Source organism: Staurois parvus, unplaced genomic scaffold (assembly GCF_062004578.1).
Source record: "Staurois parvus isolate SC_StPar_1 unplaced genomic scaffold, SC_StPar_1.0 ptg000456l, whole genome shotgun sequence".
Taxonomy (NCBI): Eukaryota; Metazoa; Chordata; class Amphibia; order Anura; family Ranidae; genus Staurois; species Staurois parvus.
Window position 1 is genome coordinate 543,180 of NW_028318252.1, and position 144,179 is coordinate 687,358.

At 44.4% G+C, this 144,179-nt stretch overlaps 1 protein-coding gene across 6 annotated transcripts; it reads right to left on the reverse strand.

Moving 5' to 3' along the window:
• Positions 1–18,295: 18,295 nt before the first annotated feature.
• DNASE2 (deoxyribonuclease 2, lysosomal) lies at positions 18,296–109,630 on the reverse strand. 6 transcript variants are annotated; one of them, XM_089688826.1, is made up of 8 exons: positions 109,519–109,626; positions 80,876–80,936; positions 35,820–35,928; positions 32,324–32,495; positions 26,947–27,019; positions 25,130–25,291; positions 23,071–23,268; positions 18,296–18,828 (listed from the first exon to the last, which is right to left on the reverse strand). In XM_089688826.1, the coding sequence occupies exons 3-8, from the start codon at positions 35,909–35,911 to the stop codon at positions 18,485–18,487; spliced, it is 1,041 nt and encodes a 346-aa protein (XP_089544952.1). In that variant the 5' UTR covers positions 35,912–35,928; positions 80,876–80,936; positions 109,519–109,626; the 3' UTR covers positions 18,296–18,484. The 6 variants fall into 6 exon arrangements, with proteins under 6 accessions (XP_089544952.1, XP_089544953.1, XP_089544954.1 ...); XM_089688827.1 differs by lacking the exon at positions 109,519–109,626 and adding an exon at positions 87,079–87,184; XM_089688828.1 differs by lacking the exon at positions 80,876–80,936 and having other exon boundaries at positions 109,519–109,630.
• Between the last annotated feature and the right edge of the window lie 34,549 nt (positions 109,631–144,179).

The window sequence follows — 144,179 nt, forward strand, 5'->3', positions numbered from 1 at the left end:
ACTGCATAAAGTCACTCGTGTTCTATATATTTGGGTGTTCCACAAGGATAATTACAGTAATGATGCAATGGCGTGCTTCATTCAGCGAACACATTTATATATATTGCTTTGTAAATTAATTTATCAGGATAGATGATTTTCTTTCCTCCCACGGTTTCCTGATAGGCAAATGGCTCAGGTTAGCAGGAAAGTACATTCACTTCCGCCACCAGTGGCTGTATCAGATCACGACATTTACCATCGGCGCTTGCTCCTTGTAATCCTAATTTAAACCAAAACTCTTTATTTCGTTTTAGAGAGAGCAAAGAAGGATTAGAGCCCCTGTTAGGTTTTTATTGCTGTGTCGATATTAAGGAGCTTTTTTTAATTCACTTCTTGTCAGAACAGGAAGTACTGGGAAATCTGTCCAATGGGGACACAGACAAAAACACTTTTTAGCAAAGCGAAGAAGGGTCAGAACCAGGGGCGGACTGACAACTCATGGGGCCCCCGGGCAATAGGGGATCATGGGGCCCCTGTGTCCTCACCCACACCCGAAAAAGCCTATGAAAGGTACCTGGGGCATCTCATGGGGCCCCCTACTGACCCCAGGCCCTTGGGCAGTGCCCAAGTGCTTGAATGGTAAGTCCGCCCCTGGTCTGCCATTGATTTTATTTTTTAATGTCTGTGCCCACACCTCATAGTTCTTGAATGGACATCACAAGCACAGTATCAAATATTTATCATAATTTTTCTTTCCTGGAAAGACATTGCAAAGTTTTTTTTTTTCTTTCTTTAAAATAAGCAACATTTTTACAAATAATGATTTAGGTAGCAAAATTGGCCACACAGCTATTATGTTTATTGACACATACTAACACTGCAAAATCTTGGTCTGGGATTCAAAACTTCAATAGGCTCTGGTAAATGAAGGGTCAGAACACCAGTGGCATTGTGTAAAAAGATAAATTAATAAGACAGAGAAAAAAAAATTACTCGCCAGACACGCTTCCTGCATGGTTGCCTTAGGCAAGAGTGACATCATTGGGCCTTCACGTGATATCTTGGGAAAGCTGAGGAACCCAAATTTTGTGAAAAGTCGCTCTTGTGTAGCATTGGAATGACTTCTCACAAGAGTTGGGCTTCTTGGTGTTCCTGGGAGGAGGGCCAATAACATAACCTTTGCCTAAGCAAGCACATATGGTGAGGGTATAAGGCGAGTTACTTTGACCTGTATTCTTCCATTTTTTTTCCTTTCTTTCATTTAGAAGTTTATTTATAAAACATTTGTTGCATGAATTGGAAACATTTATGCAAGGTGAATGAAATTTCACCGTATGTTTTCTAATAGATTAATTCCTGTATCATCAGTGCCATCTAGCAGCCAAAGTGATCATTTTCTGAAACACCTCAAAGAGAAAATATACCACATTTGGGCCACTAGATAGAGCTGATGAGGAGGAATGAATTTATTTTATAAATAGATCCCGTAGTGTTTGTTACTGGAGAGTGGTGGGGGCTACTAGAGAACTAGACTTGTTCTGTAATGTTGAAGATATTTCACCAAGCCACTTCTTCACTAATGAGCAATAAGAAGATGCCCCAACATTTCTATCCACAAGGGTTATACAGACACCTATTCACCATGAAACATGTCAAGGCAGATGTTGATTGTCCAAGAACGGGATAGAGGTGTGGGACATCTCTATGCTGGTGATATAACAACAATTTACACCTTCAGCTATGGGACTCAGAGGAACTAACACTGATGTGGACTGCCTGACACCAGGGATGGGATTATGTAATTATAACTGGGTAGTCCTACAGTTTCCACTCCTCCTATTCTGTCCTTGGACAATCAACATGTACCTTGACACACTGCATGGTGATAGGATCACAGTGTTTGTATTACCTGTGTGGGTATATAAATGTTGGGGTAGCTTCCTGACACTCATTAGAAAAACTAGCTTAGATGAGCTACAAAATGTCTTCAACTTTACAGAATATGTCCAGTCAAATGTGACCAATTACTCTTAGCTATACCATGAACTGGACATATGGGAACCTTCACAGACTTTAGATTAGGAGAGGGAAACACCATGGCAGGCACTGGACCAAGGAATACAGCACTGACCACCAAGATATTGGGCCACCAGACATAACGTTTCCAAACATGCAATTCTAAAGTCAATAATCTCACACTCCAGCAACCAGGCTAGTTACATATTGAAAATACAAGTGTATCTATAGCCAAAATTTCATTTTGTGACTGACTCCATGGCAACATATGTTTGGGCAACCTCACCCTCACTCCTACCACTTAGGACCCCACTCTCATAAAGTTAGAGGCTGAGCCAGAAAATCTTTTCCTTTTTTGTCCTCCTTTTGGGACCTATCAAGATCGAGTTTTTTTGCCTTCATTTTCTGATGGATGTTGGCACCTGGGTCTCTCTCAGACTTGTGTGTGGAGAAATAGATATCAGTGGGACTATTCCAGAGGCATCTCGTAGTACTCTTGGCTGTTGATGGGAGCTTGGTTGGCCGAATCCTCACTAACCATCAGGATGATACTGCATTCCCAGGCTATAAATGGAGTAGTATTTATGGCACACATTCAAGGATGAGCATTTACAGGATCGTTCCCAGCCATCAATGGGACGGAGTTTAGGCCAAATGCCCAGCTATCAGCGGTAGCCTCTAGTTCAATGTGCCCAACTTGTGTCCAGGGACTGCCTTGCCCAAGAGCTCCAGGAAGCCGGCATCATTATCTTCTGCTAATTTTGACCTTAAAGTGCTGTCAGCTAATGGTTAAAATTAAAACCTTTTTATTCAGCCATGCCACTCTGGCCACTTTTTGTCTAGTTATTTCATAAACTCATACTGCCATTGAGTTAGTAAGGAAAACAGAATATGTCCTATCACATGTAGCGATCACTTAGAGTAGAGTGGGCAGCTAGGTAAATTTAGTTGGCTCCACTGTAATCAGAGGAGGAGAGGTTGATTAATTAAGGCTGCTCAGTGTCTCACAGGCTGCTGCTCTGTTACCTCCCCGTCTTCTAATCTAAAGGATTCTAGAATCATACGGGGCAGAAGGACAGGGCATGAAGCGTGAATATTTATGGAACTCCAGCCAATCCCTGGGGAGGTGTTCCCAGTAGATGGTGAGAGAGCCCATAAATAGTCTGAGGCAAGAGCAGCAGGGTGCAGAGTTCCTGGGTCCAGTCCTGCCAGAGGAGACCCCAATGCAGGGGGTGCTCTGCACCTGGGCAGATTTCTAGAAGAAGCCATTAGGAAGACATCAAGGATTAACCAGGGGGTCGATTCGCAAGCTTGAATTCAGGGATCATGTTGGGTCTGGAGAAGCTCACTGGAGAGCCTGGAGAAAGTTGGTGGGAAAGAGTCCAGCTGTCCTATGGTGGTGTGAGTCTACATCTCCTTCACTTGGAAAAGCCTAGTGGATATTGGCAGAAGGCAACCGATGATCCAGTGGCAATGTGAGTAAGCGACCCAGTGCTGAAGAGTTACTGACTGTTGATTTAAACTCTGGAAGGCGTATAGATCACCATCAGCATAGAGCTCCTGTGGGGCATTCCTTTTTGTACAGGGTAGCCAGAAGTGAAGAGTCCTTATCTAAGTTCATTGTTCTCAATAAAAAAAAGAAACTCAATAGACTGTTCTTTGGGCCAGTGGAAGAGTGAGGAAAATACTGTTCCTATGGGGGTGCGCTACACAAATACTTACTGTAATTTTCTTTTCTGATAGACTCCATGGTAACATGGGTACCCTTCCTCAAAAGCCTCCAAATTTATGTGACTAGGGTCCTATGGGGTAGGAGCAAGGGCGGAGCTACCCAAACATATGCTGCCCAGGAGTCTATCAGGAAAGGAAAATTACAGTGTTTGGTAGGACATTCTCTATTTGGACTAGGAAATGGTTAGAACCCCTGCCAGGTTTTTTTTTTCTGCTGTCTGTGTCCCACTCAGAAGAGTTTCCTTTACTCTCTTCCCTAGAGATACAACAAGAAGTGAAGGAAATCTGAACATGAGGGGAATGCCCCACTTATGACTGAAGCAAGTATCCCAATTGGAATGTTTCTTCTGTCCCAGTGCCAATGGTATAATTTGGATTTCCTATCGCTCTCTGTTCTGGTGACAATGGTCATCAGAACATATATAAAGGGTAAATATCCCTATTATTGATACGGATAGCAATAAAACCTAATAGAGAAGCAAAACCAGCTATTTTCAATGATGATTCCAAGTTCCTCAAGGGGTTCCCTGATCTGTGGCTGATTGACCTCCCATTGTATGGCATCTGCATAGTTCTAGGGCCAACACTACTTAGCAGAACCAGCAACATGACCCAATTATCTTTTAGGCTGTCTGTAAGGGTGTTGCTCTGATCACCACCGTAAGGGATGCATTCTTCCTACTGACCAACAATGTAAGGGCCATTTCCCCATTGACCCCCATTAAATTGGATTAATAAGGGTTCCTGAAAATTATTTTAAGGGTTCCTGTAGGTTAAAGAGGTTGAGAAAGTCTGGTCTAAACTTTCCACCAAAGTGAGTAAAAATGTTTTGGCTATAGATACACTTTTAAAACTCTTGATGTTTATTTGGTGTGCATACACTAATTTATCACATGGACAGAAGTTATTCTATAAAAATATGTTTTTCCTTGTCCTGTACCAGCTGAAGACAAACTAATTAGCTTTGTTAGAGGGATAATTTGTCATAGCAGACACAGGGGGCGAAGAAACAATGAAGAGCTGGCACAATGTATTAGCCTGGCATGTAATTAATGTGATTCAGAGGAAAGGGCAACTTGGGGCAAGCGTGGGCTTCTTAAAGGGAGATTGGTAAAGATGGTCATACAGATTTTTTTTCCCTCTTTACCCAGTGCTAGGTGATGCAGTTCTGTCCTTAATGTTGGACTCACACTTCTCCGTTCCCACACGTTGCATTACTTGAGGACATTATGTCACATATTAACATGCATTGCGTTAGGCAGCCAATTCTCTGAGTTAGTGTGAGTCTCCCATTCCCTGGGGGAGTATATAACGTGCACAGTTCAACACTGCATGTACGTTGCCATGCTACGACACTTTACCCTGCATTCACCCAGATGAGCCAGGTTTCACATAGAATAGGCCAAAAACAAGGAAGAGTCTAGTCCAGCCAATTTCCAATGCTTTGCTTCATAGACAGTATGGCAGGCAAGATCCTACATTATATGCAGTGGGTGTCAGTACTTCCCCAGGGCCGGCATACTTCATCCTGACCCTACAACTAATCCCAACTAAGGTTCTAGAACAGTGGTTCTCAACCTTCCTAATTCCGTGACCCTTTAATACAGTTCCTCATGTTGTGGTGACCCCCAACCATAAAATTATTTACCCAGTAATTATATATTCATGAAGTGTCGTTTTACCTCCAATACTGCTGCTTTCAACACAGTAGCTGCTTTCTACACAGTAGCTGCTTTCTACACAGTAGATGCTTTCTACACAGTAGCTGCTCTTTACACATCGGAAATATGTGTTTTCCCGATGGTCTTAGGCGACCCTGTGAAAGGGTTGTTCGACCCCCAAAGGGGTCACGACCCAGAGGTTGAGAACCACTGTTCTAGGACCTCTTCAGCTATCCCCAGCCAGGGAATAACCCACACTTCCACTGCATGGTTTCGTAAAAGAGCTCCAATCAATCTCATGGGGGCCAGCTTCAGCAGCTACCTCTTTCCTGTTCTACAACTCTGTCCGAACTGACTATCTCACTCATCCCACAATTTATAAGCTAGCAGAGGGTACCACCTGTGGTCAAACTGAGAGTTGAGCCAACACCCCCTTACAACTGCACTGGAGATGTATTGTCGGTGTGTTGGGGTGCCATTAAAAATTAATTGAAGGGACTCTTAAGAAGGCATTGTCATCATGCCCATTCAGGGCACAATGCCCTGCGAAGGAGACCTTCCAACCGCCCTATACTTTACCAGCATTCCCTCATCACTGCTTCCTCACAGCTGGCAACAATATCTGGTACTTCTGGGTATGGGGGAGCAAGTAACCATCCCCTATGTGACAGCGCTTGGGTCTACCAGCCAATCAGGTGAAATAGGGAATGGCATGAACATTTCCATATTCCTTACAATCTGATTGTACAATCTTTTTAAGATCTACCAAAAATATGTAGTATAAATACACATCTGATTGAACATAAACTGAATAAATTGTACTGTAAGGTAGGGTTCACACCAGTACAGTGCAACCTAGTGCATGTGTGAGCGACACATGTAGGGCAGCCATTCACTTCAATGAGCTGCCCTACCTACGAGAAATGCAGGGGAAGTTCCTGACCCTTTTGTAAAATTACACTACACGGAACCCCATGGTGTTGCAGCACCATGCCATTTACGGATGTGTGGGGGTGCCATTAAGAATGAATGGCACCCCCACATGTCTGCTAAAGAGCAGTGCGTTTCTGTGCATGTTGGGAGAGTGTGCAGTTTTGTGTGTATTCCCAACCTGTACACAAGGTGGTATCAAAAAGTTTCAAGACTAGTTTGTAACACGCCAACAGATGGCAGCACAAGGCTCATGCACAGTCACAGGGAGCACCAACCTTCATAAGCCACTATGCCAAAAGACATCCTGTGTACATCGGGAGCTGTGCAACTGGTGCTATTCTAACCACATGAGTTACCACGTCTGCAATTTTATCATGGACAGAAAGTTAGAACAAAGAGCAAACATGAAATTCTACGTGAAACTGGGCAAGTCTGCCACAGAGACGTCTGACATGATTCGGCAAGTTTATGGCGATACTATAATGAGTCATTTGAGATGTTTTGAGTGGCATACACACATCAAGAGAGGCAGAACATCAATGGAAATGACAAGTGATCAGGAAGACCTTCAACAAGCTCAACCACTGAAAATGTCCAAATGTCAAAACCATTTGACAACTTGTGCATGATGATCGTCAGAGAACAATCCACAACATTGCTGCCATTGTCTAGGCATGTCATACAGAACAGTCCAGGCAATCCTCACATGTGATTTAAACATGTGCCGTGTTGCTGCTAAGTTCGTCCCCAGGCTGCAATGATCTCACTTCAGCACCCACCTTACTCACCAGATTTGGCTCCTGCAGACTTCTCCCTCTTCCCAAAAATGAAGATCCAGCTCAAAGGTCACTGTTGGGATCCAGTGCAAATAGCAGAAGGTGCTTGACACGCTTCAAAAAGAAGACTTCCAGGACACATTCCAGAAGTGGCAGGAATGCTGGAAGTGCTATATTGTCATGTAAGGGGACCAGGGGCGGACTGACAACTCATGGGGCCCCTGGGCAATAGGAGATCATGGGGCCCCTGTGTCCTTGCCCAAACTCAAAAAAGCCTATGAAAAAGGTACCAGGGGCATCTCATGGGGCCCCCTACTGACCCCGGGCCCTCGGGCAGTGCCCGAGTTTCCAAATGGTCAGTCCGCCCCTGAAGGGGACGATTTTGAAGGTGACAGTGTTAAAATGTAGATAAATAAAGTACTTTCCTGTAAACAGAGCTAGTCCCGAACCTTTTTGATACCACCTCGTAGATGTGAACCTAACGTAAATGTACCGCAGTCCTATAAAATGTTGACAATACCAGAGTGTGTGATATGCAGGGGCGGACTGACAACTCATGGGGCCACGGGGCAATAGGAGATCATGGGGCCCCTGTGTCCTTGCCTAAACTCAAAAAAGCCTATGAAAAAGGTACCAAGGGCATCTCATGGGGGCCCCTACTGACCCCGGGCCCTCGGGCAGTACACCCATATAGGATGTAAAAGCAATAATTTCTCTTTCTCTCTGTGTGCATTGTTGCACTCATTGAGAAGTACTGAGTGAGCTGTGATTGGTCACAGCTTGTCACAAGGTACAAGGCTTTTGTGAATAGCCTTGTACCATGTGACCTCTGTGATCATTCACAGATTTCACACGTAGTAAGCAATGATGTCAGAAGTGACATCTTGCTTACTACTTTGCATGTGATCACTGATTGGCCAATCAGTGATCACATGATCGGGACCTCGTACAGAGGTCCCGTCCGACGATCGGTGTTTCACTGTATCCCAGGGAGCGCGTACAAGCAGGGTGCGGGGAGGCCGTTTATAAACGGCCACCCGACCCTGCAGTGCCACCGTCCAGCCGTTTATATACAACAGCCGGTCGGGAAGTGGTTAAAAGGAAAGTTATACTACTGATCTTTCCTTCTGACATATAAAAGTTGCTTGGTTATCATGCTAAGCTAAAGGCTTTAATCACTGTCACATATATCGATAGGAAGCTCTGACTTCACTTGTGCTTGTTTCAGATCAGTGTTTGAAGCTGGCCATACACTAGTAGATTTTCAAAAGAACATTCGTATGAACATTCTCAATACATTCAATGCCTTGACAAATGTCATTTAAAAGCACTTCATCTTTTAGCTTTGAATTTTGGATAGAATGCAATTTCCTAAACAAAAAGCACATTCACTGTTAGAAATTTGTTTGTTCGAGAAAAAAAAAAAATTTCCATGCTGCTCCTTCAAATTTTTTCATCATTGCAGTCAAAAACGTATGGTGCATTCCACTAACCATTAGAAAATCAAAACCGAAAAGTTTCAAAAGATATTCTAATAGTGCAGCCATTCCCAACCAGGGCTCCGTGGAACACTTGGGTTCCTCCAGAGGTTGCAAGGGGTTCCTTGAGTTGTGGTTGATTGACTTCCCATCTGAGATAGCTTAGGGGCCAACACACTTGGCATAGCCAGCTGCATGACAACAATTATCTCTTTAGTGGTCTGTAAGGGGGGGGCATTCTGACCACCACTGTTATGCTGCATTCACACTGGAGCAATTTGTAGCTTGAAGCTTGGAAAATGATCGAACGGAAAAAAAAATCAATTGTTCTCTAGGGTGCCTGTTCACACCTGATCACGCGAACAGGCACCATAGGATACAATGCAAAACATGAGGGGATCGAGGGCCCTGCTCCTTGGAGCTCACAATCTAGGAGGGCTAGATTGTAAGCTCCAAGGAGCAGGGCCCTCAATCCCCTCATGTTTTGCATTGTATTGGTATTGTTCTGTCACATGTTCTGTCCCCCTTTGTAATGTACAGCACTGAGCGAACTATTGGCGCTTTATAAATACTGTATAATAATAATAGGGAACAATTGATTTATTAAGTTTGAGTTTTTCGAGCTTCAAGCTACAAATCGCTGAAGTGTGAATGAAGCCCAAGGGTTCAATTCTTCCCATTGACCACCACTGTAAGGGGAACACCCCTCACATGCCCAACTTTTCTCAGGTTAGACCCCAGAGAGGCATATTTTGGTGTTTTAGCATATTGTGGGTATTCTCAAAACTATTTGTTTTGTGGTTTTTTTTGGCTTTATTTTACAGCATACAGTTTTTGCATACCCATCACTAATTTCATTTGGGAAGGGGGTGTTTTGTAGCACCACATCCATGTGTATGTACAGTAACTTTGATTGGTTGTATCCCTTTGGGATATAATTGGGGTGCTGGCAGCCCCATATTAGAGGATTGGATACCGTAGCGCAGGACCTGTTGATTTTTAATTGATACATTTTAACTGCATTCTCCTGCTGGAAATAGAGGTTTTGTGTTGGGGACGCTCTATAAGAATAAACGGTAGGACTTGAAACATTTTAAGTTTTGAACCAAACTGACTTGATTTCTATGGGTTTTGGGGAGACTGCATTTGTGGCACATTACAAGCCAAGACGCCTCTTCCTTTCTATAAACATTTAACGTCCAACTCCGGGCACAATAGGCTTACTACCCATGACTCCATTATGCCTGATTTTTATGCTGTACAATGGTTGAAATGTCTGTTGCCTCAAAAGCCACCTCTTGCAATCAATGTTTTTGTTCTACATCCCACAGATCTTCTTTTTACGTGAGGGGGGGAATCCCACTTACTTTTGGGCCCCTTACTTCTGTGTCCCTAAGATGTTGTTCTAAACCACCTGGCAGAGTCTCTAGCAGCCCACCGCACGGACGCCCTCAGGGCGCGGGGTCTAAGTCCCAGCCTGCTGTTCACCAGGGCCCCTGATGGTGGGGATGGACTTGGTGCAGACTGGAACCAGGTCGCGACCCAGCGAGTGCGTCCTGCGGTGGTAGAGAGTACTGACAGGGTAGAGCAGGAACGGAATCTAATTGAAAAAGGCAGACAGATACACTGGTCTGAGCCGAGCTGGATGGATGGTCGGGTGCGGTATGCAAGGTCAGACAGGCCGGGTCGGTATTATGCGGGCAGCGAGGTACAATAGGAGCGAGCTAAGAATGGTCAGGTCACAAGCCAGGTTCAGCAGGATGCGGGCAAATACAGTACCAGGGATCAGACGGAAGAATAGTCAGGCAAGCCAGGGGTTAAGCAGGAGAAGAGCAGGATCAGGAACAAGCAGAGGTTGACAACGGAGTATACAGCAACACAGAATCAGGAACAGGATACAAGACCAAACGGCAACTTGGCATACCTGTTCCTATGTTTAAATAGCCCACCTCCCGCTGTCATTGGTGCCAGGCGCGCGTCCGTGATCCCGAGTGCGCATGTGCAAACCCCGCCGCCGCCATGCGCGCCCAGGTCCTACAGCCCGCTGGGTCGTGAGTGTTGGTGTTCTGCTCATGCGCCGCCCGACGCGATGCCGCAGAACACCCGTATCCTGACAGATGTACAGTAAGTGCTGCATGTCTCAAAGGCCCCAGCACTGCAGTCCTGTCTCCACCTGCTTCTACTCCTGACCACTCACAATACACTCAACCCCAGGCATCATTTTGTGGATGGCCTGGAGGAGAGAAAGATAGAGACACAAACTTAGCACAGGGGCTATAGGATCTGTATATATATACAGTGGGGATCGAAAGTTTGGGCACCCCAGCTAAAAATGTGTATTAATGTGCATAAAGAAGCCAAGGAAAGCTAGAAAAATCTCCAAAAGGCATCAAATTACAGATTAGACATTCTTATAATATGTCAGCAAAAGTTAGATTTTATTTCCATCATTTACACTTTCAAAATAACAGAAAACAAAAAAATGGCGTCTGCAAAAGTTTGGGCACCCTGCAGAATTTATAGCATGCACTGCTCCCTTTGTCAAGCTGAGACCTGCCAGTGTCATGGATTGTTCTCAATCATCGTCTGGGAAGACCAGATGATGTCAATCTCAAAGGTTTTAAATGCCCAGACTCATCTGACCTTGCCCCAACAATCAGCACCATGGGTTCTTCTAAGCAGTTGTCTAGAAAACTGAAACTGAAAATAGTTGATGCTCACAAAGCTGGAGAAGGCTATAAGAAGATAGCAAAGTGTTTTCAGATGTCAATATCCTCTGTTCGGAATGTAATTAAGAAATGGCAGTCATCAGGAACAGTGGAAGTTAAAGTAAGATCTGGAAGACCAAGAAAAATATCAGACAGAACAGCTCGCAGGATTGTGAGAAAAACAATTCAAAACCCACGTTTGACTGCACGATCCCTCCAGAAAGATCTAGCAGACACTGGAGTTGTGGTACACTATTCCACTATAAAGAGATACTTGTACAAATATGGTCTTCATGGAAGAGTCATCAGAAGAAAACCTCTTCTACGTCCTCACCACAAAAATCATCGTTTGAACTTTGCAAATGAACATATAGACAAGCCGATGCATTTTGGAAACAAGTTCTGTGGACCGATGAGGTTAAAATTGAACTTTTTGGCCAGAATGAGCAAAGGTACGTTTGGAGAAGAAGGGGCACAGAATTTAATGAAAAGAACCTCTGTCCAACTGTTAAGCATGGGGTTGGATCAATCATGCTTTGGGGTTGTGTTGCAGCCAGTGGCACAGGGAACATCTCACGAGTAGAAGGAAAAATGGATTCAATAAAATTTCAGCAAATTTTGGATGGTAACTTGATGCCATCTGTGAAAAAACTGAAGTTAAAGAGAGGATGGCTTCTACAAATGGATAATGATCCTAAACACACCTCAAAATCCACGGGGGATTACATCAAGAGGCGTAAACTGAAGGTTTTGCCATGGCCTTCACAATCTCCTGACCTCAACATAATTGAAAATCTATGGATAGACGTTAAAAGAGCAGTGCGTGACAGACAGCCCAGAAATCTCAAAGAACTGGAAGACTTTTGTAAGGAAGAATGGGCAAAGATACCTCAAACAAGAGTTGAAAGACTCTTGGCTGGCTACAAAAAGCATTTATAAGCTGTGATACTTGCCAAAGGGGGCAGTACAAGATATTAACTCTGCAGGGGGCCCAAACTTTTGCAGACGCCATTTTTTTGTTTTCTGTTATTTTGAAAGTGTAAATGATGGAAATAAAATCTAACTTTTGTTGACATATTATAAGAATGTCTAATCTGTAATTTGATGCCTTTTGGAGATTTTTCCATCTTTCCTTGGCTTCTTTATGCACATTAATACAAATTTTTAGCTGGGGTGCCCAAACTTTCGATCCCCACTGTGTATATATATATATGAATTGATCTTTCAGTTTATTGGTACAATAGCACTTTTTCTATGCGGATTTTGCACATTACTGTTTGCACATATCATTTTGAGTTATATAAGCAAAGTTTTTGATTATTATTTGCACTATTTGCATTATTTGACGGATGTAGAATATGTCTGAATAAGACAGGGTGGTGGGGTATTGGGTATCGCTGTTTTATAATATTTGTTTAAAAAGCCGAATCTGACACATCCCGTGCAAAACCCCAAAAATGGACTGGACACAATTATTGGCACCTTCTCAAAATTGTAAGAAATAATTGCATTCCAAGTTTGTGATGCTCCTGTAATTTGTCATGAAACTCACCTGTATCAATTAATAGGTGCTGACACTATAGAAATCACAGCAGCAACAAGTTAAACTGGTGAAAAATTGACTCAACCCTTCAGTTGTGTCAGATTTGGCCTTTTGTTTCTCCACTTTTTTGTGTCATACCAATACAAACAAAAAAAAATACACATGAGAATGCCGAAACATTTGTAATTGCAACAATTTTCTGGGCGAAGTGGTGCACTAGGTGACAAATGCTGGGGTGCCAACATTTTTGGCCATGACTGTATACATATCCTTTTTTTTTTTTTCTTTTTTTTATTTAAATCCAGTTTAGAATCGTTTTGCAAAATCCTTTTCATCTAAATGTGCTAAGAGAGGAGGAAATGTTTGATCTTCCCCTTTATGGATTCTGCAAGGAAAATTGTTGAAATCTGCTTGAGGCTCACTAAAAGACAAAATACCAACTCTCTGAAATTTTTTTTGAGAAGACAGAAGAAGGAAACTTGAAAAGATACAAACCCAAATCTGATATGGAAGAAATAGTCCCCCAAAACAATTATGATCAGTAAAATACATTTTATATGTGTATACTGTATTTATTGCAGAAAATATAACCAAAGTTCTTTATGCAGATCAGTGCATCACAAATCATCATAGCAGAGCGTGTTAAAAGGTGTTCGTGGAAATGGTTAACGATTTACTGCATACGTTAATGAAATTCTGTGAAATGGTAGTGACTCTGTGTCCTATTAGAAGTGTACGGTATGGACTGCAGCATACACAGTTTAATATATTACTAAAACAAATTTGTACTGTGTGATACGGAGGAGGATATTGTCTTCGTTGTCAGACAAAAAAAAAAAACTGAGTTTATTTGTGGGCAATAGGTTCCCCTGGTCTGGTCATGGCTGGATCAATCACTGTATGCTATACTTACATAAGAAGGGGGTGTGAAGAAGTGAATGGTGGAATGCTGTCCTCTAGTGGCTATATTACATACTGCAGGTTCACACAAATTACACAGCAACTAGGGCAGTGGCTGTCAACTTATGAGCTACAGGGGACCTCAGATGCAACCCTTGACATCACCAAAGGGCCACACATAATGTTCTGTATATATTATGATTGAAAAAACTGTCAGAAAATGCTGACCTAATAGAGGAAATGAGGGTCAGAGAGTGTGGACAGGATATATATTTGGATGGGGGTATTGTACAGAACACCAGGGGCGGACTAACAACTCATGGGGCCCTCAGGCAATAGGGGATCATGGGGCCCCCGGGCAATAGGGGATCATGGGGCCCCTGTGTCCTTGCCCAAACTCAAAAAAGCCTATGAAAAAGGTACCAGGGGCATCTCATGGGGCCCCCTACTGACCCCAGGCCCTCAGGCAGTGCCCGAGTTTCCAAATGGTCAGTCCGCCCCTGCAGAACACAATACAAAACTGGGAAGATGTTACATGAGGCTAGAAGAGAGCAATGCTATTACCCCAATCAATGTTCCCACTACAGACTGCTGAGGTCTGAGGGACACGCATCATATAGAGAAGAGCCACATGAGGCCCTTGGGCCACAGGTTGGCCATAAGGGAACTAGGGGTTCGGGACGCCTTCCAGAGAAACTGGCAGGTCATTGACAACTTAACCACTTGACGACCGGGCTATAGCCGAATGACGGCAACAGTGCGGTCGCCTAGTTCTGGGAGGGCGTCATGACGTCCTCCAGAACTATTGCTCCTGAGGGACCCCAGCCAGCTCTGTGATCGGTGTCCGTTGGACACAACTGATAGTAAGGGGCCAATCACAGTGCCCTTTTTCCATGTGATCAGCTGATCACAATGTAAATACAGTTACTGGTAATCGGCTGCACTTTCCTCACGCTATCACAGCATGAGGAAAGAGAAGAGCCAGTTGTTGGCAAATGTATTTAACCCCTTCCCGCCGGCGCCTCCCAGCCCTTTAAGAGTTTCAGAAGCCAGAAGGCGGAACGGGGTTTAGGGATCATGTGACCGCCATGACGCATCATCACGGTGGTCACATGATCAGAAAAGGTCTCGATCGAAAGATCAGACCGGGACTTTTCCGTGAGTACTGGACAAGTGTGCTGGGAGCACGCAGGGTGTGCACTCTCAGCACATGTTTTTTGTTAATTGCACGCAAATGTGTGGCCGCTCGGTGTCTAGACCCAGATGCCGGGAGGCCGCACATTTTGTGCTGCCGGCGTGAAGAGGTTAAAAATCAGAGGCAGCCCAATACAGCCCCAACAGTGTCCGTCAGTGCCATCAGCCAGTGCCGCCTATCGGTGCCCATCAGGGCCATCTATTGGTGCAGCCTCATCAGTGCCTCCTCGTCAGTGCCCATCAGTGCAGCCTCAGCAACACACATCATAGTTACATAGTGCATAGTTACATAGTTAGTCTGCCTGATAAAAGACAAAAGTCCATCCAGTTCAGCCATTAAAAAAAAAAAAAGTTATAATCCTATACCCACAGTTGATCCAGAGGAAGGCAAAAAAAACCCAGCAAAGCATGATCCAATTTGCTCCTGCAGGGAGAAAAATTCCTTCCTGATCCCCCGAGAGGCAATCGGATATTCCCTGGATCAACTTTACCTATAAATGTTATATCCAGTTATATTCTGTGCATCTAAGAAAGAATCCAGGACTTTACTACAGCAACCCACTGAGCTGGCCAGAACCAACTCTTGAGGGAGTCTATTCCACATTTTCACAGCTCTCAATCTCCGTGAAAGAGGAAAAAAATAAAGTCTTTCAAAATTTTTAGTCTTTTTTTTGTTTGTATAGCAAAAAATAAAAAACAAACACAGTGGTGAATACATACCACCAAAAGAAGGCTCTATATGTCTCAAAAAAATTATACAAATTTCATATGGGTACAGTGTTGCATGACCACGCAATAGTCACTCAAAGTGCGACAGCGCTGAAAGCTGAAAATTGGCCTGAGCAGGATGGGGGTGAAAGTGGGCAACTGGTTAAAGCCCGACTCCAGGCTCCCCATGCCCAGGGGTCCCCTATGCCCTTGAGGCTTCCTCTTTTCTAGAGGTTTTCCTTGCCTCTTTTCTGGCACTGGGCAGGCCTCAATGATGCAGAGTGCATTGGTACCATTTTTTTTCCACCAGTACAATGTGAGTTCTGGTTCTGTGGTAACGGCCTCTGAGGAGCTGGGTCCGCGGCCCTCTGCCCTCACAATTACTGGGTATCCTAACGCTGACGTACAAAGCTGTCCACCATACTGCCCCGAACTACATCACTGACCTAATATCCAAGTACCGCCCAGCACGCACACTCCGCTCCTCACAAGACCTCCTTCTCTCTAGTTCCCTGGTCTCCTCCTCCCATGCCCGCCTCCAGGACTTCTCCAGGGTGTCACCTATCCTCTGGAACTCCCTGCCCCAACCCATCAGATTATCACCTACTCTCCTCTCCTTTAGGCGCACCCTGAAAACCCATCTCTTCAGGGAAGCCTACCCCACCCCCTGCTAACTTGCCGACCTCCTCCACTCTTCCTACCACTCCATCCCCCACAGCTATCTCCTCCTGTGCCACCACCCCCTCCCTCCTAGATTGTAAGCTCGAAAGAGCAGGGCCCTTGATCCCCTCATGTTTTGCATTGTATTGGTATTGTTCTGTCACATGTTCTGTCTCCCTTTGTAATGTACAGCGCTGAGCGAACTATTGGCGCTTTATAAATACTGTATAATAATAATAATAATATTATTTAACCTGGAAGATTGGGGGACATTTAATGGGGAAAATGAATGATAAAGTTTGAGATGAGGGGAGGATGCAGCCAGAACTGCTTGTTTTACATTTTACTATTGCTGGGGACATTTTTAATATAAAGAAATAAATCCAGGAGATATGCTCTAAAGAAAACTAGTCACAACTGAGCCAATGCAAGAAATGATATATTCGGTATTGAATGTTCACTGTGCAGACTTACCTATGCAGCAATATACCGCTGCTCTTTTATTCATTGATATGTAGGCTCACCACACACAGTGGGATGTCCAGTGGGCATGATGTACAGTGGTACCTCGGTTTACGAATGCCTCGGTTAACGTAATTTTTGGTTTACGAATGAAAATCCATTGAAAATAATGCTTTGGTTTACAAATGTTTTTTCGTAATACGCAGCAAGTTTCCACTGGATGCATTGTGTCTGGAAGGTTCATAGCTCCGCCTCTGTGCATGCTGGAGTCTGTGGGTAGCACGTGGCATCGAGTGTGGTGGTGTTAAGAGTGGTTTTTTGCATCGAGTTTTGGAGCCATACTGTACAGTATTTAATGTCTTTACCCTCTTGGCACCAGCCGGACTGAAATGTGCGGCCTCCCGGCGTCTGGGCCTTGACGCCGAGTGGCCTCACATTTGCGTGCAATTAATAAAAACATATGTGCTAAGAGCGTGCACCCTTCACACACCCAGCACACATGTCCAGTACTAACGGAAAGGTCCCGATCTCCTCTTTCGATCGGGACCTCTCCCAATCATGTGACCACCATGACGGCAAATCACGGTGGTCACATGACCCTAAAACCCCGCCCCGCCTCCCGGCTTCTGAAACCCTTAAAGGGCCAGGAGGCGTCGGCACCAAGGGGTTAAAGTGCACTTCATAAAGAGTTTTGAACAGATAAAAGACTTTTTTTTTTTTTACTTTTTTCTGACCTCCGGAACGGATTAGTTGGTTTTCAATGCATTCCTATGGGAAACCACGCTTTGGTTTCCGAATTTTCCGCAATACGAAACATCCTGGAGAACGCATTAAATACGTAAACCAAGGTACCACTGTACTTATTTCCAGTCTTCCCTTGTACTGTGGAAGGCTAGCTATGTGGTCAGATGGAAAGCCGACCCCTCTCCTCCTCCTCCAACCATCGGACTACGCAGCTAGCAAGGAGACAGCCACATTGATCGCTGGCCAAAGCACTTGCCCAAGACCAGCAAAAGAAATGCATAGGGAGAGGACATGTCTGCCTTCTGTCCCTCTCCAATCCTCTTGCTTGTCTAGTGCAGGTATTTGGAACCACAGACAAGTGCCGGCTATCAATGTGGCCATCTCCATGCTGGTTGTGTTGTTGGACAGCTGTGGGGGTGATATGGGACATTCCATCTGACCAGCTAGTTAACCTTCAACATGCTGTAGGAGGATGGGAAAAAAATATTACTGTGCCTTGGGGATCAGAACAGTAACAAAAAACAAATGAGGTTTTTTATAAGAGTGTAAGCCCAAAACTCTCATCCTTATCCCTATCTTTTCTTTTCCATACAGAGCAAGCATGTATCCAGTGAAGTCAAGACTCCTTGTTCTGGGTCAGTGACTCACTATGTAGAGAAGAAAGGATAGAAGGAGGCTGATCCCTGAAGCTTATACCTATGAAACAAAAGTGGACAAGGACGTTTCTTCATGGAAATGTCTTTACTACCATGCAAGAACCTTAAAAATCCTTCTAGAAGTATACAAACTCCATGCATCCTTTTACTTCATGTATCACTTTACTGTTTCACATTGCACAATTACATTACATCCATTTTGTGTCTATCAAGCAGAGCCCATGTGCCACATGAAATGGTTACGGTGTCTTTTCCCCAGAACCCTCTTCCTCGAAATTCCTGTCCTAATATTTATCCTGATATACAAATGATGAATAGTAATCTTTCTTTCCTCAGCTGTCCTGACACTTTCCATAATCCATCACCAGGGTTTTGAAAGACTTCCATACAATGGTGTCCTGGATGCACACGGTGCCCCCTCCTCTCTGCATCTCCTCCCTGTCCCGGTTCATATCACCGATGCAGGCCCAGCCAGGACTGTCCGACCAGGTTACACACCACTTGGAGTGGTCAAGGTGTGAGGAGAACGTGACAGTCGGGTCAAAGGAGAGTTTCTGGGCATTATATGTGTGATATGCCAGAGAGCAATTAGATGGGAGGATTCCCCTGGAGTTCAACCAGAACTGAACACACAGATTGGACTTCAAGGCCTCCGACACCCAGCCGGAGTACAGGTCTGCAGAGAAAGAATATACAATTATACACACAGAATATGACTATATCCCTACATTGCATGGTCAGCATACAACACAGCTTGCTATCAGCTATGAGTGCCCTACAACCCCTGTAATATCTTATTACAGTAACCCGGCTCCCGAGTGTCTTATTCCCCCTGTAATATCTTATTACGGTAACCCGGCTCCCGAGTGTCTTATTACCCCTGTAATATCTTATTACGGTAACCCGGCTCCCGAGTGTCTTATTCCCCTGTAATATCTTATTACAGTAACCCGGCTCCCGAGTGTCTTATTCCCCCTGTAATATCTTATTACAGTAACCCGGCTCCCGAGTGTCTTATTCCCCCTGTAATATCTTATTACAGTAACCCGGCTCCCGAGTGTCTTATTACCCCTGTAATATCTTATTGCGGTAACCCGGCTCCCGAGTGTCTTATTACCCCTGTAATATCTTATTACTGTAACCCGGCTCCCGAGTGTCTTATTACCCCGTAATATCTTATTACAGTAACCCGGCTCCCGAGTGTCTTATTCCCCCTGTAATATCTTATTACAGTAACCCGGCTCCCGAGTGTCTTATTACCCTGTAATATCTTATTACGGTAACCCGGCTCCCGAGTGTCTTATTACCCCGTAATATCTTATTACAGTAACCCGGCTCCCGAGTGTCTTATTCCCCTGTAATATCTTATTACGGTAACCCGGCTCCCGAGTGTCTTATTCCCCTGTAATATCTTATTACAGTAACCCGGCTCCCGAGTGTCTTATTACCCTGTAATATCTTATTACAGTAACCCGGCTCCCGAGTGTCTTACTACCCTGTAATATCTTATTACGGTAACCCGGCTCCCGAGTGTCTTATTCCCCTGTAATATCTTATTACCGTAACCCGGCTCCCGAGTGTCTTATTACCCTGTAATATCTTATTACAGTAACCCGGCTCCCGAGTGTCTTATTCCCCCTGTAATATCTTATTACGGTAACCCGGCTCCCGAGTGTCTTATTCCCCCTGTAATATCTTATTACGGTAACCCGGCTCCCGAGTGTCTTATTCCCCTGTAATATCTTATTACGGTAACCCGGCTCCCGAGTGTCTTATTCCCCCTGTAATATCTTATTACGGTAACCCGGCTCCCGAGTGTCTTATTACCCTGTAATATCTTATTACAGTAACCCGGCTCCCGAGTGTCTTATTCCCCTGTAATATCTTATTACAGTAACCCGGCTCCCGAGTGTCTTATTACCCCGTAATATCTTATTACAGTAACCCGGCTCCCGAGTGTCTTATTCCCCTGTAATATCTTATTACAGTAACCCGGCTCCCGAGTGTCTTATTCCCCCTGTAATATCTTATTACAGTAACCCGGCTCCCGAGTGTCTTATTACCCTGTAATATCTTATTACAGTAACCCGGCTCCCGAGTGTCTTATTACCCTGTAATATCTTATTACGGTAACCCGGCTCCCGAGTGTCTTATTCCCCCTGTAATATCTTATTACGGTAACCCGGCTCCCGAGTGTCTTATTCCCCTGTAATATCTTATTACGGTAACCCGGCTCCCGAGTGTCTTATTACCCTGTAATATCTTATTACAGTAACCCGGCTCCCGAGTGTCTTATTCCCCTGTAATATCTTATTACAGTAACCCGGCTCCCGAGTGTCTTATTCCCCCTGTAATATCTTATTACAGTAACCCGGCTCCCGAGTGTCTTATTACCCCTGTAATATCTTATTACAGTAACCCGGCTCCCGAGTGTCTTATTACCCTGTAATATCTTATTACAGTAACCCGGCTCCCGAGTGTCTTATTCCCCCGTAACATCTTATTACAGTAACCCGGCCCCCGAGTGTCTTATTACCCTGTAATATCTTATTACAGTAACCCGGCTCCTGAGTGTCTTATTCCCCCTGTAATATCTTATTACGGTAACCCGGCTCCCGAGTGTCTTATTACCCTGTAATATCTTATTACAGTAACCCGGCTCCCGAGTGTCTTATTCCCCCTGTAATATTTTATTACGGTAACCCGGCTCCCGAGTGTCTTATTCCCCCTGTAATATCTTATTACAGTAACCCGGCTCCCGAGGGTCTTATTCCCCCTGTAATATCTTATTACGGTAACCCGGCTCCCGAGTGTCTTATTACCCTGTAATATCTTATTACAGTAACCTGGCTCCCGAGTGTCTTATTCCCCCTGTAATATCTTATTACGGTAACCTGGCTCCCGAGTGTCTTATTCCCCCTGTAATATCTTATTACTGTAACCCGGCTCCCGAGTGTCTTATTACCCCTGTAATATCTTATTACGGTAACCCGGCTCCCGAGTGTCTTATTCCCCCTGTAATATCTTATTACGGTAACCCGGCTCCCGAGTGTCTTATCCCCCTGTAATATCTTATTACGGTAACCCGGCTCCCGAGTGTCTTATTACCCTGTAATATCTTATTACAGTAACCCGGCTCCCGAGTGTCCTATTACCCTGTAATATCTTATTACAGTAACCCGGCTCCCGAGTGTCTTATTCCCCCTGTAATATCTTATTACGGTTACCCGGCTCCCGAGTGTCTTATTACCCTGTAATATCTTATTACAGTAACCCGGCTCCCGAGTGTCCTATTACCCTGTAATATCTTATTACAGTAACCCGGCTCCCGAGTGTCTTATTACCCTGTAATATCTTATTACAGTAACCCGGCTCCCGAGTGTCTTATTACCCTGTAATATCTTATTACAGTAACCCAGCAGATGAATGTCTTTGTACCCCTATAACAAACTATATATAAGAGAATGGATATTGCATTTATAAAATGTATTTTTAGGAAATATGAATAAAAGCATATTGCAGTAAGTACCCCCAGTAGTGTTATATGGTTTGTCCCAACCCCTGCAACTTTCATGTTTGCTGGGCAGCTTGTCCTGTTTCAGTATGTTATACTTTTAACAGATACTGTATACTGGTAGGATCAACAAGTAATAAAAAGGTATGTTAAAGGGGTTCCCAGAAAAGCAAAAACTGCTGCGTTAATGCTAGAAAGGGACTGCATCATACTGTATATGCAAGTAATAATTTTGCTAATAGTAACACTTTAGCCATTTCGTCAAAAAAATTTTCGTAGTTTACATATCCGAATAGTCGAAGCACAGATTACACACACAGCTGGATGACTCAAAGGAGTGACTCCTCCCACTCCCACCTTTTATGGCTCAATATATACATGTCAATTAGAGACTGGAGTGTACAAAATCTGGGGCAACATTGCATCAAAACCAATCAGCTTCCAAGTTTCCTTGTCAAAGAATAACTGAACAATTTGAAGTTAGAAGCTGATTGGCTCCCATGCACAGCTGCACCAGATTCTGAATGCTCCAGTTTTAGTAAATCTCTCTCATAGCCTGAAATGAAAACGTTACTGTTCTCTCGCTTTCGAATCTCGTGTGACGAATCCTGCAATAAACTTGTATTTATTAAAATGAGATTTTAGATCAATAACAACATTATATAAAGTTTAAAATCTTGTAAACAAATCTTGTAGCTTACTTACTGTAGGCTATCCTATAAAATGTACAGTTGTTAGACAAAAATATGGAAACACTACATGATTTGCAGGTGTGAAAGTGACGCCCACTTTTGAGCTGAAAGCAGAAGTAACATTCTTTTGCTTCCGCTGTGTGACGAGACACCTAGCTAACAGGTGGGACTTTCATCATTCACTATGTGCGCTGCGAGTAATACGGAATGCAGAGCTCAATCTCAGTCCCATGAGGACTGAGATTGAGCTCTGCAGTCACTTTTGCAGCAGTTATTTTCTTATTCCGGGTCACAATCCTGCGCAATGTCCTTTTGTCTCTTTCGGTCAGTTGACCATGTCGACCACGCTTATGTTCATCAGATGATGTATATGATGTCATAACCTTTGATCCTGTACCTTGCGACACGGCAAATAAATTGGCAACTTCAGTCCCATCGGCACCAGCTAAGTGGCACCAACAATTCCCCCTCATTGAAGTTCAGTAAGCACTGACATGACTCCATATTACTAGCAGCGCAGGCAGTGAATGACGAGTGTGAGGCTTCCCACCTGTTAGCTAGGTGTCTCATCACACAGCGGAAGCAAAAAAATGTCACACCACTTCTGCTTTCAGCGAAACATGACGTCACTTTCACACCTGCAAATCGTGTAGTAGTTCCATTTATTGGTCCAACCCTTGTGTATATCATACATAAATTTGCCTACACTTACCATCTCCAAATCTGGCATGTTTGGCAAAACTCACAAATGTTTTGCCTCCGGCAGAGGTGAGGGCGACTTGCCGGTTCCAGGGCGGTGATGTCACTTCCTTCTTCATTGCTGCGGACTTTAAGTCAGGTAGGTCACCGCAGAAGCAGTCAGGAATAGAGGAATCATATGGCGTAATGGTGTTGTACAGGAGTTGTGTTCCTATGAGGGACATGTACTGTTAATTATTATTTCCCCTAACCGGTTTAATTTCTTCAGCATCTTCATATTTTACTCTGGACCAATTAGCTTCATTTATTAAGTGCCCCCTTCCACCGCCCCCTTCAGTTTAACACTATAAACCCCTCCTAATTTCATTTCTCCATAGACCTTCCCTCCTTCTTTGGGCCAATCAGCTTCATTTCTTAAGCATCCTCCCCCTCACTTTACCACTGAAAACTCCTCCTTCTAAGGGCCAGACAATTTCATATCTCCAATCCTCCTTCTTTTGGACCTATCAGCTTCATTTTACCTCTAACTACCAGGGGTGTATTTACCACAAGGCAAACACGGCATTTGCCTATGGCGGCATTTTTCAGGGGGGGCAGCACCACTCCCCGGAAGAAGGAACAGAAGAAGGGACCAATGCGGCATGGGGACCAGGTAGGATCCAAGAGAGGCTGCGTGCTGCTTGAAGGTGTATGGAGACCCTCAAAAACTCTAATTCCAGGGGATGTCTGGAGCTGTGAAGGTGAGTGTCTTTCTCTCGCTGGGGGGTGGGGTGGCCGGTGTATGGAGGGTGGTGGTAGTGGAAGGCTCTCTCGGGTGGGGGGTCGGGGGGAGGTGGTGTTGGTTGGTGTCATGCTCTCTCCGTGGGAGGGAGGGGCAACCGATTATTGTGTTGCCTAGGGCAGCACAAAACCTATATACACCACTGCTGACTACTGCTGCTTTTTTATTACCAATCAATGGCACCTCTACATTAAAGTTGAATCCCAGGTATGATTTTATTATGTAGTTACATTGGTCCAGATTGGAGCAATGTAAGTATGCATATTCCATACCTGTGGAAGCTGAAAATCACTGTAGAAGTCACAGTTACTGATTACTGTGATTGCTGCTGTCTTCCAGGTTCCCTGCCAAATGGCTGCCCTCCTGCATAGTAACCACATGGGGTAGCCAGCTCGGCACAAGTGCCTTTCACAGAGCACCTTGCATTTCCCTTAGTGAATGCAAGGCAGTCTTTGATTGGAAGAGGTAGTAACATCACTGCCTCACCTCTCCACCTCTTTCAGTCAGAGAATACCTTGCAATCATTGAGAAAAATGCAAGGCGTTCTGTGAATTGAGCCTGCCCTGAGAAGGCTGCCCCATGTGGTTACTCCAGGTAATCACTTGGCCCCGGACCTGGAAGACAGTGGTGATCACTGTAGCAGCATCAACTACTATGAGGGATTTTCAGCTTCCACAGGGTTGGAACATGCATAATTACATTGAATCAAGCTGTAACAATGTAACTTGCAGCGATCACTGTAACAGCAGTGAGTAATATGGAGATTTTCCATTTCCACAGCAGTTATACCAGTTTGGTATATGTATACTTGCAGTACAGTCAATACCTGGAATTCAGATTTAATCTGTCCACTCCCGATTCCTCGTTTCATTACTCACCTTCATTCTTTGATGCTCTTGCCTCTCTTCCCAGCTCAAGTAACTCCTCATTGGCCCTCCCCTCTTTAGACCAGCGGTCTCCAAACTTTCTAAAGCAAAGAGCCACTTCACTGTCCTTCGGGTTTTAGAGGGCCAGACTCTGGCCAGTGGGAGTAGAAAATGCCCCATTATCAGTGCCCCATCATTGGTTTCAATAGGAGGAATAATATCACATTGATATCGATGAGAAGTGCCCCATTGACGGTGTTAGTAGGGGGGATAGGGCTTCATTATTGGCGTCAGTTGGTGAAATAGTGCCACAAGGGCCAGATAAAGGCTAGCAAAAGGACACATCTGGCCACAGTTTGGAGACCACTGGTCTAGGCCAATCAGCTTCATAAAACCATTTCTTCAACCCCTTTTCAGTTCCTCACCGACTTCTTTGAATTGCAGGTATGGGTAGGTGACGCAGATGAAGCTCTGACCATTGTGATGAGCACTGCTGGGCCAGTCGTACTGGGAAGAAGCAGACGGGGGAAAGTGAGGGGTGCTGTGTACCAGCCAGAAGCCACTTTCTTTGTCCAGGAGAATCACACCTAAGGGAATGTTGAGAACAGAAAATGTTGGTGGTGCGCTTCAGGAAAAGTAAATTATGTAACCCTTACAGGTACCTGGGGTTTTACAAGTATAACTTGTTTCTCCACATCTCAGTACAATGCCATTTCTAATTTCATTAGTCTGCTGACAGATTGTCCCAGATCTCACAACCTACCTCCCAGCTTCTTAGCAAGGCCAAGGAGTTGACAGGACAAAAATGTTGGCATTTTTAGAAAAAAAAAAAAAAAAAAAAATTGCCCTTGCAGTGGCCCTAGCCCATCTCCCCTCCTCCAATACGTCGAGAGATAATTGCTTAATAAATCTAGTGGTAGAGGAAGAAGTTGTAATACATCTTATTTTGTGCTCGGGCAGGCTCTCATGTTGAGCAACAGTCCCCCCCATAAAGCCTCTTCTCTTAGGCACTCCGGCCCGGCAGCTGCACTCTGATGTCATCAAGTGCAATGCAGGACCAGTAGTCCTGCAATGTACGCAAGGATGAGGAGGGCCTGCCCCAGGGGCGGACTGAACATTTGGAAACTCGGGCACTGCCCGAGGTCAGTAGGGGGCCCCATGAGATGCCCCTGGTACCTTTTTCATAGGCTTTTTTGAGTTTGGGCAAGGACACAGGGGCCCCATGATCCCCTATTGCCCAGGGGCCCCATGAGTTGTCAGTCTGCCCCTGGCCTGCCCACAACCTGAAGCAGAAGGCCCACCAGGAAGCAATAATTAAAGTGGAATACCAGGATAACCCAAACTACTCTAAAACTATCCACTCCCTCCTCCTAATACCTATTCTTACTAATCTGTGTAAGAAAGATGGATATACTTACCTATTCTCAGGCCACTGCATGATCCAGCTCCCCTGTGTTGGCCATTGCCACTGCAGGGAAGAAGAGGCAGTTCTGACAATGGATGGGCCATTGAAGCCTAAGGGTGATGTCACCGCTCCCACTTTCCTAGCTGATGCCAGAACGCTCTCTCCTCTCCCCTGAAACCGCCACTGGTTGTCACAGGAGAATGGATCACATGACCGAACCACAGTGGCATGAAAATAAGTATGTATATATAGCTTTCTTACAGGTTTGTAAGCATAGGTATTAGGATACTTTCAAGGCTCGTTCACACTTGACTTTTTTCTAACTCTTGCCAAACGCCCCTATAGCATAGTGCAGGAACCAGGGGGGACTGACAACTTATGGGGCCCCCAGGTGATAGGGGATCATGGGGCCTGTGTCCTTGCCCACACTCAAAGCACACCCAAAAAAGCCTATAAAAAAAAAAAAAGGTACCAGGGGCATTTCATGGGGCCCCCTACTGACCCCAGGCCCTTGGGCAGTGCCCGAGTGCCCGAATGGTAAGTCCGCCCCTGGCAGGAACCTTTTTTAAGTTGCAGACTGGAATGGGTGCCATTGGGCTTGTCATGAAACTTTATATGTCCAAAGTCACACTCATGTGAACAGAGCCTGACCCCAACTCATTTGCAGAGATGTTAGGCATAGAACAAACTGAAATACCCCGTTCTCAACATCCATCAAAAATTGAAATATTACATTTTGCGTGGCTTGAAGATCAGTCATATTATAAAGGAAAAATCAGTTTGATAATATAATAACATGTTCAGCCATAGGCAGAATGTAGGGAATGACGAGGATACCTTTGGTGTGGCCACGCACTTCATCGCTTATGTCGCGAGGAGGCTGATCGTTATACAGTATATACGCCACATTCTGCAAAAAGAAAAGAGATTCTGCTGTTCTCATGATCACATATTAATATTTATTCATATAATTGTAATTATAGACAATCATTGCACTAGCCCTAGTTAGATTGTGAGGAAGCTAGGATGCAGTAGATATTATTCATGGTAGGCAAGAGGTAATTACACGTGTAAAACAGATATACGGAAGACGTTTACCCTTCTGCAAGGGCGTCCATAGGGTTGGTGTCACCCGGTGCGATAACACTTGGTGACACCCCCTTCGACGATCCCCACAGAATGGATCGGATCTGTGGATTGAGCATAATGGATCGGACTTACTAATGGATCCATCCTGCAGGGATCGTCGTCTTGCTTTACAACCTACCTTTTCGTGGAGCGGGTCCGGTGTCACCCAGTATAGGTTGCATGCTGACGATCCCCGCAGGATGGATCGGTTCTGCAGATTGAGCATAATGGATCGGAGTCCAATCCATTATGCTCCCCAATCCGTAGATCCCATCCATCCTGCAGGGATCGTTGGCATGCAACCTATACGGGGAGACAGCAGACCCGCTCCACAAAAAAGGTAAGTTGTAAAGCAAGACGACGATCCCCGCAGGATGGATCGGATCTGCGGATTGGGGAGCATAATGGATCAGACTCCGATCCATTATGCTCAATCCACAGATCTGATCCATCCTGCGCGGATCGTCGTCTTGCTTTACAACTTACCTTTTCGTGGAGCGAGTCCGGTGTCACCCTGTGCGGTAGGTGTCACCCGGTGTGGCGCGCACCCCCCGCACCTGCCTAGGGATGCCACTGCCCTGCTGTATAGCCAATGTTGTGATAAGGCACTCCAGCCATACATTATAGCCTGATCCTCCACATGTACTGCAATGGCAGCACAGTTTTATCCAGAACCCTGGCCTATGATTGGACAGTGAGAGGAGAAGCAGCTCAGTGATGAGCTGATCTGTCACTCCTGATAATACGGCTTCTTCCTCTCACACACTAGCTCTGCTGTAGTGGAACTATAGGAGGATGGTACCAGGTCACATGCAGGTACTTACACTGCTTTCCATTAAAAATTAAATGATGTATTAGCCCTGGCTCACATATGTCCATTTTTGGATGCGTTTTAGTAGGCGGATTCGCATGACCACAGAAAAAGAATGGATTCCTTTGCAAGGCGTTCACATATGTGTGGTACATCTGCAGTGCGTTATTGGAAAAAGGTTGTGTGGGAGTTTTAGCAGTTCGACAATTGGGATGCTGCGCTGCCACTCCTAAACTGTGAGACACCCATTAAAGAAATGATGTGTGTGTTTGAGAATCAATAATAAAGTGGTGTGTGGTGCTACAATACACCTCCCTCTTTGATGTATAATTGTATGATCTCAACTCTAAAAATGGAAACTTCCAATAGTGCATTCCTTGTGTCAATGCACCTATCACTTAAATAAATGTGTTACTGGCGGCCCTCTAGCTGTTGCAAAACTACAAGTCCCATCATCCCTCTGCCTTTGGGAGTCATGCTTGTAACTGTCAATCTTGCAATGCCTCATGGGACTTGTAGTTTGGCAACAGCTGGAGGGCCATCAGTTTGACACCCATGCGTTAGTGCAACCACCATATTGCCTACTGCTACAATACACCTCCCTCTCAAGTGAAAACGTTTGCAAACTTTTGCAAAAAAAAAATGACACATATAATGTTTGTGATATAAATCATAAAGCGAAACCCCCTATATATCAGTCACTTGAGTGTGATGGGGACTACAGCACACCTTCCCCTCAACTGCTAAAACCACGTGAATTGAATCATGATTGATCTGAATTTGCACAGCAATCAAGTCCAGCAGGACCCACATGTGAAGGAGAACTGCATGAGATTCACATCGGCACCATTTGGAAACTCGGGCACTGCTCGAGGGCCGGGTCAGTAGGAGGCCCCATGAGATGCCCCTGGTACCTTTTTCATAGGCTTTTTTGAGTTTGGGCAAGGACACAGGGGCCCCATGATCCCCTATTGCCCGGGGGCCCCATGAGTTGTCAGTCCGCCCCTGGGTCTTACTAATGATTTGTACCGGGGCAAAAAGATCTCTCTTTCTGGATTTTCTCATTGTGTGTACAAGGCTTTACTCTACCCTCAGTCTGGTATGCTTCAGCACTGTTCTCTTACCTGAAGCTCCAGACTTTGGCCTGTAACTTGGTGTCATCACGTACAGTAAACCTTTGACTGTACGCAAGGAGGCAAACTTGCAACTGCGACCTGAAGCTCCTTAGAGTACAGGGTGTTGGACCAGTCACATGGATGGAGGAAGCCTGCTGGAGCCAGGAATATGGTAACTATTACACCTTATCTCTGCAAGCCTAAACTAAATAACCAATTCAACCCTTGTTCCCGTAGTTCAGTTTCATATTTTCCCCGTAGTTCAGCATTCATCATTCTGTAAACAGCAAAAGAAGAAGTTGGGTTTCTAGAAAAATATGCTTATGTTTTGAGGCCAAGATTTGTCTGAAAAGCAGAATCAGCAAAATGTAAGATGTGCTTCCTCTTTTATAGATTTGTAACTTCAATGAGCTTCATCATAGTCATGCTAAATGCAGTGATCGCATAAGATGCCCAGCAGCTCAGATTTCAGTCTTGCACTTTGTATATGATCAAGGTGACAGCGGTGAACACCTGATTCTACCTTCCAACTCTTCATAAGGCCTCATGCACACGGGATGTATATAAGCATACCCCCGTGAAGGACACTTCACTGCTGTCACCTTGACCACATTCAGGTGCTCACCGCTGTCACCTTCACCATATTCAGGTGCTCAACGCTGTCACCTTCACCATATTCAGGTGCTCAACGCTGTCACCTTCACCATATTCAGGTGCTCAACGCTGTCACCTTCACCATATTCAGGTGCTCACCGCTGTCACCTTCACCATATTCAGGTACTCAATGCTGTCACCTTCACCATATTCAGGTGCTCAACGCTGTCACCTTCACCATATTCAGGTGCTCAACGCTGTCACCTTCACCATATTCAGGTGCTCACCGCTGTCACCTTCACCATATTCAGGTGCTCACCGCTGTCACCTTCACCATATTCAGGTACTCAATGCTGTCACCTTGACCACATTCAGATGTTCACCGCTGTCACCTTGGCCATATTCAGATGTTCACCGCTGTCACCTTGACCATATTCAGATGTTCACTGCTGTCACCTTGACCATATACAAAGTGCAAGACTGAAATCTGAGCTGCTGGGCATCTTATACAACCACTACATTTAGCATGACTATGATGAAGCTCATTGGAGTTAAAAGTCAATAAAAGAGGATGTCACATCACAGCGGCTGTGTCCGTGTGGCTACTGTGTTCCAATTGACTGCAATGGGACTGCCTGCACAGGGTTGCATGGGACATCTGTGCATCACCATGCAGGTATATGTGGCCCTCAGCAGAGCAGCTTGTACTTTTCATCTCAAAGGACCTGTTTCTTTTGCCATGGTGTAAGCTTTTCCATGTCCACCACAACCTCGCCTTTTTAGTATGGTTGCCCTTTTCCCAGGTTTATGCTCTCTGTCCAGCTATTTCAGTTTCAGTATCTTTGATCCAACCTACATACCTGTCTACACTGTATGCCATAGATCAGTGGTTTTTAACCTCACTGAGAACAGGGCCCAATAAATTCTTCCAAAACCTCCCAAACCTTTTGGGTACATTTTTTAAATTTTTTTTGTTGAGCTCTGCATTTACATCATCCAAGTTTCCCCTGCTGGCTATTGAATAAATGAAGGAGTTTCCCCTGCTGGCTATTGTACTCAGAAAGTAAAAGATATGCCCCCAACCTCCCATAATTGCCCACAATGCCCCTAGCCCTGCTGAGAATGCTCAGTGCCCCCAAAGCCTCTACAGTGACCCCAATCCTCCAGCACTCTTTAAGTGCCATCAACCTCCAAGAATGTCCCACTGTGCCTCCCTTTTTTGAGACCAAAAAGCCAAAACCTTTCATGCCTCAACAGTAGGTAGTTTATACTCACACAGTAAAAGTATGTAAAGGCAAAATAGGTATTAAAATGCTGGAAGGCTCTGGATGGGCCTGGGTGTCATTTTGGGGGGGATGGGGGTTCTGGAGGGGGTTAGGGGACTCTGCAACAGACCTGATGGCCCTATAGATACTGAGGTCTCTTTATGAAGCTGGGGGCTTTGCAGAGCCCTGTGAAAGACTGGAGGGCACTGTGGGCGCTAGGAGGCACTGTGGGAGATTGGGAGGCACTGTGGGACACTGCTGATGGTTTAGGGCCCTATGGGGGATTGAAGGCTCTACAGCAGGCTAGGGGGCACTATGGGCAATTATGTAAGGTTAGGAGCACTAATGGACCTGGGAGGCACTGTGGGACACTGCTAATGGTTTAGGGCCCTATGGGGGACTGAAGGTTCTCCAGCAGGCTGGGGGGCACTATGGGCAATTATGTAAGGTTTGGAGCCCTATAGGACCTGGGAGGCACTGTGGGAGGTTAATGGATCAGCAGCTGGCTGGAGGCCCAGGAGGAAAAAAGCTGGAGGCGCAACTACTGCCATATATCACCATAATTTTTTGTACTTGCTTAACTGTATAACTAAAAATGTTTTAACTATAGAGTGGTCACAGACCATGTTTCTTTTTCTTTTTCTTTTTTTTAAAGTCCAACTCCACCCTCTTCTCACCACCAGTCTACAATTTAGGCCAGTCATGTGACATGCAGAGTGCTCTGTCTTTGCTCTGAACGGTACTCAATGATGCAGAGAGCAGTAGGCTCCAATGACATGAAACATCCACAATGCTCATTGTAGTTGCTGACCATAAGATCTAGGTTCTAAAAGCTTTAAGTCTCTAGTGCGCTTGGACGCAGAAGCTTTTATTCATAGTAGTTACGCATGTAAAATACAGACCCGCTAGCTGCTGAATTCAAAAGCCTACAGGGGAGATTCCTTCATCTATACTGTTTAACTTGGATGGGAGAACTGCAGGGCTCAAAGAGAGAGTTCAAATTGTGTATCTATAAGTGTAAGGCTAGCATCAAGGTGACCTTCTAATGGTCCACACTTTGACATTACCAGGGGCGGACTGACCATTTGGAAACTCGGGCACTGCCCGAGGGCCCAGGGTCAGTAGGGGGCCCCATGAGATGCCCCTGGTACCTTTTTCATAGGCTTTTTTGAGTTTGGGCAAGGACACAGGGGCCCCATGATCCCCTATTGCCCAGGGGCCCCATGAGTTGTCAGTCCACCCCTGGACATTACACAGTCGCATTTACTAAGTACAAGACAAGAGAACCACTGCCGTGTCACCTGGGACTGTGAGAACTTATACAGCTGATTGACGGTCCGTCCTACTGCACTGTCTGTGCTGTTCATTAGTGAGACCCCTGGCTTCCAGCCTTCACTGTTACCATCCTGGTACATGTACTTCATTCCAGCCTCAGCACTGCGATCCAGATGGGGAAGCTTGTACACAATGAACCTGGAAGTGAGAGTCAACTAGTATATTAAAGTGCAAATCAGTGCCTATAAAAATGCAGCATTTAATCCAGTTTAGCATTTATTAAAAATAACAATGCATTTATATTTTCATACAGGTACCTGGATCTGTATGACATAAACCTCCCTAAATTCCCTGCTAATAATGCATTACTGCATTGTACAGTTCTGTCCATTTAATACTGCGAGCAGAGTGATGATCTCATCAGTGTGCTTCTCCTATCTCATTGTCCAGCCACACACTATCCTGATCTTGACCAGTCTGAGAGGTTTAAGGGAGTACAATACCTGAATGTGGTCTTTGCAGAGATGCCTGGATGTCAAGACTGGCCACACACATATACAAACTTACTGCAGCCAATGAAACTCTGCCTTTCATTTTTTAAGTGCAGTATATGGGAATAAAAGAAGGAACCTGAACAGTATGAGGTGTCATCAAAATGTTTTGTAACACGTCAACAGCTGGCAGTACAAGGCCGCATGTACAGTCACAGGAAGCAACGACCTTCATAAGTCAGTGTACCAACAGACAGCATCCTGTGTACAGCGGGAGCTGTGAAACTGGTGCTATTCTGACCACATGCTTTACTACAGCTGCTATTTCATTATGGACAGCAAGTTAGATCAAAGAACATACGTGAAATTCTGAATAAAACTTGGCAAATCTGCCACAGACACGTTTGACATGACTCGGTAAGTTTATGGCGATGCTGCAATGAGTTGTTAGAGGTGTCTTGAGTGGTACGCATGCTTCAAGAGTGGAAGAACATCACTGGAAGACGACGAGAGATCAGGAAGACCTTCAATGAGCTCAACTCTTGAAAATGTTGAAACCATTCGGCAACTTGTGCATGATGATCGTCTGAGAACAATCCACAGTATTGCTGCCATTGTCAGTGTATCCTACGGAACATCCAGGCAATCGTCACGTGTGATTTGAACATGCGCCATGATGCTGCCAGGAAAAAATGTCACCAGCACACCAAGGATCAACAATATGGGTCCAAAGGTTTTAATAAACGATCACATAGTTACAGCAAGGCAACGTTTCGGAGTCTCGCATGACCCCTTCATCAGGCATGTGAGGTCGTCCCCAGGCTACTGACCCAGGGGCAGAAGGAACACCGTGTCAAAGTCTGCCAAGAACTGCGTGGATGACCCGTCCATCATGTTAAGAATTATTACTGGTGATGAAACTTGGGTGTATGGGTTTCACACAGAATTTCACGTTTGTTCTTTGTTCTAACTTGCTGTACATGATGAAACAGCAGACGTGATAATGCACATGGTTAGAATAGCACCAGTTGCACAGCTCCCAATGTACACAGGACAATGTCTTTTGGCACTTTGACTTATAAAGTTTGGTGCTCCCTGTAACTGTGCAGGCAGTCTTGTGCCACTATCTGTTGGAGTGTTACAAAACTAGTCTTGAAATTTTTTGATACCACCTCGCATGTGCATCAGTCAGGAAAACTGACATTTAAGCTCCATGCAACAATAGCTTAACCTCCTCGGCGGTCTGATTCTTTCCGATTTTTTGTGCTGAAAGCGGTACCATTTTTTGCATGGAAATATGTCGTTTTTTATTGTAGGCTGTAATTTTTAGGAATAACTCACTGAAATCTGTACGAACAAGAGTCTAGTAAACATTCCGGGTAGGATAAAACTTGAAACACGAAATCATAAATTATAATTTAATAAATAATCATAAAAAATAATAATATAATAATAATAAATTTAATTCAATAATATAATCAAACCAAAAACGCTGAAATTTGAAATACAGAGGAAAATTCGCACATCGCTGAGCAAAGTCGCAAAATCCTTTTCAGTGTCTGATGACGAATTTCCCCCACCAATCATTATCACTCAATTCTGCAAGTGGTTCTGATTTGCTATCGCTGTTCTAAAACCGCTTTTGATGTAAAGGGACGCTTTTTGGATGCCATGGACTTTTCTAAGTTTCCAGGCAGAAAGAACAGTCAAAATGCAGGCAGGGCGCCGGACAAAGCAGTAGGGACAACATGTATGTGAAATGCATTGAAACAGCAATGACAGCAAAAACAAAATTTTTAAAAAATTTCAAATTTCCCGCCGGTTCCAGCGCCCGTACGTCCCGACGTCACAGGGACCGGAACACGGAAGCCGGATGCCGGCATCGGCCGGAGGAGATGGCCGGGGACGCTGCAGGGGACACATCGTGGGAGCGAAGGACAAGGCAAGTGCTGCAGGGACCCCCTGAGCAACGCCGCATGGTAGCTCGGGGTTACTGCTCTTGGTATTGACATTTTACCCCGAGCTACACTCGGGAAAACCGCTAAGGAGGTTAAAGAAACGCCAGTGCTTTTGCCAGAAAAACGCTATTCATGAGTGGGTTTTTTGTAGTAGCGTTTTTTTTTCTGCCAGAAAAACACTCTCAAGAAATGCAAAACAGAAAGTTTTTTTTTTGGCCTCTAAACGCTGAGCTTAAAAATCACCTGTAGACTACCTAATGTGCATAGACACATAGGATAACATTAGTTGCTTCTAGAGGCAAAACAATAAACTCCTCTAGGAGCAGAGGATTGTTCAGTCAGTGTGCATGGAGCCTAAATGTATCAAGATCCTGAGTACAATAAATCAAAAACAATATTGTCTCAGACCTGTGCAGAAAAGCCAAAAACCTATTGTGATGATTCTATGACCTGGGCTTTTTTCAGTGGGAAAATGGGGGAACGCAGTTCCGGCACCTTCAGCGCTGAATGTATGCAATGGCAAGGGGTGCTGGGGTGTGCTGGGGGATCTGTTGTTGCTGGAGGGGATATATTTTTGTGTGGAGGTCTATTGTTGCTGGGGGGTGTCAGTTACTGCTGGGAGGGATCTACTGTTGGAGGGAGAGATCTATTGATGCTGGCTATTGGGTGGTCTATTGAGTCTGGCTGCTGGGAGATCTGTTGTGCTGTTTTTGCTGGGGTGGATCTATTTTGGCTGGGGTGGTATTTTGTTGCTGGATGTCCATTGATACTGGGGGGGGGGGTTCTATTGTTGTGGGGGATCTATTGTTGCTGATGGGTCTGTTCTTGCTGGAGGGGTCGGTCTATTGTTGCTGGATTCAAGAGATCTAATTTACAGCTTTTCTTGTTATTAATAAATTGCATAAAAACTACTTAAAAAGTAAAAAGCAGCAGTACTGGGAGGTGGGTAGGGGGTTGAACAAAAGGGATGGTGCTCATAGGTGGGTAGGGGGCGGAGATAAACTTAGAGGAGGACAGTTTCTGCACCTATTCTCTGAGAAAAAAAGCCCTGCCTATGACCAATGGGAACTCACCAGTCTACTGGTTGGCCATCATCTCCATAACAAGAGATGGCGGCAGAGGACAGGTAAGGCATCAGCAGGAACACCAACAGCTGGAGAGCCATCCTTTGTCTTGAAGGCACTATCAACAAACAAAGAAAAGTGGACATTTTACTTATTTATTTATTTTGTAATGCAATCATGAATGGACATTACAGGACTAAGGGCTTAGCTCGTGAAAGGAGATCACATGCGTTCTTTGGGTCATGCAACGTTTTTGTTTTTTTTCTCCCAAAGGTCGCATGCGATACTGAAAATGTCAATTCTCTATCCCTTTATGTGGTATTTGCCTCAAAAAGAAAAAATGCTCCATAAATGCCACATAAAACAGCGATAAAGTCAGTTCAATAAAATTAATAAACAAATGCAGTGCATTAGATAATCTTTGACTGGTCTTTGGATTATTAGAAAATGCAGTTAAAGCGGAACTCCATCCAAAAGGGGAAGTTCCACTTTAAGCTTTTGTCCCCCGCTCCCCATTATGGATTGGCACCTTTGGGGAACGGGTATCAGAATTTGACAGGTACCCGCTCCCACTTCTGCTGCGATCGCCTAGGCAAGCGGAAGCAGAAGTTGTTCTCCCCCCTCCCTCCCCGTAGTCTTGTGGGACACATGACAGGTCCCAGAAGACTACGGGGCCATTCACAAAGCGAAGTGCTTCTCGCGCATGCGCAGTGGGCACCCAGCTGTGAAGCCACAAGCGGTGGTAAGGACACCGCTGGACCGAGGGACAGGTGAGTGGCTGTATTTTAAAAGTCAGCAGCTACAGTTTTTGCAGCTACTGACTTTTAATTTTATTTTTTTTAGGTAGAACTCCGCTTTAAAGAGAAATGTCTCCCCTTTGTTAATTTTTTCTTTTCCCTCTTACCCGGATTCCTGTTCCACAAAACACATACTCACATGTCCAGTGAATCCAGCATTACCCTTATAGTCTGCTGTTGCACGCTGGAACCCACACTGCCATCTTCTGTACTGACATCATCAGGAGCTGGCTGTATTTTCGGGGTTCTTGCAGCCGGACCCCTAATGATGCACCACAGTGCATGTGCAGTGTGTTCTAGATAGCCCCAAAGCCTCCTGGCATGCATGACTGCGGGTAGCAGGGGCTACATCATTCCCACCTTGGTGAAAAAGGCACCTGATTGTAACGGAACCGACCCCAGACTGCACTTGGGTACTTCCGTTAGACTACCGCTTCCCCATTCGAACACCGACCACAGACACCACAGCTGACTATACAAGACTAGACGACACAAGTCTGTCTGAACATCGAACACTTTATTTGAAACTCAAACTAGCTTTTTATACACTCAGGGGACAAATCCCCCTCCCTGCATAATGACACGGGGTGGGGCAATCTACACAGCAACAGGAGACACACAGGTATTCAAATTTAACACCAGCACAGTCCCATCAGTAGGGAGGGCTGCTGGAGACACCCCCCACTAAGCTAGTACACAAACACATATATCCCATAATAGTTTTCTCCCAAGCAAAATACACAATAGAACAATGGGATGCAACCACATGGCATTAAACTATCAACAACCCCCCCAACCCTATATTAGGACATTTCACCCTGTACCCCTAACAGGCACAGGGTGACTTACACATAATAGGGATATGGGGAGCTGCGACAGGGGTCTCCCCACCTCTCCCAAGTAAGCTAGGTTCCATGGGCCCCCCACCCAAAGTGACTCCCGTCACACCGATCATAGATGGATCGAATCTTGGCCAGTTCAGCAGGGATCAGCTGAGATTTCATCCAACTATGGGCATACTGGTCATACTGAAACCAGTCCATCAATAAACTTTAGTACAACCAGCCTGTGTGATTTCTTTCATGTGATCACTGCTGGTGGCTATTGCCCTCAGCAGCGATCACTGTGTTCTGCGGTTGGGGAAGGCTCCCCGCCGGCAGAACAAAACAGCGCTGTGAGAGGGATTCCCCCATCAATCAACACTGACTGTGTTGATGGGGTAGTCAAGCAATTTTCTTTCTACTCATGGTGGAAAGAAAGAAAATTGCATAATCTATGGGCTGCTTAAAGGATAAGTTCACCTTTCTTAACATGTTACACCCATTCAGAGTGTAACATGTTACGATCAGACCAGCCCCCCACTCCCCGCTTTGACAGCTAGCGGGGGGGGGTGTCTTCTCCTTTGCTAGCTGTCAATTTTAAAAAAAATGTGGCTGTGCAGGGCTCCGCCCACACGGTTGCGTCACTCATTCACAGTCATCTGTAAATGAGTCCCGACAGCCTTAGTGAAGCACCGGGTTAGTTAATTCATTCTTCCGGTCAGTATATCTGCTTGCTCGTACATCCCATATGGGCAAGCAGATATACTGACAGGTCTGCAGGAGACCTGCATGGCACCAGCGATCTGCTGATCTCTAGTGCAATGCTTTCCAGGCTCCTGCAGACAAAAATAATAAATGCGCATTTTTTTTAACTGCAATAAAAAAAACATGCATTTATATTTTTTTTCTAAAAGATTAAGTTATCCTTTAAGGCCACATCCCCCCCACGAAAAACATTGTAACTGCAATTGAGAGAATGGAGGGGGGGTAAGCAGTATGGTTAAAATCAGAAAAATACGGTGAAGGTCAGCTTTAATACAAGGCAATTTTAAAGCAGAGGGACTAAAAAATAAATAAATAAATAAATAAATAAAGCAGAGGAATTGATGATAGGCAGCAAACAACAACATGGTGACTGAAAGCTGTATGTGACTCATAAGCAACTGGTTGGAGATTATGGACTCAAAAAAGATCATAGCCTTACAGGTAGGATAGACCCTCTAAGGCTCCGTTCACACCAATGCGTTTTTTAGTGCTTTTTGCAGAAACGCACTACAGTCCATTTAACATGGTTTCCTATGGGACACGATTACATCTATGCTTTTTTTGAGCTGCTGCGTTTTTGGAAAGGGTCATGGACTTTTTTTAAAAGCCAAAAACAGCGTGTTTGCTACAATACAGTTATTATTATTATTATTATACAGGATTTATGTAGCGCCAACAGTTTGCGCAGCCAAGGGCGGGCTGACCATTTGGAAACTCCGGCACTGCCCGAGGGCCATGAGATGCCCCTGGTACCTTTTTCATAGGCTTTTTTGAGTTTGGGCAAGGACACAGGGGCCCCATGATCCCCTATTGCCCAGGGGACCCATGAGTTGTCAGTCCGCCCCTGTGCGCAGCGCTTTACAATATAAGGGAGACAGTACAATTACAATACACTTCAGTACAGAAGGAATAGAAGGGCCCGGCTCATGGAGCTTACAATCTAAAGGCCAATGTATTCAACTGTGCCCTTCTAATTAATGGGAGTCAGCAGAGGGCGATATTGGAAAAGGTTCATGGTGGTCTTCAGGGCGATTTTAGGTCCATAGACTTCTATGGCATCTCACAGAGGTCACATCAGCATAGATAAGAAGCATTCCTATGCAACTCTGAATGAAGAATGTTCAGTTCAGTTGAAATGCATGTTAGTGCAGTATTTACTGCGTTTTGTGTGTTGCATTTTTATTCTGTCGAGCAACACAAAAAAAAATTCCACTTTAACAAAAAAAAAAAAAAAAAAAAGGGAAGAGCTCAACAAAACTGCATCAAAAACGTGTGTAGAAAGATGCAAAAAGCACTGGAGGAAGCATCAAACTCAAGATACTTATATGTGAACGGAGCCTAAAGAAGGGGTCCCGAAACTTTATAAACAAAGGACCATTTCTCTGTACAGACTCCAGAGTGTGTAGAATGTGCCCCGGCATCAGTGGGAAAAAACAATGCCCCCATCGTTGGTTTGGGTGTGGGAGGAATATGGGGCAGCACAGTGGCTAAATGGTTAGCACTTCCACCTGGCAATACTAGGGTCATTGGTTCAAATCCCAACCACAGCACCTCTTGCCTGGAGCTTGCATGACCTGCCTATGTGGGTTTCCTCCAGGTTCTTCAGTTTCCTCCCACACTCCAAAGACATGCTGGTAGGTTAATTGGCACCTTTCTAAATTGGCCCTATTATGTGTATGTATGAATGTGAGTTAGGGACCTTAGATTGTACACCCCTTGAGGGTTAGGGACTGATGTGAATGTACAATATATATGTAAAGTGCTGCATAAAGTGACAGCACTATATAAATACCTGAAATAAATAATAGTGCCCCATTGTTGGTATCAGTGGGAGGAATAGTACAAAGGGACACATTTGGCCCCTGGGCTGCATTTGTAGAGGTAGACCACCTTCTTATTGCCTGGCATAGCAGCAATCTCACTAAGCTACTGTCATAGCAGAGATAGGAGCAGGAAAGTAAAAATATAGAGATGCCATTTTTTTTTATCTGTTTATTGATATTTTACTACACATCTTGCAAAGAGAAGTACATGTTCATAAAAGCGGACATCCACTCAGCCAATAAATGGCTATATTTTCACTTACCTTGTGTATACATGACAAGACTGTGCCTGTCTAGGCTGATAGCAGAGGCGGAAACACAAAGAGCTGCAATTTGGGAACTCACCTGTGTCTGGTGCACAGCGATCTCTAAGTATTTGTTCAAGATTCCAGAGTTTTACAAGTCTTGTGACTGCCATCCCCACCCCCATGACCTCACTCATTCACTTCCCTTTTCTTTGTACACTGCTCAAAAAAATGAAAGAAAGACTTTGAAAACACAAAAGATCTCAATGGGGAAAAATCTCCTGCTGGACCTCTATACTGACATGGACGGGTAATGTGTTAGGAATGTAAGGATGCCCCATCATTTGATGGAAATGAAAATCATCAACCTACAGAGGACTGAATTCAAAGACACCCCGAAAATCAGAGTGAAAAAATTATACAGCAGGCGAGTCCATTTTGTTGAAATGTCATTGCAGCAACTCAGAATGGTCCTCAGTAGTTTGTATGGCCCCCACGTGCTTGTATGCATGACTGAGAACATTGGGGCAACATTGACGGATGGTGTCCTGGGCAGGGGTGGACTGACAACTCATGGGACCCCCAGGCAATAGGGGATCATGGGGCCCCTGTGTCCTTGCCCAAACTCAAAAAAGCCTATGAAAAAGGTACCAGGGGCATCTCATGGGGCCCCCTACTGACCCTGGGCCCTCAGGCAGTGCCCGAGTTTCCAAATGGTCAGTCCGCCCCTGGTCCTGGGGTATTTCCTCCCAGATCTGGAACAGGGCATCACTGAGCTCCTGGACAGTCTGAGGTGTGACCTGGCGGTGTCGGATGGACGGAAACATGATATCCCAGAGGTGTTCTATTGGATTTAGGTCAGGGGAGCGTGGGGGCCATTCAATGGTATCAATTCCTTCATCCTCCAGGAACTGCCTGCATACTCTCATCACATGAGGCCGGGCATTGTCGTGCACCAGGAGGAACCCAGGACCCACTGCACCAGTGTAGGGTCTGACAATGGGTCCAAGGATTTCATCCCAATACCTAATGGCAGTCAGGGGGCCATGGTCTAGCCTGTAGAGGTCTGTGTGTCCCTCCATGGATATGCCTCCCCAGACCATCACTAACCCACCACCAAAACGGTCATGCTGAACGATGTTACAGTCAGCAGAACGTTCTCCATGGCTTCTCCGGACCCTTTCACGTCTGTCACATGTGCTCATGGTGAACCTGCTCTCATCTGTGAAAAGCACAGGGCGCCAGTGGAGGACCTGCCAATTGTAGTGTTCAATGGCAAATGTCAATCCAGCTCTATGGTGCCGGGCAGTGAGTACAAGGCCCACTAGAGGACGTCAGGCCCTCAGGCCACCCTCATGAAGTCTGTTTCTGATTGTTTGGTCAGAGACATTCACACCAGTGGCCTGCTGGAGGTCATTTTGTAGGGCTCTGGCAGTGCTCATCCTGTTCCTCCTTACACAAAGGAGCAGATACAGGTCCTGCTGATGGGTTAAGGACCTTCTACAACCCTGTCCAGCTCTCCTAGAGTAACTGCCTGTCTCCTGGAATCTTCTCCATGCTCTTGAGACTGTGCTGGGAGACACAGCAAACATTCTGGCAATGGCACGTATTGATGTGCCATCCTGGAGGAGTTGGACTGCCTGTGCAACCTCTGTAGGGTCCAGGTATCGCCTCATGCGACCAGTAGTGACACTGACCCTAGCCAATCGCAAAATGAGTGAAAAACAGTCAAAAAAGATGAGTAGGAAAAAAATGTCAGTGGCTTCCACCTGTAAAAACACTCCTGTTTTGGGAGTTGTCTCACTGTTGCCCATCTAGTGCACCTGTTTTTAATTTCATTTCATTTTTTAGTGCTTTTTGCAGAAACGCACTACAGTCCATTTAACATGGTTTCCTGTGGGACATGCTCACATCTATGCCGCTGTGTTTTTGGAAAAGTGCCCCGGACTTTTTTTAAAAGCAAAACGTTGCATTTTTGCTCCAAAAGACTTCAATGGAAAGAAGTGCAAAAAGCACATATAGTGTGTTTTTGATGCGTTTTGCATTTTGCGTTTTTAATCTACCAAGCAACAAGTTGGCCTCAAGCCCACAAAAAAAAAAGCAATGCAAAACAGACAAAATGGAAACTGCTTTGGTGTAAACCAGGTCTAAGCTCTGGTTCACATATATTATTATTATTATTATTATTATTATACAGTATTTATATAGCGCCAAAAGGTTTGCTCAGCGCTGTACATTATAGTGGGGGACAGAACATGAGACAATACAGTAACAAAACAAAACACAAGGGGGTCAAGGGCCCTGCTCTTTCGAGCTATATGCGGCCATGCGTTTTGCGCAGGCAAGAGAGACCATTCATTTGAATGGCCTCCTGTGCCCCGTGACACGCAGGGAAAGAAGTCCCTGCACTTCCAAAAATGCAGCCCGTACAGGAACCTCGGTTCCCAGTATGGTTGCGTTTTCCAGCGCTGGCGGCGTGCCATTAGAACTAATGGCACCCGCCCGCGGGTCCACAATTCTCTGTGCGGGTTTTTCGTGCGGATCTGCAATGGCACCACCCGCACAGATGTGAACCTAGCTGTCAGGAATGGACTTGCCAATAATGGTGGGACTCACCTGCCTTGTGGGCTGCAGTACCAGGGCTGGCCAGCGGGTGCTCTCAGCAATCAGAGACTCACCCCTGCAATCAGCCAAACACCTGAAGCTGATTGCAGGGGTTGTATTTAAGGAATGGCCAGACTCACAGTCAGGGCCTTGGTGTGTGGTTTTCCATGGGCCCCTGTACCTTGTATCCTGTATTCCTGTCCCTGTCTGACTTGTTGCCGACCCTGCCTGATCCTGACCTCTGCTGACTTCTCCTGCTTGATCCCTGGCTTGTGACCCTGACCATTCTCTGCCTGACCCTCTGCACCGCGCTGCCCGTGAGTTACTGAACCCAGCTGTGACCCTGACCACTCTCCCGTCTGTTCCTGGTACTCCGTTTGCCCGTTTGCTACTGACCCGGCCTGCCTGACTACTCTTTGTATTGTATGTATTGTTATCGGTGGGTGGTTTGGTTTATTTGCACTGTGTTTATGTTTAGTTTTGCACTGTGTTTTGTATTGTTAGTCTTAATAAATTATATTGTTTATACCATATTTGAAGCCTGCGTTTCCCTGTGTCAGTCCACACACCTCTGGTCATAGCTGGAGCCCTGACACTAGCCTAAGGGAACAAATGGTTTTTGGGTGAAAGATTCTCTTTAGTTAGACATCAAGGGGTTTATTTACTAAAGCTGGAGAGTCCAAAATCAGACTCACTTCTGCATAGAAACCAATCAGCTTCCAGGTTTCATTGCCAAAGCTTCATTGAACAAGCTGAGGTTAGAAGCTGATTGGTTTCTATGCAGAAGGGAGTCTGATTTTGGACTCTCCAGCTTTAGTAAATAAACCCTCAAGGGTCTAAAAGACCCCTGATGTCTCACCTGTTCTCCAGTGAATCTAATGGAGTACAGATCGCATGTTGGCAGAGAACAGTGACACCAGGACCCAAATGTGACGTTTTACTTATCAATTCTAGGTCAACAACAGGAAGGGGAGATCAGCGAACTGACATTCACTGATCTACCGGCTCTCTACCTGGAAGCACCTGCCATGCTTGTCCCAGGTTCATGCTCCTGCATATAGGAGCTTAGAGGGTATGTGATCGCTTAGAGCACGTGTCAAACAATGGGTGTGCGGAGCTCAGGAAACATGGCAGGAGTGTGTGCGGAGGTGGGGGGGGGGGTGGTAAGGACCTGCAGTTGCAAGGATGACAGCTGACAGTCGGATTGTCATTTTTACACACAGTCCTGCTGGTTGCAGTGTAAGACCCCCAAAGCCACCGCTAGTTTCTGTGGCAGTAAAAAGGATAAAGCATATGTATACCAGTTTGCATACAAAAATAGATTTCAGTTCTGGATAGAGCAAGTTTATTTTTTGTTGTCTGTATTCCGCTTGGTGAGAGATTACCCTTCACTTCCTACCATGGACACTCAGCGAGAAGTAAAAGTTAGTCTCTACAAAGGGAGGGGAATTCCACACATGTAAGATTTCCCCTTTAGTCTTGTTCTGGTAACAAGTGAAGAATTTTGCATTTCACATCATTTTTTTGTTTGGTCACAATAACCGACAAGAAGAAGAAGAGAGGGTAAAGAATATATAAACCCAACACTTCATATTCCAGATATGTGCCCACTGTACTTGTATGAAAAAGTCTCCTGTTCTATTTTTATTGCTTCCCTTGTGTGAAATCCCTGGTGTTCCTGCCAGTCCCTCTGCTTTCCTATTAAAAACTGACCACAGTAGGCATGAGAGCACAGTGGTCAGTTCTCTAGCTGTGCTGGGAACCCAGCCTGCTCTCCTCAAATGATCACACTTCGGCTCACATGCCCCTCCTGCACAGTTTTTTGTTAGGAAGTTCATTGTACTGCTGTTTCTCCTCCCTCAGCTCTCTGTTCTCAGCTGCATATAGGAGCTTAGAGGGTATGTGATCGCTTAGAGCACATGTGTCAAACACAAGGCCCACAGGCCGAATGTGGTCCTCACACCTCTCGTCTCTACCCCCACTTTGTTTCAGCACTTAGCAGCAGAGAGATGGACAGAGCTCCTTCTACAGATCCTGCTCCTCTCTGTGCATCCCCTCACTTCCGCCTCCCCTGATTTCCACATTCAGCAGACTCTGGCAGCTGACTCCAGCCCTTCTCTGGTCCTCCTCCAGTCTCTGCACTTTCTGCTTCCCACCTCCACTCCAGCTTCTTCCCTGCAGCAGCACAAGCTAAGGGGGGTGCACTGTGATCTAAGGGAGAGTGGGGGACTCTTGATTTTTGATGGTGGGGGCAGGGGCGGACTGACCATTTGGAAACTCAGGCACTGCCCGAGGGCCCGGGGTTAGTAGGGGGCCCCATGAGAGGCCCCTGGTACCTTTCTAATAGGCTTTTTTGAGTTTGGGCAAGGACACAGGGGCCCCATGATCCCCTATTGCCCGGGGCCCCATGAGTTGTCAGTCCGCCCCTGGGTGGGGGGGATACTGACATTCGATGTAAGGGGGGAGTGGGGTGCTCTGGACATCTTGTCTTACAGATACAACCAACCCTTTGAGGGCAGCCATAATGCTGATGTGGCCCCCCGATGAAATTGAGTTTGACACCCCTGCCCTAGGGTGTATGTGATCAGGGGAAAAGGTATTTATAATGTTTTTGTTAAATCAATACATAAATATTTTGCTTTCAATTTATATTTTAACCGCTTACCCGCCGCCGTATAGCAGATATACTGCTACACGGCGGCACGGGTGCGCAAAATCATGTATACATGTGATTTTGCATTTTTGCTATTCGCGGCCGCGGATGTTAATCTCCAGGTCCCGGGCAGTGATTACCCGCCGGCACCCGGTGATTACCGACAATCACTGGGAGGAAGACTGTTTTGTTTTTGTCAGCTCGGGCACACTGCTTGGGATGGCTGTGCAAAGCACAGGCAACCCGATCAGTGTGCTTACAGTGAAGCGCACACACACCCCCGCCCACTAGTAAAACACTCCCTACACACAGTTAACTCTTTGATCGCCCCTCACATTAATCCCTTCCTGCCCAGTGCCATTAGTACAGTGTCAGTGCTGTTTTATAGCACTGATCACTGTATTGGTGTCACTGGGGAAGTCAGTGACACCACGTTAGTTCCCCCCAGTGTCAGAATGCCCGCCGCAGTCCCGCTAAATTTAGCTGATCGCCGCCATTACTAGTAGGAAAAAAAAATCCCAATATCTATTTCGCCATTTGTAAACGCTATAACTTTCACATAAACCAATTAATTTACACGTATTTGGATTTTTTTTTAACAAAGACATGGAGCGGAATACATTTTGCCCTAAATTTATGACAAAATTAGATTTTTTAAATTTTTTTTACTGGACATTTTTAATAGCAAAAAGTCCAAAATATTGTTTTTTTTTCTCAAAATTGTCGGTCTTTTTTGGCTTATAGCGCAAAATAATTATAATTGTCAGCAAAAGTAACTCAGCGCCATAACGCAAAAAAATGGTCTGGTCAGGAATGGGGGGGGGGAATCTTCTGAAGGGCAAGGGGTTAAGCTGAATGGGTTGTTTACAAGGGGAGGGTTTACATATGCTTTACATTTCCCCAGCAGGACACAGACCATAATAAAAACTAGACAGGGGATCAAACCCTCAGCACTGTTTCCAAAGCTTAACCCCTTGATGCCGAGCGCACGCAAATATGCGGCCTCTTGGCGTCTGGGCCTTGACGCTGAGCAGCCACATATTTGTGTGCCATTAGAAAATATGTATGTGCTGAGAACATGCTCCCAGAAAAGTAATAGAGGGGAAATCTTCCAAGGGGGACGCTAGTTCTGGAGATCTGGGGGGTTTCAATGGATTCCCTTAGTTTGCAGGGATTTACTCTCACTTCCTGTTTGGCTATGGGACAGAAAGTGAAGGAGAATCTCCCCAATGAGACACAGATAGCAAAAAAAAAAAATCTGACAGGGGTTATAACCCTCCCTTACTCTATCCAAAATGAGAAATAGGGGGCGCTCACACCCGCACCGCCATTGGTGGCTGCAGCTGTTGATCACCGGGTCCCGGACAGAGATTTCCCGCCGGCAACTGGCAATCGCCGAGGAACAGTGACAGAGGAGAGGTCTGTATGTAAACAATACAGAACTCTCCCCTGTCAGCTCCAGCACACTGCTTTGTATTGCTCTGCATAGCACAGCAATACAAAGCAGTGTGCTTACACAGTACAGCACACACTAAAACAGCACGCAGTTAACCCTTTGATTGCCCCAGATGTTAACCCCTTCCTGCCCAGTGTCAGCTTTTTTTTTTTTTTTTTGCCACTGGGGATGTCAGTGACACCAAGTCAGTCCTCCCCACCCATATCAGAATGCCCACCGCAGTCCCCCTATAAGTCGCTGATCGCCGCCATTGCTAGAACAAAAAAAAAATCCCAGTATATATACCGCCATTTGTAGACACTATAACTTTCACGTAAAACAATTAATTTTACCAAAGACATGTAGCAGAATACATTTTGGCCTAAATTTATGACGACATTTTATTTTTTTTTACTGGATATGTTTTATAGCAAAAAGTAAAAAATATTGTTTTGTTTTTTTTTAAATTGTTGGTCTTTTTTTGTTTATAGAGCAAAAAATAAAAACCGCAGAGGTGATCAAATACCATTGAAAGAAAGGTCTATTTGTGGGAAAAAAAGGACATAAATTTAATTTGGGTGCAGCGTTACATGACCGCGCAATTGTCAGTTAAAGTAACGCAGCGCCGTATCGCAAAAAATGGCCTGGTCCGGAAGGGGGGTAAATCCTCGGGAGGGCGAGTAGTTAAAGTCTAACTAAACACAAAAAGCTTCTGTAGTTTTGGATAGAGTGTGTAGGGTTTGGAACATCTGTCGAGTTTTTATTGTTACCTCTGCACTTTTCATTCACCTGCCCTATTTGTCCTGGAGGAACAGTAATAGAGGAGGGACACTAGTTCTGGTGACCTGGGGGCTTCAATGGATTCCATTAGTTTGCAGGGATTTACTCTTACTTCCTGTTTTGGCTATGGGACAGAAAGTGAAGGGAAAAATGGGGGGAAAAAACCTGACAGGGGTTATAACACTCCCTTACTCAAAACTGACAACAGGTTTGCCTATAGTTCTACTTTAACTTCTTCAACGCCTCCCTATAGCAGAAACACTGCTACAGGGCAGCACAGGTGCGCAAAATCACACACACACATATATATATATATATGTGATTTTGCAGTTCTGGGTAGGGCGCACCACCATTCACGGCCTCAGCTGTCACTCACCGGGTTCTGGCCGGTGATTCCCCTCCAGCACCCGGCGATCTCCGAGTATTACCGACGGGGGAGAGACCTATGTGTAAACAACACAGCAGGGGCAGACTGACAACTCATGGGGCCCCCGGGCAATAGGGGATCATGGGGCCCCTGTGTCCTTGCCTAAACTCCAAAAAGCCAATCTCATGGGGCCCCCTACTGACCCCGGGCCCTCGGGCAGTGCCCAAGTTTCCAAATGGTCAGTCCGCCCCTGCAACACAGATATCTCTTCTGTCAGTTCCTGCACACTGCTTTGCATGGCTCTGCATAGCAAAACCATACAAAGCAGCATGCTTACAGTGTAAAGCACACACACAGCACACAATAAAACAGCACAGTTAACCCTTTGATCGCCCCAGATGTTAACCCCTTCCTGCCCAGTGCCGTTAGTATAGTATCCGTGCTTTTTATTAGCACTAATCACTGTACTGGTGTCACTGGGGATGTCAGTGACACCAAGTTCCCCCCCAGTGTCAGAATGCCCTCCGCAGTCCCGCTGATCGCCGCCATTACTAGTATAAAAAAAAAACAAAATAAATTCCAGTATCTATACCGCCATACACTAAAACTTTCATGTAAACCAATTAACTTACACGTATTGGGATTTTTTTTTTACCAAAGACATGGAGCAGAATATATTTAGGCCTAAATGTCATTTTTTATTTTTTTACTGGACATGTTTAAAGGCAAAAAGTTAAAAATATTGTTTTTTTTTTCTCAAAATTGTCAGTCTTTTTGTTTATAGCACAAAAAAATAAAAACCGCAGAGGTGATCAAATACCACAGAAAGAAAGCTCTAATTGTGGGGAAAAAAGGATGTAAATTTAATTTGGGTGCAGCGTTGCATGACCGCGCAATTGTCCGTTAAAGTAACGCAGCGCTGTATCGCAAAAAATGGCCTGGTCAGGAAGGGGGGGGGGGAATCCTCTGGAGGGCAAGGGGTTAACTTAGGTCTCGATCACAAGAGTCTGGTGATTTTCACATCTTGGAAACAATGCCATGAGGCTTGTTCATTGTAAGTTAACCATGGCTGGGCTTCCGGACCGCGGGGGGGGGGAAAGAATGCGAATGTGAATCGCACAGGAATGCAGTCATCATTCCTTTGCGATTCCTGCACAACTTGGTGCAATGCGATTTTCAGCCCATTTATTTGCATGGACTGCAATTGCACTGGATCACAACAAAAGTAGAACATGCAGTACTTTTCAAAAAACGCACTGCACCGGATCTGGTGGTACTGCGATTTGGTGAAGTCCCTCCAAAATGAGGGAATCACTGGTTGTCACCAAAACTAGTGTCCCCGTTGGAAAATGTTACCTCTGTTCCCAAAATGTGGGATCTTCTTTCACTTTCAGAGGATGAATATCCCTAACAGGGGTGCAGACAGCGACCTGGCTGAGTTTCTCCACTCTATCTAAAACTAAGGTTTTACCTTTAGTTATATTTTAAAAGATAATTTCTGAGTTGTTGTTGTTCAGTGGCTAAATGGTTAGCACTTCTGCCTTGCAGTACTAGGGTCGTTGGTTTGAATCCCAACCGCTCCACCACCTGACTGGAGTTTGTGTGTTCTGCCTGTGTGGGTTTCCTCCCACACTCCAAAGACAGGTTGGTAGCCCAATTGGCCCCTCTCTAAATTGGCCCTAGTCTGTGAATGTGAGTTAGGGACCTTAGATTGTACGCCCCTTGAGGGTTAGGGACTGATGTGAATGTACAATATATATGTAAGCGCTGTGTAAATTGACGGCACTATATAAGTACCTGAAATAAATCAGTTTATGTTGCATTGTTCAATATTTAATCCAATGAATCTCTTGTTTGCAATCGCTCATACCTAGATCAATCACAAATCAATATGTGTATGGTCACCTCGGGTGCAGACTGACCATTTGGAAACTCGGGCACAGCCCAAGGGCCCGGGGTCAGTAGGGGGCCCCATGAGATGCCCCTGGTACCTTTTTCATAGGCTTTTTTGAGCTTGGGCAAGGACACAGGGGCCCCAGCGGCGGACTGACCATTTGGAAACTCGTGCACCGCCCGAGGGCCCGGGGGCAGTAGGGGGCCCCATGAGATGCCCCTGGTACCTTTTTCATAGGCTTTTTTGAGTTTGGGCAAGGACACAGGGGCCCCATGATCCCCTATTGCCCAGGGGCCCCATGAGTTGTCAGTCCGCCCCTGAGGGGCCCCATGATCCCCTACTGCCCGGGGGCCCCCTGAGTTGTAAGTCCACCCCTGGGTCACCTTTAGACATGGAGGAAGAGTTGGTGCAGCTTAGCAATGTAAGGCTCCATGTACACGGGACACTTCTGAATGATGGAAACTGACTGCTAGAAAACGTAGGTTAAAAAATGTCTGTTTAGCTGCGTTTGCATACCGCATTATGAGCATTTGCAATTAGAAGCATTTTTTTTAAAGATAAGCTCAGGAGACCTTCCAAAATGCCCAGAATGCACTAAAAACCAGTACAAAATTAACTATTTCAGACATTTTGAGAGAAGCAGAGAGAGCAGTATATGTTGAGATTAGCTGTCTTTTTTTGTGCTGTTTAGATGTGTTCCAGCTCATTTCTGAGCAGAAATCATTGCAGCAGTGTCTAACATATTTTCTTTCATGCAAAACCTCAAAGTACGGTGTGCCGGGTCCATTCGAGTACCGGGAAAACGCTTTGCATTCATTTTTCATGATGAAAAAAGGCTCCGGACAGCATCTGGAAATGGAAGAGTTAAAAAAATGTTCCAAACGCAAACGCTTAAAAACGCGGTTAGCCGCGTTTACAAGCGTTTGGCGTTTGAAACACTGATAAAATCTACTCCTGAACACAAGTTTGGTGCGTTAAAAAAACGACTGTAAACTCAACTGCCTGTAAACAACTTTGTACATGGACACATAGGAAAACATTAGGGAGAGTTCAGGGGCTGCTGAAAAAAACGCAGAAAAGCTCCTGAATGTCAGTTTATCAGCCGCAGTGTACATGGAGCCTAAGGGTTCAGACGTGGTAATGTTTGGATGAGCTCAGCTCAGCAAGCCCATAAAACAGCAATATTAGCAGATATTTAGCATCGTGTAATTGGCTTACTTTTAAAACAAATGTGCCCAACATGCTGCAGGCTGTGACCAGGGGCGGACTGACCATTTGGAAACTCAGGCACTGCCCGAGGGCCCGGGTCAGTAGGGGGCCCCATGAGATATCCCTGGTACCTTTTTCATAGGCTTTTTTGAGTTTGGGCAAGGACACAGGGGCCCCATGATCCCCTATTTCCCGGGTACCCCATGAGTTGTCAGTCCGCCCCTGGCTGTGACATTTCACTGCAAAAGAAATAATGTCAATGTTTGTCAGTTTCTTGTTAGCTCAGCAAATTATACAGTAAACGGTGAAACGTCCAAGAAGTCTCTGAGAATGATGGACGATTACAGTAGTAGCGGCTCTCGGCTGTATGGTTTCTTTGCCTACCTGAAATATATCCTGTGTGTTGTAAACGTTGTAATACAGGTGAGTATGACTTCACACCGCTGAACATTTTGAACAACGTTGGAAGTCTATTAAATATATTAAAGTGTTACTGAACCCACAACAGTACAATCAGTCTGTAGATGCAGTAAAGCATGCTTGGTATACTCACTGTGGAACCTAAGGGGTTAATCCTCTGTATTGTGCAAAAAGGCTGTTTGATCCTGTCTTCTCTGATCATCCCCTTCTTGTACTGTCCCCAGTCCATCTGCTGATAGAACAGAGCCTTGTGGCCACGCTGCACATGTTCAGTTTGGTGTGTATTGCTAGAGAGGTTTTTTCGTTTTTTTTTTCTTGGGAGAGTGCATGTGATCAGCACAGGGCCAGTCAGCATTGTCCAGACAGAGGGTCAGGGGTTATGCAGCCTCATAGGACAATCTGGGGAGAATGAAAACTCCTCCTACAAGCTTTAACCAGTACTCTGCTGGACACTGATAGAAGTCACAAGACTGCTCTAACTGCTGATGAGAAAATGTATTTTGCAGTTTATATCTAGTACAGTAATTGCATTTCCATGTTGCATGTACTGCATAGTGAATGCAGGGTCTTGGGTTTAGTAACACTTTAAGAAATATGCCCACTGGGAGGGGGGAAGACTGTCTGGATGGGGTTTGTTCCCCTGGTTCCTGCATGTGATCAGCACAGGGCCAATTTTATATTATATAGTTTCTTTGTATGGCGTACGTCTCATGGGCATTTTTTTCTTTTTGTGTGTATTTATTAACCACTGTTTTTATTTTTTATCCATGCGGTTTCCCTGGCGACCATCTTTGCGCGGGTACAGCAGCTCGTATATTTGAATGGGCTGCTGTACCTGTTGGGAATACAGGGAGAAGGTCCCTGCACCTTTTCCAAAACAGAAACCTCATGGTGTGATACGTTTCCTAACACGAGAAACCGCACTGTTGGGGCCCTTTCACGCAGAGCTGACCCGTTTAGCGGATCCGTTTGCTCAGCAGTGGATCTCTCCGCTGATCCCCACTGAGCAAGTGGATAACAGCTCTGTGTCTGCTCCGCTGCTGCAGAGCAGACACAGAGCTGCTCGCTCTCCTCAGTGGGCGGTCGGATGAAAATGGACTGCCTATACGTTTTCATCCGACCCGATCCGACAGACAGAAGGGGAATTGGATCCCCACCTGTCCCTTTTTGGCGCATCGGATTGGATGTTGGCGGGTGTAAACGGACACATGTTCTTTTATACCTGCCGCTCTATAGAGGAGAATGGAGGTACCGATCAGGTCCACCTGAAAAAACTGGCAGGCGGACCCGATTGGAACATCCGTGTGAAAGAGCCCTTGGTCTCCGATGTGTGGGGATGCCATTAAAATGAATCCTGCGCATCTGCTAAACAGCAGCACATTTTTGCTGCTTGCGTGGGAATACGTGCGTTTACACACACCTGCATACAAATTAACCTACTTTAATAATAGAAAAAAAATGTTTCCCCTTTCTGTCGAATAAAAAGTACCAGGTCTGTGCAAACACCCATAAAATGACCCCTTTAGAAAGTCGACAACCCAAAGTGATCTCATCCTTTTGCCAAAATTCTTTGAAAATGAAAAAACCCGCTGAGGGGGGGTAAAACATGGAGCTTGGAATTGCTGCAGTACAGTCAGCAGCTTCATAGGTCACCCCTGGTTCACATCTATGCAGCCGTGTGGGCCGCGTTTTGCACAGGCACGAGAGCCCATTTATTTAAATGGGTGCCCATAACACGCAGGGAAGAAGTCCCTGCACTACTTTGGAAAACGCAGCCCACACAGGAACCTCGGTTCCCAGTACGGTTGCGTTTTGCAGTGCGGGCGGCGTGCCATTAGAACTAATGGTACCCGCCCGCAGGTCCGCAATTCTCTGTGCGGGTGGTGCAGCTGCACGGATTTTCATGCGGATCCGCAGCCGCACCACCCGCACAGATGTGAACCTAGGGTCAAACACATAGGGGGAGATTTACTAAAACTAGTGCACTTGGAATCTGGTGCAGCTGTGCATGGTAGCCAATCAGCTTCTAAATTCAGCTTGTTTAATTAAACTTTGGCTACAAAATCTGGAAGCTGATTGGCATTGAGTTGCACCAGATTTTGCGCTTTCTGGTTTTAGTAAATGACCCCAATAGGCTAGAGGAGGTGAAGGTATTAATGTACAGGTTACCTACAGTGGGAGGAATGAGATGAGTGGGTAATGTACAGGACAAGGGACAACATAAATGGTTACCTACAGAGTGCATAGAACCATCTTCCAATGTCTGACACATGCACAGATGTGCCGAAGGGCTCTGTCTGGCCTTCAGAACCCGGCAGAGACCCTGCAGCACATCTGTGCAAACAAAACAGAGGTCAGGGACTTTCTTAACTGCACTGTCTTTGTGTGCGGGTGAAGGAAAATCCATGCATGCAATGATGTACTGAAAGTCTCTGTGGGGTTCCAAAAGCCTGGCAGAGCCGTTCAGCACATTTGCGCATGTGCAAAAAAATAAATAATTGTGGGAGAGGGAGGCAAAGGACATCATTTCAATCCTTGTGTTTTTTTTAGCAATATTTGCAATGTCCAAAGCTTTTGGACATTATTTGTGATCATGCAATTTAATTTCAGTGACCGATGAGATAAAATACAATTGACAGGATTTTCCCACACCTGAAAACTGCTTTCAGTCTTATGCTTACAGCTAGAGAGATTCCAAATTGCCATTTTTTAGTAGTTTAGTTTGTTTTTGAACTTTTAGTCCTCATGCACACGGGACGTTTTTACAGCGGCTATTTTTGGCTTTTGACGTCTTTTTCTACAGCTAGTAAACTCCCCAGCATGTTATCCTATGTGTCCATACACACATAGACTGGAATGAACGCTTTTTGGCTGGGACGTTTTTTGGCTGGAAAAAAAAAACCTAGAACTATCCCATATGGAAGAAAAATATACTTGAAATATATTTTAAAAATATTCTTCCCAAATATTGCCATATATTTGAAATGCTACAATTTTGGCCGTATTCAATATATTTCAAAATATAATATATATACAGTTGCAAGAAAAAGTATGTGAACCCCTTGGGATTACGTGGAGTTTTGCATGAATTGGGCATAAAATGTGCTCTGAATGTCATCTAAGTCACAACAATAGAAGAACACAGTCTGCTGAACATAATACTACACAAACATTAGATGTTGCCATGGTTTAATTGCACATAACATGTAAACATTCACAGTGCAGGGAGGAAAAAGTATGTGAACCTTTGGACTTAATAACTGGTTGATCCTCCTTTGGCAGCAATAACCTCAACCAAACGTTTCCTGTAGTTGCAGATCAGACCTGCACAACGATCTGGAGTAATTTTGGACCACTCCTCTTCACAAAACTGTTTCAGTGTAGCAATATTCTTGGGATGTCTGGTGTGAATCGCTGTCTTAAGGTCATGCCACAGCATTTCAATCGGGTTGAGGTCAGGACTCTGACTGGGCCACTCCAGAAGGTGTATTCTGTGCTGTTGCAGCCATTGTTTTGTTGAATTACTTGTATGCTTTGGGTCATTGTCCTGTTGCATCACCCATCCTCTGCGGAGTTTCAGTTGGTGGACAGATGGTCGTATGTTTTCCTGCAAAATGTCTTGATAAACTCTGGAATTCATTTTCCCAAAAATGACAACAATCCGTCCAGGCCCTGAGGCAGCAAAGCAGCCCCAAACCATGATGCTCCCTCCGCCATGTTTTACAGTGGGGATGAGGTTTTGATGTTGGTGTGCTGTGCCTTTTTTTCTCCACACACAGTGTTGTGTGTTCTTCCTAAACAACTCAATCTTGGTTGCATCTGTCCACAGTATATTTTGCCAGTAGTGCTGTGGAACATCCAGGTGCTCTTTTGCAAACTTCAAACGTGCTGCAATATTCTTTTTGGACAGCAATGGCTTCCTCCGTGGTGTCCTCCCATGTACTCCATTCTTGTTTAATGTTTTCCTTATTGTAGATGTGTCAACAAAAATGTTAGCATGTGCCAGAGATTTCTGTAGGTCTTTAGCTGACACTCTGGGATTCTTCTTTACCTCATGCAGCATTCTGCGCTGTGCTCTTGCAGTCATTTTTACAGGACGACCGCGCCTAGGGAGAGTAGCAACAGTGCTAAACTTTCTCCATTTGTAGACAGTCTGTCTTACCGTGGACACATGAACATCAAGGCTTTTTGAGATACTTTTGTAACCCTTTCCAGCTTCATGCAAGTCAACAATTCTTGATCGTAGGTCTTCTGAGAGCTCTTTTCTGCGAGGCATGGTTCACATCAGACAGTGCTTCTTGAAACCAGTAAACCCAAAACAGGTGTGTGTTTTTTAAGGGCAGGACAGCTGTCAGCAACACATCCAATATCATCACACTGGTTGGAGTCAAGGTTGGCTCAATCCTGGCTCCAATCAGCTCTGGGAGCTCATTAAGCTAGGGCATCACATACTTTTTCCTCCCTGCACTGTGAATGTTTACATGTTATGTGCAATTAAACCATGGCAACATCTAATGTTTGTGTAGTATTATGTTCAGCAGACTGTGTTCTTCTATTGTTGTGACTTAGATGACGTTCAGAGCACATTTTATGCCCAATTCAGGCAAAACTCCACGTAATCCCAAGGGGTTCACATACTTTTTCTTGCAACTGTATATATATATATATACATACATACATACATATATACTGCATGTTGAAATGTGTTTTAATTAGAAAATATATGAAAAATATGTTTAAGAATACATTTCAAATACTGTATGTCTTTAAAAATACAAATCTGCATTTTTGGAATGCATTTACAAATATATGTAAAAATATATGTTAAAATGACTTTTTTAAATGTTATATACATTTTTTATATGTTAAATATATTTTCTAAAAATATAGTTTTTTTAAATATATTCTTCAGATTTTTTTTAACGTATAAAAAAGTAATTTTAAAATATATTAGATACACAGGTGAAACTCGAAAAATTAGAATATCGTGCAAAAGTTCATTTATTTCAGTAATGCAACTTAAAAGGTGAAACTAATATATGAGATAGACTCATTACACACACATACATATATATTTATATACACACTGCATGTTGAAAGGACTTGAACTATCTTGCTTTGCATGTAATGAGTCTATCTCATATATTAGTTTCACCATTTAATTTGCATTACTGAAATAAATGAACTTTTGCACGATATTCAAATTTTTTGAGTTTCACCTGTATTTGTAAATGCATTCCAAAAATGTAGATTTGTATTTTGAAATACATACATTATATCTGAAATGTATTTTTTAAAATATTTTTCATATATTTTGTAATAAAAACGCATTTCAACATGCAGCGTGTATATAAATATATATGTGTGTGTGTGTATATGTATATATATATATATATATATATATTGAAATCTATTGAATATGGCGAAAATTGTAGCATTTCAAATATATGGCAATATATTTGGGAAGAATATTTTTTAAATATATTTCAAATATATTTTTCTTCCATGTGGGATAGTGGGTTTCTAGAGGAGTTTTCTAGCTGTAAAAAGGCTCTAACACTGAAAGATGCGGTAAGACACAGCAAAACGCCACAAACCGGTGTTTTTGGATTTTTTTTGACCAAAAAAGTTTTTTTTTTAAAAACGCAAATGCAGAAAAACGCCGCAGACGCCGCAAAACGCTGCTAGACACGCAAAAAGCCGCTAAACGCATAAAGCAAAAACACTAAAAAAAGCTGAAAAACCCACGTTTTTAACATGACTTTACACAGCTAACATTACCAGCGATATCAAAACGTCCCGTGTGCTTGGAGCCTTAACCTCCTTAGCGGTAATCCCGAGTGTAGCTCGGGGTAAAATTTCTATACCAAGAGCGGTAACCCTGAGCTACACTCGGGCTTACCATGCGGCGTTGCTCAGGGGGTCCCTGCAGCACTTACCTTGTCCTTCGCTCCCGCCATGTGTCCCCTGCAGCGTCCCCGGCCATCTCCTCTGGCCGATGCCGGCATCCGGCTTCCGGGTTCCGGTCCCTGTGACGTCGGGACTTACGGGCGGGAAATTTGAAATTTTTAAAAAATGTCATTTTTGCTGTCATTGCTGTTTCAATGCATTTCACATATATTTTGTCCCTACTGCTTTGTCCTGCGCCCTGCCTGCATTTTGAATGTTCTTTCTGCCTGGAAACTTAGAAAAGTCCATGGCGTCCAAAAAGCGTCCCTTTATGTCAAAACCGGTTTTAGAACAGCGATAGTAAATCAGAACCACTTGCAGAATTGAGTGATAATGATTCGTGGGGGAAATTCGTCATCAGACACTGAAAACGATTTTGCGACTTTGCTCAGCGATGTGCGAATTTGCCTCTGTATTTCAAATTTCAGTGTTTTTGGTTTGATTATATTATTGAATTAAATTTATTATTATTATATTATTATTTTTTATGATTATTTATTAAATTATAATTTATGATTTCGTGTTTCAAATTTTATCATACCCGGAATGTTTAATAGACTCTTGTTCGTACAGATTTCAGTGAGTTATTCCTAAAAATTACAGCCTACAATAAAAAACTACATATTTCCATGCAAAAAAATGGTACCGCTTTCAGCACAAAAAATCGGAAAGAATCAGACCGCCGAGGAGGTTAACTCATTACTCTCAGACGGACACTTATGTTAGAGCCCCAGGTTTGGAGGTTAGAATGAAAAACTATACCAGTATTTTGGGGGTTCAGTGTTCATATTGGACAAGTTGAGTCTCTGTTTCTCCTTCATTTGTGTGGTCACTGAACTCTCCGTGTTTTCTTTGAGTTCACAGAAGAGGTACACTATTCCATTCATCTGTCTTCCACTGTTCTTCTAATATTGTATTTTTCCTCCCTCCTTCAGATAAATGGCTTAGTACTCGTAAGCCTGGGTGTGAGGATTAAATATGGAAGTGAATCCTTTGTGAATATATTAGGAAGTTATTCAGCACACTTCCTGGACACAGTCTTCTTGTTCGTTGCAGTAGGACTTGCTATGTTTCTACTGGGGCTCTTGGGTTTCTGTGTAGCCTGCAAGGAGAATCGTTTCCTACTCTGGCTTGTGAATAGTCATTTTTCCTATATAAAACCAAATGATGGTGTCATTTCAGTAAACAAATATGTTTACTGTAATGTTTACCAGCTTTGTATTTAAATCACATGGGATGGCATTCCTCTGTCACGGTCCCCCTGGTGCACAGATCCTGGCTTGAGAGGGAAAACAGTTTCCCTCTGTCAGGATATGAGTGTGGACATGAGGGAAGAAAGATGAGGCAGACTGGCATCCGAGGTGTAACGGAACCGACCCCAGACTGTACCTGGGTACGTCCGTTAGAATACCGCTTCCCCATCCGAACACTGACAACAGGCACCACAGCTAACCATACAAGACTAGACAACACCAATTTTAAAGTAATCCAGAAAGTAAACTAGTTTATTTTAACACAGATACAAGATATATACACTCAGGGGACAAATCCCCCCTCCCTGCATAATGACACAGGGCAGGGCAATCTACATTTAGTAACAAGAGACACACAAGTATTCAAACTTCACACCAGCAGACAGTCCCATCAGGAGGGAGGGCTGCTGGAGACACCGCCCCCCCCACTAAGCTAATACATATAAACACATACATCCTATAATAGTTTGCTCCCAAGCCAGACAAATAATAGAACAATGGGATGCAACCACATAACACCAAACAATCAACAACCCCCACCCCACCTATCTCCTAGACATTAAACTAAAAATACTTCCTGCGCCAAAGAAAATTACTACAGGATCTACCCTGTTGCTGTGCAATGTGATGAAACACACAAAATGTAACAATTATAAATAAACAGCGCAAACATAGACCTCCAAATACAATCAATCTATAAAGTGCACAATACTACTGAATATATCATAAACAATATTAGTAGTGAAAGTCCATCATAATAAATAGACACCAAAAGTTTTGTGAATCACAAAAAATTTGTGTAGAAATAAGAAATCCAGAAATTCTTCAGATGCAAAGAAAACTTCCACCTTCCACCAGTGCAAACCAATATCAATTACACTCACCAGATTTTGGTGAATGAAACGCCTTTTAGGAATTTAATGGGATCCTAAACCCTCTTTCGTATCCACTCTATAGGATTCCTCACCATCAGAATAGGCTCCACCATTCAACCAGGGAGAAAAAAATCTCAGATAGTGTGATATTGCTAATTGCTATTTTCAATAAAATCAAAGATTAAGGCCACTCTCCTAGACATGTCTACACAATGCTAGGCCAGATCACCCTGTACCCCTAACAGGCACAGGGTGACTTACACATAAGAGGGATATGGGGAGCTGAGTCAGAGGTCTCCCCACCTCTCCAAACTGAGCTGTGTTCCATGGGCCCCCCACCCAAAGTGACTCCCGTCACACGAGGCCCAGGTGGGAATAGAAAAGATACAGTGGAAATTGACAGTGGCATAAAGTACAGAGAAAGCTAATCGTAGACAAGGGATAGAGGAGACACACCAAGTACTGCTATTCAGGGCATGGGTTTTACATTTTCTTTCTTTGTGACTGTTCACAAAGTGTGACTGAGGTTGAGTGACACTAGGCAGCGGCAGCACAGGCGCAGAAAAGCCTCCTTCTCGGGTGCCGAACAGCATTGGTGCCGTACAAGACTAGGCAGTGTGGGCAAACAGTAATCGTGTCCTTGTCCAGCAGTGAGAAGAAGGGGCCGAGTGATCTCAGGTAAGTAAACATTTCTCCCAGGACAGTGGACAGTAGAAGGCAAGCTGCCAGAGAACAAAGTGTGAACCTTGGGGGGGAACACCGATATTTCTTTCCTGACAGATTCCATTGAAGACATATTAATGTAACATGGTTCATAACATAATTCCACAAATATGCCAGATAAACAGTGAAGTAATGTAAACAGTTTAAGGGAAAGGATTTTGAATAGTGTGATTGTGTTTTGCCTGTTCTTGGAGCGAAGAACGCAAGACTAAGCCAAGAAGAGAAAACAAGGACAAAGATAGTGAGATACAGATGTGTGCAGGGAGAGCGTTCAGATCCAAGATCACTTAGAAATGTAATATGTATAGGCATGACACCTTGGCTCTGAAGGCAAAATTATCAAGCTGTTGTCTCTGGACTATTGTGCGTTTTGTAAATGGACGAGGGAAGCGCACTCCAGCTTCCATGTATGTGAACTGTACCCGTCATAACCACAGCAGCCCAGAAGTATAGTTTGAGCTATAGTATTAGGCCTCAATGGAACTGGAAATATTGAAGAAAATACTACGATTATAAAAGGTATACAACCCTTAAAGCAGTATTAAACCCAAAAACAAAAATGTCATATTTTGCACCTTACCAGGCCTTAGATGTGCTGGGTTTGTTAGTATACTTTTTGTAGGGTTTTTTTCTATTATTCCCCGTGGTGATCTGACCAATAACAAACTTCTTGTCTTAGAGTGTCTCCACTCTGGATGGAGGAGCAGTGGAGACACCTTTGGACAGCAGAACTGTCAACCTGTGGAGAGGCCAGTGGTTGATTAATTAGCAGATTTATAAGGACTTAACAGATTAATGCCAAACTCCAAGTAAAACTTTTTATAGCAGTTGCAGCAAACAGGTTTTTTTACCTCTTGGAATAAAGGTTTTACATACATGAATAAAAGCTGATTATTGTAAGCACACCCAGGGGCAGACTGACAACTCATAGGGGATCATGGGGCCCCTGTGTCCTTGCCTAAACTCAAAAAAGCCTATGAAAAAGGTACTAGGGGCATCTCATGGGGCCCCCTACTGACCCCGGGCCCTCGGGAAGTGTCCGAGTTTCCAAATGGTCAGTCCGCCCCTGAGTACACCTGTTAGTGTTACAGCAAAACTAAAGTCACTACTTACCTCTTCAAAGTCCGATATCTGTGAAGTGTCCCTTGCAGGCACCAGCATTTTCTCCCCGAGTGCCAATCTTCGGGCCTCCTTATTGGCTGGCATAGGGTGATGTAACTTCTGCACATGTTCAGGAGTCATTCATCCTGGCACACAGGGACCGTACCGGTGATGTAAGGTGAGCTTTGCATGAGCAGCTCAGTTCACAAGCTGCAGAACGCTGTGAGCAGGCAGGCAGGTTTATTATATTGCAATGAATAGCCTGCCTGCTCACAGGTTTTACAAAAACTCCTTCAGCTCTGATTTAAATGTTTAGTCTCAACTCTCTAACTGTCACTTTTGCTGGACAGCTTGTTCTGTTAAAGAAAGTTGAAAGAAACTCTGGCTCCAGGAGTGGCATCTCAGCGTTATACAGATTTTTCCTGACGTCCACCATGAAATTGACCTACCAACTGGTGTGGGAAGGAGATTTGGGTATGGAGATACTGGCAGAAGATTGGACTAGGTGGACAGAAAGAATACTTAAAGGCATCCTTAACATGGCTTTGGTTGAGGCGAATTATAAAGTCCTCTCCAGGTGGTACCTGGTCCCCTCCAGACTCACAAAGATATACCCTAGGGTATCCCCTCTTTCAGGGATGTGGACAGGAGGGCGCCTTGTACCATACATGGTGGACCTGCCCCAAAGTCTGGAGGTTCTGGATCAGAGTATTCACACTTATCCACACTGTGACCAATGTCAATTTGGCGAAGAGTGCCAAGGTGGTGCTCCTAAATGAGCCTGTCGCAGATACCCAAGCACACCCAGACCCTCATTTTTTTTTCATGTTTCCGACAATTGCCAAGGTGTGGAAGAGTTCAGTGGTTCAAGTGACTCCTACCAAGAACATACTCTCATGGATTTTGATCTACGAGAAATTAGCCAGCATCTTTTTAGATAAGCAATCAAAATTTGAGAAGATCTGGGGACCTTGGCATCAATATTTGCAATGTACAGACTGATGCAGTGAGGGTGGAGGGACTTGGGTCCCAGTCCTGGAGGAGGGTCGACCATCAGGGATACCCCTTTTCTAGTCTAATTCTTTCTGCGCTTCCTCTTTTTCTTCTTTCTTTCCCCCCTTTTATCTGTCCCTATCTTTTCCCCCAGGTTTTGTTTTGAAAATTGTTTATGAGGCACAGTTACACAACTCGAATTCAGGGCTGTAATCCCTCATTCCTTACGTGGGAGAGGGGGAGCTTTCTATAAACTCACCAGCCACTTTATTAAGTAAACCTTGTTAGTGCCAAGAATATATCCCCCACACTATTACACCACCACCAACTGGAACCGTTGATACAAGGCAGGATGGATCCATGCTTTCATGTTGTTTACGCCAAATTCAGCAACCAGTCTGCCCATTCTCCTCTGACCTCTGACATTTTTGGCATTTCCATCCACACAACTGAATATTTTCTCTTTTTTGGACCATTCTCTGTAAACCCTAGAGATCGTTGTGTGTGAAAATCCCAGTAGATCAGCAGTTTTTGAAATACTCAGACCAGCCCGTCTTGCACCAACAACCACGCCACGTTCAAAGTCACTTAAATCCCCTTTCTTCCCCATTCTGATGCTCAGTTTGAACTTCAGCAAGTCATCTCCACCACATCTAGATGCCTAAATGCATTGAGTTGCTGCCATGCGATTGGCTGATTAGCAATTTGTGTTGCCAAGCAATTGAGCAGGTGCACCTAATAAAGTGGCCGGTGAATGTATACAGATGTCCTAACATTCTCTTTCACAGCACATTGTGGTGTTGTTTTCAAGAACACAATTTATACCCCATTTGAATAAATAGGCCGTATGTAAGTCTAAGGGTCTCTGAAAACGTTGTACTTCATACCATTTGCATAGCCTGACATTGTATGACACTTTTATACATGCAATTCATGTTATACAGTTGCAGAAAAAGTATGTGAACCCCTTGGGATTACGTGGAGTTTTGCATGAATTGGCCATAAAACGTGCTCTGAACGTCATCTAAGTCATAACAATAGAAGAACACAGTCTGCTGAACATAATACTACACAAACATTAGATGTTGCCATGGTTTAATTGCACATAACATGTAAACATTCACAGTGCAGGGAGGAAAAAGTATGTGAGGCCCTAGCTTAATGACTTCTCCCAGAGCTAATTGGAGCCAGGAGTGAGCCAACCTTGACTCCAATCAGTGTGATGATATTGGATGTGTTGCTGACAGCTGTCCTGCCCTTAAAAAACACACACCTGTTTTGGGTTTACTGGTTTCAAGAAGCACTGTCTGATGTGAACCATGCCTCGCAGAAAAGAGCTCTCAGAAGACCTACGATCAAGAATTGTTGACTTGCATGAAGCTGGAAAGGGTTACAAAAGTATCTCCAAAAGCCTTGATGTTCATGTGTCCACGGTAAGACAGACTGTCTACAAATGGAGAAAGTTTAGCACTGTTGCTACTCTCCCTAGGCGCGGTCGTCCTGTAAAAATGACTGCAAGAGCACAGCGCAGAATGCTGCATGAGGTAAAGAAGAATCCCAGAGTGTCAGCTAAAGACCTACAGAAATCTCTGACACATGCTAACATTTTTGTTGACACATCTACAATAAGGAAAACATTAAACAAGAATGGAGTACATGGGAGGACACCACGGAGGAAGCCATTGCTGTCCAAAAAGAATATTGCAGCACGTTTGAAGTTTGCAAAAGAGCACCTGGATGTTCCACAGCACTACTGGCAAAATATACTGTGGACAGATGAAACCAAGATTGAGTTGTTTGGGAAGAACACACAACACTATGTGTGGAGAAAAAAAGGCACAGCACACCAACATCAAAACCTCATCCCCACTGTAAAACATGGCGGAGGGAGCATCATGGTTTGGGCTGCTTTGCTGCCTCAGGGCCTGGACGGATTGTTGTCATTGATGGGAAAATGAATTCCAGAGTTTATCAAGACATTTTGCAGGAAAACGTACGACCATCTGTCCGCCAACTGAAGCTCCGCAGAGGATGGGTGATGCAACAGGACAATGACCCAAAGCATACAAGTAATTCAACAAAACAATGGCTGCAACAGCACAGAATACGCCTTCTGGAGTGGCCCAGTCAGAGTTCTGACCTCAACCCGATTGAAATGCTGTGGCATGACCTTAAGAGAGCGATTCACACCAGACATCCCAAGAATATTGCTACACTGAAACAGTTTTGTGAAGAGGAGTGGTCCAAAATGACTCCAGATCATTGTGCAGGTCTGATCTGCAACTACAGGAAACGTTTGGTTGAGGTTATTGCTGCCAAAGGAGGGTCAACCAGTTATTAAGTCCAAAGGTTCACATACTTTTTCCTCCCTGCACTGTGAATGTTTACATGTTATGTACAATTAAACCATGGCAACATCTAATGTTTGTGTAGTATTATGTTCAGCAGACTGTGTTCTTCTATTGTTGTGACTTAGATGACGTTCAGAGCACATTTTATGCCCAATTCATGCAAAACTCCACGTAATCCCAAGGGGTTCACATACTTTTTCTTGCAACTGTATGTTGCCTTATTCAGAACTATGTTTTCCTTGTATGTTTGTTCATCTTTGTGCTTTTTCAAAACAATAAAAATTATTGAAACAGAAAGTTGAGAAAAAAAAACAGACTTCCTGACAGGATCACTGGGTGAAAATAAAGCCTATAAAAAGGAAAACTTTTTTTATGCAAAGGATTAAAAGAAAAAGATTTTCGCTCCGGTTTAATATATTTTTCTCCCATCAGGGTTTCTTTGTTCTCCTCTCCTTCGTAGCACTCGCATTTATAGAGGTATTAATGAGACCAGTTTATAGGGTGATAGGAAAATGGCAAAACTGAGTGTAGCTAAATTGTTTAAGGAGAAGGTCTTAAATGGGGTCCTGGTAGGGAATATACCAGTAAATAAGGGAGATTTTGCACAGACACCGAAATTTGTAAATGGCAAATGAGAACAGCGCTCAGAAATTGCTTCCAGAATGCAAGAGAAAATGTATTATGTGGTGTCCAATTCTAGGAACATAAGAAGAGCTACTGTGCAGAATCCATGCATAAAGAACAACAACAACAGACACTGAGATTTCCACCCAGCATACAAAATAAGAGAAATGCTACTGTGCAATTTACCTAAATACAGAATAGGAACAGATATTGAGAACTACATCCAGCATACAGAACATGTAAAGTCGCATTGTGTCATGTTACATACAAAGAAAAAAATAATTTTCTTATATGTACATTAATGCAGGCCATAGATGGGTCGAAAATCGGCCTATTTTCGGATCGTTAGTGGGCTAATTGTTCGGCCGTTTTTCGGTATTTTGGCAGATTTTTTTTATCGGTAAAGTTGGAAAAAGATGGGCCGATTCTGCCGATCGGCCGATTTTCGCGGCAATTATGGGCAAATCGGCCGATCTTTTTACCGATAAAAAATCTGCGCATGAGCAGTGACCTGCAAGAGGAAGACAAAAAGAAGAAGAAGAAGAGGAAGAGGATGAAGAAGAGGAAGAAGAGGATGAAGAAGAAGAAGAAAAAGAAGAGGAAGAGGAAGAAGAAGAGGATGAAGAAGAGGAAGAAGAGGATGAAGAAGAAGAAGAGGAAGAAGAAGAAGAGGAAGAAGAGGAAGAAGAAGAGGAAGAAGAAGAGGATGAAGAAGAAGAAGAAGAAGAAGAGGAAGAAGAGGATGAAGAAGAAGAAGAGGAAGAAGAAGAAGAAGAGGATGAAGAAGATGAAGAAGAGGATGAAGAAGAAGAAGAAGAGGATGAAGAAGAAGAGGAAGAAGAAGAAGAGGATGAAGAAGAAGAATTCCAGTCCAGCAAAAAGTGTCCCTGCAGAGAGCTCCGCTATTTCTTTGACAGTTCTTTGACATTTATAGCGGTTGCAACAATGTATCTATTTGTTTCCGAATAAAAACATCTGTATCCGAAATGGATACAAATAGATACAATGTTGCAACCGCTATAAATGTCAAAGAACTGTCAAAGAAATAGCGGAGCTCTCTGCAGGGACACTTTTTGCGGGATGAAAATAGACGGGATGAAAATCGGCCGATTTTTTTTTTTACCGTTCCTGGTAACATCGGCTGCTTGAACAACCGATTTTTCATTTTTTTAAAGAAAAATCGGCCGGTTTTCTCCTCATCTAAGGCCTGCATAAGGGACACAAGGAAATGTAATTCAGGAATGTTGGGTTATGCTGCTGCCCTCAGGATAGTGGACACTGGCAGACAAAGACAGGCCAGTATTACCCTTCTCACTCCCATCATACCCCTGTTTTTTGCTTGTGTCCTTGGAGAACGGATGTCTTCTTTTTTCTGAGAAGTAAACCATTTCTTTGAATTTCATCCTTTTTATCAAGATTATTTTTCTGCAGCAACAGAGGGACATTGCATCTCTCTGTTGCTGCAGAGGGGTGTACTGTGCCCTTCTGGCACTGGGCTCTACTGAGGAACTCTCCTAGTTACTTGAATAACCTGTGAGTTGCCGCTGAGTGCCAGAGAGTACTTTACTGATCCCAGGCTGTAATACACCCATTTGGTGGAACCCTGTCTGTGAAGACTCCGTACAGTGTTACTAAACCCACAACAGTACAATCAGCCTGTATATGCAGTAAAGCATGCTTGTTATACTCCCTTTGGAACCTAAGGGGTTAATCCTCCACATTGTGTAAAATGGCTATTTCATCCTATGTCTCCTCTGATCCTCTGCTTCTTGTACTGTCCCCAATCCATCTGCTGATAGAACAGAGCCTTGTTGGCAAGCTGTACATGCTCAGTTTGGTGTGTATTGCTAGAGAGGTTTTTCTTTTTTCTTGGGAGAGTGCATGTGATCAACACAGGGCCAGTCAGCATTGTCCAGACAGAGGGTCAGGAGTTATGCAGCCTCATAGGACAATCTGGGGAGAATGAAAACTCCTCCTCATTAGGTTTAACCAGTGCTCTTCTGGACACTGATAGAAGTCACAAGACTGCTCTAACTGCTGATGAGAAAATGTATTTAGCCGTTTATATTTACTAAAATAATTGCATTTACATGTTGTGTGTACTGAATAGTAAATGCAGGGTCTTGGGTTTAGTAACACTTTAAGAAATATGCCCATTGGGAGGGGGAAAACTGTCTGGATGGGGTTTGTTCCCCTGGTTCCTGTCTGGCACTTCAAGCTAGTCTGCTTGTGGGGTCACAGGGCATTTTCCAAGTCACTGCTGTGGTACGTTTAAAGCAGGGGCGGACTGACCATTTGGAAACTCGTGCACTGCCCGAGGGCCTGGGGTCAGTAGGGGGCCCTATGAGATGCCCGTGGTACCTTTTTCATAGGCTTTTTTGAGATTGGGCAAGGACACAGGGGCCCCATGATCCCCTATTGCCCGGGGGCCCCATGAGTTATCAGTCCACCCCTGGTTTAAAGCATTGCCTTTTGAAGGGAGCCTGGGGTGTTCTTACTACTGTGTTCCACTTGTCCCGACGGGTTAATGTTGGAGCTCTGGCTACAACATCTTGAGTCTGTGTGGGCGAATTGAATCTGCCTCTCAGCATGCGCACAGTGTTTCCCATTGACCCTCTCAGCCTTCCTGCATTTCCTCTACTGCATACCACACGTTCCTCTCGGGATGTTCAGCCACAGGCATCCTGCTGCCTTCAGTGACAAGGTCATAGACAGGTTTAACCCTTTTTGCTTCTGCGGTGGTTTTGGAAATACCCCTTTTGGGAAATCCCTCACTTGAATACTTGATATTTTGGGTCATTAGCACATGGGCAACAGTCTTGCAGGCCTGGCCAGCTTAATATCAACTAACCATCTACAGTCTCCTCAAAGTCAGCTGAGGGTGAGGGGGAATGTACCCTATCCCTTTTTGAATGAGTTGGTACATGATGATTTTCAGCCCGGGTTCACACTGATGCGGTGCGGAATTCGCAGTGTTTTCTGTGCGAATTCCGCATTGCATCACAATCGCACCTCGTTCGTGCGAACCGCTGCGGGTGTGTATGTTAAATTAACAACACCCCAAAATCGGTGCAATGTGCAGAATCGGATTGCATGGGTGTGAATGCCCATGCGATCCGATTCTAGTGCGGACCAAAAAAAGGGTCCTGCACCTTTTTGGTGCGGATGTGGTTTGATTTGAGCCATACAAAATGTATGGCTCCAATCGCACCGCACACAATTTGCATCTGATTTGAACAGGAATGTGGTGAGGTTCCTGTGCGAATCACACGCGGTATACCACACTGCATATGTGTGAACCCGGGGTAAGTCTGCTGACATGACTGCATACCTTAAGGATTCAATTCAGACCTTGTCCCAAAAGTTACCAGTATGGGTTTTCGCAATATCCCTCAGCCTGTTAAAACTTTTTCGGTACACTCACTGCTGCAACCTGTTTGTATAGTGTTTGTTCTAATCCAGAAATGTTTTACCGCTCCCAAGTGTTTTGCTCAGCAATATCCTAATGAGGAGGGGTTGTGTTTTGTCCTAGATCCAGCCATTTATTGTCTTAACAAGACTCTGACAGTCCAGGTAGAGGACATCCCGCTGTGTAGAGACCCTGTGGATAAAAGGCTAGAGGCTGTGTTCAAAGCAGACCCTGCCATGCAAACTAGCACTATAATCATGTCCCTCTGTCAGCCCCGGTTCACGTATATCATATCACGACTCGACTACTGCAACTCCCTCCTCACTGGCCTGCCTCGCCGGTGGCTATCCCCGCTTCAGTCAATCCTGAATACGGCTGCCAGACTCATTCACCTTTCTAACCGCTCCATCTCCGCCACCCCCCTCTGCCAATCCCTCCACTGGCTTCCGATTGTGCAACGGATCAAATTCAAAATCCTAACACTGACGTACAAAGCTGTCCACCATACTGCCCCGAACTACATCACTGACCTAATATCCAAGTACCACCCAACACGCACACTCCGCTCCTCACAAGACCTCCTTCTCTCTAGTTCCCTGGTCTCCTCCTCCCATGCCCGCCTCCAGGACTTCTCCAGGGTGTCACCCATCCTCTGGAACTCCCTGCCCCAACCCATCAGGTTATCACCTACTCTCCTCTCGGCGCACCCTGAAAACCCATCTCTTCAGGGAAGCCTACCCCACCCCCTGATAATTTGCCGACCTCCTCCACTCTTCCTACCACTCCATCCCCCACAGCGATCTCCTCCTGTGCCACCATCCCCTAGATTGTAAGCTTGAAAGAGCAGGGTCCTCGATCCCCTCATGTTTTGCATTGTATTGGTATTGTTCTGTCTCATGTTCTGTCCCCCTTGGTAATGTACAGTGCTGAGCGAACTATTGGCGCTTTATAAATACTGTATAATAATACAAATAATATATGCGGCCACACGGGCCACATTTTGCATGGGCACGAGGGCTCATCCATTTCAATGGACTCCTGTGCACTGGGACATGCAGGGAAGAAGTCCTTGCACTTCTTCCAAAAACGCAGCCCGCACACGAACCTCGGTTCCCAGTATGGTTGCGTTTTCCAGTGCGGGCGGCGTGCCATTAGAAACTAATGGCACCCGCCCGCGGGTCCACATTTCTCTTTGCGGGTGGTGCATTTTCGTGCGGATCCGCAGGGGCACCACCCGCACAGATGTGAACCTAGCGTCAGACTTTGGAGAATATGTCCTGGGATGGTTGGTCTGTCCTAATGGATTCTTCTGTCTTCTAGAATCTGGAGCATTTTCCTGTGGCCCTACACTTCTATGTTGACTGCTGACTGATATTATATACCTAATATTCAGAATGGTTCTCCTTTCGGGACACATGTGGGGGACTCTTTTTGCCCAGATGCTGGTCAGTGGTGTATCAGTGTTCAGGCGTTTTCGGGCTTTTTGAGTTCTGGCGTTTTTGTATTAGCCATAGAGAAAATTTCATCTGTGACATCATTTGTTGCCATGCCAGAAAAACGGTCTTGGTCGCGCAACAAAATGCGCTAAAGTGCATGAAAATGCACGATTCGCGCTTTTCAATCTACATTATTTCTGTGAGAATGAAAACAAAATAAAAATACATCAATCTGCCCAAATGGAGCTACAAAAGTAGCTCCAAAACCTTTGTGAGCTTCAGATGTTCTGCTTCAGGCCACTTGGAGTGGAGATGTGAACCATCTCCATAGAGTAATATTGATCTTTTCTCACTGATCGTTTTGGAGCTTCGAGCTTCACGCTACAAAACACTGAGGTGTGAATGGAGCCTTAAAGAGGAGCTTCAGTCAGATGTGCCAAAATTAAGAGTCAGCAGCTACAAAAACTGTATCTGCTGACTTTTAATAAACAGTCAGTCACCTGTACAAGGTCCTCACCAGGACTATTTCTGCACTGGTCTTTGGGTTCTTGACACCGGCATCTTAACTATGGGAAGCCAGCTACCACTGCTTGTGGGTTCACAGCCAGCTGACAACTGCGCTTGTGCAAGCTGCACTGTGATTTATGAATAGTCCTGCAGCATTCTGGGACCTGTGACGTGTCCCAGAAGGTGGCCCGCAAGGAGGAGAACTTTGCCCAGGTAATCTGAGTGGAAGTGAGAGTGGGTACCTGTCAAAACTAGGTACCTGTCCTCCTCATGAAAAAATCCAAAATGTGGCAGAGGAGGAACAACCTAGGGTTATACTGTTGACTATAAGAGAAATGGACACTAGGCATATTATTATTATTATTATTATTATTATACAGGATTTGTACATAGAAAACTGAAGCCTAACCCCCTTGAGGCTATAGCCCCTCCCACCTGCTTACCTGTAGTAAGCAATCCAAAGAGAGAATGGTAGCATCTAAGGGGAGGAAATTGTGTCCCTCAATGGACTCAGAGAAAAGTAAAGGAAAAAGTCCTATTTTCTCTACTGTCCATAGAGGGACAAAGCTTGATGATAATTAAGCAAGCTAGGAACATCCAAAACCAGTCCAAACATATTGGTGGATACACCAAAACAAACATAGGTAAACCAGCCCAACAAAAGAAAGAAAAACAAGGGAAATCAAGGATATTAAACATCAGCTTGCAGAAACTTTCAACCAAGACTAGCATCTGCTGAGACAGACACATTGACCTTATAGAACTCAGAGAGTGTATGTACAGAAGACCAGTTGGCTGTCTTACAGATCTTAAGAGGTCTGATAACGAAGAAGCTCAGAAAGCACTCATTGCCTTAGTGGAGCAGGCATTCAACTTTTGAACATGGTACATCCGTATTTCGGATGTAACATGTTCCAGCAGGCCCCCTGAGCTCCCCATACTCTGTGACAGCAGGCAGGTGTTCTTCTCCCCTGTCACTGTCATGTTCAAAACTGGTGAATGAATGAACTACAAGTCCCCTCTGCCACCACGGCAGACAGTTTGTAGTTCTCAATGGACTACGAGTGTGATGATCAGTGTGCAGTCCACTTACACTCACTCCAGCTTTCTAACTGAAGTCTGTACAGAGGTACAGGCACAAAGCAGAAGGTAGAGTGTGCAGGAGCCTAGGATTGCACTCCACTGATGCACCGATTTCCAGTGCAATACATTACAGGCTCTTAATAATAAATAATAAATGCACTTTTTTTTTACCTGCTAAAATATGTGCATTTATTATTTTTAGTTAAAGGTGAGCTTAGCTTTAAAGTGCGAGTTCATCTTTTCAGAAAAAATAAAAAGGTGAACTAACAGCATACACTCCTTGGGGTCCCCGCTGTGCTTACCTTTGTAGATGATGAGCTGTCAGTGCCTGCACTAGAGATGAAAAAGCCAGGAGAAAAAAATGGAAAAATTGTGCAGAAAAACATTTTTTTTCCTATTTTTTCCAAAGCCATTTTGTTTTGGAAAAGTGAAAAAAAAGAAGTGTGGAACATGTTTTTTACAATGATAAATAATATTTCTATGGTATCCAAACTATATAACATGAGGACCTTAATGAATGATTTCTGATACTATGTAAAGTTCTTTCAGCTGAAGACAAGCAAATCCTGGAATACAATTCAAGTAACACTGTACTTCTTAATGCAAGAGAAATCTGCATTTCTGCCACTAGGGGGCAATGCAGGGGAAAGGCTCCAGTTTAGTTTGCTTATAGGCTTCATTGTGTACCTCCTACAGTTGGGTGATTGTTGGGATACGGTAGATGACAGTTTCTGTCCTCTTAGGCCTTAGTTGACAGGTAGGAGGGTAAATATGTCTGACAAATGAGTTTCTTTATAACCTTTAAATGATTCCTATGATTGTTCTCTACCATCACAGCATAATGTTTACCTATAGTCTGCTCAGTAAATTTGTTTTTTTCTTTTCCTCTTCACAGTAAAGTGGTGAGACCAACAGAGTTTGTAAACAGTTCACACTGCAATTTCTGCTCAGAGCAAAGCTGCAATTTACAAATATTGTGAGAAGAAATAATATTTTCCAAATGCTACAAAACACATTCAGAGGTGCCCTAAAGATACTTAAAATACTTTATGGAATTAAATGATGAGGACCATAATGGAAGTGCAAGTAGCTTTTCCCTCCAGAGTTCTCATTCCAGAAACATTTTCTGCTGCTTCTGGATCATAGTTACATAGTTAGTCTGGCTGAAAAAAAGACAAAAGTCCATCCAGTTCAACCATAAAGAAAGAAATAATATAAAATGTCATGTATGCATATACATGTGGAAATAAATGTTATTCATAAAAAAAAGAAAGAAATAAAAAAAGTTGTAATCCTATACCCACAGTTGATCCAGAGGAAGGCAAAAAAGCCCAGCAAAGCATGATCCAATTTACTCCTCCTGGGAAAAAAATTCCTTCCTGATCCCCCGAGAGGCAATCGGGTATTCCCTGGATCAACTTTACTTATAAATGTTATATCCAGTTATATTCTGTGTATATAAGAAACAATCCAGGACTTTTTTGAAGCAATCCACTGAGCTGGCCAGAATCAACTCTTGAAGGAGTCTATTCCATATTTTCACAGCTCTCACTGTTAAGAAACCTTTCCATGTTTGGAGATTAATACTTAGTACTAGTCAGCACTTCATAGAGACCAACATTGCCTTCTTACACTTCAAAAAAATGATGAACATGCTCTGTACTGTAATTATCTGAAGAAAAATTGTACTTACTGAAGAGTTAAGCTGCCTGTGGATGGTGCAAAATCAGCAGGTGACCATACGACCTGGACAGACTGGGTCTAAGAAGGCATGTATGTCAGTGCATAAAGTGGCATCTGAAACAGAACACTGCCTCAGCCCTACTTTGTACACTACATTGATTAGGTTCCATATGTAATGGTTTACCTTTTTTTTTCTGGGATAATTGAAAAACCCATAGACCAGAATGAAAGGTGATATGATGCATCACTTCTGAGACCCCGGTCACACTGGGTGCGACTTAGCATGTGATTTGCATGCCATACGACTTGCAAATCGCATGCCAGTTCGCACCCTATTTTCCGCAATTACAGCAGTCATATCGGTGCGGTTCCGACTTGGTCGGAGCCAGGGGCGGACTGACAACTCATGGGACCCCCGGGCAATAGGGGATTATGGGTCCTCGCCCACACCCAAAAAAGCCTATGAAAAAGCCAATGAAAGGTACCAGGGGCATCTCATGGGGCCCTCTACTGACCCTGGGCCCTCAGGCAGTGACTGAGTGGCTAAATGGTCAGCCCGCCCCTGGTCGGAGCTGCAACTGTTCCTAAAGTAGTACATGCACTACTTTTGGTGCGATTTGCATAGACATCTGTGTCAGATGTCTTGCAAATCGCACCTCAAATCGGCATGTCCCCTGACTTTGAAATTGTGCAACTTCACTGTAAATCACACAATTTCAAAGATGCGCTTGATGTGACCGGGGTGTAAGGACTGGAAAGCTGTGATATGTTACATTTTTGTTCTTGAGTTTAGATACACTGTAGTTGTCAAGGGATGCAAGATTAGACTGGATAAGTGTAGAGGTAGCAAATCCTGCTTACATACATTAACCGCATGCCGCCCAGCCACTGTACATATACGGCGGCAGGGCGGCACTCACAGGCAAAACCACATTTTAAAAGTTGTGTTTTGTAAACAAATAGGGGGCGCGTGCGAGGCGCGCCGCCGCCCTATTTGTCCCGCGGATCACCTCCGCAGAAGTCAGTCGCCGGGTCACAGCCGCTCCTTAGCGGCTATGTCCCGGCGATCGGCGGTAAACAGTGACAGACAGCACAGCTGAAGTAGCTGTGCTGTCTGTCACTTCCCTGTCAGCTCGAGGATGAGCTGATCGAGAAAGAACAGTTTCTCTTTCTCGATCAGCCTTGTCCCGTCCAGTACACACCCCCGCCCCCTAGTAAAACACTCCCCCTCACTCCTATAACCCTTCCCTGCAAAATAAAGTTAACCCCTTCCTCCCCATTGCCATTAGTACAGTGTCAGTTTTTTTTTTTGCACTGATCACTGTATTAGTGTTTTTGGGGATGTCAGTGACCCCAAGTCAGTACCCCCCAATGTCAGAATGTCCGCCGCAGTCCCGCAGTCCCACCATAAGTTGCTGTTCGCTGCCATAAGTCCCTGATTGCCGCCATAATTCGCTGATCACCGCCATTATTAGTATAAAAAAAAACCTAAAAATCCCAGTATCTTTCCCGCCATTTGTAAACGCTATAACTTTCACGTAAACCAATTAATTTTCACGTATTGGGTTTTTTTTTTAGCAAAGACGTGTCGCAGAATGCATTTTGGCAGAAATTTATGACTAAATTTGATTTTTGCATTTTTTTTTTACTGGACATGCTTTATAGCAAAAAGTCCAAAATATTGTTTTTTTTTCCCTCAAAATTGTCAGCCTTTTTTTTTATAGCGCAAAAAATAAAAACCACACAGGCGATCAAATACCACCGAAAGAAAGCTCAATTTGTGGGGAAAAAAAAGGATGTAAATTTCATTTATGTACCATATTGCATGACTGCGCAATTGTCCGTTAAACTAGCGCAGCGCTGTATAGCAGAAAAATGGCGTAAATTGCAGTATCTATACCATAGTTTGTAGACGCTATAACATTCACACAAAGCAATCAATATACACTCATTGGGATTTTTTTTACCAAAAACATGGAGCAGAATACATTTTGGCCTAAATTTATAACCAACTTTGAGTTTACTATATATTTTTTATAGCTGAAAATAAAAAATATTGTTTTTCTTCAAAATTTTTGGCCTTTTTTTGTTTATAGCGTGAAAAAATTAAAAAGCGCACAGGTGATCAAATACCACCGAAAGAAAGCTCTATTTGTGTGAAAAAAAAGGACATAAATTTCGTTTGGGTGCAGCATTGCATGACCGCGCAATTATCAGTTGAATTAGTGCAGCGCTGAATAGCAAAAAGAGGCGTGGTCATTAAGGGGGGTAAATCCTCAGGAGGGCAAGTGGTTAAGACAGCACTTTAGTCAGACCAAACGTCATCTAGTACCTGTATGTCAGTAACACAATGATACTAATTCAAAGTGAATCTGTACTCGCTTCACAGCGGAACTAAACTCAGTCAACATTAACTATTTTTATTCCTTATGCTGCTAGCATTAGTAAATAAATAGGAAGTTATGCAGGCCATAGATGGGGAGAAAAACGGCAGATTTTTCTTTTAAAAAACGAAAAATCGGTCGTTCAAGTGGCCGACGTTGCCATCAATGGTAAAAAAAATCGTCCGATTTTCATCCCGTCTAGAGCCGGCAAAAAGTGTCCCTGCAGAGAGCTCTGCTATTTCTTTGACAGTTCTCTGACAGTTCCTTGACATTTATAGAGGTTGCAACAATGTATCTATTTGTTTCCATTTAGGATACAGATGTTTTTATTCGGAAACAAATAGATACATTGTTGCAACCGCTGTAAATGTCAAGGAACTGTCAGAGAACTGTCAAAGAAATAGCGGAGCTCTCTGCAGAGACACTTTTTGCTGGACTGGAATTCCTCTTATTTTCATCCTACTTCTTCTTCATCCTCATCCTCTTCTTCATCCTCATCCTCTTCTTCTTCTTCTTCTTCTTCATCCTCATCCTCATCCTCTTCTTCTTCTTCTTCTTCATCCTCATCCTCCTCTTCTTCTTCCTCATCCTCTTCTTCCTCATCCTCATCCTCTTCTTCTTCTTCTTCTTCTTCATCCTCATCCTCTTCTTCTTCTTCATCATCATCATCATCCTCTTCTTCTTCTTCTTCTTCATCCTCATCTTCTTCTTCCTCTTCTTCTTCTTCATCCTCATCCTCTTCTTCTTCCTCATCCTCTTCTTCATCATCCTCATCCTCTTCTTCTTCTTCATCATCCTCATCCTCTTCTTCATCCTCTTCTTCATCCTCATCCTCTTCTTCTTCATCATCCTCATCCTCTTCTTCTTCATCCTCATCCTCTTCTTCTTCTTCCTCATCCTCATCCTCTTCTTCATCCTCATCCTCTTCTTCATCCTCATCCTCTTCTTCTTCATCCTCATCCTCTTCTTCATCCTCTTCTTCTTCCTCTTCTTCTTCATCCTCTTCTTCATCCTCTTCTTCTTTTTCTTCTTTTTGTCTTCCTCTTGCAGGTCACTGCTCATGCGCAGATTTTTTTATCGGTAAAAAATTGGCCAATTTGCCCACTAATTTCCGCGAAAATCGGCCGATCGGCAAAATCGGCCGATTTTTTTCCAACTTTACCGAAAAAAAAAACCGGCCAAAATACCGAAAAACGGCCGACCAAATCGCCCACTAACGATCCGAAAATCGGCCGATTTTATTTTCGGCCGAAAAATCGGCCGATTTTCGACCCATCTATGGCCTGCATTACACTATATTGCCAAAAGTATTGGGCCCCCCTCCATATGATTGGATTCAGGTGTTCCGATCACCTCCATGGCCACAGGTTTATAAAATCATCACCTAGGCATGCAGACTGCTTCTACAAACATTTGTGAAAAATGGATCATTCTCAGGAGCTCAGTGAATGGCGTGGCAGATTGTCACCTGTGCAATAAGTCCATCCGTGACATTTCCTGGCTACTAAATATTCCACGGGCAACTGTTAGTGGGATTATAACAAAGTGGAAACAACTGGGAACAACAGCAACTCAGCCAGCAAGTGGTAGGCCACATCACATGACAGAGCGGGGTCAGTGCATGCTGAAGCACACAGTGTACAGACGTCACCAACTGTCTGCAGAGTCAATAGCTAAAGACCTCCAGACAACTTGTGACCATCAGATTAGCACAACAACAGTGTGTAGAGAGCTTCATGGAATGGGTTTCCATGGCCGAGCAGCTGCATCCAAGCCTTACATCACCAAGTGCAATGCAAAGCGTTGAATGCAGTGGTGTAAAGCACGCTGCCACTGGACTCTAGAGCAGTGGAGATGTGTTCTCTGGAGTGACCAATCACGGTTCTCTGTCTGGCAATCTGATGCACATGTCTGGGTTTGGCAGTTGCCAGGAGAACGGTACTTGCCTGACTGCATTGTGCCAAGTGTAAAGTTTAGTGGAGGGGGGATTATGGTGTGGGGTTGTTTTTCAGGGGTTGGGCTTGGCCTTCTAGTTCCTGTGAAGGGAACTATTAAGGCATCAGCATACCAAGATATTTTGGACAATTTCATGCTCCCAACTTTGTGGGAAGAGTTTGGGGATGGCCCATCCCTGTTCCAACATGACTGCGCACCAGTGCACAAAGCAAGATCCATAAAGATATGGATGAGCTAGTTTGGGGTGGAGGAACTGGATTGGCCTGCACAGAGTCCTGACCTCAACCCCATAGAACACCTTTGGGATGAATTAGAGCGGAGACTGTGAACCAGGCCTCCTCCCCCGACATCAGTGCCTGACCTCACAAATGTGCTTCTGGAAGAATGGTCCAACCTTCCCATAGACACCCTCCTAAACCTTGTGGACGGCCTTCCCAGAAGAGTTGAAGCTGTTATAGCTGCAAAGGGCGGGGCCAACTCAATATTGAACCCTACGGACCGAGACTGGGATGCCATTAAAGTTCATGTGTGTGGAAAGGCCGGCCGACCAATACTTATGGCAATATATTTCACTGGCCACTTTATTAGGTACACCTTACTAGTGCAAGAAAATATCCCCCACCCCCACCAGCCTGACCCATTGATACAAGGCAGGATGGATCCATGCTTTCATGTTGTTTATGCAAAATTCTGACCCCACCATCTGAATGTTGCAGCAACCAGTCTGCCCATTCTCCTCTGACATCAACAAGGCATCCACACAACTGCCCTCACTGGATATTTTCTCTTTTTCGGCCCTTTCTTTGTAAACTCTAGAGACGGTTGTACGTGACAATCACAGTAGATCGGCAGTTTTTGAAATACACAGACCAGCCCGTCTGGCACCAACAACCACGCCACGTTGAAAGTCACTTAAATCCCCTTTCTTCCCCATTCTGATGCTCAGTTTGAACTTCAGCAAGTTGTCTTCAACACGTCTAGATGCCTAAATGCATTGAGTTGTTGTCATGTAATTGTCTGATTAGCAGTTTGTGTTACCAAGCAATTGAACAGGTGTACCTAATAAAGTGGCCGGTGAGAGTATATATAATGAATCACTGTATCAGCAATAGTTGTAGATATCATGAATGGGTTTTCTATTCATGAACAGCTTGCTTATGGTTGTGATCTGTGATTGGCTACAGCTAATCACATGGTACAGGTAGCTAGGTACCATGTGTTTTGCTGTGGGCCAATCACAAATCACAACAGTAAGCAAGCTGTTCATGAATGGAAAGCCATTCATGACAGATTGTTTACATTGTTATCATGTGATCGATGTGAACAAGCATAGCGATCACATGATACCCAGTGACAGTAATCAGCTGTGTCTGGAGGGCACAGTGGTCACAGAAGGGGTGTGCTGCATGCTCCTAACCAGAGCAGGCTGCATGACATACATGTACATGATCCAGCCTGCTCATGCCACCCACCCACAGTATAACTACAGTGGGCGGGCAGCAACTGGTTAAACTTTTTTTTTGTTGTTTTACATTTTTTTCAATTGTTTCCTGGTTCCTGGCCTAGGCAAAATATATATCATACATTCCATGAACCTTCATGGGCATTTTTTTCTTCATCTAGAGGAGGGGAAGAGGGGTTTTCTCAACTAAGCATACCTTCCTATCTGCATGCCTGAGCTAAGGGCTGATGGTTTCCAGGAAGTAAATGTTACATGAATCATCTGCTCTAACTCAAGATGGCCACTGCTAGAAATGCTGGGGAGGTGTTTTTCTGGGGAGTGATTTTTCAAAAAAATAAAGCATGGAGACATGGATGGATGGGGGAGTTTGCTTTGAATATTATAAATGAATTAGGTAGTGTTTTCAGTTTGTGGTGCTCAGATACAGTTTAGTTCCTCTTTAAGGCACTTACAGATTCTTGTATGTATCCTTTTGGAATGCCCTAGATCAGTGGTTCTCAACCTTCCTAATGCCGTGACCCTTTAATACAGTTCCTCGTTGTGGTGACCCCCAACCATAAAATTATTTACCCAGTAATTATAATTCATGAGTGTCGTTTTACCTCCAATACTGCTGCTTTCAACACAGTAGCTGCTTTCAACACAGTAGCTGCTTTCAACACAGTAGCTGCTCTTTACACATCGGAAATATGTGTTTTCCTGATGGTCTTAGGTGAGCCCTGTGAAAGGGTCGTTCGACCCCCAAAGGGGTTGTGACCCACAGGTTGAGAACCACTGCCCTAGATGCTCTATTGTGTAGATGTTGGTTAGTTTTTGTGACTCTGCTGGGGTTTGCTGGGGAGGGGCGGGGACAGCGATCCTGGGGCATTTTTGTATGGCAAAGTACATGCGGACACGTTTAGCACCATCTACTAGTCACGTAACATGTGTAAAATTACCACAAGTGTATTTTAACCAGGGGCGGACTGACAACTCATGGGGCCCCCAGGCAATAGGGGATCATGGGGCCCCTGTGTCCTTGCCCAAACTCAAAAAAGCCTATGAAAAAGGTACCAGGGGCATCTCATGGAGCCCCCTACTGACCCCGGGCCCTCAGGCAGTGCCTGAGTTTCCAAATGGTCAGTCCGCCCCTGTTGCAGCCACAGCATGTATACAGCCGTATTTAATTTATATAACATTATATTTTTTAATTTTATTATAATTTTTTGGGGTTATTTTCTTTGTTTATTATTTATTGTAACTTATTTGCGCTGTTTTATGTTTTAATATACAGCCGTGAGTGACTGCATTTCAGTGTTCAGGTGGGCGGTTGAGGGGCCAATAAAACGGCTGGCTTTGCTGCCCCCTGGCTGCACGTGTGAATGAATTCTTACAGTGTGTACAGTACATCAAATGAGCAGCTTAAAGAAAAGCCCACGAGGTCAAATAAATGATTCTGAAAAATATGTGCATACAACGCATACCTGTCACTGACGCCTGTCCTCTCAGAACAATTACTTCTGCTGACAGCTTAAATGAAGCATCCTAGTAGAAAGGAAAGGAAACAAAGTTTGAAATGTATGTTATTGCCTTCATTTGGCACATGCCAATCAGTACTTAACCACTTCCAGTCCGGACACTTTTACCCCCTTCCTGACCAGGGCAATTTTCAGCTTTCAGCACTATCACACTTTGAATGACAATTGCGCGGTCATGCAACACTGTACCCAAATGAATTTTTTACCATTTTTTTGAGACAGGTAAAGCTTTATTTTGGTGGTATTTATTCACCACTGGGATTTTTATTTTTTTTGCTATGTAAATGAAAAAGTCCAAAAATTTTGAAAAAAAGTGTTTTTTTTTATAAAATTTTGCAAATAAATAATATTTCATCATAAATCTTTGCTGAAATTTATTCTGTTATCTTTTTAGTAAAAAAAAAAAATCCAAATTAGTTTATAACCAAAAATTATCATTTTTAAACATTTTTTTTTACATTTGTATTTTATTTTTTTTATTTTTTTTACATACTCTCACCCTAGCAGTACAGTGTCACCATGGTGACACTGTACTACTTGTGGGGGGTGATGAAGATTTATTTTTTTTTGACACATATAGGATGTAAAAGCAATCATTTCTCTTTCTCTCTGTCTGCATTCTTGCACTCATTGAGAAGTACTGAGTGAGCTGTGATGGGTCACAGCTTGTCACATGGTACAAGCCTGTTGTGAATAGCCTTGTACCATGTGACCTCTGTGATCACAGACTTCACACGTAGTAAGCAATGATGTCACAAGTGATATCTTGCTTACTACTTTGCATGTGATCACTGTTTGGCCAATCAGTGATCACATGATCGGGACCTCGTACAGAGGTCCCGTCCGACGATCGGTGTTTCACTGTGTCCGGAGGACACAGCAGGCACCGAATCGCGGTGCTGCGTGCTCCCAGGGAGCGCGCACAAGCAGTGTGCGGGGAGGCCGTTTATAAACGGCCACCCGACCCTGCACTGCCACCGTCTGGCCGTTTATATGCAATGTCCGGTCGGGAAGTGGTTAAGTCTGCATAATATTGTTTTGCCTTTTCCAGGTCAACTTCCCAGTTGTACATTGTTCACGTTGTTTTCTCCCTTTTGCCTCTTTACCCTGACCTAACCTAATCTAACCCACCGCAGATGCATACTTACCTTGATCCACTGATTGTGGCCTCTAGGTTTTGTCTCTATCCTGGCCATGCCAACACATTCCAGCCAGTTTGTCTCCAACCCTGGGGACTTCTAATGCACAGGAGCGGTAAGGACAGTTAGAGTTGTGGTGCTAAATGTAAACAAATACCAGAGGCCACAGCCATCAGATGGAGGTGAGTATTCAACTATGAAGAGGAAGGCTGGGTTAGGTCAGGGCTAAAGGGATACACGCAATAAAGTGACCTATCCTTGTAAAGCAAGTCTTTGCATTATTTTGCATTAGATCAGTTAATGTATTGGACAGGTGAACCTGGCTGCAGAAACATATTTAATTCACCTAACCGGTAAAGTATAGATTCATATCTAGGTATATCATTTTCTGTTTTTAGATAAAGAAGGGAAGGGTTGGAACCCCCAATCAGATTGTACTGCTGTCTACTAACGCAGTGGGGAGATTCAGTGGTAAGTACCATGAAGTGACGGAGATGGTTCACTGGACACCACCAGACAGATGACTTGAAGCCATTCTGACAACTTCATTTTTTTTATCTGTTTTTGAAAGCCATCATAAGGCCCAGTTCATACTGATGTGCCTTTGCTGTGCTAAATAGCACCTTTCCAGTGTGATAATAGCACATGGAAAATAGTCCGCTTTAAATCCTATGTAACTGTTCACATCACTGCACTGTGTATGTGCTGCATTTATAGGCTGTGTTCACACTGGTGCACTTTAAGGATAGGTTCACATCTGTGCAGATTTCAGTGCGTTTTGTGGTGTGTTATGTGTTTTTGAACCAGGGAGGATAAAAATCAATGATTTTTTTTAAAAAATCAAAAAAATCGGATTTATTTTTATTTAAATCAGATTTTTTTTAATTTAAATCGGATTTTTTAAAATAAAATGCTTTTTGAGGAAAATATATTACCATCCAAAGGTTATTCCATCATGAAATAAAGATTCGTTTTTTAATTATGTAGAATAAGGTTGTATAGGTTTAATTTTTTTGGTAAATAAATGCCATGAATCCATTCACAATGTCATGCTCTTCCAGAGGTTTCTGTAAGATTATTGGGCAGTTTCTCTGCCTACAAGATATTATCACAGATGTTGGTTTACTTTTGCAGTTCTCAAAACTGAATTTGACTCAGCGGAGATCACATGCCTCTTCTTCACAGCAAAAATGTTATAACATGAACAGAGTTAAGAAAAAGACCTTCATCCTAACTTCTACAAACCTATGAATACAGAATCAACCCCTTCAGTGCTAAGTTTCAAGAAGTTCAGTGAATAGAATAGAAACAATATTTTTCTGATTGTTTGGAGTGGAATAGATCTGCACAAGAAGAAAGTGAAACTAAGTGTGAGGGGGAGGGGCTGACAGGCTAAGTTTCTTAAAATATATATATTCTGTTTAGCCAAATTAGTTAACAAACATGGATGTTTAAGCCAATCACATATGCTGGAATGTTATTGTTTCAGATGAATAAATCTATTTAAATTGTTATTATTAAGGTAATGATTATTTTTCTCCTTCCTAAGTACAACAGAAAAGTTGTCCAAATATGAATGATTAACCTATTAAACTGGGGATAAAAAAAACTAATATGAAAAGTTGTTATTCTAAAAATCTTCATCTACTTGTATATTAAAGTTATACCAGCAAGAATTAGTCTATGTAGAAAACTAGGATTTAAATCAAGCCTTACTGACTAGTGATTTAAATCGTGATTTAAATCAGTTTGATTTAAATCAAATCCACCCTGTTTTGAACACACATTTTTGATGGGTTTGTTTTCCAATAGGAAAGTATTGACTTTGATGGGACTTTGGATGGAAGGGACTTGGATGCGATTTTGATGCTACTTTAATGCTACTTGAGTGCTAGAGAGTGTAAAGTGCCATCAATGTTGCACTACATGCACAGAACTGTTATAATTTCCTATTAGCAAAACACCAAAAATAAAAGTTGCATCAAAGCCAATACTTTCCTACTGGCAAAAAAAAAGACATATTTTTGGTGCGGGTCCATTGAAGTCTAGTACACGCAAAACCCAATCTGCTGCGGATAAAAAAAAGTCCCTGACCCTTTCTGCACCGACTCAAAACACACAGATGTGAACTGAGATGTGAATCCACAGGACATCATGTTAAATGGACTGTAGTGCGTTGCTGCAAAATGGAAAACGCACTGAAATCCACATAAGTGTGTACCTAGGGTCAAATGCGGTTTATGTTTTGGAATTCTGATGTGTTCTCATTCAACGTACAATGGAAGGTGTGTTTTTGGTGTGCATTTGAAAAAGGGCAGCAAAGATGCAGCATGAAGGACTTTTAAAAACACAGCCCAGTGATATGAACAGTTACATAGATTTAAAGGGGACTTTTTCATGCACTTTTGTCTTGCTGGAAAGATGCCATTTATTGGTGCAAAAGAGTACCAGTGGACCTTATAAGTCCTGTATTCTGCATTTTTGCTGCCATTTTTTCAAAAGCACACCAAAATCGCAACTTCCATTGTCAGTCAATAGGAACGCATCAAAAAACGCACCACAGATGTGTTTTTAGTGCGCTATTTGAGTCACATGTCTATGTTTCAAAGGTGCATACTGGTAGTTAGGAAACCAAAAAATACACCAAAAACACATCTTGACTGCTCCTTCCTAAGACCAGCAGAATATTCTGTCCTCCAACCACAACTACAGTAAAAAAAAATTGTGAAGTACAAATTAGATAAGACAAATCTCTCCTGTTTATATTTGCAGCTGGCATCCATGATTAGGGCACTGGTGTTGTGTGTCAAACTTGGAGACTAGAGGACTCTACTGTTTGCTAATCCCTCCTTTTGGCTATGCTTGGTCAGAGCTGTGTGAATTACAAGACCGACTGAACAGAATTACAAATTATTTGGCAGATACATCTGTTTATCTACATATATTCCAGACAGTTTGCCTGCAGTTCTCCTATGATGCATGTTGAATATATGGCCAGTTATGTTTCGAGCACAAAATATACAGCTATTCTATCTTACCTGCTTCTTCCTAAAGACAGAACATTATTCTTTCCTCCAACCACAGCTGAGAGAATGTGAATTGTTAAATGCCCGCCAGATAAGACAGCTTTCTGTTGTTTATATTTGCAGTTGCCATCCATGATTGTGGCACTGGTGTTGCTTGTCAAACTTGGATATCAGATTGAGAGAAGCAACTGAGAAGCCTACTCTGTCTACAGCACGGCTCTTTTCCATGGTGTTAGCAAGTGCTGAATAGTTGCCAATGGAATCAACTTTTGTTTACTGTTTGAGTTACAACACTGTTTGCGGTTGACTGTTAAGACCCTGGATTGTTTTTTCCACACATAACTGGTGGAGTATTATTTGTAAACAAATCAATACATTTTAGAGGAGGCATGGGGTCCCGGGTGGGAAGAAAGACCCCGCTGCTTACGGACGACATACCTTGGGTATTCCTTCACTTTGCCCTCTTTCCCCTTCCCTTCCTCCCTGTATCCCATAAAATCGCTTCACTTAAACTGAGTGCACGCTATAAGAATTTTGGTCGGTTTCTGAGGAATCAAAGATTATTCCTTGGAATAAAAGACTCTTGGGTCTTGGGGCGTTCGTAACCTTCCTTTACTCGGGATTGTCAGGGATCTAATCACCTTACAGTGCTGTATTCCATGTGACAGGCGCAGCACCCTTTGGTGCCTAGTGCACTGTGGCATTAGAAAAATTATGCAATTGCTGTTTCTTTGTTTGATTAGACTGACTTTACTCTGTAATTCCTCCAATGCCGCTCTATGGATGCAGTAGGTTTAAAGAGCACACCGAATACTTTAGTTAACTTCTTTAATAACTTCAATCTTCTTCATATAACTGCTTACAATGGCTTGTTTCATTTATCTTACAGCGACTTATTTCTTTCGTATTACAATGGCTTAATTCGTATTACAGTGACTTGATTTGGTGGATTATATCCATTACGATTACTCTACATTGAATTGTTTTGTTCTGTATATTTTGGTGGAACTACAAGTAAACACATGACTGTTGGACTTGCAGAATCCCGAGGCTAATACTTACCTACTCCCTTTAAAACACCACCACCCCTTCAAAACCTTTCCCCCCAAATAAACACGCAACTCACTTTTTGGTGTAAAACCGGCCATAGCAGCCATTTATTTAACATAACTCAACATAAATATCTTACAATAACTCAATTGATACCTGACAGTAAATTACCACCCGGGTCCAAGGTCTCTGAAGGCACCATTACTCCCATCACCAACTCGGCTGTATCTACTACTCAATGAAAGGCCCCCAGCTGCTACTACACCGCCTCGGGGACAATACAACTGTTACTTAACCCAGATACAGCCAAATTAACTCCCACATTACCAATATGACCTTTTATTGGGAAGGGACACCCATACCTACGATGGGCCCAACCCATAATTCCTCAACTTGTCACTCCACCACCGCCTTCAAAGACCCATCAACCCCTGCCAGCTGCCATGACAAACGAACAAACACTTCAGGACACAACAGCTATCCTGAACCTTGAACAAACACCATGAACCCACATAAAACAAACACCACGAACAACCACCAAACAACAAAAACAACACCAGAACAAACACAATGACAAAACTATAACCAACACAACAAACAGAATACAAACCAACTTCAGGGCGGGAGGGCGGGAGAAACCACCTCCGTGATGGCACAAGCTCCGACTGACTCCGACAAGACACAACCCCCCAATTCAAAACCTGCAAGACCACCCACAATGCTGCCTACACCAATCAAGTAAGTAACCACCCCCCATCCCCTTTTCCTTGCCTATACTCCACCCAAATTACACTCTCTGCCTCGTCTGCACGCCCCAGTCATGCTGGCCCTCCCTTATACTTCGCTCAGTCCAGGCCCTGACTTACAACAGATTTTACACACAGATCTACCTGCACCGTTAAACAACAAAGGAAAACACAAGTGCATTAAATACCTATTTGGCCTTCTCTGCTTCCATAGAGCTTCTCTGACTGGAAGTTTGTCTGTTTCCTCTTCTGTCTGTTGAGCAAGTGACTCTAGAACAATCTAGCAGGGAGATTTACACAGGCATAAATGTGAAACTGGCTGGGATTGGTTAAGGCTCTGTACAGTGTGAGGATGGCTGTGATTGGCTCACCTATGTACTAACTCTTAAAGGTATATTTTCCTTTTCTGCTTCTGCTAACATAATGAATATATAAATGTCATATAAAATTCAAAGACATAAATTACAGCAATGATTCTGCTTTTGGCTTTAACATATGCACATATACACTGTACTGAGGTTATTGGCTGGTTTGGTATACATATATGTGAACCATATTAACAACCTAGGACCTGTCTTAGCTGGCCAGCTACATTCCATCCCTATCAGTACTTGGGGTCCACAATACCTCTGTTCACACTTGGTTTACTGTGTACCCCCATCATCAAACTCATAAGTCCCCTTTCAGACAGGGCGGACCCGCCAGCAGCTTTGCTTGCTCAGTGGGGGATCTCTCCACTGATCTCTGCTGAGCAAGCAGATGATAGGACTGTGTCCGCTCCGCTGCCGCAGAGCGGACACAGACACAGCCTGCTTTTTCCTATGGGGTGGTCGGATGGAAAAGTACCACCTGTCCGTTTCCACCTGACTGTCATCCGATCCGCCAGACGGATGGGGAACGGATCCCCAACAGTCTGTTTTTGGCATACAGGATCGGGTCACATGCCGGCATCTGACACCCACCGGTCTATAGAGGTCTATGGATAGTCCGATGGGGTCCGCCCGAAAAACTTACAGGCGGACCCGATCGGACCATCAGTGTGAAAGGGGCGTATTTGTGTGGTGGTAGATCCCCCTCTCCCCACTCACGTGTGCCTGTATGTTTTAGTGCTGATATGTTTCCTCTATATGTCATACTGTTAATGTTTGAATGTAAATGAAAAACCCAATTAAAAAAAATGTATGTGGAAAAATAATTCAATAAACCTTTAACTTATAAACATAATTGTCTCTGCTTGTTATTAAAGTATTTTGACTTGTGTGTGATGTGTCAATAACAGCTTTATGTAAGTGGGTCTCCCCTGCCTTTAATCAGTTTTTTCCGTTGCCAATGCTGCCACCAATGTCCACAGAAAAATTCAGTTTTTCGTGGATTTTCCAGCATGACTGATAAACTGATAAACGACCCGTCTATGGCCTGCATTAGTCCTGGAGAGTGTTTACTTTGGGTCAGGGGCGGACTGATAACTCATGGGGCCCCCAGTCCATAGGGGATCATGGGGCCCCTGTGTCCTTGCCCAAACTCAAAAAAGCCTATGAAAAAGGTACCAAGGGCATCTCATGAGGCCCCCTACTGACCCCGGGCCCTCGGGCAGTGCCCAAGTTTCCAAATGGTCAGTCCGCCCTTTCTTTGGGTGAGTTGTCAGCCCACTGATTCCATGATACATATGGATACAGGAGGCATTGATACGAAGCTAATGGCCTGAAACATTTTTAATTTAGATTTACAGCCTCTGTTTTTATCAATATTTGTTTATTCAGCTGGGGATCTAAAGGGATAGTCTGGCCCAGTGGTGTAGCATAGGGGTGGTTGCCCTGGGCACAAAATTTTAAGGGGCTCAAAATTTCAGCAGGCAGGCAGCGATGATTGGGCACAAGGCGATGAGGGAGGAGATTGTCACAGCCCTTTCTTGAGAATGTGGAAATAGTGGAGGGGAAGGAGTTAGAGCTGTACCTACCTGATCCACGCATGCATCTATAGACACACACCTTGTGTCACCCGCCAGCTGCCTACAGTGAGGAACAAAAGTATTTGAACACCCTGCGATTTTGCAAGTTCTCCCACTTAGAAATCATGGAGGGGTGCGAAATTCACATTGTAGGTGCGTTCCCACTCTGAGAGAATTAAAAAAAAAAAATTCAGGAAATCACATTGTATGATTTTTAAAGAATGTATTTGTCTTGCACTGCTGAACAGAAGTATTTGAACACCTGAGAAAATCTGTGTTAATATTTGGTACAGAAGCCTTTGTTTGCAATTACAGAGGTCAAACGTTTCCTGTAGTTCTTGACCAGGTTTGCACTGCAACAGGGATTTTGGCCCACTCCTCCACACAGATCTCCTCTAGATCTGTCAGGTTTCGGGGCTGTCGCTGAGCAACACGGAGTTTCAGCTCCCTCCAAAGATGTTCTATTGGATTTAGGTCTGGAGACTGGCTAGGCCACTCCAGAACCTTGATATGCTTCTTACGGAGCCACTCCTTGGTTATCCTGGCTGTGTGCTTCAGGTCATTGTCATGTTGGAAGACCCAGCCACGACCCATCTTCAATGTTCTGACTGAGGGAAGGAGGTTGTTGCTCAAAATCTCACAATAAATGGCCCCATTCATCCTCTCCTTAATACAGTGCAGTCATCCTGTCCCCTTCGCAGAAAAGCACCCCCAAAGCATGATGTTACCACCCCCATGCTTCACAGTAGGGATGGTGGTCTTGGGATGCAACCCATCCTTCTTTTTCCTCCAAACACGACGAGTGAAGTTTTGACCAAAAAGTTCTACTTTGGTCTCACCTGACCACATGACTTTCTCCCATGCCTCCTCTGGATCATCCAGATGGTCACTGGCAAACTTTAGACGGGCCTGGACATGTGATGACTTGAGCAGGGGAACCTTCCGTGTAATGCATGATTTGAAACCATGACGGCGTAGTGTTCCACCGACAATGACCTTTGAAACTGTGGCCCCAGCTCTCTTCATGTCATTGACCAGCTCCTCCCTTGTCGTTCTGGGCTGATTCCTCACCTTTCTTATCATCAGTGATACCCCACGAGGTGAGATCTTGCATGGAGCCCCAGTCCGAGGGAGACTGACAGTCGTCTTTAGCCTCTTCCGTTTTCTAACAATTGCTCCAACAGTTGATCTATTTTCACCAAGCTGCTTGGCAATTGCCCCGTAGCCCTTTCCAGCCTTATGGAAGTCCACAATTTTGTCTCTGGTGTCTTTTGACAGCTCTTTGATCTTGCCCATGGTAGTAGTTGGCGTCTGACTGACTGTGGGGTGGACAGGTGTCTTTAAAGAACTCAGACAGGTGCTACTAAGTTAGATTAATGAGTGGAGTAGAGGTGGACTTTTTAAAGGCACAGTAACAGGTCTTTGAGAGCCAGAAGTCTTGCTGTTTCTTAGGTGTTCAAATACTTATGTTCAGCAGTGCAAGACAAATAAATTCTTTAAAAATCATACAATTTCCTGAATTTTTTTTTTTTTTAATTCTGTCTCTCAGAGTGGGAATGCACCTACAATGTGAATTTCAGACCCCTCCATGATTTCCAAGTGGGAGAACTTGCAAAATCGCAGGGTTTTCAAATACTTCTGTTCCTCACTGTATACCGTATTGTGTGTGTCTGACACATGATCAGGGCTAGGTACAAAATTCCTTGATGTCACTGCACCAAATCCAAATTTTTCTTCATTCATATATTTCTCAGTCAAAGGGGTAATAGTTACTTTTTGGACTCAGGGAGTACTAACTGTCCACGGATTAGGGGGCGCAATACTTGCTATGCCCCGAGCACTGGCAACTGATGCCATGCTACTGATTTGGCCCATTTAGAGATATTGTCTCTCGAATACACTTGTAAGAGTCAATTTTTTTTTAGTAGATACGTTGAGGTGTTGTCACCTAAAGGAATGGACACGTTGAAGCTTAGTGGATGTAGCAGTTTGTGCATCAAGAGAGTTTGCCATGTCAAGGAGTGCAGACTAACCCAACTGAACAACAAAGTCTTCAGCATAAAGACCTAGCTTTTCTCCTTTGCATCCTATGGTAATTCCTCTGAGCTCTGGTGTTTGATATGTTAGGTGAGTGCTTCTATAGCAAAGGCAAACAGCAATGGAGAATAGGGGCAAACCTATCAGGTGCCCCTTTGTAATGTAAATCATTCAGATGTGGCGTTGTTCAGGGAAATCAGAGAGAGTTATTTTTTGAGAGTTGCATAAGTGTCCAGTCCATGATTTTGGTTTTGTTGATTTATTAGGGGATTTCAACTTGGATAGGGAAATAGGGATTATGGGATGCCCAATTTGGCTTGAACCAATGGAAGGGGGACACTTCCATCCAAAAAAAAGCAGATCCTGGACTGTTCTTTTCCTGAAAGCCGTCAATCGTTGCGGATCAGTAGCAGCTGCCCCTTAAGGGCGAAGAACTGTGGCAGCACCCAAATATTGCAAAGTTCCCCTTTAAACTTTAGCATTTCTAAAAGCATCTGTTTACAGAACCAGGTCATCAGCTCACTTCCTCCCCCTCATTTCCAGTGGCACAATGTGTTCCAGTCTAGCAGCTGACACCCTAACTTTCAGTTGATGTTATTTTATCTAAATGTGAAACCCGCAAAGGCTATATCCTGAACTGCTCAGAATGAATTTTAAAGGTACAAAAAAGCAAAGAGGAAATATATGCATTGTGACCTAATTTTAATATATACATCATGTAAGATGCTTTTCAAGGCACTTAGCTTGCAGACACGAGTCTGGCTAGGTCAACCAGCTGGTAAATAAAAAGCTTGTTTTCCTGAAGTTTGTGTCCGGAGTTTTCCTGGAATTCCCAAAGTTGCCATTACAGAACTAGGAACCCCTCAAAAATCACTTCTTTTCTCATAGCTACTTGCAGGGGAGTCTTCTCTCTCCTTATGGAGCTGCTTCCAGCTCTACAGCCTGCAGGCACTACCAGCCCCCCAGGCCTCTCGGAAGATCTCCCGGATCATGGATAAAGGATTTAGCTCAATGCTGTCCTTGGAAAGCTTGCTACATTTGGCTGTCTTTCCCCTTTTAGATCCTGAAGTGTGCTGCTGTACTCGCACTCTCCTCTTTGCTCCCTGCTGCTCCAGGGCTTGATCCCATCCGCGCTTCTCCACACAATGTTTCCTGCTGAGCCAGCTTGAGCCCAGCCTAGAGGCCACCCCCCCCCCCCGCCCCCCAGACCTAGAGGACACCGACAGTCTCCTCAGGACTCCATCTTCCACCTGACTCTCCCACAAGCTTCCTCTGATTGGATGAGTCAGAGGTTGTGACATCATCAGCCTGCCTCTCTGACTCAGCCAATCAATGGAAGCTTTGTATTCATTGATAGAATACATCACTTACTCTGATTGACTGAGCACCACTGTGATAGAATCTAGTGTGTTCCGGGGTCTGAGACTGGAAGTCTTGGCTCACATCTGGAACACAGTGCGTTATGCTGTATGTATGTATAAAACAGTGTAGCGCAACAAAAAAACAATCATCAATCAAACAAAATAAATAGAAATCCCAGTGTCCAAAAATCAATATGTGATGTCCAAATCAGGGGCGGACTGACAACTCATGGGGCCCCCGGGCAATAGGGGATCATGGGGCCCCTGTGTCCTTGCCCAAACTCAAAAATGCCTATGAAAAAGGTACCAGGGGCATCTCATGGGGCCCCCTACTTACCATATGGTCAGTCCGCCCCGGGTCCAAATCTTCTCAAATGTTATTAATGTTCAATGACTTAAGAAGTGATGATATACTAATTCTTCAACATCTTCACCAGCATCACTAATGTGAAAACTTCCACCAAGTAAACTGGCCGCTCACCCTAAGGAAACGACCTCTGAGCTAACAGAAGGTCAGAAGCATTTTCCCTTTAGGAAGGGCATATATTAATATGGATGCCGCTTTTCCTCCTCTGTTTCCACTGCTAGAATGTACATCTCTCATATAAAAATAGATAAAAAGCAGCCTACAGTGTGTACTGAAACATGAGACATCATGGCGCCGCTCAGAAGCTGAGTGTCAAAGGAATCACCTCACCGACAGATGTAGGGGAGCGGTGCCCCAGTATCAGTCCAGATGCTTACATAGAGAAGAAAAGACACCGCTCTCACCTCTTGTGCAGTCCCATGTGTAGAGGATGGCCTCAGCCATCATGCTGGCCACGCCCTCTGATGTGTTTCACCCCACCCACCGGGGGCTTGATCACAGAGGAGTGCAAGACAACAGGTGCTCTGAGCATTTATGTGCATCATTGGCCACAAATGATGACAGTTGTGTGGTAAAGGGATGTGATTATGGAAATAGCATAGCTCCACCCCCTACACGCATTACATCCAAGGCAAGACTTCCGCCTTCCGCTATGCAATTGACGTCATCCCGCAGCCATCTTGCTGACTTGTGTCAAGCTTGTGTATGCCTATCACACCGCACTAATGAGTGCTTCATCCTGTAAGTTTTATCTACTTTCTAGCTTTTTAGAGTATTAGGTCCTTTTTTTTCAATGATTTTCCACTATCACGCCTAAAATAGTTTCATTTGTATTCAAAATCTATTTTTTTTTTTGCTGTTTCCAGTGTTCTGTAATTGTAATGGTATGTTGTGCAGTGAAGTAACTAGCTGGAGAAAAAAAATTGCTACATCAAATGGTTTATCCCATTACACTAATGCAGGCCATAGATGGGTCGAAAATCGGCCGATTTTTCGGCCGAAAATAAAATCGGCCGCTTTTCGGATCATTAGTGGGCTAATTGTTTGGCCGTTTTTCGGTATTTTGGCAGATTTTTTTTATCGGTAAAGTTGGAAAAAAATCGGCCGATTTTGCCGATCGGCCGATTTTCGCGGCAATGATGGGCAAATCGGTCGATCTTTTACTGATAAAAAAACCTGCACATGAGCCGTGTCCTGCAAGAGGAAGACAAAAAGTAGAAGAAAAAAGAAGAAGAGGATGAAGAGGAAGAAGAAGAAGAAGAGGATGAAGAAGAAGAAGAGGATGAAGAAGAGGATGAAGAAGAAGAGGATGAAGAAGAGGATGAAGAAGAAGAGGACGAAGAAGAAGTAGAAGAAGAGGATGAAGACGAAGAAGAGGATGAAGACGAAGAAGAGGATGAAGAAGAAGAAGAGGATGAAGAAGAAGAAGAAGAGGATGAAGAAGAAGAGGATAAAGAAGAAGAGGAAGTAGAGGATGAAGAAGAAGAAGAGGAAGAAGAAGAGGATGAAAAAGAGGATGAAGAAGAAGAGGAAGATGAAGAAGATGAAAAAGAGGATGAAGAAGGTGAAGAAGAGGATGAAGAAGAAGAAGAGGATGAAGAAGAAGAAGAGGAAGAAGAAGAAGAGGATGAAGAAGGAAAAATCGGCCGATTTTCGACCCGTCTATGGCCTGCATAAGTTGTTCTCTTCCGCTTGTTTTTTCATCCCATGTGACAAGCAAGTACCTCCATGTGTGGGGGACCCTTAATTAAAAACTAGTCTTCCGGAGAGATGAAATCTGTCCCTCTGGACTAATAAATTCTGTTGTTCTGATGCTGGTGAAAGCAATGATTGACTCAGCTACAGAAATGATTCACCGTGATGAAAAATCATTCCGTTCTCTCATTGTTTTCTGTGTGATGAGCAGGGGCGGACTGACCATTTGGAAACTCGGGCAATGCCCGAGGGCCCGGGGTCAGTAGTGGGCTCCATGAGATGCCCCTGGTACCTTTTTCATAGGCTTTTTTGAGTTTGGGCAAGGACACAGGGGCCCCATGATCCCCTATTGCCCGAGGGCCCCATGAGTTGTCAGTCCGCCCCTGGTGATGAGTAAATGTTGAACTCTTTTGTAGTAGCTGAACATACATGGAGGCTGGTCAGTTTTTTCAACTCCAGCACCTCCAGCACCTCCAGCAAGTACCACCAGCAATGAAAGTACTTAATGGCAAGGAGTGCTGGGGTGTGCTGGAGAGTCTATTGATGCTGGCTGCTGGGGGAGAAACTCTTGATGAGGTTGGGGTCTATTGGTGCGTAAGGGTCAGTTGTTGCTGGAAGGGATCTACTGTTGAGGGGGGGGTCTGTTGTTGGTGGCTACCGAGAGATTTATTGTTGCTGGAAGGGATCTATTGTTGCTGGAGGGGGTCTATTGTTGCTGGGGATGCTTTTGTTGCTGGCAGCAGGGGATCTTTTTAGTGCTTTTTATGTGTTCTTTAGTAAATTCCATACAAATTACTTAACACCACAAATGATACTTGGTTCTGTATTCAATAAAAAGGGTGGTACCGGTAGGTGGGTAGGCAGTAGAACCAAAGGATGGTGCTCGTCGGTGGGTAGGGGCAGGAGCAGGGGCGGACTGACAAACCATGGGGCCCCCGGGCAATAGGGGATCATGGGGCCCCTGTGTCCTTGCCCAAACTCAAAAAAGCCTATGAAAAAGGTACCAGGGGCATCTCATGGGGCCCCCTACTGACCCCGGGCCCTCGACCAGTGCCCGAGTTTCCAAATGGTCAGTCCACCCCTGGGCAGGAGACAAGGGGTGACTCAGAAAGGGGGAGTTCCTGCACCTATTCTCTGAGGAAAAAAAGCCCTGTATGGAGGAATCTGCTCTTTCAGAAACCTATAAATAAATGTACTGGTGTGATACTATGTGCTGATACAAAAATAATAAAATAAAATAAATAAAAAAACCCTGACGCCAAAGTATACTTTCTCCCCCGAAATTCCAAAATGCACAGTCCAACTTTTATTCAGCGTCTCTGTATATAAAACACCCAGTAGTGCCAGCCTCAGATGAAGTCGGAAGTGACGAAACGCGTCAGAGCGTGACGTCGGACGTAAACCGGAAGTTACGGAGCAGCCATTTTGGAAAAGGGTTTTCATACTGTTTGCCAGTTCTACACATACTGAGACACCTTGTCTGTCTTGTAAGCACAATTTATTAAAGACGCTATATCCCTACCATTGCCTACTACACTATGTTGGTTGTACTTTGCTACATGTTACGATGCCATTACCCAAGACCCTGCATTCACTATTCAGTACACACAACATGGAAATGCAGTTATTTTCGTAAATATAAACTGCTAATTACATTTTCTAATCAGCAGTCTTGTGACTTCTATCAGTGTCCAGCAGCAGAGCCCTGGTTAAAGCTTGTAGGAGGACTTTTCAATTTCCCCTGATTGTCCTATGAGGCTGCATAACCCCTGACCTCTGGACAGCGCTGATAGGCCCTGACCTGATCACATACACTCTCCCAAGAAAAAAATAAACTCTCTAGCAATACACACCAAACTGAGAATGTGCAGCTTTCTCACAAGTCTCTGTTCTATCAGCAGATAGATTGGGGACGGTATAAGAAGAGGAGGATCAGAGAAGACAGAATCAAACATCCTTTTTACACAATGCGGAGGATTAACCCCTTAGCTTCCACATTGAGTATAACAAGCATGTTTTACTGCATATACAGACTGATTTTACTGTTGTGGGTTTAGTAACACTTTAAGAACTCTAACCAAGCCCCTTTTAAGCCTCACCCAATATTTAGCACAATTTAAACCACGCCCACGTTTTGCCTCGGCACGCTACACCCACCGCTTTTTGGTATCTTTCTTGATGTCTAGGGCCCACTTTAGATCTTGCACATGGGCCCACTGATTTCATGATACGCCCCTGGTCCAAACACATTTTCTCTAAATATTGCATGTGATCCCGAAAACTGTCAAATCATTATACAATTTTGCAGCATTAAACTCGATTCACGGAAGGAAATAATTAATTAAAGGCATGCAATAGTTAAGTAGTGGTCCAGGCATGCGGTGCTTAGGGAATGTAAAATTATATTAGCCAATTTTGAGAAGTTTCTGCCTTTTTGGATCAGTTCTCGCAACAGTAATGCATAGAAACCCAAATTTGGAAAGTGGAGTGGAGGTGGATTCCTTTGTATCCCGAACAATTCTTCTGGCAGTTATGGCTGCAATCTTTCTTGGTCTACTTGGCCTTGGCTTGGTATCAAGAGATCCCTGAACTTTCCACTTCTTAATAGGTGATTTAACAGTACTGATTGGCATATTCAAGGCTTTAAACATCTTTTTATGTCCTTTTCCATCTTTATAAAGTTCCATTACCTTGTTACGCAGGACTTTTGACAGTTTTTTTCCGATCCCCATGGCTCAGTATGTAGCCTAGTCAGTGCTTCCATGTAAGAGCTAACAAACTCATTGACTATTTATACACTGACACTAATTGCTATTTAAAAAGCCACAGATGTGGGACATTAACCTCTAATTGTCATTTTAACCCGTGTGTGTCACCTTGTGTGTCTGTACCAAGGCCAAACATTCCAGGGGGCGGAGACTTCTGATCCAGGGGGTGGATACTTCTGATCCAGGGGGCGGAGGCTTCTGATCCGGGCCATTTGGGTGATTTCTGTTATCATTAAGATTTAAAAAGGAGCCAAACAACTATTTGATAATAAATGGCTTCATATAATCATCATCCTTCAATAAAAGAGCATTTTTCAGTCATATTTTCAATTTCAATGTCAGAATATCACAATTTCTGCTAGGGTATGTAAACTTTTGAGCACAACTGTACATACACACATATACATACACAGACACATGTACACACACACACACATACAGACACATGTATACACACACAGGCACGTACAGACACGCATACACACAGATCAGGGTGGACTGACAACTCATGGGGCCCCCGGGCAATAGGGGATCATGGGGCCCGTGTCCTTGCCCAAACTCAAAAAAGCCTATGAAAAAGGTACCAGGGGCATCTCATGGGGCCCGATACTGACCCCGGGCCCTCGGGCAGTGCCCAAGTTTCCAAATGGTCAGTCCGCCCCTGACACAGATACATGTACATACACAGAAATACACATGCACAGACACATGTACATACACACAGACACAAGTACATACATACACAGACACATGTACATACATACACAGACACATGTACATGCACACAGACACATGTACACACACACAGACACAGGTACAGATATACACATGTACATACACACACACAAATGTACACGTACACACACACACACCACCGCCCCCCTCCCCATAAAAAGTTGCAGTACTTTGTTGTTCACTCACAGATCCAGGTACTGCACTCTAGGGGGAGGCAGAGAGCACAGCACACACTCCTTGCTTTGCTTTCACTGCGCTCAGCTATTGAGCAGTCTGACGGCTCCCAGTGCCAATGACAGATCCTGCCTAGCTCTGAGCCTGCTCAGCGAGACGACCCTGGGTGACACACTCGCCCCACCATCATTTCCACTCGCCATTGGTGAGCAGGCGAGTGGAAATTTCAAGCCCTGATCAGGGGCGGACTGACAACTCATGGGGCCCCCAGGCAATAGGGGATCATGGGGCCCCTGTGTCCTTGCCCAAAACTCAAAAAAGCCTATGAAAAAGGTACCAGGGGCATCTCATGGGGCCCCCTACTGACCCCGGGCCCTCGGGCAGTGCCCAAGTTTCCAAACGGTCAGTCCGCCCCTGGCCCTGATATAATGTATATGCATACCACAATGGTCTAATCCCTTGTTAGAACATATGTCATATGTAGTGGGGATACTTTACTTTTTCACAATTATTTTTTAGAGATATCTTCCCAATGACATCATTGATCTTTTTAGCTATCTATAAGGCTCCATGTACCTGCAGCTGATACCTCACGTTTATGAGCGTTTCTGCATTTTTTTCAGCAGCCCCTGAACTCTCCCTAATGTTTTCCTATGTGTCCATGTACACAGAGTCATTTACAGGCAGTTGAGTTTACAGTCGTTTTTTTGAACGCACCAAACTTGCATTCAGGAGTAGATTTTATCAGCGTTTCAAATGCCAAACACTTGAAAAAATGCGGCTAACCATGTTTGTATGCATTTGCGTTTCAAAGTGTTTTTTAACTGTTCCATGTCCAGATGCTGTCCAGAGCCTTTTTTCATCATCAGAAATGCATGCAAAGCGTTTTCCATGTATTCAAATGGACCCGGTACACCAGCGCAGTCAGTTCCAGGTTTCGCGTGAAGGAAAAAATGGTAGAACGTGCCGCATTATGCTCATAATGGGATCCATAGTGAATACAACCAGAAAAGACAGGTCATCTCAACACATACTGCTCTCTCTGCTTCTGCTCTCTCTATTTCTCAGAAAATGTCTGAAATAGTTAATTATTTACTATTTTTCAGTGCATTCTGGGCATTTGGGAAGGTCTCCTGAGGTTATCTACTAAAAATGCTTCTAAATGCAAACGCACATAAACGGGGTATGCAAACGCGGCTAAACTGACGTTTTTTAACCTACGTCTTCCAGCAGTCAGTTTCTATCGTTCAGAAGTGTTTTCCAAACGCCCCGTGTACATGAGCCATAAGAAGGTAATTCTTCCCAATGACCACAAATATAAGGAGCATGCTTCCCACTGACCATCACACTAATGTATCATGAGTTGTAGATATAGTCATTTGTAGTAGGGTTCCCTGAGACCCGAAAGTTATTTCAAGAATTCCTCTGTGTTGAAAATGTTGAGAAAGGCCTGAAAGTGAAACTAAAGGCAAAACTTTCATTTTCATTTTGGATAGAGTAATGGGGGTTATAATCCCTTTCAGGTTTTTTTTGTCCCATTGGGGAGATATACCTTCATGATAATGGTAAACAGGACAAATAGAGAGGGTGAATCTCCCTAACGGGGGCACAGACTGGAATAAAAACCTAAAAGATGTTCTAACACCTCTCCACACTATCCAAAAGTAAAAAAAAGGTTTTTCCTTTAGTTATATTATTATTATTATTATACAGTATTTATAAAGCGCCAATAGTTCGCTCAGCGCTGTACATTACAGAGGGGGACAGAACATGTGACAGAACAATACCAATACAATGCAAAACATGAGGGGATTGAGGGCCCTGCTCTTTCGAGCTTACAATCTTAAGTAATTAAAAATAATCTTTCTAAATGTCAAATATTGAAAGAAAATGGTATAAAAAAAATTACACACACACACACATATATATATATATATATATATATATATATATATCAGGGGCGGACTGACCATTTGGAAACTCGTGCCCGAGGGCCCGGGGTCAGTAGGGGGCCCCATGAGATGCCCCTGGTACCTTTTTCATAGGCTTTTTTGATTTTGGGCAAGGACACAGGGGCCCCATGATACCCTATTGCCCGGGGGCCCCATGAGTTGTCAGTCCGCCCCTGATATATATATATATATATATATACCCTTCTTCCATCAATAAAAAAGACCATGATGTACAAGAAGGGTGTTTATATATGTGTGTGATTTTTTTTTTTATACCATTTTCTTTCAATATTTGACATTTAGAAAGATATTTTTTATTTACTTCATTAATTTAGTTGTTTTTGATACACCGTGTATGTCCTGTGAAAGCAGATTCACTTTGACTGGTATTCTAGTCATCTTTTTTCTTTTGTAATAATCCATCTGCTGCAGGGACCGCACTGACTCGGCAGATTTCTGCGGTTTAGACCATGTTACCTCTTTATTAGCAATAAAAACTGACAGGGGTTCCTATTCTTCTTCCCTGTATTCATCCCATCCCTGGATATCGCACGAGATACTGTATAATAACACACGGTGTCATACACACAGAGACATGTACAGATACACACACACACACATGTACACGTACACACACCACATATTTCCATGAAATACTGCATGCTTTATTTTAGTAGCGATTTTTTTGTGAATTGCAAAAAAAAGTGAAAAACGCTATGAGGTATTTTACTATGGAAAATATTGCTTTGTGAATGGAGCCCAGTACCCTACAACAGACACAGTAATGACTTAATTGATGTTTATGTTCCAGTTTTCAACAGCAGGGGGTGAACTTGAGACATTGTTCTCTACCCTTTGACAACTGGTAGGAGAGGCTGTAGCAGGCGTGTAACAGCTTGGATTGCAACTGCAGCACTACAGGTTAGGCGAGCTTGGCCTTTATATGGTGTGCATTATTCTTGGACAGAAGGAGCTATAAAGTATTAATCAAATTATTATCAAAAGTGATTTTTCTAAAAATATTCAGTTAAAGAGCCAAATCGCATTTGTCTCTTGTGACGAAGCAGAACTCTTGCATGTTAAAGCGGAGTTCCACTCACTCTGTAAAAAAATAAAAGTCAGCAGCTACAAAAAACTGTAGCTGCTGACTTTTTAAAAACAGCCACTTACCTGTCCCACAATCCCACGTTGCCCCCGCCGCAGTCCGTTTCACTTGTCGTCCTGTATTCCAGGCTCCGGCATCTTCAGTGTGGGCACCCGGCTGTGACAGCTTGCGGCTTCACAGCCGGGAGCCCACTGCGCATGTGCGAGTAGTGCTGCGCTTCATGAATGGCCCATTTGTCTTCTGGGACCTGTCAAGTGTCGGGGAGGGAGGACAACTTCCGTTGCTGATTGCCTAGGCGTTCGCAGTGGAAGTGAGAGCGGGTACCTGTCAAATTCTGGTACCCGTTCCCCCCCCCTCCCCAAAGGTGCCAATCCTTAATGGGGAGTGGGGGACCAATCTTTTGGGTGGAACTCCGCTTTGAGTAGAAATCCCATTCCTTCCTATGTGACTGCTTCACATCTATGCATTGCAGTTTAGTGTGAAAGACGAAGGGAAACTGTATGGACCCATTTACACCTAAATGTGTAAAAAAGGTATGTTATGATGTTATGCAGGGCACTTTTTCTCAGCAAATAGGTGCAGGTACTACCCCCTTCCGAGTCACCCCTTGTTTCTGCCCCCTACTCACCTCCAAGTACCATCTCTTGGTTCCACCCCCTACCCTACTCCCAATACTGCCCCTTCTAGAGAATACAGAACCAAGTGTTGTGGTGCTAAATAATTGGTACGGAATTTGTAAAATAGATCACCTGCAGCCAGCAACAGTAGACCCCCCCCCCCCAGCAACAATATACTCCCCACATCAAAATATCCTTCCAGCAACAATAGAGTCCTGCCACCAACAAAATATTTCCCAGCAGCCAGCATCAATACACCCTCCAGAAGCTAACAATAATATATCCCCACCAGCAACCATAGATCCCCCAGCAACAATAGATCCCGCAGCACACCCTAGCATCCCTTGCTATTCAGTGCTGGAGGTGCCAGAAGTGAATTCCCCTGCATTTCCGCTGAAAGAAAAGCCCTGCTCTTATGTCTTCATTGGCCGTAAAGCTGAAATCCAGGTTTGGCTGTTTTTTGCATAGCAGTAGTAGCGATGCCTACAACAATGATTTCTGGCTTTGATGAAAATAGGCTGGGTATGGCACATACATAGTTACATTGGTCAAAGCTGCACCAATGTATCTATGTAAAAACTGACATGCCTGGAACTCAGCTTTAACCCCTTGCCCTCCAGAGGATTTCCCCCCTTCCTGACCAGGCCATTTTTTGCATTATGGCGCTGCGTTACTTTAACTGACAATTGCGCGGTCATGCAATGCTGCACCCACATTAAATTTACATCCTTTTTTTCCCCATGAATAGAGCTTTCTTTTGGTGGTATTTGATTGCCTGTGCATTTTTTATTTTTTTGCGCTATAAAAAAAAAAACCCGACAATTCTGAGGAAAAAAAACAATATTTTTGACTTTTTGCTATTAAACATGTCCAGTAAAAAAAATTTAAAAAATCTAATTTCATCACAAATTTCGGCCAAAATGTATTCTGCTCCATGTCTTTGCTAAAAAAATCCCAATACGTGTAAATTAATTGGTTTACGTGAAAATTATAGCGTCTACAAATGGCGGTATATATACTGAGATTTTTTTTTTAGCAGTGATCAGCGACTTATACCAGGACTGCAGCGGGCATTCTGACACTGGCGGGGACTGACTTGGTGTCACTGACATCACCAGTGACACCAATACAGTGATCAGTGCTAATAAAAAGCATTGACACTGTACACGAGGCGTCAATTTTGCTGCGACGCGACGCAAACACTTCAGTGTGAACAGCACTGTTTGCTGCCATATGTAGAATTTTCATAGGAGTTTGAGTGTTAAAAGCGCTTCCCAAATGCCTGTCTAATGCCTGCTAACAAAGCTAGTGTGAACTTAGCCTTAGGAATGCATTTTTGCCATGAACAGCTTCTCTTCCATATTCTGATCACACAAGAAACTTTAAAGCTGAACCCCAGACAAACAGCTGAAATACACATCTGTGAACTGCTGTAGGGCCCCTTCACACTAGATGCATGTTAAAATTGCTTTTGCATGCGGGCTACTGCCCCGATGTGTGCAGGCAGTGGGGACTAGGGTGGGGGGTGAGGTTGTTGCCTTGCATTGTTACAATGCCTGTTCAGCCATCTTTGTGATTTATACACCTCTTCCAGGCAGCACAGCCAGAAAGGTTCTTCCCCATCTTCAGGTTAACTTATCCCCCCCCCCCCATCCTTTCACTGTACATTCACACACAGCATCCATGAATACAGTTTTCCTTCCTGTCTTTGTTGCCCCGTAATCAGTGTTGTGATTTAATGGCAAATGACATCGTCAGTCACTGGCAGAAAGCTTTGTTCATCTGAATATACAGAATGTAAAGTTTAAACTGGCGCTATATAAATGCCTGCAATAAAAAATAAAAATATCTTTGACTGCCAGAAGGAGGGTTCTGCAAGACGTCCTGTGTATGTAGGTCACCCTGGAAACTACAGTGCCTTGAAAAAGTATTCATACCCCTTGAAATTTTCCACATTTTGTCATGTTACAACCAAAAGCGTAAATGTATTTTATTGGGATTGGATGTGATAGACCGACACAAAGTGGCACATAATTGTGAAGTGGAAGGAAAATGATAAATGGTTTTCAACATTATTTACAAATAAATCTGTGAAAAGTGTGGCGTACATTTGTATTCAGCCCCCCGGAGTCAATACTTTGTAGGACCCCCTTTCGCTGCAATTACAGCTGCAAGTCTTTTTGGGGATGTCTCTACCAGCTTTGCACATCTAGAGAGGGACGTTTCTGCTCATTCTTCTCTGCAGAATAGCTCAAGCTCTGTCAGATTGGATGGAGAGCGTCTGTGAACAGCATTTCTCAAGTCTTAGCACAGATTTTTAAGTGGATTTAGGTCTGGACTGTGACTGGGCCATTCTAACACATGAATATGCTTTGATCTAAACCATTCCATTGTAGCTCTGGCTGGATGTTTCGGGTCGTTGTCCTGCTGGAAGGTGAACCTCCGCCCCGGTCTCAAGTCTTTTGCAGACTAACAGGTTTTCTTCTAAGATTGCCCTGTATTTGGCTCCATCCATCTTCCCATCAACTCTGACCAGCTTCCCTGTCCCTGCTGAAGAAAAGCATCCCCACAACATGATGCTGCCACCACCATGTTTCACGGTGGGGATGGTGTGTTCTGGGTGATGTGCAGTGTTGTTTTTCTGCCACACAGCGTTTTGCTTTTAGGCCAAAAAGTTCAATTTTGGTCTCATCTGACCAGGGCACCTTCTTCCACATGTTTGCTGTGTCCCCCACATGGCTTCTCACAAACTGCAAATGGGATTTCCTGTGGCTTTCTTTCAACAATGGCTTTCTTCTTCCCACTCTTCCATAAAGGGCAGATTTGTGGAGTGCAGGACTAATAGTTGTCCTGTGGACAGATTCTCCTACCTGAGCTGTGGATCTCTGCAGCTCCTCCAGTTACCATGGGCCTCTTGGCTGCTTCTCTGATTAATGCTCTCCTTGCCCGGCCTGTCAGTTTAGGTGGACGGCCATGAATTGGTAGGTTCGCAGTTGTGCCATACTCTCCATTTTTGGATGGTGGGTTGAACAGTGCTCTGTGAGATGTTCAAAGCTTGGGATTTTTTTTATAACCTAAACCTGCTTTAAAAGTCTCTACAGCTTTATCCCTGACCTGTCTGGTGTGTTCCTTGGCCTTCATGATGCTGTTTGTTCACTAATGTTCTCTAACAAACCTCTGAGGCCTCCAAAGAACAGCTGTATTTATACTGAGATTAAATTACACACTAATTAGGTGACTTCTGAAGGCAATTGGTTCCACTAGATTTTAGTTAGGGGTATCAGAGTAGAGGGGCTGAATACAAATGCACGCCACACTTTTCGAGTACTTATTTGTAAGAAATTTTAAAAATCATTTAGCATTTTCCTTTCACTTCACAATTATGTGAAACTGTGTTCATCTATCACATAAAATCCCAATAAAATATATATATGCTTTTGGTTGTAACATGACAACATGTGGAAAATTGCAAGGGGTATGAATACTTTTTAACTATACATGTACCAAGAGACTTTAGCATACCTGCACAGAGTGTGTGTGGGAAGGATTATGGGAGGGTAGGCAAAGCGATGGGTAAAAGAAGAGCCAGAGGGGGGCAGAGCTGGGCCGGGACTGACACTGCTAAACTAATCAGAACTAAACTGCTAAACTGGTGACATCAGCACTGCCTTAACTGCAACTACAAGTGAGCGTTAAAGTGGTTGTCAGGGGCGGACTGACAGCTCATGGGGCCCCCAGGCAATAGGGGATCATGGGGCCCCTGTGTCCTTTCCCACACTCAAAGCACACCCAAAAAAGCCTATAAAAAAGGTAACAGGGGCATTTTATGGGGCCCCCCACTGACTTTGGCCCTCAGGAAGTGCCCAACTACTCGAATGGTCAGTCCGCCTCTGGTGTTTGTAAACCCTCTCATATATCCAGTAAAGTGACTGGCCTCAGCTGACACACAGAGATGAAACAAATCCTCCAAGATAAGTTGTACCTATTTACCTGCATTCTCTTCTCTACATCCATTCAAAGTCCAGAATATATCAAGCTTGTCTGAGCTGTCAGAAAAAAGGGAGTGGAGAGCTGAAATTACACACTACGTATTTCAGTGAGTTGAGCTCTGAGAGCTGATTGAAGGGATTAGAGGGAATGGACCCACCCCCTTCACACAGCACATATGAACAGAGCTGCTGTCAATCAGCTGGAGGTCCCTCCCCTGTCACTCTTTATCTCTTGGTGTCAGGAAAACTTGTCAGAAGTGATCCAGCAGATAAACAGGTACAAGCAGGGGCGGACTAACAACTCATGGGGCCCCCAGGCAATAGGGGATCATGGGGCCCCTGTGTCCTTGCCCAAGCTCAAAAAAGCCTATAAAAAAGGTACCAGGGACATCTCATGGGGCCCCCTACTGACCCCAGGCCCTCAGGCAGTGCCCGAGTTTCCAAATGGTAAGTCCACCCCTGGGTACAAGTTATGTAGGGGTTTTGTTTCATCTCTGTGTGTCACCTGACACCAGTCACTTCACTTGGGACATGTAAGGGTTTACAATCACTCTAAAGTGGAATTAAAGCCTAGCACTTCTTCCCCCTTCTCCTATGTATCCTGCCTATCCTGTGTAAAAAAAAAAAAAAAAAAAAAAAAAAGATCTGAAAACTTTCTTTTTTTTTAGTCTGCCCCAGTCTGGTCGTGTAAACCTGCAACTCCAGCTCCCCTGTGTCAGTGAGCAGCTGCAGCAGGGGAGAGGAGGGAGCGTCGACAACGGCTGGGCTATAGGAGCCTATGGGTGACGTCATGCCTCTCAGGATTCCCAGCTGTTGACGAGTGCTCTTTGACACAGGAAAGCTGGAGCTGCAGGACCACGTGACTGGACTGAATAAAGGTAAGTACACAGATCTTTTCCGGCTGAGTTCCCCGCAGTGAACTGAGCTGGACGTTTGGCACCCTTCGCAACCCTCTGGGACACTTTCAAGGTCCCAGAAGACTGCAGCCCATGCACAAAACCCAGTGCGCTTTGTGCATGCGCAGTAGGAAACGGGCCTTGCGGCTTCACCGCCGGTTTCCCTTAGTCAAGATGGTGACGCCAGCACCCCAACAGCCGATTAAAGAATCGGCTCGGGGTGAGGACACTGCTGGATCCCTGGACAGGTAAGTGCCCGAATATTAAAAAGTCAGCAGCCACAGTATTTGTAGCTGCTGACTTTTATTTTTTTTATTATTGGAGGGGGGTGGCGGGGGCCTGAACTCCACTATGAGAACAGCTAGCGTTAAGCTTTGACTCCAAGGGGCTTTTCACAGCACACTGCACATTAAACTGCACCGAAATGCGTGTGCTATAATATGCTATTGCATGCACTTTTATGTGCGTCGCCTTATGTTTACATACTGTACGTTTATGTGCGTTGCCTTATGTTTACATACTGTACGTTTATGTGCGTTGCCTTATGTTTACATACTGTACGTTTATGTGCGTTGCCTTATGTTTACATACTGTACGTTTATGTGCGTTGCCTTATGTTTACATACTGTACGTTTATGTGCATTTCCTTATATTTACATACTGTACGTTTATGTGCGTTTCCTTATGTTTAAATACTGTACGTTTATGTGCGTTGCCTTATGTTTACATACTGTACGTTTATGTGCGTTGCCTTATGTTTACATACTGTACGTTTATGTGCGTTTCCCTATGTTTACATACTGTACGTTTATGTGCGTTGCCTTATGTTTGCATACTGTACATTTATGTGCGTTGCCTATTGTTTACATACTGTACGTTTATGTGCATTGCCCTATGTTTACATACTGTACGTTTATGTGCGTTGCCTATTATTTACATACTGTACGTTTATGTGCATTGCCCTATGTTTACATACTGTACGTTTATGTGGGTTGCCTTATGTTTACATACTGTACATTTATGTGCGTTGCCTTATGTTTACAAACTGTATGTTTATGTGCGTTTCCCTATGTTTACATACTGTACGTTTATGTGCGTTGCCATATGTTTATATATTGTACGTTTATGTGCGTTGTCTTATTTTTATATACTGTACGTTTATGTGTGTTGCCTTATGTTTACATACTGTACTTTTATGTGCATTTCCTTATATTTACATACTGTACGTTTATGTGCGTTGCCTATTGTTTATATACTGTACGTTTATGTGCGTTGCCTATTGTTTACATACTGTACGTTTATGTGCGCTGCCTATTTACATACTGTATGTTTATGTGCGCTGCCTATTTTTTATATACTGTACGTTTATGTGCGTTGCCTATTGTTTGCATACTGTACGTTTATGTGCGTTTCCTTATGTTTAAATACTGTACGTTTATGTGCGTTGCCTATTGTTTACATACTGTACGTTTATGTGCGTTGCCTTATGTTTACATACTGTACGTTTATGTGCGTTGCCTATTGTTTACATATTGTACGTTTATGTGCGTTGCCTTACGTTTACATACTGTACGTTTATGTGCGTTGCCTTACGTTTACATACTGTACGTTTATGTGCGTTGCCTTATGTTTGCATACTGTACGTTTATGTGCGTTTCCTTATGTTTAAATACTGTATGTTTATGTGCGTTGCCTTATGTTTACATACTGTACGTTTATGTGCGTTGCCTTTTGTTTACATACTGTACGTTTATGTGCGTTGCCTTATGTTTACATACTGTACGTTTATGTGCGTTGCCTTATGTTTACATACTGTACGTTTATGTGCGTTTCCCTATGTTTACATACTGTACGTTTATGTGCGTTGCCTTATGTTTGCATACTGTACATTTATGTGCGTTGCCTATTGTTTACATACTGTACGTTTATGTGCATTGCCCTATGTTTACATATTGTACGTTTATGTGCGTTGCCTATTATTTACATACTGTACGTTTATGTGCATTGCCCTATGTTAACATACTGTACGTTTATGTGGGTTGCCTTATGTTTACATACTGTACATTTATGTGCGTTGCCTTATGTTTACAAACTGTATGTTTATGTGCGTTTCCCTATGTTTACATACTGTACGTTTATGTGCGTTGCCATATGTTTATATATTGTACGTTTATGTGCGTTGTCTTATTTTTATATACTGTACGTTTATGTGTGTTGCCTTATGTTTACATACTGTACTTTTATGTGCATTTCCTTATATTTACATACTGTACGTTTATGTGCGTTGCCTATTGTTTATATACTGTACGTTTATGTGCGTTGCCTATTGTTTACATACTGTACGTTTATGTGCGCTGCCTATTTACATACTGTATGTTTATGTGCGCTGCCTATTTTTTATATACTGTACGTTTATGTGCGTTGCCTATTGTTTATATACTGTACGTTTATGTGCATTGCCTTATGTTTGTATACTGTACGTTTATATGTGTTGCCTATTGTTTGTATACTGTATGTTTATATGCGTTGCCTTATGTTTACATACTGTACGTTTATGTGCGTTGCCCTATGTTTACATACTGTACGTTTATGTGCGTTGCCTTATGTTTGTATACTGTACGTTTATATGTGTTGCCTATTGTTTGTATACTGTACGTTTATATGTGCTGCCTATTGTTTGTATACTGTATGTTTATGTGTGTTGTGGTGTGAATGAGGCACTCAGAAAACCATTGTTTAGTGACCTGCGTTTATCCAGTGTCTGGACACGGTGTTAACAAGGCCTCAAATGTCTTTTTCTATCTGATTTGGCTGCGGGGCCCAGGCCTTGTCAGACAAGGTTCACACACAACTCCACTTGTCCACGTTTGTCTTCACGTATTATGAGCCAGGCAGGCCTGGCGGTGAGAGGGTTAGCACTGCGTTAGTAAAGTGGGTTTACACTTCAACAAGAGCACACAGTAATCCATCTATGAGGTATTTACCTTCCTGCGCCTCACAGCCGCTGAACAAAGGGCTCCTTGCACTTCCTGGAACGGTTGTCAGGCTGTCATGTCTTAGGTGTGACGCGGCCTCCCCTCTATGCACAGCTCGTCACACTTCATTACATGGCTCTGTGTACAAGGCCAACAAGCTGCACTCTAACAGGATACACAAAAAAGTATTTATTTCACGTAGAACAGTTCTGAATTATAAATACTGAAAGGAAAAATCGTGTGCCATTAAATAACTACTTTCCATCCACTTTACAGCAGATCAGAAAACAAACGTAAAGAGATTATTAACCACTTAAGATTTTTACCCCCTGCATGACCAGGGCATTTTTTGCTATTTGGCACTGTGCTACTTTAACTAGCAATTGCGTGCTCATGCAACATTGTTGCATGTTTTCCCACAAACAGAGCCTTCTTTTGGTGGTATTTCATCACTAATGGGATTCTTATTATTTGAATTCTTTGCTGTTTTTTTTTTTTGTCTTCCTCTGGAGACCAACTGTGGGTATAGGATTATAGCTGTTTTTTTTCTATGGTTGAACTGGATGGAGTTTTGTCTTTTTTCAGCCAGACTAACTATGTAACTGGGATGTGAGGTTCCAAAGCTCTCTAAAATTGATTGGTTATCAGTGTAAAAAATAATCCCATTAGGTTTCAGTTGATTACAGCACTTTAATCATTGCACTTTGTCTGTTGTACATATACAGTGCTCAGCATATATGAGTACACCCAGGGGCGGACTGACCATTTGGAAACTCAGGCACTGCCTGAGGTCAGTAGGGGGCCCCATGAGATGCCCCTGGTACTTTTTTAATAGGCTTTTTTGTGTTTGGGCAAGGACACAGGGGCCCCATGATCTCCTATTGCCCGGGGGCCCCATGGTTTGTCAGTCCGCCCCTGCTCATGTCCCTACCCACCGACGAGCACCATCCTTTGGTTCCACTGCCTACCCACCTACCAGTACCATCCTTTTTATTGAATACAGAACCAAGTATCATATGTGGTGTTAAGTAATCTGTATGGAATTTACTAAAGAACACATAAAAAGCACTAAAAAGATCCCCTGCTGCCAGCAACAAAATCACCCCCAGCAACAACAGACCCCTCCAGCAACAATAGATCCCTTCCAGCAACAATAGATCCCTTCCAGCAACAATAAATCTCTCAGCAGCCACCAACAACAGACCCCCCCTCAACAGTAGATCAGGCAGTGCCCGAGGGCCCGGGGTCAGTAGGGGGCCCCATGTGATGCCCCTGGTACCTTTTTCATAGGCTTTAATGAGTTTGGGCAAGGACACAAGGGTCCCATGATCCCCAATTGCCCGTGGGGCCCCATGAGTTGTCAGTCCGCCCCTGAGTACACCCAAACAGATTGGTCAGAAAACCTTTAAGCTCCATGTACACGGGACACTTCTGAATGATGGAAACTGACTGCTGGAAAATGTAGGTTAAAAAACATCAGTTTAGCTGCGTTTGCATACCGCGTTTATGAGCGTTTGCGTTTAGAAACGTTTTTTAAAGATAACAGGAGACCTTCCAAAATGACCAGAATGCACTGAAAAACAGTAAAAAATTTACTATTTCAGACATTTTCAGAGAGAGAGCAGAAGCAGAGAGAGCAGTATTTTTTGAGATTAGCTGTTTTTTTTTAGGTGCAAATTGGATCGTGCTTTGCTGGGTTTTTTGCCTTCCTTTGGATCAACTGTGGGTATAGGATTATAACTTTTTTTTTTCTATGGTTGAACTGGATGGACTTTTGTCTTTTTTCAGCCAGACTAACTATGTAAAAAAGAATGTTATTATTGTAATGAAAAAAGACTGAAATGAAAAAAAAAACCCTCTTCTGTTATAAAACATATGCGATTAAAAAAAATCGAATTTCTTCATTAGGTTTCAGTTGATTACAGCACTTTAATCATTGTACTTTGTCTATTGTACATATACAGTGCTCAGCATATATGAGTACACCCAAACAGATTTGTCAGAGTACCCTTAGGCCCCATGTACATGGAACGATGGAAACTGACTGCTGGAAAACGTAGGTTAAAAAACGTCTGTTTAGCCGCGTTTGCATACCGCGTTTATGAGCGTTTGCGTTTAGAAGCGTTTTTTAAAGATAACCTCAGGAGACCTTCCCAAAAGACCAGAAAGCACTGAAAAACAGTAAAAAATTTACTATTTCAGACATGTTCAGAGAGAGAGCAGAAGCAGAGACAGTATTTTTTGAGATTAGCTGTCTTTTTTTTTTTTAAGTGCAAATTGGATCGTGCTGTGCTGGGTTTTTTTTTGCCTTCCTCTGGATCAACTGTGGGTATAGGATTATAGCTTTTTTTTTTTTCTATGGTTGAACTGGATGGACGTTTGTCTTTTTTCAGCCAGACTAACTATGTATATAAAAAAAAGAATTTTATTATTTAAATGAAAAAAGACTGAAATGTTAAAAAAATCTTATGTTATAAAACATATGCTATAAACAAAAATCTAATTTCTTCATAAATTTAGGCCAAAATGTATTCTGCTACATGTCTCTGGTAAAAAAAAAAATACAATAAGTATACATTTATTGGATTGTGTGAAAGTTATAGCGTCTACAAACGACAGTATACATACTGGAATTTTTATTTATTTTTGTTCATTTATACTAGTAATTTATATTACTAATGGTGGTGATCAGCGACTTATAGTAGGACGGTGATAGTGCGGAGGGCAATCTGACACTAACTGATATTGAGTGGGAACTGACACACTGACATGATCAGTGATACAAATAGAGTGATCAATGCTAATACTATACACTGTCACTGTGTTAATGACACTAGCTGGGAGGGGTTAACATCTAGGGGCAATCAAGGGGTTAACTGTGTGCCTAACAATGTACAATGCATGTAATATTATGATGTTTTTACTAAGACTGGACATACATTATATACAATTGTTCTTTGTATTTACCAAACGCATATAATATGAAGTCAAACCTAAACAATTTCCCATTTGTATGCAATCAGGCAGGCCCTTGCACTACATAGTTGAAGGTAAATCTAAAGGAAATTGAACAAGAAAATTGTGTAATATATGACCAGCTTAAGCGATGTGACTGTTTTATCTCCCTGCTTTGCAGGGAGCAAAAAACAGCCACATCGCTGCTGTCTGTACAGAGCCCTGTGTTGTTTGTCAACAAAGAGCTCTGTATGGTCATTCACTAAGCTTATCAGCAGTTCCCAGCCATTAATCATTGGCCGGGACCTGCTGACAACTTCTGAATGACAGCGAATGACAGCACAGGTCAGGCAGCAGGCGTGCGCGACCACCCCCCACCTGGAAATGCTGGACCATGTACATGTACGTGATCCGGCACAGCGTAGCCACCCTGCTGCAGTAAAATCCAGAAGTAGTTAACTGATAGAGGCAACAAACACAGTTTTGTTTGTTCCACATTTGATCTGTAGTACATTCGTTGCCAGATAAAATCCAAGGCTAGGCGTCAAAAAAAGGGAATCGTTTTCATAAAAATAATAAGCCCCTCCACTGGAGATTCCAAACAGGATTTCTAAATACAGCAAACCATATCATTGCAAAAATATATATATATTTTTTATTTCATTGTATCAAATTCAATTTAGAATTTTAAAAATGTATCTTTTATTTCATAACCCAAAAACACAAACGTTGGGTATGCAAACAGCAAACAATACACATAGCCCGTGATATAAATTTGACAAAAGCCCACCCTGGACAATCTTGGAGGTAACCTCTATTGTCCAAACAAAGACTGAAAATTACTCAGTTTCTGGATGAAGAAGCCTAATAATAGTTTGAATATTATGTGCATTGTATGGATGCCATGCCCAAATGTTATAATCAGAGACAATAAATGTAAAGAGGACATGAACTATGAAAGCTGTCCCAAAAAAAGTTGAGCAGAGGGCCAAGGGTTAGTCAGCTGTGGTCTTCCTGCAGCTAATTTTTCCTAGTTGTACAGTACAGGACACAGGCTCTCTGTTCCTTTTAAGGATTTATATGCTTGAATTACTTCTTTGTTTCTGGGTATCATTCTGAATTTAATAAAATTATGGTTTGCTGAGGTAATGCGCAAGGTTGGCGCGCTTTCTTTCTTGTTTCACTTTACAGTACTGGTCGGGCTTCCCTAGCCTTGTTTAGAGCTGCACAAACCTATATGCATTGGTGGTCGAATTTTTCAAGTTCTGGTTCCATCCATCCACCCTTATTCTGGGTCATAGAGCGCAGGAGAGGTCATTTCTGGTCTTATCTGCAGCTACCTTCAGATGATTGGACACTGGCAAAAAAAGGTAAATAGATACCCCTCTATATAAACCCTCCCACTCCCAGCTAGCCACAGTTTCTTGCTGGTGTCCTTAAGTAATGGACCTCCTCTCTCTACCGAGAGGAGCAAAACTTCTTATATGGAAGTTTTTCTCTATGTCTCTTTCTCTGGAGGATGATATTTCAAGATGATTCATCTATCAATTGGTTTCACCATAGCCACTGCAGCTCTGTATACTGCTTCTGGATCAGTTGAGTCCTTGGCAGAGCCCTGGGGTACTGTACCAAGACCCAGCATGTAATGTTGCTTTATGCACTGGCATGTCTTGTCCTAACAAGACCCACATGACCTCAGAGTTTAATTTCCAGAGGCTACAAACTGGAGTTTCATACTCTGCCCCCCACTTATTGTTTTATTACTTGTCCCAATTCCTGGCTGGGTAGGCGGATCTGCTTAAGAGAGCTTGCCTTTAGGTCTACATTCTAGAACTCAGGGCGATTTATTTGTCCCTTCAGCAAATGACTCCTCAATTGCAGGACCCACCAACAAGAATTCTGCCATGGCTGTGTTCTACATCAGTTATCAAGGAAACACACCTCTTTTGTTCCTCTCTTAGACAGAACCAGGGGCGGACTGACAACTCATGGGGCATTAGGGGATCATGGGGTCCCTTTGTCCTTGCCCAAATGCAAAAAAGCCTATGAAAAAGGTACCAGGGGCATCTCATGGGGCCCCCTACTGACCCCGGGCCCTCGGGCAGTGCCCGAGTTTCCAAATGGTCAGTCCGCCCCTGGACAGAACTTTATGTTCTATCCCTGTTTGCTGTATACTTCCTAGAAGTAGAAAATTGGCAGGAGGGCTATCTCAGTTTTCATGGAATGGGTTGTCCATCCAGGTGTGTCTCAAGTACTTTGCCACAAGTGGGGGATGCTGGATGTGTGCCAAATGCTCTGTGGGTCTTTGCAGATCATCCCAACCTTCAGTCCTATGGGCCAGTGTTCCATCCTGTTTTGCTATCGCTGGCTTTACCAGCATGGCTATTGGTCCTGAGGAACAAGGAACTCGTGGATTCAAAATTCCTACCCACAAGAAAGACTAAGAAATCAACTTCCTTGAAAGTCTATCCATTGCGCCTGGAAGGCATATGTTCCTTTCTGCGAATCAAGTAATTTTCATCATAAAAGTACTCCATGGGATGTATTCTGTCCTTCTTTCAGTCCCGTCTCGACCAACATCTGACTTTGAGTACAAAAGACAAATCTTGGCTTTAGCCGATCAATTTTAGAGAGCTTTGGAACCTCACATCCCAGTTACATAGTTAGTCTTGCTGAAAAAAGACAAAAGTCCATCCAGTTCCACCATTTAAAAAAAAAAAAAAAAAGTTATAATCCTACACCCACAGTTGATCCAGAAGAAGGAAAAAAAAACACCAAAGCATGATCCAATTTGCTCCTTCTGGGAAAAAATTCCTCCCTGATCCCCCGAGAGGCAATCGGAGATTCCCTGGATCAACTTTACCTAACTTGAGGGAGTCTATTCCACATTTTCACAGCTCTCACTGTGAAGAAACCTTTCCGTGTTTGGAGATTAAATGTATTTTTCTCCAGATGTAAAGAGTGCCCCCTTGTCCTCTGTGATGACCTCAGAGTGAATAACTTTACACCGAGTTCACTATATGAACCACTGATGTATTTATACATGGAGATCATATCCCCCCTTATGTATTATACATGGAGATCATATCCCCCCTTATGTATTATACATGGAGATCATATCCCCCCCTTATGTATTATACATGGAGATCATATCCCCCTTATGTATTATACATGGAGATCATATCCCCCCTTATGTATTATACATGGTGATCATATCCCCCCTTATGTATTATACATGGAGATCATATCCCCCTTATGTATTATACATGGAGATCATATCCCCCCTTATGTATTATACATGGAGATCATATCCCCCCCTTATGTATTATACATGGAGATCATATCCCCCCTTATGTATTATACATGGAGATCATATCCCCCTTATGTATTATACATGGAGATCATATCCCCCCTTATGTATTATACATGGAGATCATATCCCCCCTTATGTATTATACATGGAGATCAAATCCCCCCCTTATGTATTATACATGGAGATCATATCCCCCTTATGTATTATACGTAAAGATCATATCCCCCTTATGTATTATACATGGAGATCATATCCCCCCCTTATGTATTATACATGGAGATCATATCCCCCCTTATGTATTATACATGGTGATCATATCCCCCCCTTATGTATTATACATGGAGATCATATCCCCCCTTATGTATTATACATGGTGATCATATCCCCCCCTTATGTATTATACATGGAGATCATATCCCCCCTTATGTATTATACATGGTGATCATACCCCCTCTTATGTATTATACATGGTGATCATATCCCCCCCTTATGTATTATACATGGAGATCATATCCCCCTTATGTATTATACATGGAGATTATATCCCCCCTTATGTATTATACATGGTGATCATATCCCCCTTATGTATTATACATGGAGATCATATCCCCCTTATGTATTATACATGGAGATCATATCCCCCCTTATGTATTATACATGGCGATCATATCCCCCCCCATATGTATTATACATGGCGATCATATCCCCCCTTATGTATTATACATGGAGATCATATCCCCCCTTATGTATTATACATGGTGATCATATCCCCCCTTATGTATTATACATGGAGATCATATCCCCCCTTATGTATTATACATGGAGATTATACCCCCCCTTATGTATTATACATGGTGATCATATCTCCCCTTATGTATTATTCATGGAGATCATATCCCCCCTTATGTATTATACATGGTGATCATATCCCCCCTTATGTATTATACATGGAAATCATATCCCCCCTTATGTATTATACATGGAAATCATATCCCCCCTTATGTATTATACATGGAGATCATATCCCCCCCCTTATGTGTTATACATGGAGATCATATCCCCCTCATGTATTATACATGGAGATGATATCCCCCCTTATGTATTATACATGTTGATCATATCCCCCCTTATGTATTATACATGGAGATGATATCCCCCCTTATGTATTATACATGGAGATCATATCCCCCCTTATGTATTATACATGGAGATTATACCCCCCCTTATGTATTATACATGGTGATCATATCTCCCCTTATGTATTATTCATGGAGATCATATCCCCCCTTATGTATTATACATGGTGATCATATCCCCCCTTATGTATTATACATGGAAATCATATCCCCCCTTATGTATTATACATGGAAATCATATCCCCCCTTATGTATTATACATGGAGATCATATCCCCCCCTTATGTGTTATACATGGAGATCATATCCCCCTTATGTATTATACATGGAGATGATATCCCCCCTTATGTATTATACATGTTGATCATATCCCCCCTTATGTATTATACATGGAGATGATATCCCCCCTTATGTATTATACATGGAGATCATATCCCCCCTTATGTATTATACATGGAGATCATATCCCCCCCCCTTATGTATTATACATGGAGATCATATCCCCCTTATGTATTATACATGGAGATCATATCCCCCCTTAATCTCCTCTTCTCAAGAGAGAATACATTCAGTTCCTCTAATCTTTCCTCATAGCTGAGCTCCTCCATGCCTCTTATCAGTTTGGTTGCCCTTCTCTGTACTTTCTCCAGTTCCCCAATGTTCTTTTTGTGAATTGGTGCCCAAAACTGAACTGCATATTCCAGATGAGGTGTTACTAATGATTTGTACCGGGGGAAATGATATCTCTCTCTGGAGTCTATACCTCTTTTAAAACAAGAGAGGATTTTGCTCGCTTTAGAACCAGCAGCTTGGCATTGCATGCCATTATTAAGCTTTTGATCTACCAGTACCCCCAGATCCTTCTCCACCATTGATTCCCCCAATTGTACCCCCCCTAGTATGTATGATGCATGCATATTCTTAGCCCCCAAGTATAGAACCTTACATTTATCAACATTAAACCTCATTTGCCACATAGTTGCCCAATTACACAGAGCATTGAGGTTAGCTTTGAAGTTGGAGACATCCTGTAAGGACGTTATTCCACGGCACAGCTTGGTGTCATCTGCAAAGACTGAAATGGGATCTATAATCCCAGACCCGATACCGCTTATAACAGTTACGGTCTTTGTTTAAGGCATGGCTTACATCTTCCCCTCTGTGTAGTTCCTCTGGGAACCTCAGAGAAGTTGTATGCATCGCACTCCTTACAGACTTGCCTACAATTCATATAGAGTGCTGTAGAGAATTGGTGGTATAGGAATAATCTTGTCCTGTAATTACTGAAAACAGCAGGCATCACAGGGCGAGTTGTCACAAGTAATGCCGTTACCAGGAGCACTGTTTGTTAAGTCATAGAGAATATATATGCTATATATTGAGGGGGCCCCTTAACTATACCGATGCAAAACACAGTAGGGCCTTGTTAAAACAGAAAGTATCTGCAATTCTTGGATACACAGGAAAGAGTTTACCTGCCCGACAATTCACTTGATTCCACCACCAACTACTCAATTCACCATTCTCCATTATCCAGAAATATAGAAGAAAAAAATGCTGGAACTCCAGCTGAGCAATATTCAGCACTTTTTGATCTACTAATAAACAACATCACTACGTCCTAGTGTGGCAACGCATTTCAGATAAGCATGTCCTTTATTAAGCAGCTAAACGTTAGTATTGCCTCTACGAAAAATGATATCAATTCATCTGAAAAGGTCAGGTACCTATCCAAGTGGGAGATGAGAGCAATCAGAGCCAGGTGGTGTAGGATAGAGGACTAGGGGGATCTAACACTGAGCATACATCATACAAAGCATGTTTCCCATATTATACCTATCACTAATCTAAAATATATGGGATTTATTTCTAATTTTAGCACTGTGGAAAGAATCATGTAAATCCCTTTGTTTTACCTCTTGCCCTCGTAATTAGGCTGCATCTGTACTGTATAATAGGCATTTTAGCATTGTACAGTTTCTCAGTGACAGCCCATGGCTCCCCTTGCTGGAATTGCACACTGGAACAAAAATCAAATGTTGGACAACATTTCTTTCACCTTCCAGAGTTGCATATAATCACAGCCACATCCTTTTTCCTGTGTCATGTATATGGCAAACAGACACAGTACCCTTTTATGCATTAAAAACTGCTCATAAACATTAAAGGGACATTTTTTAGTCAGAGTCTAGCATCAAGTCAATTAAAACTCCTGGGATATGGATCTGGTCAGGTAAGTAGCAGAGGGGGTTGTTAATCAGTTTCAGCTGCTTTGGTGTTAATGAAGTTAACAACAGGTGCACTAGATGGGTAACAATGAGACGACTCCAAAAACAGGTGAAAGGGTCCTGTCCACGGCAGAAGTCCTGGAAGACTGAGGATTTCAGCCAGTACCCTACATGGCCGCAGAATTACACGGTGGCGAAGATCCATGCGCATTGGCGCATGGACGCGAGCCGTCCCGCGCATGCGCACTGGCGCATAGTTGCGCACGCATCAGACCCAGTTTTGGCACCAAACGACCTTCATAAGGAGGCTCTTCACTTCCTCAAGTTGCTGGATGATCTCTAGCTACCCGTACCTTATTCCTGGTTCCTGTGTTATTGTGACCTGTGACTTCCTGATACCAACTCGGCTTCCTCTTGGACCTGTCTACTCTGCTTAACCCCTGATCTGACCTTGGCTTGGCTAACAGATACTCTCGCTCCTCTGTGTATGACCTCGGCTATCCCATCTGACTACGTCTGCTCTGATTCCCACCCGGTACATGATCTTGGCTTGAACCGGCTAGGTCAGTAATCCTCTATTCCCAAAGGGCTTGCATACCTCGCACAGGCACCACCTGTCTGCAGACCTCATCTCCATTCATCAGCTGTGCTCCTGGGTGGACCACCAACAAGCACTCCTATAGGCGACCTGTGCCACTTTGGGCCTGACTCCCGCTGTTCCACTCTCAGGGGAGTCTGGAACTTAGCCGCAAGGGAAGCCCTCTCTCCATTGTCCTCCATCACCAGGTACGTGATAACAGGAATGGTTTTACAGATGGAGGCCACTGACATTTATTTCCCTACTCATCTTTTCTGACTGTTTTTCACTAGTTTTGCATTTGGCTAAGGTCACTGTCACAACTGATAGCGTGAGGACCCTAGAGAGGTTGCACAGGCAGTCCAACTCCTCCAGGATGGCACATCAATACATGCCATTGCCAGAAGGTTTGCTGTGTCTCCCAGCACAGTCTCAAGAGCATGGAGGAGATTCCAGGAGACAGGCAGTTATTCTAGGAGAGCTGGACAGGGTTGTAGAAGGTCCTTAACCCATCAGCAGGACTGGTATCTGCTCCTTTGTGCAAGGAGGAACAGGATGAGCACTGCCAGAGCCCTACAAAATGACCTCCAGCAGGCCACTGGTGTGAATGTCTCTGACCAAACAATCAGAAACAGACTTCATGAGAGTGGCTTGAGGGCTAGACATCCTCTACTGGGCCTGTGCTCACTGCCTGACACCATAGAGCTCAATTGCCATTGAACACCAGAATTGTCAGGTCCACCACTGGCACCCTGTGCTTTTCGCAGATGAGAGCAGATTCACCCTGAGCACATGTAAAAGACGTGAAAGGGTCTGGAGAAGCCGTGGAGAACGTTCTGCTGACTGTAACATCATTCAGCATTACCGTTTTGGTGGTAGGACAGTGATGGTCTGAGGAGGCATATCCATGGAGGGATGCACAGAGCTCTACAGGCTAGACAATGGCCCCCTGACAGCCATTAGGTATTGGGATGAAATCCCTGGACCCATTGTTAGACACTATGCTGGTTCCTGGGTTCTCCCTGGTGCACGACAATGCCCGGCCTCATGTGGTGAGAGTATGCAGGCAGTTCCTGCAGGATGAAGGAATTGATACCATTGAATGGCCCCCACGCTCGCCGGACCTAAATCCAATAGGACACCTCTGGGATGTCATGTTTCGATTCATCCGACACCGCTAGGTTGCAGCTCAGACTGTCCCAGAGCTCAGTGATGCCCTGTTCCAGATCTGGGAAGAAAAACCCCAGGACACCATCCATCTTCTCATAAGGAGCATGTCCCGATGTTTTCAGGCATGCATACAAGCACGTGGGGGCCATACAAACTACTGAGTACCATTTTGAGTTGCTACAATGAAATTTCAGCAAAATGGACTAGCCTGCTACATAATTTTTTCACTTTGATTTTCGAGGTGTCTTTGAATTCAGTCCTCTGTAGGTTGATCATTTTCATTTCCATCAAACGATGGGGCATCCTTACATTCATAACACATTACCCCGTCCATATCAGTATAGAGATCCAGAATTAGATTATTCTTCATTGGGATCTGATGTGTTTTCAAAGTGTTCCTTTAATTTTTTTGATCAGTGAACTAAAGGCCCATTCCTGTTACTTGTGTTGGTAGAATGCATGGTAAGGTGGCACGTTACAGCGACTTGTGTTACTGCATGTTATGTGTATTGGTGCACTGCAGTACTATTCATTTTCTATGGCACCCCAGTGCACCTGCACAACACAGATGCACTGCAGCACACCACAGTGGAGCGCAAGGCACAGTGTGTGATATGCTGTGAAAAATGCAGCCAGCACACTTTTTTTCATGCTTTGAGGTGCATTGCAGCCCATTCATTTTGAATGGCCTCCCTAATGTAGTGTGACTCAATGCACAAAAACGCATTAGTTGCAGTGCCTTGTGTTGTGATATGAATGGGCCCTAGGTGTTTGAACACTTATTCCTGCCCACAGAATGGAGGAATGACAGGTCATATACAGTCAGGTCCATAAATATTGGGACATCAACACAATTCTAACATTTTTGGCTCTATACACCACCACAATGGTTTTGAAATGAAACAAACAAGATGTGCTTTAACTGCAGACTGTCAGCTTTAATTTGAGGGTATTTACATCCAAATCAGGTGAACGGTGTAGGAATTACAACAGTTTGCATATGTGCCTCCCACTTGTTAAGGGACCAAAAGTAATGGGACAACTGGCTTCTCAGCTGTTCCATGGCCAGGTATGTGTTATTCCCTCATTATCCCAATTACAATGAGCAGATAAAAGGTCCAGAGTTCATTTCAAGTGTGTGACTTGCATTTGGAATCTGTTGCTGTCAACTCTCAAGATGAGATCCAAAGAGCTGTCACTATCAGTGAAGCAAGCCATCATTAGGCTGAAAAAACAAAACAAACCCATCAGAGAGATTGCAAAAACATTAGGCGTGGCCAAAACAACTGTTTGGAACATTCTTAAAAAGAAGGAATGCACCGGTGAGCTCAGCAACACCATAAGACCCGGAAGACCACGGAAAACAACTGTGGTGGATGACCGAAGAATTCTTTCCCTGGTGAAGAAAACACCCTTCACAACAGTTGGCCAGATCAAGAACACTCTCCAGGAGGTAGGTGTATGTGTGTCAAAGTCAACAATCAAGAGAAGACTTCACCAGAGTGAATACAGAGGGTTCACCACAAGATGTAAACCATTGGTGAGCCTCAAAAACAGGAAGGCCAGATTAGAGTTTGCCAATCGACATCTAAAAAAGCCTTCACAGTTCTGGAACAACATCCTATGGACAGATGAGACCAAGATCAACTTGTACCAGAGTGATGGGAAGAGAGAGTATGGAGAAGGAAAGGAACTGCTCATGATCCTAAGCATACCACCTCATCAGTGAAGCATGGTGGTGGTAGTGTCATGGCGTGGGCATGTATGGCTGCCAATGGAACTGGTTCTCTTCTATTTATTGATGATGTGACTGCTGACAAAAGCAGCAGGATGAATTGTGAAGTGTTTCGGGCAATATTATCTGCTCATATTCAGCCAAATGCTTCAGAACTCATTGGGCGCCGCTTCACAGTGCAGATGGACAATGACCCAAAGCATACTGCAAAAGCAACCAAAGAGTTTTTTAAGGGAAAGAAGTGGAATGTTATGCAATGGCCAAGTCCATCACCTGACCTGAATCCGATTGAGCATGCATTTCACTTGCTGAAGACAAAACTGAAGGGAAAATGCCCCAAGAACAAGCAGGAACTGAAGACAGTTGCAGTAGAGACCTGGCAGAGCATCACCAGGGATGAAACCCAGCGTCTGGTGATGTCTGTGCGTTCCAGACTTCAGGCTGTAATTGACTGCAAAGGATTTGCAACCAAGTATTAAAAAGTGAAAGTTTGATTTATGATTATTATTCTGTCCCATTACTTTTGGTCCCTTAACAAGTGGAAGGCACATATGCAAACCGTTGTAATTCCTACACCGTTCACCTGATTTGGATGTAAATACCCTCAAATTAAAGCTGACAGTCTGCAGTTAAAGCACATCTTGTTCGTTTCATTTCAAATCCATTGTGGTGTATAGAGCCAAAAATGTTAGAATTGTGTTGATGTCCCTGTTATGGACCTGACTGTGTGTGTGTAAAAATGTTATAGAAAAATACACAACCATCTTCAATCTGTGGAAACGATGTTTGCTTTCTAAACAACAGTTCCCTATATTTTCCTGCTCTTCATTGCATCTGCCTTTTATACTACTTCTTACTTGAACATAAAAAAGGTAAAGCTGGCCATAGGTGGATCAAAATTCAGTCGACTCGGCCGGGACTGGCAGAATTTCGATCAGTGTGAGGCTGTCCCTACTGTAAAGAAGCTGACCGTTTGATCGACTTCTGTCGAAGGGACATGCTGGAAAACCTTTACAATCAGCAGCTGATTGACTGCAGCCACTGATTAGTGTATTCTGACAGCAGTGGATCCCGCTGTCAGAATACAATATCCCAGTGGGGGGGATTCCTCCATCTACCTCACTTGTGTGGATGGAGGAATCTGTTATTTTATATACTACCGGTCTATGGCCAGCTTAAGACAAAGCTTCAGATGGTCGTGTGAATAAACCCCAACAAAGCTTATATTGTCCCTAGTATGTGTATGTATGAATGTGAGTTAGGGACCTTAGATTGTACACCCCTTGAGGGTTAGGGACTGATGTGAATATATAATATATATGTAAAGTGCTGCGTAAATTGATGGCGCTATATAAGTACCTGAAGTAAATTAAATAAATAGCTTCAAACATGCTTGGGACAAGCATAGATCTATACTCTAAAAAGGTAAACAGAAAAAAACAAAACAAATGTTTTAGGAATTGACTGCAAATCAAGTCCTTTATGGGGCCCTAAGGCATTTGACACTTCCAGGAGTCCTTGCCATGCAATGTTGTTGTTCCTTCCTCCCATCCCTAGGTCACTCTTGAGTCCCATAATGACATTGGAGGATATAACCATGGCCAAGGGACACAGACACTTGGTAATGGACCCTGCATTCCCTATATCCGGTCTCCCGGACCCTGCATTCACTATATCCGGTCTCCCCGGACCCCGCATTCACGATATCTGGTGTCCACAGACCCCGCATTCACTATATCTGATCTCCCCGGACCCCGCATTCACTATATCTGATCTCCCCGGACCCCGCATTCACTATATCTGGTCTCCAAGGACCCCGCATTCACTATATCTGGTCTCCCCGGACCCCGCATTCACTATATCTGGTCTCCCTGATCCCCACATTCACTATATCTGGTCTCCCCGGACACTGCATTCACTATATCTGGTCTCCCCGGACACCGCATTCACTATATCTGGTCTCCCCGGACCCCGCCCTCACTATATCTGGTCTCCCCGGACCCCGCATTCACTATATTTGGTCTCCCCGGACCCCGCATTCACTTTATCTGGTCTCCCCGGACCCCGCATTCACTATATCTGGTCTCCCTGGACCCTGCATTCACTATATCCGGTCTCCCAGGACCCTGCATTCACTATATCTGGTCTCCCCGGAACCTCCATTCACTATATCTGATCTCCCCAGGACCCTGCATTCACTATATCTGGTCTTCCCCGGACCCTGCATTTACTATATCTGGTTTCCCCGGACCCTGCATTCACTATATCTGGTCTCCCCGGACCCTGTATTCACTATATCTGGTCTCGCCGGACCCCGCATTCACTATATCTGGTCTCCCCGGACCCCGCATTCACTATATCTGGTCTCCCCGGACCCTGCCTTCACTATATCTGGTCTCCCTGAACCCTGCATTCACTATATCTGGTCTCCCCGGACCCTGCATTCACTATATCCGGTCTCCCAGGACCCTGCATTCACTATATCTGGTCTCCCCGGAACCGCCATTCACTATATCTGGTCTTCCCCGGACCCTGCATTCACTATATCTGGTGATATATATATTCACAGCTCCATTGATGAAAACACAGCAGCCGATATATTTTGTGACTGTCAAGGGCTATTTTTTTAGTTGATGAGGGCCTGTGCCTGCTTTCCCCACTTCAGCAGGCTCTGTTGATATTGATAAGAAGAGGTGAGTCTAGTGAAGGGTTTAGGTCAGGATGCTAAAACATGTCATCAGAGCCTGCAGAAACCTAATATGTACAGCTTCAACGAAAAAAGTGTAAGAGGAACACGACTGATGCCTGTAAATAATGTCTGTCCGGACTACATAAAAAAATATATTTGGTATATTGCCCCATATTTTGTCACTTTAAAGTGTATCTTCAGCCTCCAAAACTTTATCCCTCTGCTCCACCCCTCCTCCATTACTCAACACAATTAGCAAGCATTTTTTTTTTCTTTATTTACTGTAGCACTACCCCCTTAAGAGTCGCAAAAGATTTGGCTCCTCTATAGTCCTGCACAGCCAGGTAATATGCATTTTCATCAGACTTGCATTCCAGAGACAGTAAACAGTCCCTGAGCTTGTTTTTTTAAGTTTTATTAGGGGTATTGAACTTGGATGGGGTAAGAGGTGTATGGGATGCCCAACGGAACTGCACACAGGACAACTTCCTGGCAATTATGCACAAGTCTTTACACAGCAGAAAATATTTTTGGAGAGCTTTCCTGCCTCTCCTGGTGTACTTCCCCAGACCCTAGATAATCCTCTTCCTATCCAGCTGCCTGAGGGAATCCCTGGGCAAGAGGATCCAGTGCCTGCCATTATAAGATGAACAGTCCTGGGTAAGGAGTTAATCAGATTTTCCACCTAAATGCTCTTTTCCCCTTAACTGGCCTGGGGGGGGGGGGGGTAGGATTACTCACTCAAGTCTCTTTCTTGTGAGCTCGTTTAGGTAGGTAGCTTCTAGCTGCCTTCAGGCCTTCTGCTGGGCTGCCTCCTTTCCTGGCTCCAGCCTGGAGATAGGCCCCTCTCCTGGGCCCCCTCCCAAGCTCCTGCATCTCAGCCTTCTCTACATCTTCCCCCTCTACTGAGCAGGCTCAATCACACTTAAAGGCTGCCCTGACCCCATGCCAAGCCTCCTGCTTGGGGATTGGCCAGAGTTCTCTAAGTGTGCAGGCCAGCTCCTCCTTACCCCCACCGACTGCTTCTGGAATCTTCTCCAAGATTCTAGAGCAGGGGGAGGTTTCAGGGAACTGACCTGCAAAGCCTCTCAGCCCTTACCAAAATTTGACTCTGCTGACTATTTCCCCAGGCTGCTATTTTATCCTTTCTAACTAACATTCAGCATCTAGCTCCCCCTGGCTATCTAGAGGGGCGCTACATTACTTATGCTTTAAAGAAAATATTTGGCTCTGCCCCCCCTGCACGTCATTCGCCTAGGTGAATGACGTGCACAGTGCTCCCTTTGCCTCCTGGAATATGTCTCATATACCAGGTGGCAAAGCTTTTCTTTGAGGAAAGAAGGAGGGGATGGGCTTATTGGCACACCATCGGTAGGCATGCCAGCTGAACCTGAAACAGACGGCAGCCTATCAATGACATCACAGGAAAACATGGCGAGCACTGCCAGAAGAGAAGGTGATCTCAGTTGAATCCTCTGCTTGTGGGAGTATCTGAAATGTGCTAAATTCACCACCAGGTAAGCAGCATAAAAAAATATATATACATATGGGGGGGAGGGTAAAAATCTGCTTTAACAATTCTGGCAGTTGATCCTGCCATAACTCCACTGGGCTCCTAACTTCCAGAAGCATTCTCACACTTTAGGATGTATTTATAAAAATTGTATAGCTGCTCGTCCATCAAAACTGCATGTAAATGTATTCTGTGCAAATGGAGCAACACTGAGATATCTCAGGCTAAATTCTCTACAATTTGAACAAGTGAATCTGGAAAATACAGCATTATGGCTACTACGTGGAGCTGAAGTGCGTATTATTTTCTATGATAGTCAACGCCATCTAGTTGCCATTGTACAGTATTTTCCAGATTCACATATTCAACCTGCTGAAAATATAGCCTGAGAACATACGCATTTGCCCCTTCTGCACAAAATGAATTTACGTGCAGTTTTGATGGACAAACAGCTATGTGACTTTTTTTAAAATACAACCCTTTGTGTAGGAGAAGGGTATCTTTATGTCAACACTGCTTTCTTTGCATCATTGAGAAGAAGCCAAGAGGTGAAGGGTAACCATTTAAAAGGTATTCTCTCTCTCCAATCTAAGCACTGAAAGTGTGATCTCTGTAACTTACAGTTGTGATGAGATAGCAATAACTCCAATCTTAGGTGAATAACGTAGGCAGTGACTCGATCAGATGACACCTTGTAGATCTTGTGAAGTTTATTCCATAAACTGAGAAAATCTTACAACAATGAACATTGGATAGGTCAAAAAATCATAATGTGATCTGCTTCATGACATGAGGCTTGAAGCTGAAATGCATTACTGGGAAAAGGGGTGGGGCTATCTATACAGCATTAACTAAAACCAAAGGAACGGGAGGAGCAGAGACAAAATACAAAGAACACTTAAAGGCATATGATAGTCATGTGAAACATGACAAAAGGCATTCAAAAAGAGTAAGTATAAAAGAGTCCTAAAATAGATCCATCTGGAGGGAGGGTGTAGTTTTAGAAGTGTAGACGTGATGAAGTGTTTGGTCCTTATAAGCCATCAGTCTTCTACATTTCTGTGGATTTTATCTATACCTCTGCTTCATACTTATAGCATCATTTTAGGCTTCTTTTGTTGTCCATTGTGCAGTGCTCAAAACAAGACAATAAAGTGAACCAAAAATGTATGCATGTGAACACATACAAAAAAAATGCACTAGGGTGTGTCATATGGTCCCATTTGACGAAGAAGGACCTTTCCCTGACTCCCCCAACCCAGGGTGCAAGACTCCTGACGGGGGCAAGGCACATCAGTTCCACCTAATCAAAAGGCCTGGAAGACCCTTTATTAGTGATCAGTAGAGATGAGCGAATCGAACATGGCGAAGTGGAATTCGTTTCGAAGATCAGGAAAAATTCGATTCGCGCCGAATCCGAAAATCAGCAAACTTCGGATGCACGAATCGAATTTTCCCAAAAATGGCGGCGACATGTGTGGCGACGGAGCGGGGATCTCTGGGAAGGCGCGCAGACAAGGCGCGCTGACCCATAATGCATTCATTCATGACATGTGATCGCATTAGCCAATCAGCAGCCAGCCAGCCAGCACTGTGTAATGGTGGAGCTATAAATTGCGGCCATCTTAGAATTCTCCATTAGCCTCCGGTCATTCAAGAGAGACAGACCTGTCTGTATTAGGGACAGAGTTAGGGCCACAGAGACTTTAGGGCCACAGAATCGTTACTTAGGGACACAGAATCGTTACTCAGGGACACAGAATTGTTACTCAGGGACACAGAATTGTTACTCAGGGACACAGAATCGTTACTCAGGGACAGACACAGAATTGTTACTCAGGGACACAGAATTGTTACTGAGGGACACAGAATTGTTACTGAGGGACACAGAATCGTTACTCAGGGACACAGAATTGTTACTCAGGGACACAGAATCGTTACTCAGGGACACAGAATTGTTACTCAGGGACACAGAATTGTTACTCAGGGACACAGAATTGTTACTCAGGGACAGACACAGAATTGTTACTCAGGGACACAGAATTGTTACTCAGGGACACAGAATTGTTACTGAGGGACACAGAATCGTTACTCAGGGACACAGAATTGTTACTCAGGGACACAGAATTGTTACTCAGGGACACAGAATTGTTACTCAGGGACAGACACAGAATTGTTACTCAGGGACACAGAATTGTTACTCAGGGACACAGAATTGTTACTGAGGGACACAGTATCGTTACTCAGGGACACAGAATCGTTACTCAGGGACACAGAATTGTTACTCAGGGACACAGAATTGTTACTTAGGGACACAGAATTGTTACTGAGGGACACAGAATCGTTACTCAGGGACACAGAATTGTTACTCAGGGACACAGAATTGTTACTCAGGGACACAGAATCGTTACTGAGGGACACAGAATCGTTACTGAGGGACACAGAATTGTTACTCAGGGACACAGAATTGTTACTCAGGGACACATAATTGTTACTCAGGGACACAGAATTGTTACTCAGGGACACAGAATCGTTACTGAGGGACACAAAATCGTTACTCAGGGACACAGAATTGTTACTCAGGGACACAATTGTTACTCAGGGACACAGAATCGTTACTCAGGGACACAGAATTGTTACTCAAGGACACAGAATTGTTACTCAGGGACACAGAATTGTTACTCAGGGACACAGAATCGTTACTCAGGGACACAGAATTGTTACTGAGGGACACAGAATTGTTACTCAGGGACACAGAATTGTTACTCAGGGACACAGAATTGTTACTCAGGGACAGACACAGAATTGTTACTCAGGGACACAGAATTGTTACTCAGGGACACAGAATTGTTACTCAGGGACAGACACAGAATTGTTACTCAGGGACACATAATTGTTACTCAGGGACACAGAATCGTTACTCAGGGACACAGAATCGTTACTGAGGGACACAGAATCGTTACTGAGGGACACAGAATTGTTACTCAGGGACACAGAATTGTTACTCAGGGACACAGAATTGTTACTCAGGGACAGACACAGAATTGTTACTCAGGGACACAGAATCGTTACTGAGGGACACAGAATCGTTACTCAGGGACACAGAATTGTTACTCAGGGACACAGAATCGTTACTCAGGGACACAGAATCGTTACTCAGGGACACAGAATTGTTACTGAGGGACACAGAATCGTTACTCAGGGACACAGAATCGTTACTCAGGGACACAGAATTGTTACTCAGGGACACAGAATTGTTACTCAGGGACACAGAATTGTTACTGAGGGACACAGAATCGTTACTCAGGGACACAGAATTGTTACTCAGGGACACAGAATTGTTACTGAGGGACACAGAATCGTTACTGAGGGACACAGAATCGTTACTCAGGGACACAGAATCGTTACTCAGGGACACAGAATTGTTACTCAGGGACACAGAATCATTACTCAGGGACACAGAATCGTTGAATTAAAGAGTATGTCAGACAACACGCAGAGGAGTGGCAGAGGAGGCAATGTTTCAGGAGCGAGCAGACGGTGGCAGCAGAGGAAGGGGTCGAGGCAGCACTAGTCGCAGCCAGAGGCCAGTGCTCCCGGTGTCATCCAGCGGTCGTGTCTCCACCGACAACCCTGCCGTCATCGATTGGTTGGCTCGGTCGTCTTCCTCTTCCCAGGTCACCTCTGACACCTACAGCCAACGGTCGGTGGGTACGTCAGACACAACCGTTGGTTGGCATGGCCCGGGAGCAAGCCCACTGAAATCACGTGTCCTCTACCTGCCCCTATCCTTTGGTGTTCCCTCACCAAGCGAAGTATCGCATGCTGTGGGCTCAGCCCCACTGTACAGTGAGGAAGAGCTAACAGAGGGCGGTCAGGAACGGGGGGAGACATCCGCCTCTTCAGCAGCCAGGCGAAGAAGTACTGGCGAGGAGAGTGGCTCGGTAGCCGGTCTAGAGACAGGTCTGTCTCCTGACCCACACGCAGCCGAGGGGGCTAGTAGTGAGGCGGAGACCCTAATTGATGATGATGAGGCTGATCGCACTTGGCATTGCTTCCGCATCATCAGGAGAAGAGGGTGCCAGCTTGGCAGCGAGCAAAACAGTCGGTGGGTTGCCCAGGAGGCAGCAGGGTCGCAGCAGTGTCAGTGGAGGCAAACGGCCACGGAGTAGAGCACCAGCTCCACTGCAGCCTACCACCACGGCCAGTAGTGGTGCCGGTGTGCACGGAGGAAGTAGCAGTCAGCCAGTGAGGAGTAGCGGGGGCAAAGTTTCCTACTCGGCGGTGTAGCAATTTTTCGTCAAGCCGCCCGAGGAAGTAAACGTAGCCGTATGTCGACTATGTGGCCAGAAAGTCAAGCGTGGCCAGGGGGCCCATGTTGGGACTACAGCGTTGCGTCAGCATATGCAGCGTCGCCATTCGGTGGCCTGGGAAAACCGTGATAAAGATACGGCGGTTCTGCCTGCCCCAGCCCCCGCTCCATCACCCGCTCCGTTACTTGCTCCGTCACCCGACGTCAATCGCCCTCTATCAGCCAGTCAAGGCTCCAACACCTCTGCTGAGGGGAGTTGTCGCTCGTTGGCATCTTCCGCTCGTTCAGATGCTCCTTCTCCTGCTACTCCTCTTCACGGATTCCGTCAGCAGTCTTTCTTGGAATCCGTTTCCAAGAGACAACAGTTTGCGAGCACGCACCCGACGGTGCAGAAGCTGAACGTCCTCCTGTCCAAGTTGCTGGTGCTGCAGTCCCTCCCTTTCCAAGTGGTGGACTCAGCACCTTTCCGAGAAATGATGGCTTGTGCCGAGCCGCGGTGGAGAGTGCCAAGCCGGCATTTCTTCGCCAAAAAGGCAGTGCCAGCCCTGCATTCACATGTAGAAGAGATGGTGGGCCAGTCTTTGAGCATGTCGGTCTCTGCCAAAGTGCACGGCAGCGCCGACGTGTGGAGCTGTAACTACGGTCAGGGACAGTACATGTCATTTACGGCCCACTGGGTGAACGTGGTGCCGGCACAGCCGCACCAGCAACTTGGACAGGTCACGCCGCTTTTGCCTCCACGTTTGCACGTCCTTGGTCCAGCAAAGATGTCCGCCTCTACCACCTCTTCTTCCGCCGTGTCCTCAGCCGCCACCCCCATGCCAAGTCCCATTACCCGACCGGCATATCACATGTGCAGGGCGCAACGGTGTCACGCTGTGCTGCACCTGGTATGCCTTGGCGAACGTAGTCACACAGGGGAGGAACTTCTGAGTGTAATGAACAGAGAAATCGACAGATGGCTGTCTCCGCGCAAACTGAAAATCGGAACCATGTTGACCGACAACGGAAAGAACATGGTGTCTGCTCTGCGTCAAGGAAGGTTGTGCCATGCGCCATGCATGGCTCACGTGTTCAATCTGGTTGTCAAGCAGTTCCTAAAATCCACCATCCCACTGCAAGACATCCTTAAAATGTCACGTAAACTTTGCATGCATTTCAGCCATTCCTACACCGCAAAGCACACCCTCCTTGAGCTGCAGCGGCAGAACGGAATTCCACAGCATCGCCTGATCTGCGACGTTGCAACAAGGTGGAATTCAACCCTACATATGTTAGACCGCCTTTACGAACAGCGAAAGGCCATCACCGATTTCCTGATGTTACAGGCGGTACTCCCCTGTGTAACTTAGATGTCAGCCATTGGCAGCTCATGCGTGACACCTGCCGCTTGCTCAGGCCCTTTGAGGAGGCCACGCTATTCGTGAGTCGGCAGGACTATGGGATGAACGACGTCATTCCTCTGTTGCACGTCCTGGAACAAATGCTGTTAACAATGGCTGGTCAGGGTGCGGTAGACGTGGCGCACAGATCTCAACGCCACATGACCCCTGTGGGGGCAGGACAGGAAGAAGAGGAGGAGGTAGAGGAGGACATTGGTGCTCAGGAATTATTGAGTGAAATGGGTGGTTTTTCCACTCAGCGGACAGGAGTGGAGGAGCAGGAGCATCTGGTAGAGGAGGAGGAGGAGACAGAGGACCCAGACGCACCGTGGCAGTATGCTGTGGAGATGGAGGCAGGGAGTCCCTCGCATTCCTTGGCACAAATGGCCCATAGCATGCTCGGTTGCTTGCGTAGCGACAGCCGAATAATAACCATCAGACAGAGGGATGACTTTTGGCTGTCCACCTTGTTGGACCCTTGCTACCGTTCAAAAATGGTGGCCTTTTTCACACCTGCTGAGAGGGAGGCCAAAATAACGTACTATAAAAACCACCTATGTAGTCAGTTGGTCTCTGCCTTTCTGCGCCAACGTCCATCCTCAGACACTGTGGGCCCTGTGCGCTCGCGTTCCGCTGCCATGGCAGCAGGGGAGGGGTGGGGTGGTAGGAGCAGTGGCAGCTCCACCAGCAGCGGCTGCCTCAGTCTGCAGTCGATGATGAGTAGCTTTCTTCACCAGCGCAGTGAGGAAACTACTAACCAGCCGCAGCAGCAGCAGCATCAGGTGGACCTGGAGCAGGACCTCAAACAACAGGCTTGGGCCTACTTGGACAGCACCCTGCCAACCGAGGTAGACAATCCCCTTGATTACTGGGCAACGAAACTTGACCTTTGGCCCCAACTAGCTGAATTTGCCCTTGAAAGGCTGTCATGCCCGGCCAGTAGCGTGGCATCGGAGCGCGTGTTTAGTGCGGCAGGAGGTATTGTAACTCCGCGGAGGACACGACTGTCCACCCAAAGTGTGGAGAGACTCACGTTTGTGAAAATGAATCAGGCGTGGATTAGTCTGGATTTCAAACCACCAGTTCCTGACACAACTGACTAAATCCGCCATGAATCATGCCCCAAACATGTTATTATTTTTAACATAGGCCTCTGTATGGCCTTCAATTTAAGCTGCTTATGCTTCGCCACTCTGCCATGTGCCCCTGTACCGCCTCCTCTTGCTGCTGCCAGGTCCAGAGTGTGTCATGGGTCCCTGTACGGCCTCCCATTGCTGCTGTCTCCATCGCCACACTCTGCCATGTGCCACTTTCAGGTCTCCTCACACTGCTGGTGGGTTCCATTTTGTCATAGGGTGCTGGCAGATTACGGGCCTCCCATTGCTGCTGCCAGGCCCGTAATCTGTCATGGGCCCCTGTACCGCCTCCTCATGCTGCTGCCAGGTCCAGAGTGTGTCATGGGACCCTGTACGGCCTCCCATTGCTGCTGTCTCCATCGCCACACTCTGCCATGTGCCACTTTCAGGTCTCCTCACACTGCTGGTGGGTTCCATTTTGTCATAGGGTGCTGGCAGATTACGGGCCTCCCATTGCTGCTGCCAGGCCCGTAATCTGCCATGGGCCCCCGTACCGTCTCCTCATGCTGCTGCCAGGCCCGTAATCTGTCATGGGCCCCTGTACCGCCTCCTCATGCTGCTGCCAGGTCCAGAGTGTGTCATGGGTCCCTGTACGGCCTCCCATTGCTGCTGTCTCCATCGCCACACTCTGCCATGTGCCACTTTCAGGTCTCCTCACACTGCTGGTGGGTTCCATTTTGTCATAGGGTGCTGGCAGATTACGGGCCTCCCATTGCTGCTGCCAGGCCCGTAATCTGCCATGGGCCCCCGTACCGACTCCTCATGCTGCTGCCAGGCCCGTAATCTGTCATGGGCCCCTGTACCGCCTCCTCATGCTGCTGCCAGGTCCAGAGTGTGTCATGGGTCCCTGTACGGCCTCCCATTGCTGCTGCCAGGCCCGTAATCTGCCATGGGCCCCCGTACCGACTCCTCATGCTGCTGCCAGGTCCGTAATCTGTCATGGGCCCCTGTACCGCCTCCTCATGCTGCTGCCAGGTCCAGAGTGTGTCATGGGTCCCTGTACGGCCTCCCATTGCTGCTGTCTCCATCGCCACACTCTGCCATGTGCCACTTTCAGGTCTCCTCACACTGCTGGTGGGTTCCATTTTGTCATAGGGTGCTGGCAGATTACGGGCCTCCCATTGCTGCTGCCAGGCCCGTAATCTGCCATGGGCCCCCGTACCGACTCCTCATGCTGCTGCCAGGCCCGTAATCTGTCATGGGCCCCTGTACCGCCTCCTCATGCTGCTGCCAGGTCCAGAGTGTGTCATGGGTCCCTGTACGGCCTCCCATTGCTGCTGTCTCCATCGCCACACTCTGCCATGTGCCACTTTCAGGTCTCCTCACACTGCTGGTGGGTTCCATTTTGTCATAGGGTGCTGTATGGCCTCCCATTGCTGCTGCCAGGCCCGTAATCTGCCATGGGCCCCCGTACCGACTCCTCATGCTGCTGCCAGGCCCGTAATCTGTCATGGGCCCCTGTACCGCCTCCTCATGCTGCTGCCAGGTCCAGAGTGTGTCATGGGTCCCTGTACGGCCTCCCATTGCTGCTGTCTCCATCGCCACACTCTGCCATGTGCCACTTTCAGGTCTCCTCACACTGCTGGTGGGTTCCATTTTTTCATAGGGTGCTGTATGGCCTCCCATTGCTGCTGCCTCCACCGCCACACTGTGGCTCCACACTCTGGTTTTGGCCCCGTGACTGCCCAAATGAGTGAAGTGTGCAGTGATTCTAAGATCGACGGCACTCATCTGCATGTCATACTGACTGATAGTATTATTTCTCTTCCCCAGCAGACTCCAAGGGCATTTAAATTAAAGGTACAGTGTTCTGCACTGATATAAAGGCTCTCTGAAGCCTAGAAACACCCTTTTTATAAGTTAAATTCGCAGCGAATATATTCGACTCGAATCGAATTTATTCCACGAATTCGCCGAATCAGCCGAATCGAATTTTTGAATAATTCGCTCATCTCTAGTGATCAGCTAAAGCCGACCACCAAGTACTAGGCTAGAAAGAAAGACCCTCCCCCCAAGGAACCTAAGAGCCACATGTCCTCCCCCTAGACTTCTGGGTAGGCCCATAGACCCATACCCTACCATCTATAAATCAATAACAAAAGAAACTGCTTCATTCTGTATTAAAGAGAGCCAAGTCAGATAGACTTACATAACCATTTGTCAGTTAAAAACAATCTTTTCACAGAACTTCTCCAATGTCCCTGAAGCAAAGGGACCCCTTGGTGATCCCTTGGCAAGTGGAAACTAGTGAGGAAAAAATCATACATGCTAATAACTATTAATGCCGTATAGAGATAATACTGTGATCAATACAAGTATATGACTAAATACCTACAATTTAAAAAAATTGTCAATGGATGGTGGACTGCAGTCAATTGGGCTCCTGAGACTCAACAGAGAGCTTCATACCACGAAATATAAGGGTTCTTCACAGTGAGAGCTGTGAAAATGTGGAATAGATTCCCTCAAGAGTTGGTTCTGGCCAGCTCAGTGGATTGCTTTAAAAAAAGTCCTGGATTGTTTCTTAGATACACAGAATATAAATGGATACTAACATTTATAAGTAAAGTTGATCCAGGGAATATCCAATTGCCTCTCGGGGGATCATGAAGGATTTTTTCCCCTGCAGGAGCAAATTGGATCCTGCTTTGCTGGATTTTTTTGCCTTCCTTTGGATCAACTGTGGGTATAGGATTATAACTTTTTTTTTCTCTATGATTGAACTGGATGGAGTTTTGTCTTTTATCAGCCAGAATGACTATGTAACTATAAGTAATCTAGGAGGGTGCAACACCTGCTTGCTTGCTGTAGTTGTTAACAGGGCAGGAGATGAGGGAAAATGTCTTGGAGAGGATCCATTGCGACAGAACCAAAAATGTTTGATGGTTTCCAGCCATTCAGAGTAAAGCAGATTATAACGTGGATTCTAGTAATGACTATGAGGGTTTTTATTCCAGATTCCGATTCCAGAACAAATGGGGATCTTTCATGAATGTGATACTGTCAGCCTGTGAACAAAATTCCCTATCTGATGCAACTCAGCACCTGCATTGCCATACCAATGATCCTTAAATATCACATACTGACTTGCCGCTCATCGATATTTGTTGGCGATTGTACTTGGCCACCTCGTGGAACTCCAGCATACATGTGTTTTGTAGGCCCTTCAAATACTTGGTCTCCATAACTTAATCCATTTGTCTCCATAACTTTGAAGTGATCCTGGGAATATCTGATTGCCTTTCGGGGGATCAGGAAGGAATTGAAATATATTTTGAAATATATTGAATACAGACAAAGTTGTAGCATTTAAAATATATGTGGGTAAGGATTATAACTTTATAACTTTTTTTTTTTTTTATGGTTCAACTGGATGGACTTTTGCCTTTTTTCAGCCAGACTATGTAACTATATAGCATGGTTACGTACAAGGCATAAGATGGCTATAATGAGCCCCCATTCATTATATGGCTGTGGCACCATACAGTGGGGCAAAAAAGTATTTGGTCAGCCACCAATTGTGCAAGTTCTCCCACTTAAAAAGATGAGAGAGGCCTGTAATTGGCATCATAGGTAGACCTCAACTATGAGAGACAAAATGAGAAAAAAAAATACAGACAATCACATTGGCTGATTTGGGAAGAATTTATTTGCAAATTATGGTGGAAAATAAGTATTTGGTCACCTACAAACAAGCAAGATTTCTGGCTCTCACAGACCTGTACCTTCTTCTTTAAGAGGCTCCTCTGTCCTGCACTCATTACCTGTATCAATGGCACCTGTTTGAACTTATTATCAGTATAAAAGACACCTGTCCACAACCTCAAACAGTCACACTCCAAACTCCCCTATGGGGAAGACCAAAGAGCTGTCGAAGGACACCAGAAACAAAATTGTAGACCTGCACCAGGCTGGGAAGACTGAATCTGCAATAGGCAAGCGGCTTGGTGTGAACAAATCAACTGTGGGAGCAATAATTAGAAAATGGAAGACCACTGATAATCTCCCTCGATCTGGGGCTCCACGCAAGATCTCACCCTGTGGGGTCAAAATGATCACAAGAACGGTGAGCAAAAATCCCAGGACCACACGGGGGATCTAGTGAATGACCTGCAGAGAGCTGGGACCAACGTAACAAAGGCTACCATCAGTAACACACTACACCGCCAGGGACTCAGATCCTGCAGTGCCAGACATGTCCCCCTGCTTAAGCCAGTTTATGTCCGGGCCCATCTGAAGTTTGCTAGAGAGCATTTGGATGATCCAGAAGAGGATTGGGAGAATGTCATATGGTCAGATGAAACCAAAATAGAACTGTTTGGTAGCAACACAACTCGTCGTGTTTGGAGGAGAGAGAATGCTGAGTTGCATCCAAAGAACACCATACCTACTGTGAAGCATGGGGGTGGCAGCATCATGCTTTGGGGCTGTTTCTCCGCAAAGGGACCAGGACGACTGATCCATGTACAGGACAGAATGAATGGGGCCATGTATCGTGAGATTTTGAGTGCAAACCTCCTTCCATCAGCAAGGGCATTGAAGATGAAACGTGGCTGGGTCTTCCAACATGACAATGATCCCAAACATACCGCCCGGGCAAGGAAGGAGTGGCTTCGTAAGAAGCATATCAAGATCCTGGAGTGGCCTAGCCAGTCTCAAGAACTCAACCCCATAGAAAACCTTTGAAGGGAGTTGAAAGTTCGTGTTGCCCAGCGACAGCCCCAAAACATCACTGCTCTAGAGGAGATCTGCATGGAGGAATGGGCCAACATACCAGCAACAGTGTGTGCCAACCTTGTGAAGACTTACAGGAAACGTCTGACCTCTGTCATTGCCAACAAAGGAGATATAACAAAGTATTGAGATGAACTTTTGATATTGACCAAATACTTATTTTCCACCATAATTTGCAAATAAATTCTTTCCAAATCAGCCAATGTGATTGTCTGGATTTTTTTTCTCATTTTGTCTCTCATAGTTGAGGTCTACCTATGATGCCAATTACAGGCCTCTCTCATCTTTGTAAGTGGGAGAACTTGCACAATTGGTGGCTGACTAAATACTTTTTTGCCCCATTGTATATATTTGAGCTTTAAGACCAGTATTTAAAGACTCTTTTAAAAAGGTGCTAGCGTATATACAGTTGTGTTCAAAATAATAGCAGTCAGACATCACTAACCTGATAAGTCACTGTTTTTGGTAGAAATGATATTTCTACATGGCAAATAATTTACTAGCAGGTGTAGTAGAGTAATAGAAATCCAACAGACCCAACAGTCATGACACGCATGCTGCTGATTCTGTGTAATTGAATCACTAATTGAAGGGGGCATGTTCAAAATAATAGCAGTGTGGAGTTTTATTAGTGAGGTCATTCATTCTTTGAAAAACAGGTGGCAATTATTGCCCTTATTTAAGGAAGGAAGGTAGCAAATGTTGTACATGCTGGTTAGCCCCTGCAAAGTCCCACTGTTGAAAAAAAGACGTGCTGAAGAGGTTACAATTTGCCAAAGAGCACATTGACTGGCCTAAAGAGAAATGGCGCAACATTTTGTGGACTGATGAAAGTAAGATTGTTCTTTTTGGGTCTAGTGGGCGGAGACAGTTTGTCAGACGACCCCCAAACACTGAATTCAAGCCACAGTACACTGTGAAGACAGTGAAGCATGGTGGCACAAGCATCATGATATGGGGATGTTTCTCCTACTACGGTGTTGGGCCTATTTATCGCATACCAGGGATCATGGATCAGTTTGAATACATCAGAATACTTGAAGAGGTCATGCTGCCTTATGTTGAAGAGGAAATGCCCTTGAAATGGGTGTTCCAACAAGACAACGGCCACAAACACACCAGTAAACGTGCAACATCTTGGTTCCAGACCAACAAGATTGATGTTATGGAGTGGCCAGTCCAATCCCCGGATCTTAATCCAGTAGAAAACTTGTGGGGTGACATCAAAAATGCAGTTTCTGAGGCAAAACCAAGAAATAGAGAAGAACTGTGGAATGTCGTCCAATCATCCTGGGCTGGAATACCTGATCACAGGGGCCAGAAGTTGGGTGACTCCATGCAACACAGATGTACAGCAGTTCTCACAAACAGTGCGACTACAACCAAATATTCATGAAGTCATTCAAAGGAAAGCAAAATCTTCAAACATTTTTCAGTTTATATAGTGAATGTTTGAGTTTGTAAAGAAGAATACAAACACTGCTTTTTTCGAACAGTCTAATATTCACTTTTCTTCCATTTGTTTAGAGGAACAACACAAATTTGATGTATTTTTCTTCATGTTTTGATTTGGAATAGAATGTGTAGTGTTCCCAATGCATTTCTGTGGATGGAAATAAAAGCTATTAGAAGGATTTTGAGCTTTATTCACTTTTTTCAACACACTGCTATTATTTTGAACACAACTGTACAATGGCTAGGCCTCGGCCTGGTAACAAAAATTGCCCCAGTCTTAGTCAAGAAGGCAAAGCCCATGAGGCAATGTGCAGGAAAAAGCTTTGGTGTTATGGCCGAGTGCCCTTTCTCACCGTGGGGTTCAAAGCCTTTGTGATGCACAGAGAACCCTCAGGTCGGCACCGGGCTCTCTGCCTTCCATACTTGTAGGATAATTTAGCCAGTTACCGAAGATTCAGTGGAATATGACATTTAAAAACAAATTCACGAGGCACCATGTTGGCCAGAGATCAGTTTCTTTGTAATACATGGCAAGAATTCTTTATCACATACCATTAAATGGCTGACAAGCTAAAAATATACTCGCGCCTTCACAGTATGAAGGTCACTTTACAGCACAATGGCCCCCGAACAAAGAATCTCTGTGCCCAGAAAGGATGTACATTTTCATGGAGTTGTTAAATGGAGTTACATACAAATAGCTCGTAATGTCCATTACCAGCAATTTATGTCACATACAGGAATCTCAGGCATTTCAACATTTACAGAGACGGAACGTGTTTAGCTTCAGCGCAAGTGATGTCACCATCCCACACAGAGTATGGGGAGGGGGGTGGAGTTAATGAGATGTTATTTCCACTTTTCACACCCCACCTAGCACCCTGGGGGCTGTTAAAGGTCACTTGTGTACTGATTTAAGTAATTGATTTCACCCCTGTACTGAAACCCTAGAAGAGGGAAGAGCAGCACTGGAAGCCAAGACAGCTCTTGCAATGGATGTATAATGACAGCAGTGGCGTCCCGAGGCAGGTGCGGGGGGTGCGGTCCGCACCGGGTGACGCCGACCGCACTGGGTGACACTGGACCCGCTCCACAAAAAGGTAAGTTGTAATGCAAGCCGACGATCCCCGCAGGATAGATATGATCCATCCTGCGGGGATCGTCGGCTTTCTTTACAACTTACTTTTTCTTGGAGCGGGTCCGGTGTCACCCCGTATAGGTTGCATGCTGATGATCCTGCGGGGATCATCGGCATGCAACCTATACGGGGTGACACCGGTGTAGCGGCAAGATGTGTCTCCCATGTAGATGTCCTCCCTGAAGCAACTGCGCATGTCCCAGTTTCAGGCACGATCAATCAATGATGGAACTACTGCTATCATCGATTGATCGTGCCTGAAACCGGGACATGGGCAGTTGCTTCAGGGGGGACATATCTACATGGGAGGCCCATCTTGCCGCTACACCGGACCCGCTCCAAGAAAAGGTAAGTTGTAAAGAAAGCCGGCGATCCCCGCAGGATGGATCGGATCTGGGGATTGAGCATAATCAGAGTCCGATCCATTATGCTCAATCCGCAGATCCGATCCATCCTGCGGGGATTGTCGGAGGGGGTGTCACCAAGTGTTACTGCATCGGGTGACACCAACCCTAGGGACGCCTCTGAATGACAGTGAACATGATGACAGATGCAGAGAGCAGAGATATGACCTCTTCAGTATTCTGCTACTCTTTAATTTGTCCAATCAGCAGGCTGAAGTATGTTGTTGGCCAGTCTGTGTGGCTGTTTCTGTCAAGGTGGAGAATCTGATTGTCTTATCTGGCAGAAGTGCCTGGATCAAAAGGCTGGCTGCATACACCTACAAACCCTTTGTAAAGCATGTAAATATAAAGACAGCTAGTTTAACCACTTCCCGTCCGGCCCATGTACGTAAACGGCCGGATGAGAGCAGTGCAAGAGCGGGTGGCCGTTTATAAACGGCCTCAGCATTCACTGCCTGTGCACGTTTCCCGGGAGCATGCGGCACCGCGATCGCTGTATGGGACCTCTGTGTGAGGTCCCGATCATGTGATCAGTGATTGGCCAATCAGTGATCACATGAATAGTAGTAAGCAAGATGTCACTTCCTGACATCATTGCTTACTACTTGTGAAATCTGTGAATGATCACAGAGATCACATGGTACAAGGCTATTCACAATAGCCTTGTACCATGTGACAAGCTGTGACCAATCACAGCTCTCACAGTATTTCTCAATGGCTGCAGGAATGCAGCCAGAGAAAAGGAGAAATGATTGCTTCTACAGCATTTATGTGTGTAAAAATAATCAGTGTAAAAAAAAAAATCTTCATCACCCCCCACAAGTAGTACAGAAAGTTGCTGGAGCATGGAAATATCATTCTCACCTAGTCAAGAATAGAGAAGGAAATAAGGCCAGACAAAAGGAAAAGTAAAGAAAACCATTAGAAAACAGTGATTTACATTGTAGTGGGGAAGAGGAGACCAGGTAGCTAGAGCAGTTATAAAGAGTGTTTTACATACTTGAATTTGTGTGTATTATAGTTTCCTGCAATTGCAGCTCTCAGGCAGGATCAGCACTGTGAGGCAGTCAGGAACAATTGTTTAGCACAATACTGTCAATCTAACACTTGGAACTTGCTGACAGGAGCAGAGAAAGTGAGAATGCAGTGATGGCTTCATCATTGTGGTGATGCTCCTTTGATATCTAATCATATTAAAGGCTCTTTTTATCCCTTCAGGAACAAACGTGTCATACTTACCTGCTCTGTGTAATGGTGTTGCACAGAGCAGCCCTGATCCTCCTTTTCTCGTGTCCCCTGGCGGCACTCCTGGCCCTTCCCCCTTGCCAAGTCCCCCCATAACAAGCCGCTTGCTATGGAGGCACTCATGCATGCTTGCTCCTGAACAGCCTCTGTGTGCCCCCCCCCACTCCCTTGTCATTGATTTTGATTGACATAAATGGCTATCGCTGCTGTGTCTCAACCAATGAGGAAGGAGAGACCCTGGAGAGCCGCTGCTCTTGTGCACACTGCTGGATTGATATGGGGCTCAGGTAAGTATTGGGAGTGCTGCTGCACACAGAAGGTTTTTTACCTTTTACGAAGGCAGAAAACCTCCAGCCTTTACAACCACTTCACGTTTAGGTTGGGTCCTTGACTAAGCTGCATCACTTTGACTGCAGTGGAGGAAATGAGGTCCTGGAGTTGGATATACCAAATGTGGCTGAGTCACAAAAGTGGCTGAACAGAATTTTTCGGCTGGTTATTATTATTATTATTATACAGTATTTATAAAGCGCCAATGGTTCGCTCAGCGCTGTACATTACAAAGGGGGACAGAACATGTGACAGAACAATACCAATACAATGCGATACACGAGGGGTTCGAGGGCCCTGCTCTTTGGAGCTTACAATCTAGGAGGGAGGGGATAGTGGCACAGGAGGAGATAGCTGTGGGGGATGGAGTAGTAGGAAGAGTGGAGGAGGTCAGCAAGTTAGCAGGGGGTGGGGTAGGCTTCCATGAAGAGATGGGTTTTCAGGGTGCGCCTAAAGGAGAGGAGAGTAGGTGATAATCTGATGGGTTGGGGCAGGGAGTTCCAGAGGATGGGTGACACCCTGGAGAAGTCCTGGAGGTGGGCATGGGAGGAGGAGACCAGGGAACTAGAGAGAAGGAGGTCTTGTGAGGAGCGGAGTGTGCGTGCTGGGCGGTACTTGGATATTAGGTCGGTGATGTAGTTCGGGGCAGTATGGTGGACAGCTTTGTACATCAGTGTTACGATTTTGAATTTGATCCGTTGTGCAATCGGAAGCCAGTGGAGGGATTGGCAGAGGGGGGTGGCGGAGATGGAGCGGTTGGAAAGGTGAATGAGTCTGGCAGCTGTATTCAGGATAGACTGAAGCGGGGATAGCCAGCGGCGAGGCAGGCCAGTGAGGAGGGAGTTGCAGTAGTCGAGTCGTGATATGATGAGGGAGTGGATGAGCTGTTTAGTGGTTTCTGGGGTTAGGAACGTGCGGATTTTGGCGATGTTGCGGAGGTGGAGTCTGCATGAGTTTGTTAAAGATTGGACTTGGGGCTGGAAGGATAGGTTGGAGTCCAGAATGACACCAAGTACTCTGGCCTGCGGGGCGGGCCTGATTGTGGCATTGTTGGATGTGATGGAGAAGTCAATGGGGGGTGGTGTCCGGGCTGGGGGGAAGACAAGAAACTCGGTTTTGGAGAGGTTCAGTTTAAGGAAGTGGAGCGACATCCAGTCTGATTAGACTGTTTATACATACTGTAAGTATTTCAAGTGAGTTTTCAGCTGCTTGCCTGGAT

What these genes read in the sequence shown, in the direction of transcription:
- DNASE2 (XM_089688828.1), bottom strand. Translation starts at nt 35,911, where the DNA reads ATGGCTCTCCAGCTGTTGGTGTTCCTGCTGATGCCTTACCTGTCCTCT. An exon ending in ATAAGTTCTCACAGTCCCAG is followed by an intron (nt 27,020 to 32,323) that starts GTGACACGGCAG and finishes TTCTTTTTGCAG; the next exon opens with AATGTGGCGTATATACTGTA. An exon ending in AGTGCGTGGCCACACCAAAG is followed by an intron (nt 25,292 to 26,946) that starts GTATCCTCGTCA and finishes ACATTCCCTTAG; the next exon opens with GTGTGATTCTCCTGGACAAA.